We start from the raw sequence: 142,140 nt of genomic DNA, 5'->3' as shown, positions 1-142,140 counted from the left end.
CTTACATTGGGGGTCTTAGATTGTGAAAAAATATTTTTGAAGCAACGTGAAAAGAAGAGGCTAAAAACACCACTGGAAATGACGATGACGACGCTCTATAAAACGAACGTATTATGACTTGCATTGTTGTTGTTACTTTTGCGAGGTCACTCCAGCGGGCACGTTAATTCACACTTCACCCCGCAGCGCGTTGGTCGCATGACATTAAACAAAAGTATATTTTACATAAATATAATGATGGGAGCGGCGTGCGAAATTTTAAATAAAATGTTGCGGATGACGAGCGTGGAATGCCCCATTTCTTACTGCCGTCCGGTCGTCGCAAGCGCAGTTAATCCGCAACGCCAATAATCCGCAAAAACCCTGGAATAATGAAGCATTAAACCGCAGAGGTCATCATGGATCATATCATTCCTCTTGCCTCCCATTCACAAATTAAATTAATGGCCGTGATGGTCGTGGTGACCTTTAGCCGCGAGACTTAATTGGAGCCGGGGGCTGATGGATGTTGCTGGTTTCGTAAAATTTTTTGCTCACCAGGGGTAGGACCCATTGAGTTAAAATGTTCTTTCTCAAGAATGATCTGGGGCAGGGGAGAGTAGAGATAGGGGGAAGGGGGGTTGGAGGGGTGAAAGGATACAGAAAAATTAAATTCCGCATTAAAAACGAAAAAATACATCACCGTGGGTTTACATGGTTCTGCTCTTACAGCTCTCCGATGCGCTTTCGGATCGTACCGCGCATTATTCGGCACGATGTCCGACGTTTCGACACCACGTGCTGTGAAGGAAACTTCCTCGGGAAATGGAACAACTGAGCATCGGTCTAGACGTCCCAAATGCAAAAATGAAATCGCACTGCAAGTTACTCGACTGGGATGACACGAAGCAGCAGCAGCAACGACATCGCCCACTGCTGCGAAAAATACTCTTTAGACTCGATTAGTGTCATGACATACAATTACAAGTGTAATGAAGCAATAGACATTATACAAGGTTATCCATGTATTGACTGTTGAGGGTTTCAAAATAATTGTTGTTTTCTTTAATTTATCCACTTTTGAATGAATAATAATAAATCACGATCTCTGGATCAAAACCACCCTCGATCATCCGAACTGTCAATTTGTTTTGCCATTAATCCAAAAACTCCCGCGGGGAGAACATCCACCAATGCTGCTCCGTGATGTGATTGCGTACGTGGGCTCCTTTCGTCAAAGATACGTTTCGTGTAAACGACCTTTTTCTCTCTCTCTCTCTCTCTGCTGATTGTAAATAAATCTATTGTTCATAATACAGGTTTCTTTGGGTTAGATCGCGTAAATATATAAATGTGTCGTTAAACCCGCCACCACCCGACACAGCCAACTAGTAACGTTTGTCACGTAAACAGAACGTGCCAATGTGTTACTAGTACAGCAACACCGGTTGTGTGTTGGAGAGCCAAGCCACAACATTTACAATCTGAGTTCGACGTTTCGCCAGTAATTACAACCAGCTTCATCAGGCGACAGCTACACACAATTTCTTACTAATTGTGCTAGTAACAAATTGCCAACTAGTGCCGGATAAATCTAGTGCAGGGCCTGTAACATATGTTATAAAGGGGCCCTAAATAAAAAACACATTAATATTAAAATACAAAATTTTAACTTGCTAAATGGTTTCAAGCTATCAATTCCCGTTCAGTGATTCTGCACTTGCTCTATTACTATAGTACTATACCGCCTTCAACTTTTATGAACGACTTTGGTGTTTAAGGTTAACGATTTGTCGTATTATCTGGCTGTATAGCAAATGAAAAAAAAAATTACTTTATTATGCAAGTAAAAAATTTGGTTTAATATTTACTAGCTTAATGCGGCACTTACAGTAGACTGACAATATGTCCTGTTCATTATTTTATTATAATGATGTGCACGTGGTGATCTATTTATAGATAGATTGGTATAGATAGATTGAAACAGTAGGGGAGACACGCAAATTGTACGCAGTATAGTACAGTATTGTGTTAATTCTAGATTAGAAGTTTTCGTGACTGCAAGGATTCATACTTTGTTTTTTTCGGTAAAGTCACGTAGGTAAAACAATTTAAATAAATTCAATCACGACGTTTCGGAGGCAACACAAAATTACAGTAATTTAGCTGTGACGGTTCCACCTGAAGACGGAAGCTTGTGTTGCCTCCGAAACGTCGTGATTTAATTTATTTAAATTTTTTACCTACATGACTTTACCGAAAAAAGAGAGTACAGTATTGTGATTGGGGACTATTGTGTTATGATGGGTTTTCCTAATAATTTTCAGATTTGCTCGAGGCTTGGGAGCAGGTAAGAATGCCATCCTGTGCATACAATATTCCAAGTTCTTAGCCGGGGGGTGGGGTGGACACATCCAGCAGTCGATTTACAAGCTTACCAAACATTCAATCATTTTTCGATTTAAAGCTTTCGTGACTGCAGGGATTCATCTTCTTGGTTCTTTCGGTAAAGTCACGTAGAAGGAAAATAATAAAATAATAAAAATAAAAGATAATAAAATAATTCTCACGACGTTTCGGCCACAACGCAAGCAGCCGTCTTCAGGTGGAGAACAGGTCTGTCGAGAAGGCAGAGTCTGAATGCCTTCTCGACAGACCTGTTCTCCACCTGAAGACGGCTGCTTGCGTTGTGGCCGAAACGTCGTGAGAATTTTTTTATAAAGTTTTATTTTTATTATTTCATTATTTTACTTCTACGTGACTTTACCGAAAGAACCAAGAAGGCATTCAATCATTGTTATGTACGCAGGGTTATCTATTTATGTCCACCCCACTTAGATACCGAAATAGAACTATTGTAATACGATCTTGATTTGAAGCTTTCGTGACTGCAGGAATCCATACTCTTTGGTTCTTTCTGTAAAGTCACGTGGGTAGAAAATAAACAACATTTATTGAAATAAATAAAATTGTATTTAAATCAATTTTTTTTATACCTACGTGACTTTACCAAAAGAACCAAAGAGTATTGTAATAGGCTTTGTGCATTTGCATATTCGCAGTTTGCGGTGTATTTGGTCTCCGATGTGGTCGCGTGGATTTTTCTCCGCGTCCTCCGGCTTAAGAGCATTTGTCTCACAGGGTAATGCGCCGCTCAATTCGAGGTATTAATTGTCGTTCGCGGTAGCCAGGGCGCTAATGGAAAGAATAAATAATTAACCCGTAAAAACAAAGTTTTTCACTATAAATCCTTTATATGCGTGGCGGCTAGAGTCCTCTCGTCCTCTGGCTTGAGATGGCTGCCACCTATGGGTCAGATGAATGGCTGCCACCATTAAGAAATTGGTAATTAAATTTTTTTTTTTAAATTTCCCTAAACAGTGTAAAATTTTGAAAAAAAATTTTCACGAAAATTCATTGTCACGCACAACGAGTCTGTGTGGAAAATGCCAGCTCGATTGGATCACGGGAAGTGGGTTAAAAAACGACCGAAAGATTTGCACGGTCGTAAGCAAGCAAGCAAGCACGCAAGCAAGCAAGCAAGCGAACTTAATATAAAGGATTTTAAAAAGCCGACGGCGACGTAGCAACTGTTGAGTTGTTCGGTGTTGTCGTTTGTGCTCGTACCAAACCACTGGCCTACGCAACAGCAGAAGCGGCATCACCAATCATCACTTCATTGTGGTTTGTCATTGTGTGTGGAGCGGGGTGGCCACGCATGTATTGCCACCCCTCCACTCCCCCGCCGTCATCCAGCGGTGGATTGACAACAAGGCGCTGGGCTATCGCGTGCACGATTTGCGTGGTCGGCATCACGCTGCGCCGGTCGAGAGGAGAGGGAGACGGCGTAGTGATGGGGGGGGGAGGCAGATGGCGGTTAAGCGGATTTCACCGACAAAGCCGATTAGAGCCGCTGACTCCCATCGCCAAGAGAGGCGCAGGCTCTTATCGTCAATCCGCCTCGAGCAGGAGTAGGAGGAGGGTTACTGCACCCGCTGGGGCATGAGGCTGCGTGTCTGCGACCAACACCACGATCACGATCATCGACACCACGACACCGCGAACACCTTCACCACCACCACGTGGTGGCGGTAAACGGAGATGGAGGCGGACCGAGAGCGCACGTGAGCAGGTGAGGGGGGCGCGAGTTGGGGATTTGTGCCGTTTGACTTCGGACACGCGGTTTTCGGACGGCGTGCGAACGTTGGGGCGACGTTTGGTTCCAACGTTGGGGCGACGTTTGGTCCCAACGTTCGGAAAACGTTGATTACAACGTCGGCGGAACTTTGGTTCCAACATTGCGCCGACGTTGGAAAGACGTTGGCTCCAAAGTTGGGACGACGTTTGGTTCCAACGTTGGGGCGACGTTTGGCTCCAACGTTGGTTCTAACCACAAACCCATCAAAGCAGCGTGGCACCAGCGTGGGTCACGTGTACCGGGTGACCGTCACAGTGCGTCGATGTCACCGGTGGGATTGACAACCAAAAGCGGTGCCTGAATGATTCACTTTTTTTACATTCAATAGTTTTTTTCCCCCTCATCATAAATAAAGCCAGACGCCGGTCTTTAATGTACACGCCCGTAAAGCCATTGGCGTGTCCAGCCTGGCCGAGCCCGGTTTGAATGCTTGTCTTTGACCTGCGTATGTTACACAACTCCATGCATTCCTCAGTCAACCTCTTGAAAGTACGTGTTTAACATTGGCCGTGTCATTAGCGTCGTCATTGAGCAGGCGGTACGCCTCCACACATATTTCCCTACACATGAAGTGTTGTTACACGTCGCGCGAGCCACGGCTTCCTGAGAAGGTCCTCGCCCTCTCAACATCGAGCAGGTCACCGGCATCGGTTTAAGCGAGCCTGACTCTGCTGACGAGACGATGTCGAAACCAGTCCTTGCCTAAAGACCACTTGACCTTTCGATTTAAAGCTTTCGTGACTGCAGGGATTCATCTTCTTGGTTCTTTCGGTAAAGTCACGTAGAAGGGAAATAATAAAATAATAAAAATAAAACATTATAAAATAATTCTCACGACGTTTCGGCCACAACGCAAGCAGCCGTCCTCAGGTGGAGAACAGACTCTGCCTTCTCGACAGACCTGTTCTCCACCTGAGGACCGCTGCTTGCGTTGTGGCCGAAACGTCGTGAGAATTATTTAATTATGTTTTTTTTTTTCCTTCTACGTGACTTTACTGAAAGAACCAAGAAGACCACCTGACAGTTAGACAACATTTGAACCTCATGGCGGTACCCCGGGGGAACCGTAGTGCCCCGGCTCTCGCACAATGTCCGTGAAGCAGTCACTGTTAGTCTGTCGATGGTCGGCGATGGCGGCCATCGACTCATCTCGACGAGCTGTACACGATTAATTTTTCGACAACGGATTTTGTCATGCTGATGTTTGGCGTTTCGACATTGCGGAGTGGCACCACCGATTTCGGATTGATCGGTGCCCCAGTCGCGGAGTTGAGTACACCCCTGGGAAAAAATAGTGTCCCAGAAATAAAATATTGAATTGCCTCGGCCATTTAGTGTTATTTGGTACACCGGGGTACCACCACAAGGATCGTTTGTTCAAACCTGCTTCTCCCAATAAGGCGATGAACGTCGAAGCCGGTTCCAGAATGCGCTCGCATTCATCCAATGCCGTTGAAGTTACGCGTCATTTTCGTTCCTGCTCCTTCATTTCGTTTCTTTCACACAGGCGGCGGGGTTCGATCGCTCCGCAGGGTTGGTGGCGGCCGGCAGCCGAGGGGGTCGTGGCGCCGGATCGAGTCGTCCCGGGGCGGCGGTGATGGCGCGCGCCCTGCGGCTGGCGTGGCTCCTCCTAGCCGGCGTGACCGCCGTGGCGTGCCGGCGCGAGCCGCGGCCGGCGCCGCCGGGCGAGCGGGCGACCCCGGCGGTGCCCTCCGCCCCTCATCTGAGGTGCGGCCGTGCGGCGCGGTCGTTGGTGGGCCACCGACGGTTCCGAACCCGGCGGAGCTCGCGTCCGTCATCGGAGCTGCGTCGCGTACACAGCAAACACGCCGCTCTCCGGGCTTGCACACAGATCAGAATTGGAATTCTAGATTTGAAGTTTTCGCGACTGCAAGGGTCCATACTCTTTGGTTATTTCGGTAAAGTCACGTGGGTAAAGAAGAGAAAATAAATTTCGATTTAAAGCTTTCGTGACTGCAGGGATTCAACTTCTTGGTTCTTTCGGTAAAGTGACGGAGAAGGGAAATAATAAAGTAATAAAAAAATAAAACATAATAAAATAATTCTCACGACGTTTCGGCCACAACGCAAGCAGCCGTCCTCAGGTTGCTTGCGTTGTGGCCGAAACGTCGTGAGAATTATTTATTCTCACGACGTTTCGGCCACAACGCAAGCAGCCGTCCTCAGGTTGCTTGCGTTGTGGCCGAAACGTCGTGAGAATTATTTTATTATGTTTTTTATTTATTTCCCTTCTACGTGACTTTACCGAAAGAACCAAGAAGAAGAGAAAGTAAATTAAATCACGACGTTTCGGAATCAACACAAGCAACCGTCATCAGGTGTTGACTGCTCCAGCAAAATGACTGAGGCGTGTGAAGAGAGTTATTACGAGTCAACGTGTTTATATAGGTGACTTTACCGAAAAAACCAGAGTACAGAATTGGAATATTTAATTATGGTATGCACGTGCATCTTGAGCTTCTTGCACCACCGTTCGTAGCCGACCCGTGCATTTATACCGGAGGAATTAATTCCTGCTGCCATCCAGATCAGAATATTTATACTGGGGGGAATCAGTTCCTGCTACCACTCGGATAAGAATATTTATTTATGCCGGAAGAATCAGTTCCTGCTGCCACCCGAATACAGATGCCAATTCCCAGACTCTCTTGGTTAACCACGGACAGGTGGCATCCGTAGTGAGTGTGTGAGTTAGTGGGTGGGTGAGAGGGTGGGTGAGAGGGTGGGTGGGTGAGAGGGTGGGTGATTGGGTGGGTGAGTGGATAGGTGAGTGAGTGGATAGGTGGGTGGGTGTTTAGGTGGGTGAGAGGGTGGGTGAGTGGATAGGTGGGTGGGTGAGAGGGTGGGTGAGAGGGTGGGTGGGTGAGAGGGTGGGTGGGTGAGAGGGTGGGTGGATAGGTGGGTGGGTGGGTGAGAGGGTGGGTGAGTTGATAGGTGGGTGGGTGAGAGGGTGGGTGATTGGGTGGGTGAGTGGATAGGTCAGTGAGTGGATAGGTGGGTGGGTGTATAGGTGGGTAAGAGGGTGGGTGAGAGGGTGGGTGAGTTGATAGGTGGGTGGGTGAGAGGGTGGGTGATTGGGTGGGAGAGTGGATAGGTCAGTGAGTGGATAGGTGGGTGGGTGTATAGGTGGGTAAGAGGGTGGGTGAGAGGGTGGGTGAGTGGATAGGTGGGTGGGTGAGAGGGTGGGTGAGAGGGTGGGTGGGTGAAAGGTTGGGTGGGTAGATAGGTGGGTGGGTGAGAGGGTGGGTGAGAGGGTCGGTGGGGGAGAGGGTGGGTGAGTGAGTGGATAGGTGGATGGGTGAGAGGGTGGATGAGAGGGTGGGTGGGTGGATAGGTGGGTGGGTGAATGGCAGAAAATTCTCCACAGCCCAAACCCAGACACATTTCTCAGTCGGCACTCGAGGTCCGTTATCAACACTGTGCAGTTCTTCCTGCAATAAAGTCAAACGGGACGACGCCCGCTAGCAGATCTCAGTCACAAATCAATCCATGCCACCTGAACACGTGTGCCAACCTCCGGACTCTCCGGCTCAAACTCGAAAAGGTGGCAACCCTCTCTATCACCGTGTCAAACAAACTCAGGTGTCGCGTAGTTAGCATGGGCCGCTTGTGCAAGGAAGGATTTAAATATGGGGGGCCCTATTCAATTTCCGCCCCCCCTCGCCGATCCTGTGTCACCTGACGCATCGTGGATTCACTGTGGCATCTTGAAGCCGTGAGAGACAGAGACAGCTTGGGGAGGCTTCCATCCAACGTGGGATTGTTTGTTGATAACGACGACGACGACGCTGACAACTGTGGCCGCGACTTTGGAGTGCGTTGCTTTAAAATGTGACCCCGTGACCCCCCGTGACCTTCCCCGTGTCTTTTTCTCCCCCCCCCCACCCCGTCGCTAACCCAGCCGCCACGGCAGGCGGACGGACGGGGCGCGGAGCCGCACCACCAAGTCCGAGCAACAGCTGCGGATCGGGGAGCACGACTTCACTATGAGGCCCGGCTTTGGGGGTACGCCAGAGGTCGCAAACGGGTTTTGATTCCTTACCCGTACCCGGCCGCACCAGGGTCGCAAACGGGTACCCGTACCTGGCCGTACCCGTACCCTACCCGTACCCGGCCGGGTACGGGTAGGGTACGGGTATCGGGTACCTGATTGCGACCTCTGGGATGAAGCCTTGTTGCAGGCGCGGGTGGGTTGATTCTAGGAACTTGAATTGTGAGAAGAGACAAGACGTTGGGAAATGAGCGACAAACGGTGACTCACCAGTGACTCACGGTCTACCCGTACCCGGCCGCACCAGGGTCGCAAACGGGTACCCGTACCCGGTAGCCGGGTATCGGGTAGGGTACGGGTATCGGGTACCCGGTTGCGACCTCTGGGGTACGGTCCCTTCTGCCGGTGTATTTCACGACGCCAATCGGTCGTAACGCGACGACGATTGCGATTGTGTTAGGGAAAGCGTGTGTGTTTTTTTAATGACGCCGACGCGAATTGAATGTAACGCGATCGAGTGACCGGAACGACGTCGCCGTGCGAGTAGGAATAAGCGGTCGAACGGCTGCCTCGGCGTAGCGTCATCGTCACGCAAGGGTGGGATGCTGCCGGATGCTTCTAGATGCCACCGACACGCCTCAGTCTTTGTTCAGGCCTGCGTACGCGTCTCGCGTGTTATCGCGGACTGTGCTTTACTCGGTATAATGCATTATTTATTGTAATGCGATTTTTACACGATTGCGTGTTGCATGTTGTTGTTGTTGCTGCTGTCGGTCGAGCAAAGGCCTCTCCCACATTATTCCATTCCTTCTTTTCGTTGCACTTACACGGAGACCCATATACACAAAGACCCACAGCACAGAGACCCACATCACAGAGACCCACATCACAGATACCCACAGACACAGAGACCCACAGACACAGAGACCCACAGACACAGAGACCCACAGACACAGAGACCCACAGACACAGAGACCCACATACACAGAGACCCACAGCACAGAGACCCACATACACAGAGACCCACAGACACAGAGACCCACATACACAGAGACACAGAGAGCCACAGCACAGAGACCCAGACACAGAGAGCCACAGCACAGAGACCCACATACACAGAGACCCACAGACACAGAGACCCACAGACACAGAGACCCACATACACAGAGACCCACATACACAGAGACCCACAGACACAGAGACCCACATACACAGAGACCCACAGACACAGAGACCCACATACACAGAGACCCACAGACACAGAGAGCCACAGACACAGAGACCCACATACACAGAGACCCAGACACAGAGACCCAGACACAGAGAGCCACATACACAGAGACCCAGACACAGAGAGCCACAGCACAGAGACCCACAGACACAGAGACCCACATACACAGAGACCCACAGACACAGAGAGCCACAGACACAGAGACCCACATACACAGAGACCCAGACACAGAGAGCCACAGCACAGAGACCCAGACACAGAGAGCCACAGCACAGAGACCCAGACACAGAGACCCACATACACAGAGACCCACATACACAGAGACCCACAGACACAGAGAGCCACAGACACAGAGACCCACATACACAGAGACCCACAGACACAGAGACCCACAGACACAGAGACCCACATACACAGAGACCCAGACACAGAGAGCCACAGCACAGAGACCCACAGACACAGAGACCCACATACACAGAGACCCAGACACAGAGAGCCACAGCACAGAGACCCACATACACAGAGACCCAGACACAGAGACCCACAGACACAGAGAGCCACAGCACAGAGACCCACATACACAGAGACCCAGACACAAAGACCCACAGACACAGAGACCCACATACACAGAGACCCACATACACAGAGACCCACAGACACAGAGACCCACATACACAGAGACCCACAGACACAGAGACCCACAGACACAGAGACCCACATACACAGAGACCCACAGACACAGAGAGCCACAGACACAGAGACCCACATACACAGAGACCCAGACACAGAGAGCCACAGCACAGAGACCCAGACACAGAGAGCCACAGCACAGAGACCCAGACACAGAGACCCACATACACAGAGACCCACATACACAGAGACCCACAGACACAGAGACCCACAGACACAGAGACCCACATACACAGAGACCCACAGACACAGAGACCCACAGACACAGAGACCCACATACACAGAGACCCAGACACAGAGAGCCACAGCACAGAGACCCACAGACACAGAGACCCACATACACAGAGACCCAGACACAGAGAGCCACAGCACAGAGACCCACATACACAGAGACCCAGACACAGAGACCCACAGACACAGAGAGCCACAGCACAGAGACCCAGACACAGAGAGCCACAGCACAGAGACCCAGACACAGAGAGCCACAGCACAGAGACCCAGACACAGAGACCCACATACACAGAGACCCACATACACAGAGACCCACAGACACAGAGACCCACAGACACAGAGACCCACATACACAGAGAGCCACAGCACAGAGACCCAGACACAGAGAGCCACAGCACAGAGACCCAGACACAGAGACCCACAGACACAGAGACCCACAGACACAGAGACCCACATACACAGAGACCCAGACACAGAGAGCCACAGCACAGAGACCCACATACACAGAGACCCAGACACAGAGACCCACAGACACAGAGAGCCACAGCACAGAGACCCAGACACAGAGAGCCACAGCACAGAGACCCAGACACAGAGACCCACATACACAGAGACCCACATACACAGAAACCCACAGACACAGAGACCCACAGACACAGAGACCCACATACACAGAGACCCACAGACACAGAGACCCACAGACACAGAGACCCACATACACAGAGACCCAGACACAGAGAGCCACAGCACAGAGACCCACAGACACAGAGACCCACATACACAGAGACCCAGACACAGAGAGCCACAGACACAGAGACCCACATACACAGAGACCCAGACACAGAGAGCCACAGCACAGAGACCCACAGACACAGAGACCCACATACACAGAGACCCAGACACAGAGAGCCACAGCACAGAGACCCAGACACAGAGACCCACATACACAGAGACCCACATACACAGAGACCCACAGACACAGAGACCCACAGACACAGGGACCCACATACACAGAGACCCAGACACAGAGACCCACAGACACAGAGAGCCACAGCACAGAGACCCAGACACAGAGACCCACATACACAGAGACCCACATACACAGAGACCCACAGACACAGAGACCCACAGACACAGAGACCCACATACACAGAGACCCACAGACACAGAGACCCACAGACACAGAGACCCACATACACAGAGACCCAGACACAGAGAGCCACAGCACAGAGACCCACAGACACAGAGACCCACATACACAGAGACCCAGACACAGAGAGCCACAGCACAGAGACCCACATACACAGAGACCCAGACACAGAGACCCACAGACACAGAGAGCCACAGCACAGAGACCCAGACACAGAGACCCACATACACAGAGACCCACATACACAGAGACCCAGACACAGAGAGCCACAGCACAGAGACCCACAGACACAGAGACCCACATACACAGAGACCCAGACACAGAGAGCCACAGCACAGAGACCCACATACACAGAGACCCAGACACAGAGACCCACAGACACAGAGAGCCACAGCACAGAGACCCAGACACAGAGAGCCACAGCACAGAGACCCAGACACAGAGAGCCACAGCACAGAGACCCAGACACAGAGACCCACATACACAGAGACCCACATACACAGAGACCCACAGACACAGAGACCCACAGACACAGAGACCCACATACACAGAGAGCCACAGCACAGAGACCCAGACACAGAGAGCCACAGCACAGAGACCCAGACACAGAGACCCACAGACACAGAGACCCACAGACACAGAGACCCACATACACAGAGACCCAGACACAGAGAGCCACAGCACAGAGACCCACATACACAGAGACCCAGACACAGAGACCCACAGACACAGAGAGCCACAGCACAGAGACCCAGACACAGAGAGCCACAGCACAGAGACCCAGACACAGAGACCCACATACACAGAGACCCACATACACAGAAACCCACAGACACAGAGACCCACAGACACAGAGACCCACATACACAGAGACCCACAGACACAGAGACCCACAGACACAGAGACCCACATACACAGAGACCCAGACACAGAGAGCCACAGCACAGAGACCCACAGACACAGAGACCCACATACACAGAGACCCAGACACAGAGAGCCACAGACACAGAGACCCACATACACAGAGACCCAGACACAGAGAGCCACAGCACAGAGACCCACAGACACAGAGACCCACATACACAGAGACCCAGACACAGAGAGCCACAGCACAGAGACCCAGACACAGAGACCCACATACACAGAGACCCACATACACAGAGACCCACAGACACAGAGACCCACAGACACAGGGACCCACATACACAGAGACCCAGACACAGAGACCCACAGACACAGAGAGCCACAGCACAGAGACCCAGACACAGAGACCCACATACACAGAGACCCACATACACAGAGACCCACAGACACAGAGACCCACAGACACAGAGACCCACATACACAGAGACCCACAGACACAGAGACCCACAGACACAGAGACCCACATACACAGAGACCCAGACACAGAGAGCCACAGCACAGAGACCCACAGACACAGAGACCCACATACACAGAGACCCAGACACAGAGAGCCACAGCACAGAGACCCACATACACAGAGACCCAGACACAGAGACCCACAGACACAGAGAGCCACAGCACAGAGACCCAGACACAGAGACCCACATACACAGAGACCCACATACACAGAGACCCACAGACACAGAGACCCACAGACACAGAGACCCACATACACAGAGACCCACAGACACAGAGACCCACAGACACAGAGACCCACATACACAGAGACCCAGACACAGAGAGCCACAGCACAGAGACCCACAGACACAGAGACCCACATACACAGAGACCCAGACACAGAGAGCCACAGCACAGAGACCCACATACACAGAGACCCAGACACAGAGACCCACAGACACAGAGAGCCACAGCACAGAGACCCAGACACAGAGACCCACATACACAGAGACCCACATACACAGAGACCCACAGACACAGAGACCCACAGACACAGAGACCCACATACACAGAGACCCACAGACACAGAGACCCACAGACACAGAGACCCACATACACAGAGACCCAGACACAGAGAGCCACAGCACAGAGACCCACAGACACAGAGACCCACATACACAGAGACCCAGACACAGAGAGCCACAGCACAGAGACCCACATACACAGAGACCCAGACACAGAGACCCACAGACACAGAGAGCCACAGCACAGAGACCCAGACACAGAGAGCCACAGCACAGAGACCCAGACACAGAGAGCCACAGCACAGAGACCCACAGACACAGAGACCCACAGACACAGAGACCCACAGACACACAGACCCACAGACACACAGACCCACAGACACAGAGACCCACAGCCGTGCTGAGAGACCTACAGACACAGAGACCCACAGACACAGAGACCCACAGACACAGAGACCCACAGACACAGAGACCCACAGACACAGAGACCCACAGACACAGAGACCCACAGCCGTGCTGAGAGACCTACAGACACAGAGACCCACAGACACAGAGACCCACAGCCCTGCTGAGAGACCTACAGACGTGCACAGCGATTGGTCTTTCAGGGCCGCGTTCTGGGCAGGAAGGGGCCAACGAGGCAAAAATGAATTGTTGTACGGCACTCCTTTGCTCCAGCATCCACGCTGTAGCAGCGGTCGCGGTGACGGTGAATGCTGTGTGGTCCCGCCAGGCCCCGCTATCCCCGTCGGCCTCGACGTGCAGGTGGAGAGCATCGACAGCATCTCCGAGGTGGACATGGTGAGGAGGACGCAACGCCCGCTCACCGGCAAACTCACCCTCGCTCTCGTCCCCCCTTCGCTCACCCTTCACCGCGTTGCGACACGCTCCACGTAGGGCTGCCGGGGTTGATTGACGGGGAGGGGGGGGGGGGTCCAGTGCTCGACCGATTGACGATGAAGATGATGCCAACGATGATGATGATGATGCCAACGTTGATGATGATGATGCCAACGATGATGATAATGCCAATGATGACGCCAATGATGATGATGCCAACGATGATGATGATGATGCCAATGATGATGATAATGCCAATGATGATGCCAATGATGATGATGCCAACGATGATGATGATGATGCCAACGATGATTCCAACGATGATGATGATGATGCCAACGATGATGATGATACCAACGATGATGATGCCAACGACGACTGCACCGTGCAGGACTTCACGATGACGCTGTTTGTGCGCCACACGTGGCGGGACGAGCGGCTGGCCTTCCCCAGCTCCAGCAACCGCAGCATGACCTTCGACAGCCGCCTCGTCAAGAAGATCTGGGTGCCCGACGTCTTCTTTGTGCACTCCAAGCGCTCCTTCATCCACGACACGACCACCGACAACGTGATGCTGCGTGTCTACCCCGAGGGGCGCGTCCTGTACAGCATGAGGTGAGCGCCCCGCGTCTCCCGTGACGACCGGGCCTCCTTCTTGGTGTCTAGACGGGGCCGTCTGGGTGGGGCGGTGTGTCTAGACGGGGCCGTCTTGGTGGGGCGGTGTGTCTAGACGGGGCCGTCTGGGAGGGGCGGTTTGTCTAGACGGGGCCGTCTGGGTGGGGCGGTGTGTCTAGACGGGGCCGTCTGGGTGGGGCGGTTTGTCTAGACGGGGTCGTCTGGGTGGGGCGGTGTGTCTAGACGGGGCCGTCTTGGTGGGGCAGTGTGTCTAGACGGGGTCGTCTGGGTGGGGCGGTGTGTCTAGACGGGGCCGTCTTGGTGGGGTGGTGTTTCTAGACGGGGCCGTCTCGGTGGGGCGGTGTGTCTAGACGGGCCGTCTGGGTGGGGCGGTGTGTCTAGACGGGGCCGTCTTGGTGGGGTGGTGTGTCTAGACAGGGCCGTCTCGGTGGGGCGGTGTGTCTAGACGGGGCCGTCTTGGTGGGGCGGTGTGTCTAGACGGGGCCGTCTCGGTGGGGCGGTGTGTCTAGACGGGGCCGTCTTGGTGGGGCGGTGTGTCTAGACGGGGCCGTCTGGGTGGGGCGGTGTGTCTAGACGGGGCCGTCTGGGTGGGGCGGTATGTCTAGAAGGGGCCGTCTGGGTGGGGCGGTGTGTCTAGACGGGGCCGTCTGGGTGGGGCGGTGTGTGTAGACGGGGCCGTCTGGGTGGGGCGGTACGTCTAGACGGGGCCGTCTATAATGACACAAACTCAACAACCACATTTTTAACCACAGCAATCACAATCTAAGCAGAGCCATTACCACAAAACCTCAACCATAACCGCATCACCTCAACCATAACCACGACCAACAACTTTTGTGGGGAGACCTTCAACGTTGGGTTGACATTGACTACTGTACTATTGTGTCTTGTTATTGCTGCTATTATTATTGTTGCTGCTGTTGTTGTTGCCATTTCTGTTGTTGTTGCCGCTACTGTTGTTGTCATTGTTGTCATTGTTGTTTTTGTTGTTGTTGTCATTGTTGTCATTGTTGTTTTTGTTGTTGTTGTCATTGTTGTTTTTGTTGTTGTTGTTTTTGTTGTTGTTATTGTTGCTGTTGCTGCTGTTGTTGCTGTTGTTGTTGTTTTTGTTGTTGTTGTCATGCAGGATAACGGTGACGGCTATGTGCAACATGGACTTGAGCCGGTTCCCTCTGGACACGCAGACGTGCGCCCTGGAGCTGGAGAGCTGTGAGTTCGGGTTGGGATGAGGGGAAGGGTTCGTGGATAGACCATCAATTGATAGGATAGGCTGACGATCGGTCTGAACCGTGTTTATTACATTGAAGGGTTGACTTGGATACCAACACAACAGCAACAGCAACTACAGCCGCCATTCGCCACTTAGTTGTGGTCACGTCACCAAAGTGCTTGTGCCAGGCTAGGTACACTTCGAGCCCATCACGTGAAGCGTCAAAGGCGCTCGCTACTGGCAGGAGGTTGCGGGACATACCCGGGTGTAATGAGTCGGGGATTTTAAATTTACCATCGAAAATTGTCACGAAAATTGTCACGGAAATCGTCGTGAAAATAGTCACGGAAATCGTCGCGGAAATCGTCACGAAAATCATCACGGAAATCGTCACGAAAATCGTCACGGAAATCGTCACGAAAATCGTCATGGAAATCGTCAAGAAAATTGTCACGAAAATCGTCACGAAAATCGTCACGGGGCTTATTGTGTGGAAATGTACAGCAGCCAAATACTCCCCAATGCACGGCGATTCTGAATGTGGAGGGAAAAACCGGAGGACCCGGAGAAAAATCCACACGACCACTGTGGGAGAGAGACACGGGATCGAACCCAGGACCTCCTGTAGACCACGCGGGGTAGTTAACATCTTACCACTGTGGGAGAGAGACACGGGATCGAACCCACGACCTCCTGTAGACCACGCGGGGTAGTTAACATCTTACCACTGTGGGAGAGAGACACGGGATCGAACCCAGGACCTTCTGTAGACCACGCGGGGTAGTTAACATCTTACCACTGTGGGAGAGAGACACGGGATCGAACCCACGACCTCCTGTAGACCACGCGGGGTAGTTAACATCTTACCACTGTGGGAGAGAGACACGGGATCGAACCCAGGACCTCCTGTAGACCACGCGGGGTAGTTAACATCCTACACCAATGGAGACTAGGCTCTAAAGAAAGCCGTCTCGGGTGTGGGCCAATCAACTTCAAGGACAGTGCATATTATCATCCTTATCAGAGTTGCTTCTTTTTGTTTGCTTTTTTGACTACTTGTGTTGTGGTCATTGCAAACATGATGCCTTGAATAAAGGTGTCAGTTTTGTACCAGTTAAAAGGGTAAAAACCTACTATTAGTTAACATCTTACCACTGTGGGAGAGAGACACGGGATCGAACCCACGACCTCCTGTAGACCACGCGGGGTAGTTAACATCTTACCACTGTGGGAGAGAGATACGGGATCGAACCCACGACCTCCTGTAGACCACGCGGGGTAGTTAACATCTTACCACTGTGGGAGAGAGACACGGGATCGAACCCACGACCTCCTGTAGACCACGCGTGGTAGTTAACATCTTACCACTGTGGGAGAGAGACACGGGATCGAACCCACGACCTCCTGTAGACCACGCGGGGTAGTTAACATCTTACCACTGTGGGAGAGAGACACGGGATCGAACCCACGACCTCCTGTAGACCACGCGTGGTAGTTAACATCTTACCACTGTGGGAGAGAGACACGGGATCGAACCCAGACCCTCCTGTAGACCACGTGGGGTAGTTAACATCTTACCACTGTGGGAGAGAGACACGGGATCGAACCCACGACCTCCTGTAGACCACGCGTGGTAGTTAACATCTTACCACTGTGGGAGAGAGACACGGGATCGAACCCACGACCTCCTGTAGACCACGCGGGGTAGTTAACATCTTACCACTGTGGGAGAGAGACACGGGATCGAACCCACGACCTCCTGTAGACCACGCGTGGTAGTTAACATCTTACCACTGTGGGAGAGAGACACGGGATCGAACCCACGACCTCCTGTATACCACGGGAGATAGTTAGCGTCTCGCCACTGCGACGCAAATGAGACTAAACCTGGTCTCTCGACTTCTCACCGGGTTAAACAAAATCAACCGAACTTTAATGAGTCTCATCACCGGCATCGCCTGGCTTTTAGGATTTCTCTTCCCCTGGGGACACCGTTGCGACCGAGGGTTCCGGCGTTGACAAAACGAAACGCCGCCGGGGAGGTCGAGTGACGCGTGCCGCGATGTGCGGGGGACGTGCAGATGCCTACACGGAGGACGACCTGATGCTCTACTGGAAAAACGGCAACGCCTCTCTCTCCATGGACGAGGACATCTCCCTCTCCCAGTTCCTCATCCAAGAGTTCATGACCACGTCGCGCCTCGCCTTCTACAGCAGCACAGGTGCCGCGTCCCCCTCCACGTGTCTCTCTCCCCACGTGTGTCGTCCATCTCCCCGTGTCCCTCTCCCCGCGTCCCCCTCCCCGTGTCTTTCTCCGTGTGTGTCGTTCATCTCCACATGTCCCTCTCCCCACGTCCCCCTCCCCGTGTCTTTCTCCCTGTGTGTCGTTCATCTCCACGTGTCCTTCTCCCCACGTCCCCCTCCCCGTGTCTTTCTCCCTGTGTGTCGTTCATCTCCACGTGTCCCTCTCCCCACGTCCCCCTCCCCGTTTCCCTCTCCCCACGTGTGTCGTCCATCTTCCCGTGTCCCTCTCCCCATGCCTTTGTGTGTATGCGTGCGTGCATGTGTGTGCGTGTGTCCCATGCTTCGTGTGCGTGCGTGCGTTTAGGTTGACTCAGCCTCAAACGAGTACCTGGCGTGGTGTGTAAACATCGCCACCAGGGGAGACAAAGGTGGCCGGGCGTGGTGCTGGCCACCCACCCCCTTACTGTGCCGTGCCGCCCTTCATATGTGCTCGCTAACAGCACTTGCCCCAACAATCTGGCAAGGCTACACGGGGGATCTTTGTCTCTCTGTGCGTGCGCAGGCTGGTACAACCGCCTCTTCATCAGCTTCACCCTGCGCCGTCACGTCTTCTTCTACCTGTTGCAGACCTACTTTCCCGCGCTGCTCATGGTCATGCTCTCCTGGGTCTCCTTCTGGATCGACCGCCGCGCCGTCCCCGCTCGCGTCTCCCTGGGTCAGCGCCAACCCCCTCTCACCGCGTCGGCACTACCGGTGCCCGCGGTTGTCCCTCGCCCGCGTCTCCATCGTGTCCCTCCCGTGTCCCTCCCTGCGTCTCGTGCGCACGAACTTTGGATCTCTTTCGCGCCGTACGTAGCCAACCGTGCTGGTGTTGGAAGGCAAGGGCGTTCCGGACGGCTGCAGAAGCGCATCTGAAAGCGCCGCGCGATGCGGTGACCCCACCGCCGCCTTTGTTCGATCGTTAGCCAAAAAGCTGCTGCGGGGATGACCGGAGTTTGCGTGATGATGACGAGATGAGGAAGGTGTCGTGGTTGATTTGTGGCAAGAACTCTGTGTGTAATGAGTGCGACCTTATCATGGGTTTCGTTCACCGACGCTCCCCGTGTCTCTCCGTGTCCCCCCGTGCCTCTCCGCATCTCGCTGCTCCAGGCATCATAATGGTGCTCATCACCATGCCAGTGTCTCCCTGCGTCTCCCCCGCACCTCCGATTAGCACGAATGGCTACGTATGATGCGAAAGAAGTTCAACATGCATGCTCCAGGCACCACCACGTGCTCACCATGTCCACCGTCATCACGGGCGTCAACTCCCCCGTGTCTCTCCCGCGCTGCAGGCATCACCACGTGCTCACCATGTCCACCGTCATCACGGGCGTCAACTCCCCCGTGTCTCTTCCCCGCTGCAGGCATCACCACCGTGCTCACCATGTCCACCATCATCACGGGCGTCAACGCGTCCATGCCGCGCGTCTCCTACGTGAAGGCGGTGGACGTCTACCTGTGGACGAGCTTCGTCTTCGTCTTCCTCTCCGTGCTCGAGTACGCGGCCATCAACTACCTGAGCACTCTGCAGGAGCGGCGCCAGCGCTGCGCCTGGAAGAGGGTGAGGATGGCGGCGCGGGAGGGGGGGCGGTGGTAGTGAGGGGGCGGTGGTGGTGAGAGCTAAGGATAGTGATGTGGTAGGGTGTAGGCCAGGGGTCGTCGTTGTTTTTTGTTTTCGAATTTTTGGTGGACAAAAATAAAAGGCAAATCGATATCATCTTCTTGGTTCTTTCGGTAAAGTCACGTAGAATGGAAATAATAAAGTAATAAAAATAAAACATAATAAAATTATTCTCACGACGTTTCGGCCACAACGCAAGCAGCCGTCCTCAGGTGGAGAGCAGGTCTGTCGAGAAGACAGCGTCTGAATGACGAAAAAGCAAATCGATATTTCGAGCGCAGCGACGCTCTGCGGTGATTGCGCGATGGGTGGGTGTCCTTAACAAACAACGCCACGAGGCGGCGGTCCTCAAAGAGCCGCCGCATGCACCTCGGAGCCGCGAATTGCTGGCCCCTGGCGTAGAGGTATGGCAAGGATGAAGGATTAGGGGAAGGATTCGGGCAAGTTATAGGGATGGTGTTGGGGGTAGGGATAGGTGAAAAGTAGAGATAGGGATCGGATTAGGAGAAGGTATAAGTGGTAGGGTTAGGGACTGTTGATCGGGGTAGGAATAGGGGTAGGAGTGAAGGGTTAAATGTAGGGTTCGGGAATGGTGATAGTGATGGAGATAGGGGTAGGAGACGGTATAAGTGGTAGGGTTAGGGGATGGTCATAGGGATAGGAATAGGGGTGAAGGGTTAAATGTAGGGTGGTAGTAGGGATAGGACCAGCGAATTATCCATCAGCCTTGCACAGACCCCACAGACGACTGTGCCCCCCGCCACCTCCCTCTCTCTTCCTCCGTCTCTCCCCCCTCCTTCCCCCTCCCCAGATCATGAACGCCTGCGTCTCCCTGCAGCCCGTGCCTCTGCCGTACGACGCGCAGGCCCGTCCCGGCGGCCACCGCGGCTCGATGGCCCTGCTGGGCGACCCGCCGGCACCAGCGGCCCCATCCGCCCCACCCGGCGGCGGCGGCACCGCCGGGCGCGGCGTTCTGGGCCGTGGCGGGCGCTACCTGGAGCGGCAGCGCGAGTGCCTGGCCCGGGCAGGCGACGTCATCCTGCAGCGGTCGCACGCCATCGACTCGTACTCGCGAGTTCTCTTCCCCGCGTCGTACATCCTCTTCAACGTCGTCTACTGGGCCGTGCTGTCCTAGCGGCCTGGCAGCGGCGGCTGGGAGGGCCGGGAATGCGTGAGGCCGCACGCCGCCTCACACCCTGACAAGTTCAGGTTCATTTATTAGGTGTAGCCCTGTGAGCCATTCGGCTCTTGAATCGGGTGCGACCGCAACAAACAAAAAACATGAACAAAAAAAACATCTTAAAGTGAATATGTGACTAAGTGCAAACAGAAAATCCAAGAAAAGACAGCAAAATATTGCAGAAAAAAGCACCGTGCACCAACGCTGTGTGCAAAAATCCCAGTGGGATGCAAGTCAAACAACAACAACTACAAGACAACTTAGATTAAGGCCATCAGTCTAACCCTGTACTACAACAAACAAACATGGCTAAACCAATACACTTTTCGAAATGGAAAGGTCACAAGTACTCGAGTAGTACATGTTGTGTGTTTACCCTCCAGCACGCAACCGGCGTGCTGGAGGGTAAACTGGCTGGCACGTTTTGATTACGTGACAGGCCTTACCAGCTGGCTGTGTCGGGTGGTGGCGGGTTTAACGACACATTTATATATTTAAAAACTGCTATGGATAACCTGATATGCCACGAGCAATCGGCGGCGGTTTCAGAACGGATGTCCTCGTGTTCCCGAAGCTCTTTGCGAAAATGTCAATTTTTGTCCGGGTTGTACATTTTACCAGCATTATGCTTCACTCGTGATATGGGGGTAGGCGGGGCTACATGATCTGTGGGTGGGGCTACCTGATAAGTGGGCGGGGTTACCTGATCAGTGGGCGGGGCTATCTGATCTGTGGGCGGGGCTACCCGATCAGTAGGCGGGGCTACCTGATCAGTGGGTGGGGCTACATGGGCAGTGGGCGGGACTACATGGTCAGTGGGCGGGGCTACATGATCAGTGGGCGGGGGTACATGATCAGTGGGTGGGGCTACATGGTCAGTGGGCGGGGCTACATGATCAGTGGGTGGGGCTACATGATTTGTGGGCGCGGCTACATGGTCAGTGGGTGGAGCTACATGATCAGTGGGCGGGGCTACATGAACTGTGGGCGGGGCTACATGATCAGTGGGCGGGGCTACATGATCTGTGGGCGGGGCCAATGCACTGAGTGGGTGTGGCACATGGAAAAGTGGGTGGGGCTGGAGAACTATTTCACTCGTACTTTTTTTTTCTACCAGGTAAGGCCTACTGAGCTATATCGCTCTTTTCCGTAAGTGATCTGCCTATTATATCCCAATGAGGTGGCTTATCACGTGGACATTTATAGCAGCCAAATGCGGAGGGAGAAACCGGAGGACCCGGAGAAAAATCCACGCGACCATGGGGAGAGAGAGAGAGACACGCAAACTCCAAATATACAGCAGCAGGCATCAGGGTCGGGATCGCACCCCACGACCTCCTGTACACCAGGCGAGGTAGTTAACATCTCACCACCGTGGCGAAGGGAGAGGCTGTCAGCTCACCGTGTGACCCGGCTGAGCCTCCCGAAGAAATGTGGCAGCATTACTCTTGAGGATGCTGTAGGGGCCAACGATTAGCACGCTGGACTGGAAATCCAGAGGTCTGACCCGGATCTCCGGGCACGGCAGTAGAAAGGAGTTTATAAAAGTCTTAACCCCCACCCCTGTCCACCCAGTCGTGGGTACTACACCGCAGTCTCCGGCGTATGATCGTCAGGTCGTGTGCGGCGGGGTAGAGTGGGGATATTAACACGTCTTCGAAGAGATCTGGGCGGTCGTAGAAGAGTAGGCCAAGGTACCCCTCGAGAGTTGTTCCCCGACAAGCCCCTCCACAAGCAGTGGCGTGAGCAAGGCAGTAAAGCAAGTGGGTTTCTCGCGAGGGAACAAGCCATCTGTGACACGGCCACGCGTCGTTGGATTTGAGACTTGCTAGAGGATGCCAGGTTGTTACAGGCCAGCCGATGCAAGGTGACCAGAAGTCGGGGTGGTACAGCAATGGACTCTTGAATCCATCCGTGCGGAGCGTTGCAAATTGTCCCCCTCCGTACGCGCATGGGTTTTTTCCGGGTTCCTCCGCTTTTCCTGCCACGCGAAGGAAAACTCTCCCGATTTCAGATGGGATTGGCAAGACATCTCAATAGAGACGGCGCCTCCCGCCCCCTAAGTACAGCCTGGAGGCACGGCGAGGCTTCCCTGCGTAAACGATCGACGTTGTTTATTATTATTATGATGACAGTGACCGTGTGAGGTCCGCAGAGTCACGGGTATCGCTTGGGAACGTAATGGGGGCAGGCAGGCAGCTGCCCCCCCACCTCCCACTCTCAGTGACTGCTAGCCGTATAGTCGTACCCCCCCCCCCCCGCAAACTGAACATTAATCAATATTCGTGGTCTTTATGGGCCCCCTCTTGGCTACTCGCCACTCTCAACGTCGCCAAAAACGTTAATAATAATAATAGTTCAATTTGTAACGCGCGCAAATTTGCAGACGTAGTGGCCGCAACTCAGAGGCGCGGAGCCAAGCTCAGAGTCGCTCGAAAGCACGTGACTGTAGAGGCGAGTTTTTAAGTCTCTTGAAGGAGGCGATTGAGATGATGCTGCGAATGTGCAGAGGGATGATGGCGTTCCAGACTGTTGGGGCTGCCAACGAGAAGCGGCGCATAGACACGGTGACCATCCTGGATCTTGGTATCAAGAGGAGGTCGTGAGTCGCGCTGCGCAGGCATCTGCCGTGTGCTGCGCTGCAAGTTGTCAATAATGAAGAAAGGTACGGCGGGCAGGTGGATATGAAGGCGTTGTGGCAGAGGCAGGCGATCTTGTGTGTGACCCTACTGGCGATGGGGAGCCAGTTGAGAGCGCGGAGGGAGACGTCGGACAATCTTGGACTCATGGGACCCCCTGCGACTCGAGCACCCGGAGATGTGGGACTCTGAAATCTCCGAGACTCCACGACTGTGGAGCTCCAAGCACCCTGGGGATGCAGTGGCTCCACTCGCAAACCACGCCGCTCGAGGGATGTTGAACTCCGAGGACTCCCCGCGGACACGGAGGGCGCGGGGCCCGGCAACCGCGGAACTCGCCGGCGCCGAAACCGAAGGACTTCCTCGCGGATTCGCGGCACCCGCCGATGCTCGAGACCCGAAAAGTTCAAACATTTGTGGGCTGAAATATGGTTGATTGTTTTTTTACCCTTTTATCTGGCAAACAAAACTGACACCTTTTTTTGTTTGCATTACGACTGCAGGTATTGTGGTCTATGCAAACATGACTCCTTGTAAGAAAGGTGTCAGTTTTGTTGCCAGATAAAAGGGTAAAAAAACAATTATCATATTTGTGGGCTGCTCGGTGACCTTGGACTCCCGGAGACCCGTCCGGGGAGGAACTCCCCGAGTCCGAACTCCTGTGCCAGGTCCCGATGTGCGCGCGTCGAACCTCCTTCGCACGCCGTACGTAGCCAACCGCGCCCATCGGGAGGTGCCGGTGAGCCGTCCGCCCGCCAGAGGTCGCAAACGGGTTTTGATTCCTTACCCGTACCCGGCCGCACCAGGGTCATAAATGGGTACCCGTACCCTACCCGATACCCGGCTACCCGTACCCGGCCGGGTATCGGGTAGGGTACGGGTACCCGATTGCGACCTCTGGGATGAAGCCATGTTGCAGGCGCGGGTGGGTTGATTCTAGGAACTTGAATTGTGAGAAGAGACAAGACGTTGGGAAATGAGTGACAAACGGTGACTCACCAGTGACTCACGGCCTACCCGTACCCGTACTCGGCCGGGTACGGGGTAACCGGGTATCGGGTACCCGATTGCGACCTCTGCTGCCCGCCCGCCGCGTGGCCGTGCGAGCAACGCGGAGGAGCGCCGACAACTCCCGGGGTCTCACCTCCCCACGGGGGACTCCACGAGGAACGAGGGGGGAGGAGCGGGGAGGGGGGGTTGCGTTGGGTCCCCGCAGCTGGGGGGCTCCGTGCCCCCCCCCCCCCCCGCTCGGCCCCCCCACCCCCGAGCTCTCAACTGCGATCATGAGCTTGTCGCTCCCCCTGCTCCCCCCCCTCCCCCGTGTATTTTAACGATCCCCCAACTAAAGCCGGAGGGGGAGGGGAGGTCACGGGGAAGGGGGGGTCACGATGGCGCTCGTCAAGTTGCGTTGCTGTTGGCGACTTTAGCCGACAATTCACTCACCTCCTTCAAAATAGTGAGTCACCTCCACTACCTCTCCACGCACTCTCCTGCCTCTCCCCACTCATCTCACTCTACTCCCCTCCACGCACTCTCCTACCTCTCCCCTCTCATCTCACTCTACTCCCCTCCACGCTCTCTCCTGCCTCTCATCTCTCATCTCACTCTACTCCCCTCCACGCACTCTCCTACCTCTCCCCTCTCATCTCACTCTACTCCCCTCCACGCACTCTCCTACCTCCCCCTTCTCATCTCACTCTACTCCCCTCCACGCACTCTCCTGCCTCTCCCCTCTCATCTCACTCTACTCCCCTCCACGCACTCTCCTACCTCTCCCCTCTCATCTCACTCTTCTCCCCTCCACGCACTCTCCTACCTCTCCCCTCTCACCTCACTCTACTCCCCTCCACGCACTCTCCTACCTCTCCCCTCTCACCTCACTCTACTCCCCTCCACGCACTCTCCTACCTCTCATCTCTCATCTCACTCTACTCCCCTCCACGCACTCTCCTACCTCTCCCCTCTCATCTCACTCTACTCCCCTCCACGCACTCTCCTACCTCCCCCTTCTCATCTCACTCTACTCCCCTCCACGCACTCTCCTGCCTCTCCCCTCTCATCTCACTCTACTCCCCTCCACGCACTCTCCTACCTCTCCCCTCTCATCTCACTCTACTCCCCTCCACGCTCTCTCCTGCCTCTCATCTCTCATCTCACTCTACTCCCCTCCACGCACTCTCCTACCTCTCCCCTCTCATCTCACTCTACTCCCCTCCACGCACTCTCCTACCTCCCCCTTCTCATCTCACTCTACTCCCCTCCACGCACTCTCCTGCCTCTCCCCTCTCATCTCACTCTACTCCCCTCCACGCACTCTCCTACCTCTCCCCTCTCATCTCACTCTTCTCCCCTCCACGCACTCTCCTACCTCTCCCCTCTCACCTCACTCTACTCCCCTCCACGCACTCTCCTACCTCTCCCCTCTCACCTCACTCTACTCCCCTCCACGCACTCTCCTACCTCTCATCTCTCATCTCACTCTACTCCCCTCCACGCACTCTCCTACCTCTCCCCTCTCATCTCACTCTACTCCCCTCCACGCACTCTCCTACCTCCCCCTTCTCATCTCACTCTACTCCCCTCCACGCACTCTCCTGCCTCTCCCCTCTCATCTCACTCTACTCCCCTCCACGCACTCTCCTACCTCTCCCCTCTCATCTCACTCTACTCCGCTCCACGCACTCTCCTACCTCTCCCCTCTCATCTCACTCTACTCCCCTCCACACACTCTCCTACCTCTCCCCTCTCATCTCACTCTACTCCGCTCCACGCACTCTCCTACCTCTCCCCTCTCATCTCACTCTACTCCCCTCCACGCACTCTCCTGCCTCTCCCCTCTCATCTCACTCTACTCCCCTCCACGCACTCTCCTGCCTCTCCCCTCTCATCTCACTCTACTCCTCTCCACACACTCTCCTACCTCTCCCCTCTCATCTCACTCTACTCCGCTCCACGCACTCTCCTACCTCTCCCCTCTCATCTCACTCTACTCCCCTCCACGCACTCTCCTACTTCTCCCCTCTCATCTCACTCTACTCCCCTCCACGCACTCTCCTACCTCTCCCCTCTCATCTCACTCTACTCCCCTCCACGCACTCTCCTACCTCTCTCATCTCACTCTTCTCCCCTCCACGCACTCTCCTACCTCTCCCCTCTCATCTCACTCTACTCCCCTCCACGCACTCTCCTACCTCTCCCCTCTCATCTCACTCTACTCCCCTCCACGCTCTCTCCTGCCTCTCCCCTCTCATCTCACTCTACTCCCCTCCACGCACTCTCCTACCTCTTCCCTCCCTCTCATCTCACTCTACTCCCCTCCACGCACCCTCCTACCTCTCATCTCTCTACTCCCCTCCACGCACACTGCTACCTCTCCCCTCTCACCTCACTCGACTCCCCTCCACGCACTCTCCTGCCTCTCCCCTCTCGTCTCACTCTACTCCCCTCCACGCACTCACCTACCTCTCCCCTCTCATCTCACTCTACTCTCATCTCACTCCAAGTATTTCCGTGGAAACCCCCCGGTCAACCTTCGCTCGGTCGCCCTTTCTCCTCGTGTGTCCCCATAATATTGAGCTCCCTTCCCCCAGCCAGCCGTCCATGCTCTCGGGGCCCTGTGCCCCTTGCTCCAGCGTCAGGCTCAAGGCATTCGTTGTTTGCCTCCACCTATTCCCCCGTCGTATGTCCGCATGCATGCTGAACTTCTTTCGCGCCGTACGTTGCCAGCCGGGCTAATCGGAGGAGCGCGCGAAGGACAACCAAACCTGATAATTGTTTTTTTACCCTTCCATCTGGCAACAAAACTGACACCTTTTTTACAAGGAGTCATGTTTGCATAGACCACAATACCTGCAGTCATAATGCAAACAAAAAACATAACTCTGATAATGTGCACTGTCCTTGAAGTTGATTGGTCCACACCCGAGACAGCTTTCCTTAGAGCCTAGTCTCACATGGGTTGGACCAGATGACGCCAAAAGGCGCACAACTCAAAGACAATGCACCATCAGAGTATGAGAGCTCGGGGTAAGCATTTACACAAATTATCATATTTTTTACTGGCAAATGAGGTTCCAATGGTGATAACCAAACCTTTTACGCAAAATTGCAGTTGCAAAGAAATGGGTTTCCAACCGAGATCGCTTAAAAGTTGCATCGCTGCCAGTGGCTTCCTTCGTCGATCAGAAAGACGCGTGTGTCTGTGTCTACGCCGAGGTGGGCGAGTGGAGACACAGCTGACGGCTTCCAGGAGTTGCCTGGGGGACTGTCAGAATCTTTGCCGGCGAATGCTGCAAGCGGGCAAAGTGTCGTCCTTACTCTGTGTGGCCATGGTTTGAGATTGTCGATCGCAGTCGCACCGCGCGTGTGTGGGGGTATTCTTAAACATTCCTGCGGAGGGAGCTGGTAGGAAACGTGTTGGGTTGCTCGGTCAATGGCCAGGGGCAACGGCGGCGTGGTGTATTCCGCAAATATGGCCGACTGTGAGGGCGGGCACAAGCCGGCGTGAGTAGGTTAAACGTTGAGTTTTATAAGGGCACCACGGGGTGACCAGCCCCTCCCCACCCTCCCCACCCCTCCCATCCCCCCATCCAGCCCCACCCTCCCCACCCAGCCCCTCCCCACCCTCCCCTCCCCACCCAGCCCCTCCCCACCCTCCCCTCTCCACCCAGCTCCACCCGTCCCATTTTTGAATTCACGACGGACGGACGGACACAATAATCCCCTGTGGGCTGGTGTAACCAGGAGGTTCCTACCAGTGTTAATTGTCCATCGGTGTAAAGAGATAATTAGCTGCATCTTCCGTGCGATGTTCTTGCCCGTGATTGGCCCGCCTCTCTCTGTAAAATAAAATTAAATAAAAACGCACCTCCGTTTCTGCTCCGGGTCTTCAGTCCAGGACAGTCCAGCCCAGGACAGTCCAGTATAGTCCAGTCCAGTATAGTACAATCGATATCGCGATAATCGTCACGAATCGTGGAACGATTTAATATCGTTATCGCCGAGTCTCCGGTGTGCCCCCCCTCCCCCGCAGCTGCCTCTTAATCCGCGGCTGTCACGAATGGGAAAGCTGGTGGTGCTGCTGCTCGGATAAGGGAGCGAAATCGAGATTCCGTTAATTGATTTCGAAGGCAAAGAACAAAGCCGGTTTTAGTTACTGACGAAACGTCGTACTACTCAAAAATTGTAAATGTCGTGGATTCACTCTTCAACACACCGGTGGGCTAAAGTAGTGAACTATTTTGTCTTTTGTCAACGTGACACTTTTTTTTACTGATTGGCCGTGTCGGGTGGTGGAGGGTTACGACACATTTATAAATAACGCGATCTAACCCAAAAACCTTTGTTATGAATAATATTGGTCGCGAAAGCCGACGTGTCAAACTAGTTGGCCGTGTCGGGTGGTGGCGGGTTTTAACGACACATTTATATATTTACGCGATCTAACCCCCCCCCCACCCAAATAAACCCTCTACTGGAGGCTTTCAGTCTTTTGCTGCCATCAATTCCAGTTGGTCAGGCAGTCCATATGAAGGAAACCTATGACAACATGAAACAACTTTTGCGGTGCATAAACTATGACCAACATCAGTGGCAGCTTTGTGGCGATTTGAAGGTTGTTGCTCTCTTGCTTGGTCTGCAAGTCTGGATACACAAAGTACTGCTGTTCTCTCTGCGAATGGGATAGTCGTACATCAAGATAGATTGGCCACTCCGAAAGTCATTGGAGCCTGAGAGGAAAAATGTTCAGCATCCACCACTTGTTGAATCAAGGAATATTTTGTTACCACCCTTACACATCAAGCTGGGTCTGATGAAGAACTTTGTCAAAACCACGGACAAAACACAAGCAGCTTTCAAGCACCTCCGTGGAAAATTTCCAAGGTTAAGTGAAGCTAAGATAAGGGAAGGTGTCTTTGTCAATCCTCAGATTTGTGAACTTCTTTGAGACGATGCATTTGACAGTGCACTGCGTGGCAAGGAAAAGATGGGATAGAACGCCTTCCAGTTAGTGGCAACACATTTTCTCGGAAACAACTCGGCAGACAACTACAGGGAGTTGGTGGAAAACCTCAAGGCATACACAAACCTTGGTTGCAACATTTCACTAAAGATACATTGTTTGCACTCTTATCGAGATTTTTTTCCACCGAACTTCCGAGCGACGATCATGGCGAGCGATGTCACCAGGAGATTGCGACGATGGAGAAACGCTCTCCGGGCAAATGGAGCCCATCACTGCTTGCAGACTAATGCCGGACAGTGACAAGAGATGCTCCATTTAACGAATACAAGAGACAAGCCAAGCAGCGCCGAGTAGACACTGAATAAGGGCTAAGCTATGTACTTATAGACACATGATAATTTATTGCCTTTTGTTTCATAATACATTTTATTTATATAACCCTTTTGCTGATTTTTTAAGTGTTACATGAACAGGACAGGTGACATATTATCATGTAAAGCACACATGGAAAGACCCAGGTTTACAATTCATGAGTAAAACTCGACTATCTACACAATATACATCGACTTAAAATGTAAAAACTTAAATATCTTGGGAAAAGTAGCCAAACAGTTGTTTAATTGTCATATCTCAATTCAGCACATCAAAATCCATAATAGGCAGCACATTTAATCTCTAAAGCAGACGACGTCCCAAAAAGTTGTAGACCAGTGTGATCCGTGCGACCTTGCAATGTATTAGTCCGGCAATCTTCTTGGTTCTATCGGTAAAGTCACGTAGAAGGGAAATAATAAAATAATAAAAATAAAACATAATAAAATAATTCTCACGTTTCGGCCACAATGCAAGCTGCCGTCGACAGACCTGTTCTCCACCTGAAGACGGCTGCTTGCATTGTGGCCGAAACGTCGTGAGAATTATTTTATCATGTTTTATTTTTATTATTTTATTATCTCCCTTCTACGTGACTTTACCGAAAGAACCAAGAAGATGAATCCCTGCAGTCACGAAAGCTTTAAATCGAAAAATAGTCCGGCAATGTTGACTTCATTGGCGGTGCTTGTTCTCAGCTCGCTCGCTTTGGGGTCCATTGTTGACGTATTCCCGGCGGTGACTTGTTGAGAGTGAAAAAAAAAACGGTGTCCACATCGTCAATTCCTGTGGCCTCCCCCGCCCACCGCCGCCCCCTCGGAGTCACGATCTCGTCAACGCGCCGTGTGGGCCGGGAGGACATCGCGACGTCCTGTCGCGGTGGGGCCGCAGGCGTGCCCCCCCCCCCCCACACCGTGCCACCTCCACCGGTCGCTCACTTGGAGAGGCGGATGATTTTCTGGAGCTCCTTCAGCTGCGCGTTCCCCCGAGTCATCGCCATCCTCACCGCGTCCTGCACGGAGCGCGCACGCCACCGCCGTTAAACGCGCCGGACAACGACGGAGGTCACCGACGGAGGTCACCGACGAAGGTCATCTCCCCAGGTCATCTCCCCAGGCATGGTGCGATGGCATCGTGGGTTTGGCGATCGTCGTCGATTCTCGTGAGATGCTCGCGCACGCAAGTGTCAGGAGCGAACAAAAACCCAACGCGACGACGAAAATGTAGCAACAATGCAAACGAGACAGTTTTTTGCTGTCCTTCCCCCGCACCTCCGATTCGCACGGTTGGCTACGTACGGTGCGAGAGGAGTTCATTGTACGTACATAAAAATTATAGACGAAAATACATTGCTGAATCGGATCACGATAATTAATCGACTCGCCGCAGGTGATGGGCCTGAATGGTTACGGGATATTGAGCTCAATCAACTCGTGAGTCTCCCATTACAATGATGATGATAACAATGATGATGATAACAACGATGTCGGTTCAATAGTACAGGGTGACTCGCCTGTTAATGGCAATCACCGCGTGGTGGTGGTGGTGGTCTGGGTGGTGGTGGTGGTCTGGGTGGTGGTGGTGGTGCTGGTCTGGGTGGTGGTGGTGGTGCTGGTCTGGGTGGTGGTGGTGGTGGTGGTGGTCCGGGTGGTGGTGGTGGTGCTGGTCTGGGTGGTGGTGGTGGTGGTGCTGGTCTGGGTGGTGGTGGTGGTGCTGGTCTGGGTGGTGGTGGTGGTCTGGGTGGTGGTGGTGGTGCTGGTCTGGGTGGTGGTGGTGGTGCTGGTCTGGGTGGTGGTGGTGGTCTGGGTGGTGTAGTGTCGGGAGCGGTAATGCAGCGGTTAGCGCGCTGCGCTACGAACCTGGAGACCCGAGTTCGATTCCTGCTCATTGCCAACACCAGTGACAAATTATCTGAACCGGTCCTGGGCCTCCCCTAGGTCGACTCAGCCTCAAATTAGTACCTGGTGTGGTGTGTAAACATCGTCACAGGTGAGACAAAGGCGGCCGGGCATGGTGCTGGCCACCCACCCCTTCGTGTGCCGTGCCGGCCTTCGTAGGTGCTACTCGCTAACAGCACTTGCCCCAACAGTAGGTCAAGGCTATACGGGGATCTTTATCTTTGGTGTAGTGTGGTTAGCATGGGCCCCGGTGCAACGATTTAAATAATAAAATGGATCCCATCTGTCCAATTATCCCGCTCTTCATCACGGTATTGACGACGATGATGACGATGATGATGATCGACTGATAAATTACGAGAAAGACAATGATGTTCATGGGGGTTACTGGCAAATGTTGTTCAGCGATGCCGAGTAAAGCGATGCTGGCGGAGGCATTGGAAAAACGGTGTTCAGTAAATGCTGGAGCCAAGTGCATCGATGATGACGTTGACAATCCGATGGTCCGTGCGGAGTAAGGCGACGACGATGATGATTAAAGCCCACGGCCTGTCTATTCACCTCGTTTGTCTCCTCCTTGTTCATCTTGAACTCGTGCCGCGCCGACTCCTGTAGGTACACCTGGTAGTGGCGGTCGGGCACCTGGCGGATGGCTCTCAGCATCGCTCGGTACAGAGAGAGAACTTTCTGCCGGTGAAGAAACTGCGGGGTGGGAGGGAAGGGGGTCCAACACCACAGGCACCGAGGCTCAGCCCAACGAGACCACCGCTACGATGATCACTACAAAGGCTTAAAATAAGTATAACCCGTAAAAACAAAGTTTGTCACTATAAATCCTTTATATGCGTGGCGGCTAGAGTCCTCTCGTCCTCTGGCTTGAGATGGCTGCCACCTATGGGTCAGATGATTGCATTGCACCTTAAGCAATTGGTCATTAAATATATTTTTGTCCTAAAAAGTGTAAAATTTTGGATTTTTTTTCACGAACATTAATTGTCACGCACAACGAGTCTGTGTGGAAAATGTCAGCTCGATTGGATCACGGGAAGTGGGTTAAAAAACTACCGAAAGATTTGCACGGTCCTAAGCAAGCAAGCGAACTTAATATAAAGGATTTAAAAATGTTAACACTTACATGGGATTATCGTTTTTAATGGGAAAAGAACGATTAACACAGTGACATGATAACAAATAGCTTCAAAAAGTCAGTTTCCACTTGTTTCATCATCATTGTCAACGCGTGCCTGGAATCTTCCCCAGGTGGTCTCCAATGCGCGGAGGCAGCGAATTTCTCGTGGTGTTATTGGAAACTCTCAATCTGTGTATTGTCTTCGAAACTAATTAACCTACACAAGAGAGACAGCAGCCTTTAGGGCCTCATCTCACTACCAGTCAGACAAGTTTTTTTTTTTAAACCGCCAAAAGGCGAACATTGCAATGCATAGATTATAATCAGAGCGTGCTTTGTTTGCATGTTCAACACTAGTAGTGTAGTCAATGCAGTAACTTGATTTATTGCAAAAGGTTTCTGTTCGGTGTTTGAACGTCTAAACGCAACTCTTGTTTTACTGCTGAAAAGGGTAAAACCTATTCTTGTGTTTCATGCGTCCGGTTTAGTTTGAAGGCTTTGGATGGGGGCGGGGGTGGCCCCGGGCCCCCTTGGTGGGGGGGCCAATACAGTGGTGGGGGGGGGGGGGTTTCCCCGCAAAACTCCACCGCTGTACCCTACTTCTATGCTCCTCAAACGTCTGTTCTCTCGCTTCCACCAACTCGAACCGATCGTTGTGGCTGCGGTGTGGTCCGTACTACCTTGAGATACAACAACAGCAACAAACGTGGGCCACTTGGTAACGGTGATTCATTATAACACCTCAGAAATATACCGTCACAGTGGGGAACGCAACTTGCCCCCCAAAAAAACTGCGGAACTTTCAACGTCCCGGCAAGACGCGATATTCTCGAGGTGCAGGATAACCTCATTAGGAGGTCCCTCTGGACGGCCCAAGTGGGGAGGCGTTCATCCAGCAGTGGATTAGCAAACCGCTGCACGTCAACCCGCGTGCCACCGTCAATAAGTGCCGCCGCGAACGTCGCCCGAACGTGCCCTGAACGTCTCCCCCGAACGTCCTCCGAACGTCCCCTGAACGTCCCCTGAACGTCTTCACCCGACCTGCTTCAGCGTGGGGATGCCCGGTGACGCCATCAGCTGATCGCAGTCGAGTGTCCACGTGCTACGGGTGCTCGCGGGGGATTGGGGCGGGGTGGAGCAAAATAACGCGTTTTTAAAATGTGATGCGTCCTCGGTTTTAACGCGAAGTCGTTGGCTTTTGCGACCGAATATTATCCATAATTAGAGGGGTTTATGGAGATGTTTCCATCCACAGCATTGTCAGTGTAAACACGGGCCGTGTTGATTTATAATGACGACGGCTGTCTTAATTGTGAAGTTTATCGGCAAATATAAGCACAATTCCGTTTTGAGCCCTCCACGTATGCGTACAAAATAAGCGTTTAATCCATCAGCCTGTTGGATTCTCCAGTTCAGTGTTTATACTGGTAGGAACCTCCTGGTTACACCAGCCCACAGGGGATTATTGTGTCCGTCGTGCAGGGAGGGGCTGGGTGGGGCTGGGTGGAGGGTGGGGAGGGGTGGGGCTGGGTGGGGGGTGGGGCTGGTCACCCCGTGGTGCCCTTATAAAACTCAACGTTTAACCTACTCACGCCGGCTTGTGCCCGCCCTCACAGTCGGGCATATTTGCGGAATACACCACGCCGCCGTTGACCCTGGCCATTGACCGAGCAACCCAACACGTTCCTACCAGCTCCCTCCGCAGGAATGTGTTTTCTTTAGAACCGCGTTTTGTATTTTAGTTTGTCCTTCCCCCCCGCACCTTTGATTAACACGGTTACGGTTGGCTACGTACGGTGCGAAAGAAGTCCAATATACAAACCAGCCTTGATCCTGCATCGTGTCTCGGTGTTGGACCACCAGGCTGCTGGGCTACGTAGTTGGCAGCACAGAAACCCCATAATGAAATAAAGTTGCATATGTCGACGCTTGTTTACCAGAGGTCGCAACCGGGTACCCGTACCCTACCCGATACCCGGCTACCCGTACCCGGCCGGTACCCGTTTGCGACCCTGGTGCGGCCGGGTACGGGTAGGCCGTGAGTCACTGGTGAGTCACCGTTTGTCACTCATTTCCCAAACTCTTGTCTCTTCTCACAATTCAAGTTCCTAGTATCAACCCACCCGCGCCTGCAACATGGCTTCATCCCAGAGGTCGCAATCGGGTACCCGATACCCGTACCCTGTACCCTACCCGATACCCGGCCGGGTACGGGTAGCCGGGTATCGGGTAGGGTACGGGTATCCGTTTTCGACCCTGATGCGGCCGAGTATGGGTACGGGTAAGGAATCAAAACCCGTTTGCGACCTCTGTTGTTTACCCATTAAAGAATCAACCCTGACTTTTTCAGGAGGATCCTGCCAAGTTTTCAGTCGGGGTTGATGGTTGCTATCTATAATCCTAAATGAGCAATGGGGTTTTTTTCCCCCCCTTTGAAAATTTTTACCTTGACGCAGCCGACAATACCATGACCTGCTCTTGTCAATAACAATAGTTTATCTTTTTGGTTCTTTCGGTAAAGTCACGTAGAAGGGGGAAAAAAATAAAACATAAAAAAATATTTTATAGTTTTATTTTCATTATTTTATTATTTCCCTTCTACGTGACTTTACCGACAGAACCAAGAAGATGAATCCCTGCAGTCACGAAAGCTTTAAATCGAAACAATAGTTTACATTTGTAAGGTGGTTCCCACTAATGTCTCAAGGCGCCTTGTAAGAATAAGGGCCAAGAGAGGTGAAGCTAAATAGAATAAACTGAAAAAAACAATTTAATTGATTTTTCTTTCTACGTGACTTTACCGAAAGAACCAAAGAGAAGAATAAACCGACTTAAAAAATATGTATTTTAAGACGATAATTAAAAGTAGCCACATAGGATAAACGAATTTCCAACGGTAGGGAATTATATTCGATTTAAAGCTTTCGTGACTGCAGGGATTCATATTTTTGGTTCTTTCGGTAAAGTCACGTAGAAGGGAAATAATAAAATAAATGCATAATATAATTAAATTCTCACGACGTTTCGGCCACAACGCAAGCAGCCGTCCTCAGGTGAAGAAACAGAGCTGTCAGAAAGAGGCTCTCTCCTCTTCCCACACAGCCTAAAGTACGCTGCCAAGCTTGGCAGTGCTCATTAAGACGCTGTCTTTCTGACAGCTGTTTCTTCACCTGAGGACGGCTGCTTGCGTTGTGGCCGAAACGTCGTGAGAATTTTATTGCTTTATTATTTTATTGTTTCCCTTCTACGTGACTTTACCGAAAGAACCAAGAATATGGTAGGGAATTACACAATGTCACGGGATCTTTACAGAGGGCACAGATTACGCTTGATACCCCCCGCAATGATAACCAGGGCAGCCGCTGTATTTCGAACCCGCGAACCTTCGCAACAAGCAGCGAGGGCGCCATCGCTGGGCCAGGTCACCGCGACATTGTTATACAGTACTTCTGTGCTACCGCGTCTACGTGCCCCACCATCGCACAACCCGCAGTTAATATTCCCATGGGTCGTGGGTCGGTTTGGGGAAGGTCCGTGAATCGACTCGGAGCCATAACCAGAACGAGAGGTACTGCATACACTGGGTGTGGTGTAGGTCGGCCGAAAAAGTATTTTCCGGGTCTTTGACCTGATCAGACCCAGTTTAAAAGATGAAGGCATGTGTTAAAATAAAAAAACGAGCCAAGACGCAAATAATTTACAAATACCCTGTATTCACAACTGCAAGGGCACTGAAGTTATATATATACAGTATACACAAAAAATATGACCTGTACAACTGCTGTATAAAATAAATTATTGATCAATCCTATCGGGCATTAGGTATCTTGGTAATATGGCCACTAACCAGTGCACACAATGCTGCTTTAGTACACACACACACACACACCTCGCGGCGAATGACAATTGTGAGAAAGAGTGGCAAACATTACAACCATCACAGCACTACCACAGCACTCAACCACCGCATACCACCATGCAATAACCACACAATCACTCCAAATACATCATGCATCACACCAACAACCATGTACCACCATCACCCGAACATCAAGCAACAATCACCATACAATCATACATCTAGACTGAGAACTCATTTCTTTAGAACTACTTTTTGTGTTAAGTTTGTCCTGCCCCCGTGCCTCCGATTAGCATGATTTGTTACATACGGTTCCAATGTTCTCCATACATACATAACAGCATTCCACAAGCAACACCATACCACCATTCTGCAACATTCACCATACAACTACCATGCGTCGTGGTGGTGGTGAGATGCTATCTCCAATGCTCTGTACGCAGGAGGTCACGGGTTCTGTCCTGGATCCTGACGGTGCCTACTTGGCTGAGGCTACAAGTTCCCACGTGCAATGATGATATAAGCAATGTCGATGAGAAATCTCATGTGTAGCCAGGTCGCCCTCTGAAAAATAGCGAATATCTCAGTGGCCTTTACCTGGTCAAAAAAAAACACATTTCACACCACACAGAAATCATCGTGCAAACCATCATAAAACCAGCACCAGCATGTAACAACCAACATAAAACCACGACTTAATCATCGCTTACCACCACAATCAGAGAAGCACCAGCAGGGAGAGATCTGTCATCAGTAAAGTGATGGTTTTGGCCTAGGAGCACACCTTAATGCACACTCTATGTTGCTAAAAATCGACTATTAAGGAAGGCTGGACAACACAAAGGACACCGTATTGACACACGTGAAAACACCATGCTCGCCAAAACTGGGGTAAATATCCAAAGCATTACTTCTCTGGCATCTCAAGAATATGGTTTCTGTGTACACACGCTTCTAGTAAAGTCCCTACATCGCTTTAAATGAACGTATTTTGAGAAAAAAAAATGAAAATGATCATGCACTCGTGTCTGCCAACGTCTACGCCGTACGCGGAGAGCCAATGGGTCAAATAAGATCAGCAGGTTCACGTCAAACGGCCAGTGGCAACAACACGAGGCCTACCACTTAGAAATGGCCCGCAAGTTATATGTATCCATCACTGCATTTTTATCCGCATTCATTGGGTAGGGAGGATGGGAATATTTTCGACACGGGAAAGAGCGTGTTTCTATGTATGTGCATGTACCGTGTGTGTTGGCGGCTCCACAAATGTAAATTAATAAAAATAAAATAAAAATCACGACGTTTCGGAGGCAACACAAGTCTCCGTCATCAGGTGGGACCGTCACAGCCAGATTTGCTGCATCAAATGAAACGTCGTGATTTTTTAAAATTAATTTTAATTTCATTTTTTACCTACGTGGCTTTACCGAAAGAACTAATAGTATGAATCCTTGCAGTCACGAAAGCTTCAAATCTAGAAGTAATGGGAAGGGTCCCAACCCCCCCAAGTCCTATTCTGCACTCACGACCGGATGTTCTTTTTGTTGTTGTTCACTTTCGTATCTCAAAAAAAGGTTGCGCTAAACGTCCAGCAACAATGTCTTCAGTAACTCTGCAGGACACATTTGGTAATATCCGAGTTTTGTCACGTGTCTCTCTTTAGTTGTGTAACTAAGTGACCCGGAATGTGAAATCCACACATTTTGTGACCCTAAACGTCAAGCAGAATACTTAAAAACAAACACTACCGGTGCATTAAAATGTTTCAATCCACTTGCGTATTCTCAGAGGTCTCACCTCCCAGCAAAGAAAACGAATTGTTTCATCCATTCCACATTAAACTGACAGAATAAACAAATATATAAATGTTCCACAAAATGACATCAAACTTATGAAGGGACTTTCCGATCATCCTGAATGTACACATACAATGAAATGCCAAAGCACGTAGCTTTTCTCTAAGCTACAGAAAATTAAACTTGCTTTATTCTTTTACGCTTTCTCACCTGACGACGGACGCTTGTGTTGCGCCCGAAACGTCGTGATTTATTTCATTTTCTACCCACGTGACTTTACCGAAAGAGCCAAAGAGTATGGATTCCTGCAGTCACGAAAGCTTCAAATCAAGATTATTATTTTAACTTTAAGGAACTGCAAACAATGGATAACTAACACATTGTGACTATGCAAGCAAATACGTAAATTATAATAACATTAGACATTTTGTCATTAAATGTGAAAATCCCAAACCCATTCGAGATAAAACTCACAACCACCGCAAGTTGAACCACATCTATGCATTTTAAATTTTGATTTAAAGCTTTCGTGACTGCAGGGATTCATATTCTTGATTCTTTCGGTAAAGTCACGTAGAAGGGAAAAACAATAAAATAATAAAAGCAAAACAATAAAATTCTCACGACGTTTCGACTGACTTTACCGAAAGAACCATGCAGTCAATTCTCAATTATCCAGGGTAATGGGGAGGAGGGGGTGTGGGCATAGTGGCCCCGATAAATCAAACGGGGGCAAATGATCCTCATGGTGGTACCCCGGGGTACCAAATAATACTAAATGGCCGAGGCAATTAAATATTTTATTTCTGGGACACTTTTTTTCCAGGGGTGTACTCAATTCCGCGACTGGGGTACCAATCAATCCGAAATCAGTGCTACTCTGCGATGTCGAAACGCAGCGAGGACGATTGCGCCGAAACCCTGAACGCTCGCACGCACCGTGGCGGTGCATCGTGGGTACAGCTCGTCCCGATGAGTCGATTACCGCATCGCCGACCATCAACACAGACCGAAAATGACTGCATCACGGACATTATGCGAGAGCCGGGGTACTATGGTACCCCGGGGTGACCGCCATAAAGTTCAAATATCCAGAGCATTGCTTTTCAGCAGTGTAAAAAAAACTGTTCACTCCACGTCTTTCCAAATGTCTTCAGTAACTCTGCCGGCCACAATTCATAACCTCTCCTAATTACGGTTCAGTAACTGGGCGTAGACGTAACATGCCTCGGCTGTTTTTATTCTCACCTCATATAGATGTAATTCCTTCTTTAAGTAAATGGTTCTCTCGCTGACATGTCTGCGCTGAAACGTAGGCACTGACACTCAATGAGGAGCAGCTAATAACAGACGCAGTGCGTGTGTAAAAATATATTAATGTTTCGCAAGCCCCCGTTAAACCCACAAACCCAGACAATCCATTTACGAACATTCGAGAGTGAGTTCTATACAGCAGCTCGTGTGGCGGTGTCAAGTGGGCTACATCGCTGGATCTTTAGAAACTCCGACACCCCTACATCAAAGTGGGATAACTGTGCCTGATGTTAAACTTTATACAGCGTGGCCCAAAACTCAGGACACACCGGGCTATTATATATTTAGTTTATATTACATATTATTTAATTGCTTTTAACATACGTTCAAACTGACTTCCATCGACATCAATGCATGCGTGAATCATGTTTTGAAACGAATTCAGGGCTTTATTTTTGCAAATATTACAGGCGTGCGCTCTTTGAACATTTCACAATTTTGTCGTTTCGATTCATTCGGGGGTTCTTGGTCGAGTTTTGTAAATGACGGTGACCCCACGGGAAAAGACAAATTAGATATCAATTATGATAACAGATATATAGCATATTAACTTAGAGAATAAACAATTTAAATGTAATAATGCCAGTGTTAAAATAAATTAAGTGTGTGTCCTGCCTCTTGAGCCACCCTGTATACATCTTACAAAATTCAATTAAATATTGAGACTTGCACTGAAAACTGCGTTTCCAGGGCAGCATCTCTTCACCTAGAAAACAAAACTGTCCTAAGGTATACATACAAGTCATGCTATTTAACAGGGGGGGGGGGGGTAACATATGCTGGACGCTTCAAACACTGAATAAAGTGAACCAACATGAGCCTGTATCATTGCTCTGTGAAAACGGTAAAAGATGCAGGCTACTGCTGGTAGCCAAAGCACCTCCAAACTAAGGGTGACCACTTAACAACGCCCTGCCTCCTGAGGTTTATTTTGGCCTTCTTGTTCACGCTGGCCAGACGGCTCGCCAGAAAGAGACCGAAGTAGCCACGATCTACCCAGCCACGCACACGGCCCCCCGCTCGACTGTGGTGCACCACCCATTCATACACGGCTGGGTGGACGGAGGCGGTGAGATTTAAGAAACACGCCGAGGATTTCAACTGCCATTGCCGGAGGACGACTGCAACCGGTGACCCCTGGGCAGAGGTCGCAAACGGGTTTTGATTCCTTACCCGTACCCGGCCGCACCAGGGTCGCAAACGGGTACCCGTACCTGTACCCGGCCGTACCCGTACCCTACCCGGCCCGGTACGGGTAGGGTACGGGTATCAGGTACCCGATTGCGACCTCTGGGATGAAGCCATGTTGCAGGCGCGGGTGGGTTGATTCTAGGAACTTGAATTGTAAGAGTCAAGACATTGGGAAATGAGTGACATACGGTGACTCACCAGTGACTCACGGCCTACCCGTACCCGTACCCGTACCCGGCCGCACCAGGGTCGCAAACAGGTACCCGTACCCATACCCGGCCGGGTACGGGTAGCCGGGTATCGGGTAGGGTATGGGTATCGGGTACGCGGTTGCGACCTCTGCCCCTGGGGACTCCAATTCGAGAGCGTGCGCCGAACCATTCACAACCGCGAATGGGCAGCATCCATTGCTTCAGTACCGATATCGACATTGAACGAATCTGCTTGCACGAGCGACGGCCTGCCTCTGCATCGGCCGTCGTCAGCAACGCGGGGCGTGGGCCGCGGGCGGCGGCGAGGATCCGCGGTGCGACTCCTGCACCGCGTCACCGTCGTTGGCGAGTCTTTCCGCCGCAGCCGCCTTCTGGAAAAGCTTCAGCAGCTCCCGGAACCTGCGGGACACCTAGGCGACGCACAACGGGGGGGGGGGGGGGGGGGGCCAGCGTGAGAGTCAAGCGACATTTGGGCATCTTCTTCATGGTTCTTTCGGTAAAGTCACGTAGAAGGGAAGTAATAAAATAATAAAAATAAAACATAATAAAATACAATTCTCACGATGTTTCGGCCACAACGCAAGCAGCCGTCACATGAGGACGGCTGCTTGCGTTGTGGCTGAAACGTAGAAGGGAAATAATAAAATAATAAAAATAAAACATAATAAAATACAATTCTCACGACGTCACGGCCACAACGCAAGCAGCCGTCACCTGAGGACGGCTGCTTGCGTTGTGGCCGAAACGTCGTGAGAATTATTTTATTATGTTTTATTTTTATTATTTTATTATTTCCCTTCTACGTGACTTTACCCAAAGAACCAAGAAGATGAATCCCTGCAGTCATGAAAGCTTTAAATCGAAATTTGGGCATCTGTGAAAAAGGAGCTTCATAGCCTCGTCGGATTCCCCTAGCATAAATAAAGATGAGGATTCTGTGCGACTGCAATGTCTCTGTGCGGCTCACGCACACGCATGACTGCACACCGGGGTTTGCCTCGTAATTATGTTTGATGATACAATACGATAGAATGAGCAATGGAAAGCATTTCAAAACTATAAAAAAATGTATTTTACCAGGTATGGCTCACTCAGTAATTTAACTCTTTTTCAAAAGCAACCTGGACACAAATCGTAGCTCAACAAAGTGGTTTATCACTTGGACATTTATAACGGACAAATACTCTAAACGCATGTTCAGTCTAAATGTGGAGTGGAAAAAACCGGACCACCCGGAGAAAAATCCACGCGACCACGGGGAGAACATGAAAACTCCAAATATACAGGCTTCAGGGTTGGGATTGAACCCATGACCTCCCATATACCAGACGAGGTAGTAACCATCTCGGCACCGTGGTGCCCTATTTAAAAACACACAAAGGTCGGTGTGGTGGAGCCGGCACTGACCTGAGATCCAGTTTTGTCACCGAGCAGCGCAGCGACGGAGGAGAAGATGTCGGGAGAGGCCCCGTGACGCTGCACCTCCGACAGAATCAGCCGGTCGTCGTCCCTGCGGAGGATAAAGCGGCACAGAGGTCGCGAGGTGGCAGCAGCGGCACGGGCGTCGGTGAGAGAGAGAGCGCAGCAGTTTGTGGATGGTTCGTGTTGGGTTAGTTCTAGATTTGAAGCTTTCGTGACTGCAAGGATTCATATCCTTAGGTTTTTTCGGTAAAGTCACGTAGGTAAAAAATTAAAATTAATAAAAGTAAAATTAAAATAGAATAAAAATCACGACGTTTCGGAGGCAACACAAGCTTCCGTCTTCAGGTGGAACCGTCACAGCACGACAGCTGTATCAAGTAAAAAAAAAAGACGGAAGCTTGTGTTGCCTCCGAAACATCGTGATTTTTTATTTATTTTTATTTTACTTTTATTAATTTTAATTTTTTACCTACGTGACTTTACCGAAAAAACCTAAGAATATGTTGGGTTAGTGTTCCTCGTAAGATTACTGGAGCGTTATGGTTAGCTTAGTGTTGGAATGAGTGTGAGCGTCCAAATAGGCAGGGTTAGTGATCATCTTAATGTCAGATTGACACTCGTGTCAGGGTCAGTGTTGGGACAAGTGTTAGGGTTAAGGTTAGATGAGTGTTTGGGTTTGTGTTAGATTTGAAGATTTGTGTTAGCTAAAGGTTTGTATGTCCAGAGAGGGCATAGATCTCTAAAGGAATAAAAATGGACCAAAAGCTGAAAATTGTGCAAAACAGCATTGAGAGTTGCACGCTTGGAAGTCACCATTAACAATATAAAAATATCTATTAAGTAAAGCAATAATCGCAAAATTGACTGACTGATAGTTTGAGATCACACTTTACGCTGGAATTTCCCATAAAGTTAAGGAAATTGCCACCAGCAGTTTTTAATTGGCAAGTGAACAAGAGGCTGTTTGTGCAGTGACAGAAGTGACAGAAATGCACTAAAATTAGAAAGTGTTGCCAAGTTAAAGACATTCTTCCCCACCCCCCCACCCCCCCGAGTACAAGATTAGCGTAGCCAAGATGCTTACAGTGACGGAAAAATTGTCTCTGTGCAACGGGCCGCATGAAATGAAGTCAAGGGCCAAATTAAAAGGAGACACGGGCCAGAGGCTCCACACTCCTGGTTTCACCATGTTACGATGTAAGTCGGCTCTCTGCGTTTGCTTCGTGTGTACGCATGTATTATGTTGAACTTCTTTCGCAACGTAACGTAGCCAACCGTGCCAATTGGAGGTTTGGGGCGGGCTGGTGGGGGGGGGACAACAACATAAACGCAAAAAATCGTTGTAAATATCTTCTTGGTTCTTTCGGTAATGTCACGTAGAAGGGAAATAATAAAATAATACAAATAAAACATAATAAAATAATTCTCACGACGTTTCGGTCACAACGCAAGCTGCCGTCCTCAGGTGAAGAACAGGTCTGTCGGAAAGACAGCGTCAATTCAGCTGACTTGTATGTTTAATTTGTATTATTTTATTATTTCCCTTCTACGTGACTTTACCGAAAGAACCAAGAAGATGAATCCCTGCAGTCACGAAAGCTTTAAATCGAAATTCGTTGTAAATAAATTAGTTTTCACTTACACACTAAACCATCATCGCTGCACTCACCTGGTCCAAAGCAGCACCACCTCCCCGTGCTTCTTCACCACATTCTTCGCCAGGATGACTTTGTCGGGGGAGGTATCGCAACCCGATCGTTTCCTGCCCTTGCGCGGTGGCTTCTCGCCCGGTGAGGATGTCGCCTCTTCCCCGAGCTCCACCACATTCCCCGATGACCTCCTCGATTTAGATTTTTTTCTTTTCCGTCCATGGCCCTTTGCTGGTGTCAGGAGTTCTTCTGCAGACGGCGGCATCGATGATTTCTTCTTCCTGCCACTAGTTGGCGACTCTGGTCCAACGGAATGCTTTCCAGACTCTGGTGACGATACTAAGTTTGTCTCGGATGCTCTCGGCTTTTTACATTTCTTTTTGTTTCCATCTTGCTTAGCAGTGACGGGCGACTTGCTGTGTCGCCGCCGTTTACAGCCGTGCGGTTCTGGAGTCTTACTCAATTCTTCTTCCTCCTCCTCTGCCTCCTCTGCCTCCTCCTCCTCCGCCACCTCCGCAGGCTTCCCGCCATCACACTCCTCCCCAAAAGGCACCTGCCACTTCCTGGACACACCCTCACACTCCGAATGCAGCCCAAAGTCTGTGTCCGCCTCTCCGCTTTTCTGACTTTGTGGAGTCTCGTGTGTGACGATTTCGAAGAATCCCTCTTTGGGAGCCCTGTTCTTGAGTGGTGAGAACTTCTGGCCAGAGTCGCCGTCCTCCGACGGGCTCTCGGTGTCCAACGCGAGGTGGAAGTCCGACTCCTCCTCGTCAAACTGCGCGTTCTCACTGTAGCATGCTGCGGGCAGCGACACAAACTTCAGGCCGTCCGACGGCAGCGGCATCTTCTCGCCGACCATCGCACAGCTGGTCAGGCTGTAGCTGTCCTTCAGAGGAGAGAGCAGGGAGTTGGAAACCTCGAGGTCGGCCAGCAAGATGGATGAGATGGGAGGGACCCAGTTGGTGCTTTCGTGGTACGTGAAAAAGGTGGAGTCCGTGCTTTTCAACTGCTTGGATTTCTCACAGGTCATGTCTGTGCCGTCCGATGACGGGAGGCTCTCCGAGCACTCGAGGCAAGGGTAGGTCACTTGCACCTCCGGCGATCTGGCCACGGACACTTCCGTCAGAATCTGCCTATTCACGCCCAGCAGGGACATGAGCTGGTCCCCCATGTTCGACTCGGTGCAAAGGGTAAAGTGCAGGGTTGGCGGAAGAGGGGGCGGCTCCTGCGGAGTTTCCACGGCGGGACTCTTGTCGTCCGGCTGCGATTCCGACACCCGCGACGCTTCCGCGCTGTCTGGAGGCTCGGTCGCTTTGTCCGCGTCCGGCCCGAACATGCTCTTACCGGGCGTCACTGGGCACTCATCCATCTCCAAGCTCGTCGTCTCAACGTCCTCTGCAACACCCTCCAGTGCAATGTCACCATGGCCATCGCTGCCACCGTTACCGCTGCTGTCACTGCTGCCGCGGCTGCCACTTTTACCGCCGCTGCTCACCGCCTCGGTTTTCTTCTCGGCTGCACTCCCACAGTTGTCGCTATCGCCTGCAACACTTTTAAAACCCTTCACCGTTTGGTAAAAATTTCCCTCTGGTTCAATTTTTCTCCTCTTCCCCACTGGGGTGGCTTTTTTCACAGGCGCGCTTATAACCTCCACCTCCGAACACATCTTTCGCTTGAGCTGCGACTGAGGTTCTCTCACGGACATGACGCCCAAGTTTGGAGATCGTAAAGTTGAGCTCTGGACAGGTGCCATGCCCTCTGTGAAGTGTGGCATGCAAACAGGGTCTCGTCGCTCAACCGGAGATCGGAGGACACCATTAGGACACTTGGGAATCTTGTAAACCTTGAGGTTGGCGTTAACTCCCGTCGTAGCGAGCGGAGACCGAGCAGGCGATGCAGTGGCGACCGAAGCTTTGCCGCCTACCGCGTGTTTGGGCGAAGTTAGCCGCACACGCTCGTCTCTGCCGCTCACCGTCCCACACTGTTCCGCAGACATCGATTTCACAGACCGACGGTGTGTTGCCACCCTGTTCGCATTGTGCGGCCTGCTGCCGAGCTGCTGCAGACACAGCGTGTATCGAATGTTGTTGAACAAAATGTTAAACTCCGTGTCCAGCAGCCTGAGCAACACTCCCGTCTCGTGAGGCCTCTGGCCTGAAAACAAGCTCTCGAAGTTCGTGTTATTTTTCAGCTGTCCGATTGACTTTCTGATCAGGGAACGCAGCTCCATCTTGCTGCCATCCTGACCGCGCCAATTGAACTTGTTCAACGTATCGACAGACTGCTTCTCGGCATAATCCAGGATCTCGAACAGCGGAGGGTCCCGTGACTGTGCACTAGAGATCGGGTAGGTGCTATGCACAAGCTTCCGAACGCTCTCCAGTTCGTTCAGGATGGACTGCATCGTCAGCAGCGCTTGTTCCGGCTGCCGATTCTTGTTCCCGGGACGGTTTACTTCAGAGCGGTCGTTTTGTTTGGCCGGGCCGGTCGGTGGGTTCTTACCGAGATGAGACCTCTTGCGCAGATTGAACTCCTGCCTGCACGACTTATTTGGGAAGCGTCCATGCTTCTGGGAGGCGCAGCCGTTCGGCCACGACAATTTTCCGGGCCACTTTTTGTTCCCACGCGGGTTGGCGGACGCGCTCCTGCACCGGCTGGCAGGCTCCCTGTTGCGGCGCACGGGAAGTGCTGCCCGATCAGCGACGCTGGCGACGGTGGCGGTGATGACGGCGGTGCTGGTGGTGGTGTTGGCGGCGGTGGTAGTGTTGCAATTAGCCCGGGAGCTGCTCCCCTTGGTGTCCTGCACGCGCGTGTCCCGAGGGATATCTTCGGGTTCCGTGTCGCTCACGATCTCGCCCTCCTCCGGCCCGTCATCTTCCGCGTCTGGCGGACTATCCGGTGTCGACTCTTTGACGTTGCCGCTGTTCTGCTGTGGCATCGCAGCTGCGCAGGGGAATTCCTCTCGCAGATGTCCCGAGAGAATGCTGTTTGTAACATCTTCCAAGGGGCCTGTGTCCACACCACGTGAATAACGCGAAGTGAAATGAAGACATCAGTTTATGCATTGCGTGCCATTGACATGAATATTATAGATACTTTTACTTGAACATCTCTATGTCCTGGAATATTTCCACACCATTCACGTAAAAAAATGACACTTTTTTACGGAAAGTTAGTAGGCAGTCGAGGTCATCCGACCAATAAAATATAAAACAACAAAATGCTTTTCAAATGTCACACTTTTCAAGGCACCAAACTGAATAGGTTTAAAAATAAGTAGGAATAATTTACTTTTACAACAAATACTATGTATAAAGAAACAACTCATAATTAACAGTATGTATTAATCAAGTGGGAATATTTCTCAGTCTCGCATGTTCACACAGCATGCAAACTGCTGTGCGCCACAGCTCACCAAAATACATTCAACTTATTAAACATCAAATACCAAGTGGGTGAAGCGGTCACTCAATTTTAGCGTGCCACACCTTGAACCCACGCGACCACAGCTTAATTCCCGGTCACGGCTAACATGTATGGAAAGTGATAACCGAACTGATCTTGCGCCCCCAAAGCGCCAACCTGCACTGACCAGCGTGGTGAAGTATGGAGGGTCAAACAACCCCCACGACTGGCATACCGTGGCAAGGCCTTCAGCTACCAGTGGGTTTACAAAGGGCTGTGAAGTGACATTATCGTGAAGTGTAAGTATCGATTTTATTCAATGAATAATCACAAAATATTGTATAAATATGCTAAAGAATAGTGAAATGCCTACCGGCTGCTGCTGGGTCTGTTCCATCTTTATCTTGACTGCCGGCATCTTCTGCTCGCTTGCCCATCGTAGCTGGAGGCCCCGTCTGAAAAGACGGTGCTGTCGCCACCGCTGCCACCACCGTCACCACTTCCACCCCAGCACTGCCACTATCAACATTATTTGCACGGATCCCACGTTGTGGTGACAGCGCCAGGCTCAGGCTCGACATGAACGTCACCTTCGACTGCTTGAGCTCGGGCACCTCCTCTGCGCTGCCGCCTCCTTTTCTCGGCGTTTGCGCCGCCTCTGTTCTTTCAGGCGGTACTTCTGAATCGCGTGAGGTCGCAGCCGAAACGTTTCTTTCAAGAGTAACGACGACATCGTCTTGCTGGGAGTGGTGCTCGGTAGGCCGTGATGGTCGACCGGCTGCCAGGGCTACGTCTCCCGAGTGGCCTTCGCTGAATTCTTGCTGAACTAATGCCGAGGTGCCTTCGCTGTCCCGTTTGGCTAGAATTTCAGAATGCTCCGCTGAGCCTGCATGCTGATCAACAGTTGGACTGGAATGTGCATGCCAGATCTCTACGCTCTCCTCGGGTCCATCACCGCTATCACGATCAGCTTCACTGTTGGAATCTCCGGAATTCTCTAGAATAAACTCATCCACAACAACCAAGTCATCCATGTTGTCTGGCTGATGAAAGTCACTGTTGTTGAGTTCCGATGCCTCGGCTACACTGCTTGACTGCTCAACAACGATGGCTGGGGGAGAAGTTGGAGGCTCCGTGACCCCTTCGGGAGCAAGGCACCAACCAAAGGCGCCTCCGCCCCGCTGAGCGAATTCGGATAGCGTCGAAAAAGAAGGCTGCTCGACCCCAAACCCCCACCGTTGGCGCAAATCGTCCGGTGGCGCACCATCGCACGGGTCATTGATGCCCACCACGTTGCGTGCAGCGCTTAATTTTCGTCCGCGAGACTCGTGCTTTGGCGAAGATTCAGCACACTCAGAGTGACTGTGTTCCTGCATTTCACCTGGTGTTCTTACCGCCGAGCCACCACTACGTTTCAGCTTCTCCTTGGACCTTTCTTTCTCCGCGGAGATTTTCTTCCTGCTGACGCTCGAGGTGGCTTCCCTCGGAAGGGAACTCTCCCCCTCCCTGTTTTTATGTAAATTTCCCCGGCCGCACACGCCATCTTTTCCCTCTCTTCCCTCCGCACTTCCACGCTTGTCTGCTTTGCTGGCCTTATGCCTCGCGTTGTGTTTCTCTGCCGAGCCGTCCCTGCGATACCGGACCTCGCACACCTGCGAGCATCCTCCAAAGTCATCAGCAGGCCTTCGCTTACGCTCTCCCACACGGCGTTTGCTACCTTTGCTGCCGTGACACTGCTGTTCGGAAGCGACGGCGTTGCGATGCGAATCCCTGGGCCTCTGACATTTATCCACTCTGTGGCTTCGCTCTCCCCTCGTCTTTTCCTTCCGGTTATTTCCTGGCAAACCTTCCCGGGTGCCGTCACACGCGTGAGACTTCCCGCCATCGTTGCGTTCGTGACTCTGCGCATCCTGTTCGCTTCTTTGCTCGCGTTCCTTGCCATCAGCACCATCAAGAGACCAGCACTGTGAGCCAGACGACTCGATCCTCTGCCTATGCCTCTCCTGGTTGTAAACGGTGCTGCTCGTGCTGGCTTTGCTGCGGGTGGCACTGCACTCCTCCGACGGCACGACGTCCAGGTCTGTCCCATGCAGGCTGTGTTTTGGATAATCCAGGATATTCCTGTCTGTTTGCCCAGTGGTCGCATCTGGAAAACAGCTCTTTGACTTCAGCTGCCTCACTCTGCCCTTGTGTGCCTCTTCAGCGATGCTATTGCGTGAACGCTCGTGCTCCTTGGCCCGACGGTCAGGAGCGGTCACAGCAAGTTGAAAGCCGTGCCTTCTAGGCATTACCTGATCACAATCTCCTCTTCCTCCACTTTCACCGCTCCTCCTCACCGATCTCTTCTCATGCCCTTGTTCGCCTGTGCCTACCTCACTTGGGCAGCTTGGGACACTCTGCTTTTCGTCGTCTCCCTCGCATAACCTGTCCAGCGAGAGCGCCTGAAGGAGCACAAGCAGGTCAACTGTGGTTTCCGTCGGGTCCGCCGTTGCACCGTGCATTGGCGCCGCTTTGATTTCCGATGTCTTTTTGGTGGAGCCCTCAGTGGCCCGTGTCTGGGCTTGGGACGCCGGTCCTGGCCTCGGTGTCCCACCTCCTCTGCCTCTCAGTTCCACGCGATGTGGAAGCTCGGGCTGAGATATTGACAGCTGATGGCCACCAGCAGGTGCCTGTGGGTTCCCGAGGGAGGTCGCAATTGGAGCGTCCTGGTTGCGTGCGCTCGCCAGAGACTCGACGTGTTGCTCGGGGTCATGCACAGACACAGAGAGAGGAGGACACTTCGAAGAGTTTGGCGGAATGGGCCGCTCTGAAATTGACTCGACAGCCTTGGCAGCCTCGTCCATATGTGGCTTAGGGTGATGCGAACACGATTTCTCAGTACGGTCTGAATGTGGCCTTTCAGACTGGTGTAAATGTGCTTTTGAGGCATCGTCTGTACGAGGCTCAGAGAGATGAGTATGTGGCTTGGCAGACTGTTTTGGATTCAGAATAGAAGATTGGTTGAAATGAGACTTGGGAGACTGGTCTGAACGTGACATAGGCTCGTCTAAAGATGGCTTACCAGAATTGTCTGAGGTCGTTTTATTGGACTGGTCTATGTGCAGCTGTTCTGGCTGGACTGAATGTGTCTTGGAACGGTCTATACGAGACCTATTAGAGTGGACTAAACTTGACTCAGATTGCTCTAAGCACGCGTTATGTTGCTCTGCATGTGGCGTATCACACCGTGCTGGACAGGACACATCAGGATGGTCTGAAGGTGAATTATTAGACTGAGATAACTGTGACTTCGACCGATCTACACATACCTCATCACACTGATCTAAAGGTGACTTAGCCTGGTCTACACGTGATGTATCAGCCTGGTCTACACGTGACTTAGCCTGGTCTACACGTGACATAGACTGGTCTACACATGACTCCTGGTCTACACGTGATTCATCAGCCTGGTCAACAGGTGATGTATCAGCCTGGTCTACACGTGACATAGCCTGGTCTATGCGTGATGCATCAGCCTGGTCTACACGTGACATAGCCTGGTCTACGCGTGACTTAGACTGGTCCACAGGTGACATGGCCTGGTCTACACGTGACATAGCCTGGTCTACAGGTGATGTATCAGCCTGGTCTACACGTGACTTAGACTGGTCTACACGTGACTCAGATTGGTCCACAGGTGACATGGCCTGGTCAATACGTGACATAGCCTGGTCTACGCATGATGTATCAGCCTGGTCTACACGTGACATAGCCTGGTCTACGCATGATGCATCAGCCTGGTCTACACGTGATGCACCAGCCTGGTCTACATGTGACTCAGCTTGGTCTACACGTGCCATAGCCTGGTCTACACGTGACGTATCAGCGTGGTCTACACGTGACTTAGACTGGTCTACAAGTGATGTATCAGACTGGTCTACACGTGACTTAGCCTGGTCTACATGTGACTTAGCCTGGTCTACACGTGACTTAGCCTGGTCTACACGTGACTCAGCCTGGTCTACACGTGACAGAGACTGGTCTACAGGTGATGTATCAGCCTGGTCTACGCGTGATGCATCAGCCTGGTCTACGTGTGATGCATCAGCCTGGTCTACGCATGATGCATCAGCCTGGTCTACACGTGATGTATCAGCCTGGTCTACGCGTGACTTAGACTGGTCTACGCGTGACTCAGCCTGGTCTACACGTGACTCAGCCTGGTCTATACGTGACTCAGCCTGGTCTACATGTGACTTAGCCTGGTCTACACGTGATGCACCAGACTGGTCTACATGTGACTTAGACTGGTCTACATGTGACTTAGCCTGGTCTACACGTGACTTATCAGCCTGGTGCACACGTGACTTAGCCTGGTCTACATGTGACTTATCAGACTGGTCTACACGTGACTTAGCCTGATCTACTCGTGACTTAGCCTGGTCTACACGTGACTTATCAGCCTGGTCTACGCGTGACTTAGCCTGGTCTACATGTGACTTAGCCTGGTCTACACGTGACTTAGCCTGGTCTACACGTGACTTATCAGCCTGGTGCACACGTGACTTAGACTTATCTGAATGTGACTTAGCCTGGTCTACACGTGATGTATCAGCCTGGTCTACACGTGACTTAGACTGGTTTACACGTGACTTAGTCTGGTCTACACGTGATGCATCAGCCTGGTCTACGCGTGATGTATCAGCCTGGTCTACGCGTGACTTAGCCTGGTCTACACGTGATGTATCAGTCTGGTCTACACGTGATTTAGACTGGTCTACACGTGACTTAGTCTGGTCTACACGTAACTTTGCCTGGTCTACGCGTGATGTATCAGCCTGGTCTACGCGTGACTTGGCCTGGTCTACACGTGATGTGTCAGCCTGGTCTACACGTGACTTAGGCTGGTCTACACGTGACTTATCAGACTTATCTGAATGCGACTTAGACTGGTCTACTACACGTGAGGTATCAGACCGGTCTACACGTGACTTGGACTGGCGTACATCTGCTTTGTCAGACTGGCCTAAACATGGCTTAATCCGATTTGAATGTGGTCTATCAGACCAGGCTGCACGGGACGTATCAGAGTGTTCTAAACGAGTCCTGTCAGATTGGTCTAATCGTGACTTGGACCGCTCCAAATGGGAGCTAACAGAACGCTCCGAACGTGACAGAGTTCGGTCTAAACGTGGCCTATGAGACTGGTCTAACCGTGACTCAGACTGGTACACGCTCGGCCTCTTCGGTTGGTCTGAAGGTGTCTTTGCGGACGAGTCCAAGGCGGAGGTTTTATCGGACGCAGAAACGCGATGTCGAGCAGTCGGATCCACGCGCTCCCCATCCGTCTGGGATGAATCCGGCGCCACCGCCTCTTCCGGCGCCGGCGATCTGCGTCTGCGTTGCCCGTTGTGGCGGGACGAGGAGGAGGCGACGACCGTGGCGGGCGGTGAAGTCCGCATGGAGCGAGACTCGTGTTGCTGGGTCCTCTCGTGTTGCTGGGACCTCTCGTGTTGCTGGGTCCTCTCGTGTTGCTGGGTCCTCTCGTGCTGCTGAGTCCTCTCGTGCTGCGCTGCGTGTCTCCTCCAGCTCCCAGTGCACTTCAGCGACGTTAGGCTGTGTCGCAGTGACAGGAATAAAAAACGATCATATTTACAATGAAATCATTAGTATACTTGGTATCCACGTATAGCACAACAGCGCTGTTTGACAGATGAGTATGGTCAGTCGTTTTAGAGTAGCTAGCTATCTTGCCACGTGGTTTTTAAAATTGGTTTCATTTTCAAGTTACGCAATGTGGACCTCGACACTGGGATGCACAGCCGACACATTTTCAAATGACGTCGCGTCCGCTGTGAAGCAGACGGCATACATATATTTGTATAACACCCGCAATATTATCCAGGGCCCCCAGTGGGCTCGAAATGTAAATCTCTGAGACAAGTGGCAAATGCGTAATCAATTGGCAATGCCATTGCCCAAAAATAGGTACCAAATGCAAAAAATATTTTAATGGGAGTGATGGCGCCGTTGTTAGCATATTGTGCTCTTAACCCGGAAACTTTAGTTCGATTCCCACCCACGGCTAACATCAATGGCGAGTGATATCTAAACCGGCCCCATTCACCACTTCACACTCGCCAGCGAGGGAGGGGGGGGGGTCAGATATCTTCTACAACCAACACGACTTAGCAAGGAATCCATCCAGTGGGTTGCCAAAGTGGGATGAAAATGAGAAAAAAACCGATAAAAGACTAAAATTTTCTGTAAATAAACAAACGATGCCATTCCCCCACTCCCACCTGCTATGGAGACGTCGGATCTCATCGTCCTTCCTGTTGATCTCGGCCTTGGCAGTCTTGAAGAGGGCACATATGTTCTTTTTCAGCTGTTCGTTCTGGCTCAGGAGTAGCGTGTTCTGGACAGAGCAAAAGCACGGCGCTGTGAAATCCTCTCATCGCAACAAGGACACCAATCTGTAGCATCCTCCATGCAGAGCCGGCGAGATCAGGTTTCAAAGTTTGGCTTTGTGGGGCAGTCTGGGTTTTCACTGTGGGTTATTCTCCTGGTTCTCACTTTTCCTCCCACGTGAAAAACAAACTCCGCAAAAAAGGAATTGATCAAACATCCCCAACGCACAACCCCCTAAGATAGACATGTGAAACGCAGCAAGCAAGGCTTTCCTAGATAAAGGCATCTCTTGGTGCTCTATTAAAAAAATTAAAATAGATCCGCAACCACCTCTCAATTCTAAATTCCCCTTTCTTGTCCACTTAGCTGCAAAACACTGCCTCTTCATACTCCGCCCACCCATGAATCAGTGCACCTTGGGAGGTGTCACTTATTCTCCTCCACTGCTCCTTTGGTTAGGAAAATACTTCTCTTATCTACGGTTCTTGTTTTCTCTCGCAGTTTCAACGCACAATTCTTATCAACAAGCACATTTTTACGAACGCACACACAGGTGTGCAAGCGTTTATAAACTAATTGTATTTTTAAGGTAGCCAAAAAGCTACTCAATTGCTATACGCAGGATATAAGGTTTGTCCATCCAGGGACACGTCACATGTTTTCACAAATGCCACAAACTGCCGAAACAAATCGCTCACGACGTATCACACAGCTCACCAATACCAAAGTCCAGATCTGTGCAGTTGTTGGGCCCTTTGCGGCAAGGAAACACTTAAAAAAATATTCAATTTTAATACGTTATACGATACGGTGCACTTCAGCGAGATCAGTTTGTGTGGAATGGAAGGGGTGGTATAAGCTCCCATGCCTCACACGTCCTTCCGTTTGTATGTGCATTTGCTTATTTCTCTGCAGAATTCTACTCATAAAACTGGCTTCCTTGATGGGCTGGATCGTCGGCTTATTGTTAAAGGCATTTGACAGGCATGAGAAAAAACCCGAGCTTACCTGCTCCTGCACCGTTTTCATACTTTTGGTGAACACCTCGATTTGCTGTTGGCTTTCTTCAAACTTCTGACACAGCTGCAGCAGGGAGTACAGCAACACGGACCCAGCACAGAGATCAAGTGTTCAAGGACACAGCATACAATACGCGTCATGCAATATAGCAAAATTATTTTTAATTCAGCATGTAAATGTGACCGCAATTCAAGGCACTGTACACTATACTAACTTGAGCATAGATATTACTTGGGGTAGGGAATTGACAGCACAGATGGCTTGAGAGAGTGAGTTCTAAACTATGGGGGCATAATAGGAGAATAAGCGACCTAATCCTAAGTGAAGGTTGATTGGGGGACTTAAATAGAAAGCTCTTGGTTGCTCAGGTAGGGTACAAGGTGACGAGGGAGAGGTAGGTAGGAGCAAGTCTATAGAGCACATTTACCTTGCTACAACTATTACACTGGTCAACAACAAAAACATTCTGGCCTGGACTTTTGCAGCTGTTTTAGACTAATTTCAGGGTGCTGATTCCAAATCTGATCTCAGATTTGCTCTATCACATCTCATTTTTATGCTATCGGCATACCCCATTTTCATTGATTTTACCCGAAATTAACTCTGTCACTTATGATTGCAAGTTGTTGCGAGTCAGTGACTGCTTTAGTGTTAAAATATGGTGCTGTATTTTTAGGATAGTGTGTTCATAACATCATTTTATGTAGATATCCAAATTTATTTAATATTTTTCTTCTGCAGTTTTTATTGAAATGCAATATTTGATATTTCAAAACTGATGCCAAATTTGGAATCAGCACCCCAAAATTATCTTAAAACCGTTGGAATACCTTATGCCAGAAAAAGTGTGTTGACCAGTGTTATAGTTTGAATTACACGGGAAAGCCAACGGGATGAGGTGTAATAGGCAACAGCTACGTCATTTAACAGGTGACCGAATTGTCATTCGTGCATTACTACAGTCACAAGTAAGGAGGATCATCATACTCGACTTTGAGGGATCCCAGATGACGATGAACTACAAAGGCACAATTTATTACACAGCCACACAAAACACGTGACAGTATTGGCATGCATCACCAGAGATTAGAAGCCCATGCATTGTACTGGATGGTTCTAAACCAGGGTTTGTGAACCTTTTCCTTACCGAGGACCAAACAGAACCGAATAGAAATTTAAAATACCTTTGGTTGGCCACACATGTGCACATACCTTAGCATCCAAGAATAACACAAAACAAAATTAGGGTGCACGTTTTCAGATTGACGAAGCGTACTGAACGTAGTAACGAAGTGACGCTTGGTCAAAAATATCCCCTTGAGTGCCCGAATAGTGTGGCAAAGATGCTTACAGTGACGGATAATCATGAGGCACGGCCAGTTTCTAAGCGGTAGGCCTCATGTGACCATGGGCCGTGTAAAATGAAGTTGCAGGAAATAGGTTCCACACCGCTTTTTAATATATGACGTAAGCCACGACGGGGTGTTTTTATTTGCGAGTAAAAACTAAATGATTACAAGCATGGGCGATAGAGCCGTGAGCTACCATGAAAAAAATGACTCCCTAATAAAGCCGATATTCATCACAAAAGTTGATAAGCATTCACCTCTTCATGGGTTCTCACTTTCAGGCTTGTTTCTTCGATAAGGAGCTCTTCCAACAGATCAAACGCAACTCCTCCCTCACCTTGGTAGAAACAGGTTACTTTACAACGGTTTCACATGTAATGTTAGTAAACAGCAACTTAAACGCACTATTACAGGACTTGGTATTCAGTAAAAAAAAGTGTTTCCTTAAAATACTGGGAAAATTCCGGAGGTGGGATACCAGGTTTTATACCCATTTTCTTAACAAAATTCCGTTATTTCAGCAACATCAAATTTATCATGTTTCCAGCTTGTTTTAGAAAGCGATTTAAAAAAGCATTACAAATGGGAAAACCACCAACAACACCACCAAAAATCACAAATTCTGGAATGCACAATTCCAATGGTGCAGCAGTGACTATACAGAGCAGTAGGAGACTGGGACTGCCTGTTTGATATTCCGGTCCTGCGTGGAGACGCAGTTAACAACAAATCAGCATTGCTTAGCAGGCCGTTCAACTTCTGAGCTTTGGGAATAAAATAAATAAATAAATCCCCCCAATTGATTTTTCACTATTTAAGGGTAGCGGGGATGGTGAAGATGGCGAATCTCACCGTGTTCGAACGGTACGGGACTGCTGGCCAGGTCCTCGTAAATGTCCACCGAGTCCTCGGACATGCCCACAGCCTTGCAGTCTCCACACAGATCCACACAAACTTCATCAGTGAGCAAAGCGAGGTAGTTCAAACGGTGAGAGTGGCACTAAAGATCCTCGCAAAAACCAACACAATGATCACATTGATCACACACAAAAGTGCTTGCCACAAATAAAGCACAATACAGTAAAACCTTGGATTGCGAGTAACTTGGTCTGCGAGTGTTTTGCAAGACGAGCAATTTTTTAAAATAAATATTAATTTGATAAACGAGCGAGGTCTTACAATACGAGCACTGTAGTACGTACAGTATACGCTTTGTCTGCCGAGCGTCACGTGATCACAACTGAGCCGATGGTTCTTCTCTCTCTCTCGCTGCGGGATTGTGGGTAATCGTCTCCCATGCTCGGTCTCAGTCGGCGTGCCTCACTCGTATAGTCAACATCCGTGCGAGCGTAGACTGTTTACTGTAGTGTTGTGACCACGTGTGTGTGCGTAAAACATTTTTTTATTTTGTGTCCAAGTGTAGTGACTGTTCTTTAGTAACTGTACTGCAAGTGAAAGTCGTCCTACACAATAACTCTCTCTCTGCCGTCTCCCTCACACCAGCCACGATTACATTTCATTAATAGATTTGATTACTTTATATTAAATTTAAATAATAAAAATATAAAAAGGTATTTTGTGTTAATCATTTTTATATGAATACAGTATTTTTGGGTTGTGGAACGAATCATCTGAGTTTCCATTATTTCTTATGGGGAAATTCACTTTGATATACGAGTGCTTTGGATTACGAACACGTTTTCCGGAACGAATTATGCTCGCAATCCAAGGTTTTACTGTACCTTGCTGATATCGTCAAGGAGCATACACTTTTACACGAACTCCAGTCATCCTCGCAGCGGCTTTTGGCTGGCCACTGAACAAAGATGGTCACCGCATCACGCACTTTCAGACGCGCTTCTGCGGCCGTCTGGAACAATCTTCCTTCCGATATTAGGAAGCCACCAGAGCTATGCACTTTTAAATCACTATTTAGATTAACAAACTCATTCCTTTAGAACTGATTTTTATGTTAAGTTTGTTGTGCTTCCCCCGCACCTCCGATTAGCACGGTTGGCTACGCACGGTGCGAAAGAAGTTCAACATACATACATACAAACCACACCATTGCGGGAAAACTTTACTTGTGAAAAGAATTACGAGAGCACCTCTTACCTTCCACTGGAATGGACTGCCCAGGCTTTCCATCAAAATCAACATCGTCCTCCTCCATGATTACAGAGGCGGTGGCATTTGAAGGTGCCTGATGTAACGAAGAAGCAAAATGGAAAGAGTTAATAATAATGGTGAGTACAGCAGAAGGGGCAATTCACCAATAACATCCCCTCCACATTGCTCAATGCTTGCCTTGTCAATCCACGATGAGATAAGGGCCTACCCAAACCGCACGGATCGTGGGGGTTATTTGACCATACTTCACCACGCTGGTCAGTGCGGGTTGGTAAAGTAAGGGAGCACAGATGTTGGAAAATAGTCCAGCCTTTTTTGTGAAAAAAAACTGTTGGAAACGAATAACTATCCAAGGTTATGGGTTATTATTACTTAATTAACTATTGGGGTCTTCACCAAGTGGTCGACATTAACCCTCTCAAAAGAGGTACGAGCGAGTCTCCAAAAAGTTTTACAGTCAAATGTTTGCGTCTCGGCTTCTTGAGTTTTTCCTCTCGGTTTCTTGAGTTCCCCTCCCTTTCTTGGGCTTCTGCCTCAGTTTCTTGAGTTTTCCCGAGGTTTTTCTATGGTAGGGGATCTCATTTAGTTAAACCCTTTTGGCCTTGAAATGTATGGATTTAATGACAGAACGTGACAATGAACGAATACCAACCGCAGATGGTCAGCCCTGTTGTTTACGAGGCAAAACGAAACGAGTGTAATACAGACACAAAATAAATAAGCAGACAACACCGTCTCCTCCACATATCTGCCCACATTAAAACTAATTATAAGCATGAGAATAGGTTTTCCCCTTTTGTCTGGCAACAAAACAGGTGTTAAGATGTTAAAACACCAAACTGAAACCTTTTACAAGGAATCATGTCTGCATTAACCACAATACTTGTGGTCAGAATGCAAAAAAAAACACAATCTGATAATATATGCATTTTTCATCATGGGACCTCCTTTGCCAGTACCAAAATATGCTAATAGGGGTTTTCCCCTTTTTTCTGGCAACAAAACTGACACCTTTTTGCAAGGAATCATGCTTACATTAACCACAATACTTGCAGTCAAATGCAAACAAAAAACACTATATGAGACTAGGCTCCAAAGAAAGCTGTCTCTGGTGTGGACCAATCAGTTTCAAAGACAATGCACAAATGATCAGAGTATTGTTTTTTGTTTGCATTTGACTGCAAGTATTGTGTTTAATGTAAGCATGATTCCTTGCAAAAGGTGTCAGTTTTGTTGTTAGTTTAATATATGCATTGTCTTTGAAACTGATTGGTCCACACCAGAGACAGCTTTCTTTTGAGCCTAGTCTCAAAACGGTGTTAGACCAGAGGACGCCGTTTTGAGACTATTATAAGCATGTTTTGTTTACCCATCCCACAAGCCACGAAACCCTCTGGGAGTGCATCATTTCAACAGCATTTGTTCAACACAAACACTGAACAGTTTTCGACACCCAGTGTCTCATCAGCAGTCTATGTTTTGTTATACTGGGTGGGTTAAAGAACCTTGGAGGCCCGTGATGAGCCTACACGCAACACATTAAGAGTACTACACACAGACTACTACTCTATATTGCTGCTAGTAGCTTCGTGGCAAAGAGTCAACCCTCTGTTTGTGTACACTACAGAGTGGTTAGCGCACTGCACTACAAACCCGGCGACCCGAGTTTGAGTCCCGCTCACGACCAGCAAGTGGCAAACACGTGAACCGGTCCTGTGCTCGGTCCTAGGTCGACGTGGTCTGAAAATTTGTACTTTTCTGCGGCGTGTAAAGCTGATGCTTTTGGGGAGACAAAGGCGGCCGTGCGTGGCGCTGGTTACATCACTACCTCGTGTGCCTACATAGATACTCGCTGCTAAATCACTTGGCCCAACAGCATTTTGAAAACTCCATAAACGAAACGCTACACATGCCACCGTACTGTACACTGTACAGTATGTTATACGGCATGTTAGCAGGGTTACCCAATATAGCAGCGTATGTTCAAGAAGAGGACGTGAAATAATGCAGTATTATAGCGTAAATAACGCTCGACTCCGTAACATAAATAACGCCAGATGTGACGTTAATAGACTAAGTGGCATAAGCCAAAGGGCGTTAATGGAGCAGTACGTTCCAAACACTGCAATACGGTACACTAAAAATGCGTCTCACGGAGTACACTTAAAGCGATACAACCCAACTAGTACACATCCCAACTCGCTACTTTGTAGGCAGCAAGTATTCACAGCACTGTAGCAGGCAGCACGGCGAAAGCGGCACATTATAAGTGGCATTCAAAACGGGGCTTGCACGAGAGCGGCTGACGGATCGAGAGCGGCTCCCGTGTGAAGAAGCGATAGAATCGGCGTCCCGACTCCACAGAAGGTGGTGGTGAGTTTTACAAAGGCAAAGATCCCCCGCGTAGCCTGTAACATACTGTTGGGGCAAGTGCTGAAGGCCGGCGACGGTAAACACGAAGCGGGTGACGGTGGCCGGCACCACGCCCGGCCACCTTTGTCTCTCCCCCCCCGTCCCCCCAGTGGCGACGTTGACACACAACGCACTAATTTGAGGTCGAGTCGACCTAGGGGAGAGGCCCGTGGACGTTTACGAGGTGAAATCGTCACCGTTGTTTGGCCGTCAGCCGAGGAGAATCGCAACTCTGGAACCGCCGAATTTTTTTGTTCGCGCGCCGCGCGCGAAGCCGCCTCAACAAGTGAGTTGTCTCCCTCGCGGACACACCAGAGATTTGGTAGCTCACCTCACAGGAGGAGGGGGGGGGGGGAGGTGGTGTGGTTGGTGAGTTTTCCTCTCAAGCGACGACGCGGGGAAGGGAGGTAATCCGAGTTGTTGCGCCCTCACCCGGGGTGAGGAAGCCCGCGACGAGCCTCGCACACGGAGAGACTCACCCGGAAGTGGAGGTTTCCCGCGCGCGGCGCGAGAGGCCACGTGCGCTACGTCACATCCGGAATAACATCACGTGGAGAAATAGGTTTTTACCCTAGTAGTAGGTTTTTACCCTTTAAACTGGTACAAAGCTGACACCTTTATACAAGGCATCATGTTTGCAATAACCGCAACACAAGCAGTCAAAATGCAAATAAAAAGAAACAACTCTGATAATGGTAATGATATGCACTGTCCTTCAAGTTGATTGTCCACACCCGAGACAGCTTTCCTTAGAGCCTAGTCTCCATTGGTGTTGGACCAGATGATTACCATGATCAGAGTTGTTTCTTTTTGTGGAGTGACGTCACCCGCTAACTATTATGAATGGAGGGGGTGTCCATTTGGAAGACGTCACCTCTTCATGATTATTAATGAGGGGGGCTGTTCGATGTGGAGTGACGTCACCTGCTCATGATTATTGATGAGGGGCTGGCTGACGTGAAGTGACGTCACGCGCGGGACACACAGACATTATTGGCTCATTATAGTAGTACATTTGATACAGTGCAATACAAAATTAAGTAAAAAACACACGAGGCCCAAAATCGGTAGGACCTGAACCGGATCTTTAAATTAAATCTTGAATTGTCACGCGAGACGACTTCGAGTTTGTGTATATTTCAGTTAGGCTTCGTAGATGTTAAGCATCAACGATTTGAAAGAATATAAACAGAACACAAGTTGAATAAAAGTAATAATAAAAAATCACTAATTTGAAAGTAACTCAATTGTAGTCTTGTATTGATGCCGTTTCTCAATTCGTTTATTCGTTTTAGATTTTGCTTGTTAGTAGTAGAGGTTTTCATTTGCTTGGTCCGTTTGTATGTGTTGGGCTTCTTCCGCGCCATTCGTAACCAACCTCGTGTATATGAAATTTGGTCCTTGTATATAATTAATGTACAGCCTTTTGGGATGCTGGCGGCTTGAATATTGCTAGAAAAAATTTAAGTACGATTGTTTTCCGATAGAACTGCTTGCATTATAACCAGCGCATCATTTTACGGGTAGACTGCAGTTGTTCGCACGCGACTCGTAGTCGCCACAATTCATAGCTAGAGGCACGCTGGATGTGGCGTTTCTGGGTGTGGATATATTATCTGGTTTACAACCCAGACAGACTCGGCTTAAAGTATTCTCCGGCTCAACAAATGAGAAAACACACAAACTCGGCTGATGCGGAAATGGACGTTTGCTTTATTGCAATGTTCTAATAATACAATGTTTGGGACCGCACAGAATATGAATATTTAAAGGTAACTGTGGCAATGCCGCATGTGTCCATTAACAGCACGGCACACGCTTCCTACAAATCAGTAGGGGTGGGGGGGGGCTGTGGAGAAACGAGGTGGATCGGTAAAATGCAGCATCACCAGCACCTGCCACAAATCCCCGGCACAAGCAGTCTCGGTGCGACAGTTGTGATGACCAAGCAGGCTTGGTTCGCGGTGAAAGTCGTGGTTGCACCGACGGTGAGCTCCAGTGTCCGCGAGCGGCACAGGCGGAGGAATGGCCAGTGTGCCGTTCGTCGTTTCAGGCGAGCGTCCCTCAGGGAGCCGCGTGGCTCAAGAGGTCAGAGTGTCTAGCCGGCACCGCAGACGTCCTGGGTTCCAATCCAGGTTACAGCCGCCGGTGATTAAACCGGGGTTCTCAGGCATAAGCGATTTGATGGTCTCAGCCTCATCAACAATGAGCGCATTAAAAAAAATTGCAAGTCAATTCATAAAAGTTTTGTTGAATATTTGATACATTCGTAACCCACCTATCCAAATTCCACGGGAAGGGGGCCTCTATGGATATCATACCAGGGTGGTTTAACCAATAAAGTAGATGTTGGACACATTATTACATAGTTCAATGAGCTCTTTGCAGCTGTGCCAACTGCTCGCACACAGACGGATCTGTTGTGGTAATACTTTTAATTTGCAAACTTCGTGTGATGTCTGAAATAGTTGGAGGGGGCTGGACAAAATGCATAAAGTATTACAATTGAGCAATGAGTCACACAGCCATTCCTCACATACACGATAGCCCATGAGCCAAGCGCATTTGTCGGTACCACCCGGGGTGGAAACATTCTACGAGTATCCGCCATTGGCAGTATTCACACAAAGTTATTTCTGAAATGACAATGACCACGCTATTGTAATGACAGTAGAGTCCACCTACGGTGTGAGAGGACTAGTGGCCACGGGAGGTAATGGCAGGAGAGTCAGCCGACAGTGTGAGGGGACTAGTGGCCACGAGAGGTAATGGCAAGAGAGTCAGCCTACAGTGTGAGCGGACTAGTGGCCATGGGAGGTAATGGCAGGAGAGTCCACCTACAGTGTGAGCGGACTAGTGGCCACGGGAGGTAATGACAGGAGAGTCAGCCTGCAGTACGAATGGACTGGTGGCTACGGGAATGATTGTGGAGCGTGGCCAGGTGACGGAAGAGGACGGTAGAGTCTGCCGGTAGAGCGAGCGGCCGAGAACCAGCGAGGTTTGGGAATGGGGGCGTGGCCTCGGACCGGATATAAGGGAGATGCGCGGGAGACTCGGGGCTGTTGAAGTGGGGGTCTCCGCCTGTTCTCGTGTGAGCACGTGGCTCCTTAATTAAAGAAAACATCTCAAGACAAGTGCGTCGAAGTCGTCATTACACTAATGGAAATATTTGTGAGCCGGAGAAAATTTGCTTCAGAAAAAATAATTGTTAGCAGTTGCCACCCTGATTGGTACCAATAAGCCATTTTTTGGGCCAACAGTTCAAGGGCTAAATACGACAGGGGGGTGAGCGAGCAAGGCTAGAATGCACGATGGACAAAAGCAGATCATAGCATCGAACATTTATTTAAGGTTTATCTAACATTGACTGTGTCATGCCCCCCCCGCCCCAGTTTAAACATGGTCACGGCTACACGGCCGGGGTCGTGGCTCGCAGCCGACGTAGACGGCTGCTGCTGAGCAAACCGCACTGGCGATGTCAGCGCTTGCGCTCGGTCTTGAAGCAGTACACGGCCGCGGACGTCTTGGTCTCCGCCTTCACCTTGATTTTCTGCCGCTTGTCCTGGAAGAAGAGCAAAGACACGCGGCACCGACGGTGAGCGCCAGCAATTCTCTGCGAGCTGGCGCAGGCGGCGTGATCGCCGACGTGCCGTTCGTGTCGGGCGACGGTCTTAAGAGGTGGCCAGGTAGCTCAGAGGCCAGAGCACCGAGCCGGCAACCCACTGAGATCCTGGCTTCGAGTCCGGGTTTTTTAGCCGCCAGTGACTTAACGGGGGGTTCTCAAGCAAAGCAGAGTCTCAGCCAGGTGATCAATGACCGTGTAAAAAAAAAATTACTAAATTCCAGTTCTGAGAATTTAAAATAAAGTTTTTTTTACGATCGGTCACCAAACATTTATTGTTTTATAGCCTAATTTATACGATGCTTTGCATTGTGTGTTCTTTTTCATTTGGGCCATGCCTGGCCTCCCATTACGCCGAATAACGGAGGGCTGAATGCAAATCTAAAATGCACGGTATGGAGTTGTCTCGTGCTGTGCGAGACTGCGTTACCACGAGGTCCATCCTCGTTTGGATCTTCTGCTGGGTGACGAACAGCGTGGACTCGCGCACGATCCTCCTCTCCAGGTTGCGGTACTCACGGGCGCGCTGGCGGGCCAGATTCTGCGTTCACACGTCGGCACGGCACGAAGGAAGAAACAAAACAACGATTATTATTCAACTGGACTCTCTCTCCAGCGTTTGCGAGTTGATGGCCTGAGTCCAGTTACCAATGAAAGGCGCACACAACAAACATTTAAAAAAACTAAATACTGATAAGCGGTGAAAACTAATTTGCAGGGATTTCAGAAGCAGTTTTGGAGATGCCATTGATCTCAGTGGGCCTTATCTGATATAATAACAATCATAAAATAGTTATTGAAAACTGCGTTAGTGTTTCTTACAGTGCTCTAAATAACGTCGGTGGGAGCGCGGTGAAACCAAGCAAAGCAGGTCCATCGTGGCCACACGCGACGTACACAAGGTGGGGGAGGGCGGGACCACAGGGGCTCAAGCGTGCGTTGGTGTCCCCCCCTTCACGCCAATGCCGTACCTTGATGGTATTTTTGTCGGTGGCTCCCTGCAGGGTGGCGGTGCGCAGGGTGTCCAGCCTGGGCCGGTTGTACACGCACCGCACCAGCTCCGGCGCCGTCTGGAGCCGCTCGGCCAGATTGAATTGTTCCACTGTCGAGGCAGACGGGCACAAAACACCCCGCTTTGGGATTCGCAGCGACGGCGTCCACATCTCTGATAAGACCGAGGAGTGGATACAGGCCGCGACTTCCGCGTGCCTCCGTGTGTGCACGCATTGCTCAGCAGTATACTAGGAGGTGTCGTATTTGGGGTGGAGTGCCCCTGTTCCGATCTCCCTGCACCTGATAGAATTCAACATAAATGAGTGAGTGTTGATCCAGCACTCACTTATTTACTCCAACAACAACAACCGCAGTGACTCAATCACCAGGTATTTAATCGTGCTTAACTGTTCCAATGAACTCCACTCAATGATTCCTCCACCCATGTTGGGGGCCCGGTATACCAAACTGACCGCTTCACCGCAATCATAACGTGTTCACGGTCAGCACACTCGAACACTCGCCTACCTCATTCACAAACTCAACCATCACACTTGCACGTCACAAAACGCCTCTTTACGCTTCCTCCCTGCGGCCGACGTAAAAAATAAACATCTCATACAGGACCCTACCGTCACAACCTCCCGGTTTCAACCTTCCACGCCTCCAATGGTCGACCATCAACCGAATCAGGACTTGGCCACGTGGTGGATGCGGCCATCAAAGACGCGACGGCCTGCGATTGGCGCGGCCACGAATTCCAAACCATCGACCGCATCGTAAACACTCCGTCGCTGCTGCTGTCTGCACTCCTTTAAAGGAGCATTGGAACGAGACCTACTCGTGCTTCTGAACAGACAATTGAGTGGACAACACATCTAAAATGACAACTGTAATCTGCTGCGATTAATTCCTATGAAAGACTGCTGAACTTTGGAATTCCCTTTCTGTCACTTTTCCCAAGTTCTTGGAAGAACTTTGCTAGATAAAAACAAGAACGTGCTCGCGTTTCCGCCACTTTGAGCACGATTGCCGAGTCCGCGCTAAGCAACCGCGCCCACCGTCCCGACGCGACTCTTACCGTCACGTTTGGTGTCCACGTAGAACGTGTGGCGATTCTGCTGCTTTCCGTTGGCGTTCAGCAGGTGCAGCTCCCCTTTCATCCGCTCAATTTTCTGCGTGAAACGCAACAACAGCGCGGCACAGGTCGGCATCCGTCACGGATGAGAGACGTCGGGGTACAAACTCTCCGCTCTGGGATGCGAGAGGTCAGCCGAGTTCTCCTCAACCCCACCCCCCCACTCCGCGTGTCTCACCTTGGTCTCTGCCACCCTCTTCATCTCCACGTAGCGCAGGTCGCGGGTCCTCATGAGCTTCAGTTGGTCAGGTGTCGTCTCCTCGTCGGCCGGATTCTTCCTTAAGTGAACACCATCCTGCGGGCACACAAAGACACAGATCCACCGTATAGCCAAACGGACTGCTTGGGGCAAGGGCTGTTAACGAGCACCCATGGAGGCCGGACTGGCGCTGCTATTTCGGGGGCGTGGCATGGCAAGTACCACGCCCAGCTCAGCAGCCTTCGTCTTCCCATTGGTGATGTTTACACATTGCACCGGGTACTCTGTTGAGTTGCCGAATTGACTTAGGGAAGGCCCAGGACCGCTTCAGGATTGAACCACTGCAATTGGCCGTGAGCGGGAATCGAACTCAGGTTGCCGGCTTTGTACAGCAGTGTACTAACCACAGTGCCACCGCTTCACAGTGCACATGCACACACGCACACAGACGTGTACGTGTGCACACACGTGCGCGCAGACACACGCACACACACATGTACGCGCAGACGTGTACACACGTGCGCGCAGACATGCGCGCACAAAGAAGATCACCCGTATAGCCTTAACAGACACACGCGCACACACACGCAGGTAGACAGGCACCTTGAGCTTGGTGCTCGTCATCTTGAAGTAGAACTCATCGGGGTTTTTGTCGAGCGCCTTCCGACGCAGCCCCTTCAGGAAGTCCTGCTTGCGGTGCCAGTTTCTGTGGTTCGGGAGGGGAACAAGAGAGCACAGAACGTGGGTGAGTGAGTGCGGATGAGTGTGGGTGAATGAGTGCGGGTGAGTGCGGGTGAGTGCGGGTGAGTGCGGGTGAGTGTGGACGAGCGTGGGGTGGGGGAAGACAGCACCGTGCGTGGGTGAGTGTGGGGGAGAGAGCAAACAGCGTGCGGGAGCGTAGGGTGGGGAACAGAGCACAGCGCATGGGTGAGAGTGGTGAGTAGCGTGGGTAGCAAAACATGCACTGTGGGTGAGCGTGGGTGAGTGTGGGGGAGCGTAGGGTGGGGAACAGAGCACAGCGCATGGGTGAGAGTGGTGAGTAGCGTGGGTAGCAAAACATGCACTGTGGGTGAGCGTGGGTGAGTGTGGGGGAGCGTAGGGTGGGGAACAGAGCACAGCGCATGGGTGAGAGTGGTGAGTAGCGTGGGTAGCAAAACATGCACTGTGGGTGAGCGTGGGTGAGTGTGGGGGAGCGTTGGGTGGGGAGGAGAGCACAGCGCGTAGGTGAGGGTGGCGAGGGGGGGTGAGCGAGAGCTAGGGGCCGGTGGGTCACTCACTGAGCCCGCAGCTTGTAATCCTTCTTTTTCTCCAACAGGCCCAGCCCCCGGCGAGCCGTAGGCTGCAGAACAAAGACAAAGATCACCCGTGTAGCCTTAACAGACTGTTGGGGCAAGTGCTGTTAGCGAGCACCTGTGAAGGCCGGCACGGTACACGGGGAGGTGGGTGGCCATCACCACGCCCGGCCGCCTTTGTCTCCCCAGTGGCGATGTTTACTACACACCGCATCAGGTACTCATTTGAGGCCGAGTCGACCTAGGGGAGGCCCAGGACCTGTTCAGATAATCGTCACTGGTGATGGCCGTGAGCGGGAATCGAACTCGGGTCGTCGGGTTGGTAGCGCAGTGTAATAAATGGTGCGCACTAACAATGCGACCGGCATGGTGAGTGAGTTGGGGACTCGTGTAGGGAGCTGTGTTTAGGGGCTAGGATGAGGAGTTAGGGGGGTCCTGGTACTTGGTGAGTAGCGAGCTGGGGGGGGGTGGGGGGGGGAGTCCTGGTACTTGGTGAGTAGTGAGCTGGGGGGGTCGTGTTACCGAGTGTGTAGGGGCTAGGGGGTATTGGTTAGTGTGTAGGGGCTAGGGGGTATTGGTTAGTGTGTAGGGGCTAGGGGGTATTGGTTAGTGTGTAGGGGCTAGGGGGTATTGGTTAGTGTGTAGGGGCTAGGGGGTATTGGTTAGTGTGTAGGGGCTAGGGGGTATTGGTTAGTGTGTAGGGGCTAGGGAGTATTGGTTAGTGTGTAGGGGCTAGGGTGTATTGGTTAGTGTGTAGGGGCTAGGGGGTATTGGTTAGTGTGTAGGGGCTAAGGGGTATTGGTTAGTGTGTAGGGGCTAGGGGGTATTGGTTAGTGTGTAGGGGCTAGGGGGTATTGGTTAGTGTGTAGGGGCTAGGGGGTATTGGTTAGTGTGTAGGGGCTAGGGGGTATTGGTTAGTGTGTAGGGGCTAGGGGGTATTGGTTAGTGTGTAGGGGGTATTGGTTAGTGTGTAGGGGCTAGGGGGTATTGGTTAGTGTGTAGGGGCTAGGGGGTATTGGTTAGTGTGTAGGGGCTAGGGGGTATTGGTTAGTGTGTAGGGGCTAAGGGGTATTGGTTAGTGTGTAGGGGCTAGGGGGTATTGGTTAGTGTGTAGGGGCTAGGGGGTATTGGTTAGTGTGTAGGGGCTAGGGGGTATTGGTTAGTGTGTAGGGGCTAGGGGGTATTGGTTAGTGTGTAGGGGCTAGGGGGTATTGGTTAGTGTGTAGGGGCTAGGGGGTATTGGTTAGTGTGTAGGGGCTAGGGGGTATTGGTTAGTGTGTAGGGGCTAGGGGGTATTGGTTAGTGTGTAGGGGCTAGGGGGTATTGGTTAGTGTGTAGGGGCTAGGGGGTATTGGTTAGTGTGTAGGGGCTAGGGGGTATTGGTTAGTGTGTAGGGGCTAGGGGGTATTGGTTCGTGTGTAGGGGCTAGGGGGTATTGGTTAGTGTGTAGGGGCTAGGGGGTATTGGTTAGTGTGTAGGGGCTAGGGGGTATTGGTTAGTGTGTAGGGGCTAGGGGGTATTGGTTAGTGTGTAGGGGCTAGGGGGTATTGGTTAGTGTGTAAGGGCTAGGGGGTATTGGTTAGTGTGTAGGGGCTAGGGGGTATTGGTTAGTGTGTAGGGGCTAGGGGGTATTGGTTAGTGTGTAGGGGCTAGGGGGTATTGGTTAGTGTAGGGGCTAGGGGGTATTGGTTAGTGTGTAGGGGCTAGGGGGTATTGGTTAGTGTGTAGGGGCTAGGGGGTATTGGTTAGTGTGTAGGGGCTAGGGGGTATTGGTTAGTGTGTAGGGGCTAGGGGGTATTGGTTAGTGTGTAGGGGCTAGGGGGTATTGGTTAGTGTGTAGGGGCTAGGGGGTATTGGTTAGTGTGTAGGGGCTAGGGGGTATTGGTTAGTGTGTAGGGGCTAGGGGGTATTGGTTAGTGTGTAGGGGCTAGGGGGTATTGGTTAGTGTGTAGGGGCTAGGGGGTATTGGTTAGTGTGTAGGGGCTAGGGGGTATTGGTTAGTGTGTAGGGGCTAGGGGGTATTGGTTAGTGTGTAGGGGCTAGGGGGTATTGGTTAGTGTGTAGGGGCTAGGGGGTATTGGTTCGTGTGTAGGGGCTAGGGGGTATTGGTTAGTGTGTAGGGGCTAGGGGGTATTGGTTAGTGTGTAGGGGCTAGGGGGTATTGGTTAGTGTGTAGGGGCTAGGGGGTATTGGTTAGTGTGTAGGGGCTAGGGGGTATTGGTTAGTGTGTAGGGGCTAGGGGGTATTGGTTAGTGTGTAGGGGCTAGGGGGTATTGGTTAGTGTGTAGGGGCTAGGGGGTATTGGTTAGTGTGTAGGGGCTAGGGGGTATTGGTTAGTGTAGGGGCTAGGGGGTATTGGTTAGTGTGTAGGGGCTAGGGGGTATTGGTTAGTGTGTAGGGGCTAGGGGGTATTGGTTAGTGTGCAGGGGCTAGACCGACCGAGCCACCCGCCTCTGCTCACCTGCGACCGCTCGCGATGCTCTCGCTGGTTGGACTTCATCGCTTTCTTGTAGCTCGACATCGCGGCGGCGGTGGAGGAAGCGGCCCCGTGCTACGGTCGATGGCTTTGTTGTTTTTATTTCTCGAGCAAACCCTCACGGTTCAAGATCGCCAAACACGGCCTGGGGTGAACGCTGCGGCAGCCACGCGAGAAAGAAACCTAAGGAACACCCCCCCCACCACCACGTGGTATCGAATGAGATGACGTCATTGTTAACAAAGCTCATCGGATGACGTCGCTTCCCGTTCTATTGCGTCATATCCTCTTCTCCCACCACCCCGCCCCCTCTCCTCCCACATTGCACCGCGACAATGTGTTGTGAGAGTTTTTGGTTCTTTCGAGAAGTGTTGCGCCCGAAACGTCGTGGATTTATTTTGTTTTGTATCGACGCGACTTTACCGAAAGAAACAAAGGGGCAGTCCATAAATGACGTCACGCGATTTTGGGCGATTTTTGACCCCCCCCTCAAATATGACGTCACAAAGCTCTGCCCCCCACCCCCCAAATAAAACATGCTTCAAATCGCTTGAAACTATTGTCATTGTCGTGCGTATTTAATGTGCCGCTGCACTCTGATGTTGTAGGAGAAAACACATTCCTGCGGAGGGAGCTGGTAGGAACGTTGGGTTGCTCGGTCAATGGCCAGGGTCAACGGCGGCGTGGTGTATTCCACAAAGATGGCCAACTGTGAGGGCGGGCACAAGCCGGCGTGAGTAGGTTAAACGTTGAGTTATATAAGGGCACCACGGGGTGACCAGCCCCTCCCCACCCAGCCCCTCCCTCCCCACCGAGCCCCTCCCTGCACGACGGACACAATAATCCCCTGTGGGCTGGTGTAACCAGGAGGTTCCTACCAGTAACATTTATAAAAAAAAAGTCTAATTAAGTAGAACGTGTTGTCTATATTTAAAGTTGCGCATTTTAATGTGACGTCACATTTCTCACCCCCCCCCCCCGTCGTCACACATCGTCACAAATGTCTGATCCCCCCCCCAACCCCTAGGTGCGTGACGTCATTTATGGACGCCCCCAAAGAGTATGAATTCCTGCAGTCCCGAAAGCTTCCAATCAATGTGTTCTGGTGAGAACAAGGCACAATCCAGAGGGTATAAAAATCTACTGCTGGATGAAGCCCTATCCCACACCTGTGCAGGTAATGGGGGGAGGGGGTGGGTTAGGCACGGAGTTCGCCTGCGTTACACCCCCCATGACATTTCCACACACGTGGGCTTTTGGCAAAGTGTTTAATTTGAATGTGGAGACACAACAGACTTCTGCTTACGACAGTGCTGTAGTTTTGGTAAAGTCACGTAGGTAAAAAAATAGAATTAAAAAATAAAAAAAACAATGAAATTATTTATTTAAATAAGATAAATAATAAATAAATGTTTCTGTTTTTTTTCCCTACGCGACTTTACCGAAAAAACCTAAGAGTATGAATCCTTGCAGTCACGAAAGCTTCTAATCTAGAAGTGCTGTAGTTCCGTAGGTAAAAAATAAACGAAAAAACAACTTAATTAAATCACGGCGTTTCGACTGCAGCACAAGCAATCTAATGATTGCTTGTGCTGCAGTCTAATGATTGCTTGTGTTGCCTCCGAAACGTCGTGATTTAATCGACTTTTTTCATTTATTTATTACCTACGTGACTTTACCGAAAAAAACAGCGTATGAATCCTTGCAGTCACGAAAACTTCAAATCTAGAATTAAGTGCTGTAGTTCGCGCTTGTCCTCCAGTGTGTGGCATCCACGGCAGTTATTGAAGGCGGATTGGGATCAAAATAAGCAAATAGGCAGACGAGAGCGTGGTTGGGGGTGCTTTAAAAAAAAAAACTTAACTCATAAAACCTTTTTGCCAGTATAAAAAGTATGAAACATAAGAAGAGGGTTTACCCTTTCTGGAAATACAACAGGTGTTAAAAGGTTTAAAGCTTTCGTGACTGCAGGGATTCATATTCTTGGTTCTTTCGGTAAAGTCACGTAGAAGGGAAATAATAAAATAAAATAAAAATTCTCACGTTTCGACTGCAACACAAGCAATCATCATCAGATTGCTTGTGTTGTTTAATATTTTCGTTATTTTATTATTTCCCTTCTACGTGACTTTACCGAAAGAACCAAGAATAGGTGTTAACAGAGCCGGCCCAGCCACTAAGCGACCCTTGCAAAGGGCCCCGTGGCCAGCAGAGGGCCCCCTAGAGTCACTGCTAGCTAGTGGGTGAAAAAAATCATACATCAAAGGGGCCTCCAACCAAATTTTGCTTAGGGCCCCCAAAGGTCTAGGGCCGGCTCTGGGTGTTAAGATATCATAGTTTATTAACTCCTCAAAGTAGAACGTTTGTATCGCATCATACCTGCTACGACGTGGTAAATAAGCAGACGTCACCTTCACCCTGTCCAAATCACTCTCCACGTAAAATCTACCGTATTGAAGTATTTCGTATTGTTTCAGCAGCATTTATTCAACCACACAAGGACGTTTGTTGAATTTTATTTTAAATTTCTTTGTAGTGCACTCCCATCAGCTTGAAATAAATGGTATTGTATTGTCTGCATTTTTATGCATCCCATCAAATCACACGAACTGTAGTCATAGCTCATACACAGATTCATAGAAACACACGTCTATACAAACACACAAAGATCCCCCGTATAGCCTTAACAGACTGTAGGGGCAAGTGCTGTTCAACATACAGCTGTGACCACGCCCGACCGCCTTTGTCTCCCCAGTGGCGATGCTTACACATCGCACCAGGTACTCATTTAAGGCTGAGTCGACCTAGGGGAGGCCCAGGACCGGCTCCGATAATCGTCACTGGTGTTAGCCGTGAGCGGGAATCGAACCCGGGTCGCCAGGTTCATAGCGCAGCGCGCTAACCGCTACACTACCGCTCCCCTACAAACACACACACACGTACACACACACATATACAAATACAAGATCGCGTAAAAATGTTTGCGGAATTATTTCTTCACAACTTGAAGGGGGGTGATGAATATAGAATTTGCTTCGAGTCACAGCTGTATGTTGAACTTCTTTCGCACCGTACGTAACCAACCGTGCTAATCGTGGGTGTGGCGCGTGCAGGCGGTGCAACTGCGCCAAGGGGCCCCAGACGCTGGGCTACGAAGAGGAATGGAAATTGGCACCCCCCCCCACCACCACATTTAATTCCTTGCTCCATCGCCCATGCCAGCTGTTGTGGGCGCATGCCTTTGGCAGGGGGGGGGGGGAAATCGCACGAGGAGGACATGTCTATTACGAGCTTGGGAGGCAGCGTGCAATTGAGTCGTGGAGAAACAGCAGCGACTCTTACAAATGTTTTTTTTTGCGCTAAACCGGTGAAATCGCCCTTACTCCCGCACGTTACACCAGCACAACGCGGCGAGACTGCTGGTGCCGTGTGATGCACGCCGAACCGGGGGGGTGAAAGTGGCTGCCAATACGCCGTGGGGCTGAGTCAACCAACAGAGTCAGAATTGAACTCGCAACCTTCTGACAGCGCGAGCCGATCCCCCTGCCGCCGCTGAGTCGGTCGGAAACTGAAAGCCGACACATCGATGAGGATTGATATCTTTCGATTTAAAGCTTTCGTGACTGCAGGGATTCATCTTCTTGGTTCTTTCGGTAAAGTCACTTAGAATGGAAATAATAAAATAATAAAATAAAACATAATAAAATAATTCTCACGACGTTTCGGCCACAACGCAAGCAGCCGTCCTCAGGTGGAGAGCAGGTCTGTCGAGAAGACAGCGTCTGAATTCTTGCAGTCACTCTGTCTTCTCGACAGACCTGCTCTCCACCTGAGGACGGCTGCTTGCGTTGTGGCCCAAACGTCGTGAGAATTATTTTGTTTTATTTTTATTATTTTATTATTTCCATTCTACGTGACTTTACCGAAATAACCAAGAAGAGGATTGATATCGTTGTGAATGTAATAATTCTGCGAACTTTGGACTGGCCCATCGTCACAGACCCTCACAGATGCACATTCATACATTAGTATATACATACCATACATAAAGAGCCCTTGTTATCAATCCACTTTTGGATGAGGGCCTCCACCACACCTGGGCGGGTCGTGGGGTCACTTGACAATACTTGACCATGCTGGGCAGTGGTCGGAGAAGGCCGGGAAGATTGGCGAGTGTAAGAACGGAAGCACTGCGCTCTTTTACTGCCAAGCACCGACCCGCAAGGCCCATGACACCCGATTTGTGCTCGGTGGCCATCGACCCAAGAAGCGGTATCCGGACGCAAACCTGCTGAGCTTCCGAGATCCGACGCAATTCCAGGTGAAGCGCGCACCACATGCACCTCCAACAGCCACTATTCGCCACCGGGTGGCATCACCACAGCAGCTGTGTGCCAGGTTAGGTGCAGGTGATAGGTCGGAACCAGGTGTTATGAAGAGTGTACCACATGCATGTACAACGGCCACCATTCGCCACCGAGTGGCATCACCACAGCAGCTGTGTGCCAGGTTAGGTGGCAGGCGATGGGCCGGAACTAGATGTTATGGGTTAACTATCTGGGATTTACTGGGAGATGCATCGGCTTCAACAAGTTGCATCTATGTACGTACAACTTCTGCGTAGCCAACCGTGCAAATCGGAGGTGTGAAAGTTCCACACGTACAATGACAAGGCACGTTCATACAGATAACCAAAGGGCACACACACACATCCACACATACTCCGCATCACTCATTCTTTTGTAACATGCCATGAACTCACAAGCAAACCTGCTCGCACACGCACAAAATACCCCCGCATAGCCTTATCGGCTTTTGGGGTAAGCGCTGTTAGCGATCACCTATTAAGGTAACCTCGGCACACGAGGGAGTAGTGAGGGCAGCCTCATTAGACAGTTTGTCTCCCCAGTGTTTATGTTTACACACAGAACTAGGTACTGTACTCATTTAAGGCCGAGTCTATCTGGGGAGGACCAGGACTGCATTATACACTTATCACCGTTAGCCACAGCTGGGAATTAAACAAGTCACCGGGTTCTTAGCGCAGTGCGCTACCACATTGTACTCACCCCCCAATGCACACAAAAACATACAGCACAGACGCAATCCTTAGAGTACTTCCCCTGAACTGCCACCGATCAGCTACCCTCCAAAGCCGACGAGTGTTTTGCTCCAGCCATCCGTCCTGCCGTGTGGCCCACATCCAAACCGCCGTGTTCGTAAGTGGGGTGACCATCAGTGGCGAAGCTACCAGTGCCCGCGGACCAGGTAGGGCGATCTGCCATGCTACAAATTAAGAGGGCGGGCATTTAATTATCCTTCCCACGAGGACCCATGCCAATTATAGCCCTGCCATCATAGTGGAAAAACGTCATATTAACCCTATCAACCATATTAAGGGTGTGCTACGTGTCAACTATAATCAGCAGGCTTGCATGTCATGGCTGCGAGACCATAGGTCACAGGGGGCAGCTTCGCACCCCAAAGATTTTGGAAAGGGGGCAACCGTCCATATGCCCCCTTGGTAACTCAACATGGGCCCCCATAGCAACACGCACCTCAAATCACCTGTCATTACCTTGGCTCGCTGGTAAAAAAATATATATCAATAAGCCCCCCCCCCCTCGCCTAAGTCCCACAATTCCACAATAAATCGCACAGCTTACTCACCTGGTCTCATCACCACACGGCTCAACACCGAGTGACGGACATGTGACATAGTCTCGTGTCTCTTAGAGTTTTCCCCACTTGATACAGCAATTTTGCTGTGACGGTGCCACCTGAAGACGGAAGCTTGTGTTGCCTCCAAAACGTCGTGATTTAATTTATTTTTATTTTATTTTTTACCTACGTGACTTGACCGAAAAAACCAAAGAGTATGGACCCTTGCAGTCACGAAAACTTCAAATCTAGAAAGGACACGTGGCAATTCACCTTCATGGTGATCCAATGAATACTGTCACGATTCAAGTAAAGAATTAATTTTGTTTCGTCCCGTTCTTACCGTTGTTCTGTTAATAGTCTACCCCATATCTTTTGTCTCGTTTCAATTACCACACGCTGATATGAGTATATAATTATCATAAATTGTAAACAAGAAATTCTGAGATGTGCGATTTTAAGCGTGTGCTGTGAGCATATGAATCTATTTTAATCGACGAGTCATTACACGTCTATTTAATAATTAACCGGGTGTATCTCTCGCCTGGGGGTCACAATTTGACGGTGGCACCCTCCACTCTCTGCAGCCGCACGATCCAGCACGACGCCACACAACACGACGCCGTGCAAGCTGGACGAGTCACGTTCACATCTAGGCCAGAGCCGACAAGAGCCGGACAATTCTACGGTCTATGCCGAGCTCGCGGAGGCCGGCTGGCCAGAGCCAAGGGGTCTCCCCTCTTCAGATGAGGACCAAATGGACGGCAATAGCAATCGATCAAAAAACAAAACACGATGAGCCGACAGCGAGCTGCGTCTCTCTACGTCTGTCCTATATTTGCCGCAATTACTCTAAAAGCAGGGGTGAGGAAACTATGGCCGATGCAGCCCAGATGCAGCCCATTACTTTGTTTCATATGGCCGGCGGCCACCAAAGGGGCCTAACTACCTCCGAACAGTGGCCCGCAATTCATTGTCACTGCAAGCATCTCATCGGGCACTAAAGGGCAATATTTTTCCACCTGGCAGCACTGCGTTTCTAAAATTATAGGTGTTCCTCAATTATTTTTGTACGCTATTATTACATATATATCTAAGGTGTGTGCGTTTTTCAAGTGCTGTTGCCCGCCACATGTGTGCCAGTTCTATTTGGCCCTCGGCAAAGAAAAGATTCCCCAGCCCTGCTCTCATGATATGCGCGTCCCTACGAGCAGCGACCACCGCTTAGCGGCATGCCCCCCATCCGCATGCACAGGTGAGCGATCCCACGACACGTCGCTCACGGATACATCGCAAAACCAAGGTTAGGAAAGTAAAATCATTAATTGAGGATATGGTCGTGGTTTGTTTCCGGCGAGGGCAAACCCTTCCGTTCATCGCCACGAGGGAGACATTTCTTTAAATTCATGACTTCAGGCCCCGCGTCATCATCATCATAACCGAGTATTTTTTGGCAGGGTAGAATTCGCAGTTGGGTCCTTCTCAGGGCTCAATTCCCCTAATGGAATATTTTCCGGGTCGCTGGCAGACTGGAGCAGGTGTGCAAGTGACCAGCGGCCACAGCCACAGCGAGATGGATACCTGGATGCAATGTTGCCGGGTGTGGAAACATTTTTCCCTGGTCGCTGACCCAAACCGATCCAGCTGACATTAAAGCCCTGGTCTTCTTGTTCGCTTTGTCACAAAGTTTCCGCGCAAAAAAAAAAAATTGGTGAAATCCTCGACTCGTGGCGAATTGGGTCCGACGACGCCGCAACCAAGCAGCGGCTTGGCCAATAGTTTTTAAAGTTTTACGACACAATGGAGTGGACGGACGGACGGGGCGGGCGGGCGGGCGCCGTCACGGCGAGTACACGTGGCCCGTGATGGGGCACACCGAGCGCTGGCGGGCGCACGCCGGGTGCACCACCGCGCCGCTGGGGTAGTGCGCAAACTCGGGCTCGGAGAACACCCCCTGGCACATGGGGCAGATGGTACGCTCCGTGAGCACCACGGGCCGCAGGCACAGAGAGGCCTACGGGGGGGGGGGGGCGATGGGTGTGTGGGGGGGGGGGCAGATGGAGGCACGGATGGGCAGAGGACAGCGCCGCACGACGAGTGAGAACGGACGATGATCGCTTGCGCGCATCCAAAACTACGACGCTCGCAAAACCTACCTGCTTGAAATTGCGCTTGAATTATGTAACGCGTTCCAACGTGTGCTCGTCTTTGGAAGTATTTGATTCGCAAGACAGAAGCCAAAGGGGAGGGCAAAAAGCGTGTGCATATTTGTAAATAAAGTAGTTTTTTTTGCTCTCGTTTTTTGTCTCCAAGTTTTGGGAAAACTTTGGATAAATTTGGCCGGTAATTAATAAAGTAGGTAGCCAATCGCAATGCCCCTTTTTAGCACAGTTTGATTCATACAGGATCATCTTTACGGCAGTCATAAAGCCCGCACCGTTATGGACACACAAGACAACGATCCCTCAGAAACCTTAACATACTGTTAGGGCAAGTGCTGTTAGCGAGCACCTATGAAGACTGGCACGGCACACGAAGGGGGCTGGGTGGCTAGCACCACGCCCGACCGCCTTTGTCTCCTGAGTGGCGATGTTAACACACCACACCAGGTACTCATTTGAGGCTGAGTCGATCTAGGAGAGGCCCAAGGCCTGTTCAAATAATCGTCTCTGGTGTTGGTCACGAGCGGGAATCGAACTCGGGTCGCCGGGTTCGGAGCGCAGCATAACAAATGGTGCGCATTAACAATGCGACCGGCATGCTTAGTGTGTCGGGGACTCGTGTAAGCAGCTGTGTGTAGGGGCTAGGGTGAGGGGCTAGGGGATATTGGTTAGTGTGTAGGGGCTAGGGGGTCCTGGTGCTTAGTGAGTAGCGAGTAGTCCAGCGGGCTAACCGCTACGGCACCGTCTCCCCGTTACGGACACAAGGACACATTCTCTCACCTTCTCCTTGCGCAGCGCGAGGTTCTGTGCGCACGCCAGCCCGCGCTGCGCCTGCGCTGTGCGCCGCGCGTGCAGGCTGACCCGCAGCGCCGTGCGCAGGAACGGCGCCAGCAGCCCCGCCGACCAGCCTTCGGGCAGCGTCGCCAGCACGGCGGACGCCTCGAACTCGGGGGCCTCGCCGTTCAGCAGGTCCGCCACGGCCACCGCGTCGGTCTCGATGGCACGGCGCGCGCCGTCGTGCCCGTCATAGGCGCCGTCGTCGTCGGGCCCCGCGCCCGTCCCGTTGCGGGCGGCGCTGCGCTCCGGCCCGTTGGACTGGCAGGGCCCGGCCGGCGGCACCAGGCAGGCGGAGAGGAGGAGGTGGAAGAGGCGGCGGCGCTGGGCCGGGTCCGGGTGGCGAGAGCAGTAGCGGCGTGCCGCGGGGAGGTCGTGCGCGCCGTGCACCAGAGTGTGCAGGGCGCCGCCGTGGTCGCCCAGACGGCCCTGCAGCAAGGCCCGCTCGGCCAGCAGCGGAGAGGCGCCCAGCTTCCCTGCAGGGAGGGGAAGGAAGAGCAGTGAGACAGGGGGGGGGGGGGGGCGAGGGTGGGAGTAGAGGGGACGGAAGGGAGGCGTTTATCCAGCGGTATTTCGACGATGACAATATATTATTATATAAATAGGGAATTAAAGGCTTGGTGGCCAGATTGCATATTTCATGAGATTGCTTTTAAAAGGGGGTCAAGCACCGTCAAGAGCTGGGCCCCATCTAACTCTAAACATCTAGAGGGATGAAGCCACCTGCCTGGGCTCCACTTTACACTGCACGTGTCTTCCTCCACACTCTCCTAGCCTCTCCCCACACTCCCCGTGTCTCTCCTCACACTCCCCGTGTCTCTCCCCACACTCTGCTAGCCTCTCCCCACACTCCCAGTGTCTGTCCCCACACTCCCCGTGTCTTTCCCCACACTCCCCGTGTCTCTCCTCACACTCCCCCTGTCTCTCCCCACACTCTCCTAGCCTCTCCCCACACTCCCCCTGTCTCTACCCACACTCCCCCTGTCTCTCCCCACACTCCCCGTGTCTCTCCCCACACTCCCCCTGTCTCTCCCCACACTCCCCGTGTCTGTCCCCACACTCCCCGTGTCTCTCTACCCACCACCTCCACCACCACTCACCGAGCAGGAACTCTGCACGGTAGAGCTCCGACTCCTGCAGCATGAGCTGCAGCTTGGCCCGTGCCCCGGCCAGCTTGGCGCCCTGTGACCCCGCCGTGACCCCCGGTGACCCCCCGTGGTCGTCAGGCTGATGGTTGCACAGGATGTCGAGGACGTCTTCCAGGTAGAGTGTGGCGAGGTGCGTGTGGTGCCTCTCCTCCTGGGCCACGTCGCCACCATCATCACAGTTAACACCGCCACCATCATCGTCGTCATCAACATCGTCAACACCACTACCATCACAGTCATCATCGTCAATACCACCGCCATCATTATCATTTTCACAATCTTCAAAATCATCATCATCATCACCACCATGTCCCGTCAAATATCGCACCGCCAGATATATTCGGCGCGATGTTGTATTGCTCCGTTGACGGCACCGATTGGATGTCGGCCCAAATCTCCTTCCAATCGACGACGATCCGAATACAAATTTCCGCGTCCGCGCCATGAGATCCACAACTCGGCCGCTTTGGAAACGTGCGGCACAAACTCTGCACGAGGGGAACTTCAGCGTTGAAACAGCGTGGACCAACGCGTGGGATTCAATGTGCCTAACACACACCCTGTTCAGCAAGTCCATCGCCACCACCACCACCACACTGCCCAGCTTCTACAACACACAGCTCATCAGTGAACCCACCACCACACTGCCCAGCTTCCACAACACAGAGCTCATCAGTGAACCCACCACCACACTGCCCAGCTTCCACAACACACAGCTCATCAGTGAACCAACCACTCAACTGCCCAGCTTCTACAACACACAACTCATCAGTGAACCCACCACCACACTGCCCAGCTTCCACAACAAGCAGCTCATCAGTGAACCCACCACCACACTGCCCAGCTTCCACAACACACAGCTCATCAGTGAACCCACCACCACACTGCCCGAATAGGGCTGCGTGAAACTGGATTGGCAGCATCGAACAACAACCCGTGCAGCGATTCATTTTTCACTTCCCCAAATTTAAATATAAATGCAATGGGTGGGTGAGTTGGTGGGTAGTTCGGTAGGTAAGTGTGTCTGCAATTCCCCAACTCTCAGACAAAGCAACTGAGTGGCTGAATCAGCTCAGAACTGAATCTCTATTGTTTCTCTTCATCGGCCATATGAAAACATCACCATCGCCATCACAGTCATTAAAGTTAGTATCTTCATCAGAAACACCTTCACCATTTTCATCATCATCATCACCACCACAATCATCTACATCAGCAAAGTCATCATCACTATCATCACTACCATTTTTATCATCACTGATTACCCATGGTGGGTCAATATACTGCGTCCCGGTTCATATAATCGTCACTGGTGTAGGTGTTGGCCGTGAGCGGGAATCGAACCCGGGTCGCCAGGTTCGTAGCGCGCCAATCGATGCACTGCCGCTCACCACACACGAGTCAACGCATGCACACTTGCACACAGCCGTGGACGTGCGATCACACCTGCACCCGCCTCTCCAGCACCAGGTGTTCCAGGAAGGCCATCAGGGCACGCGGGAACTGGCCCAGGAACCGCACCACCTCGTCGGGGCACAGCTCCTCGCTCCCCCGCGCCTCCCCCTCCTCTCGCCACGGCCGCTTGGTGAAGATGTGGACTCCTGTCTGAGCGGCCAACATGGAGCCCCCTTTCATTCGCGGCACCGGGCGACGCTCCAGTCGTCAAGCGTGCAGAGTAGGCGGTGGGGAACCTACAGCTCGTGACTTCATATCATGGCGGCCCCGCAATTGAAAATTCAAACGGCCCGCAATTTCACATCACACGGCACCGCGACTTCACGCGACACGCAACTTCATTTTCGATTCGCGCGGTTGACTACGTTACGGTGCGCAAGAAGTGCAACATATATACGTACATTTCCAACGGTCCGTGGCCATCATGAGGCTTACCCACTCCGAACGAGATGGCCCACAAACTTGACATTGCCGGCCCCTCCAAAACCCCAGGCAAATGCCTACGCTGCCCTACGCTGCCCTACGCTGCCCTACGCTGCCCACGCTGCCTTACGCAGCCTTACGCGGCCGTACGCAGCCTACGCAGCCCACACTGCCCTACGCTGCCCACGACCAATTGCCAGTGCTCTCCCTTGCCTACCTTCCCTCAACTGCGTAGCCCCCCTCCATCCTCTCCCCCCCACCCCCCCCCCTAGCACCATGGGCCCTCAGTGCAGGCACCACCGCCTGCACACTCGACAGCTACGACGCTCGGCGTGTGCCGCGCGCGCCGCCGCTGGCGGTGAGCTCACCTCCTCGCTGCGCCGCAGGGCCCAGGCGGAGTGCCTCCACACCAGCGTGGCGCTCGGGCAGTAGCTCAGGAAGTCGATGACGAATGAGAAGAGGTCGGGCCGCGATGCGTCGCTCAGCTCCCCGTCAACCACTCGCACCCAGTACTGGTGAGAACACGAAGACAAAAGATCCCCCCCGTGTAGACTTACACAGGCTGTTTACTTGCATATTAAAGACATTAAATTGTAGTAATGGAGCAAGTGCAGAATCACTGAACCGGAATTTATAGCTTGAAAGCATTTAGCGCGGGGCCCTTGAAAGCGCGGGGCCCGTAGCATGTAACTACTTTTGCTTCTAGGATAATCCGGCACTGGCTAGCGGGTGGACCCAGTGGGCGTGCGAAGGTTCAATCCCGCGAGGCCTCACCTGCAGCGCCACGTCGTCCTGCTGATGGTGGTGGTAGAGCAGGCCGAGTGCAAAATACCTGCAGTGCACACGCAGGAGATAACACACACAGGGACGGAGGGATCTCATCAACTCGTGTGCCCCCGTATTGCACTAAACAGACTGTCGGAGAAAATGCTGTTTGCGAGCTCCTACTAAAAGCAGCACGGCGCCCGAGGTGATGGCGTATTCAGCAACGCGCCTGGCCACCTTTGTCTCCCCACGACAAAGAAATAGATCCCCCTTGTGGCCTCAATAGACTGTTGGCGCAAGTGTTGTTTACGAGCTCCTATGATGGCCGCAACAGCACACGAGGGGGTGTGTGGCCAGCACAAAGCACGGCCGCCTTTGTCTCCCCAGTGGCGATGTTTACACACCGCACCAGGTACTGATTTGAGGCTGAGTAGACCAGTTCAAATAATCGTCACTGGTGTTGGCCGTGAGCGGGAATCGAACCCGGGTCGCCAGGTTGGTAGCGCTCCCCACTCCCGACAAAACACACGCGCGCCCACAGACTCAAGAAGACTCACCTGCCGAGGCGCTCCAGGTGAGCGGCAGAGTCTTGCAGGTGAGCGGCGCAGTCGCCGCCCGCCAGCAGGTCGAAGAGCCGCTCGTCCCCCTCCTCGGCGTACAGCTTCACCAGCGCCGTGTCCACGTCCTCCCGCCAGCCCGGCGGGCCGGGCGGGGGGGGGCTGGGGAGCGCCCCCCCGCCGCCGCCGATGAGCACGACCGCGCGCGAGTCGGGGGGCCCCGCGGCGCGCGCCTCGGCCAGGCGGGAGGCGAGGAAGCGGCGGACGGAGGCGGCGAGGTGGGGGCGTCCCCCGGCGAGCGTGGTGAGGTCGGCGTGCGGGTGCAGGGGGGGGTGCGTGCGCGAGAAGGAGGAGGAGGGCGGCAGGAGGTCGGGCACCAGCGAGGCGAGCTCGCGCACGTCCAGGCGGCCGCTCCTGTCGAGTCACCATTCGTCAATTTAACAACACGTTCGATTAATAGTTAACTGCAACAACCATTAATTAAATTAGTAATTTCATCACTGAATTGTCAAGATTGGGATTTTAGCCAATAGCAGTTATAGTGTGTGTTTTTTTGCTTGTGGGGGGAACTGGCGAACACGGAGGAAACCCATTCAGAAAATATACAAACTCCACGCAGAAGGTAACCAATTCAGGAATCGAACCCAGGTCCTTCTTACTGCGAGGTATTAGTGTTACCACTACGACACCCTGCCCACAGACATGGCTATGAATAATTGGGGGACAAATTGGGGAGGGAGGGCCCATTTCACCGCTTGCACCAAGGCTGACGCCAACCTCGCTACGCCATTGGGTTTGGTGTTTCTGACGTAAGTCAAGCAACCACTCAGCTGTTGTTGTTGTTGTTCCCGTGTTAACTCAGTTTGTCCGATACCCAGTGCCGGATTATCCTAGTAGCAAAAGTTGCATATGCTATGGGCCCCGCAATTTCAAGGGTCCCGCGCCAAATGCTTTCAAGCTATGAATTCCGGTTCAGTGAATCTGCACTTGCTCTATTACTATAGTACTATACCGCCTTCAACTTTTATGAACGACTTTGGTGTTTAAGGTTAGCGATTTGTCGTATTATGTGGCTGTATAGCAAATTTAAAAATACAATTACTTTACTATGCAAGTAATAAAATGTGTGTTTTAATATTTGTGTATTTTTTTTATGTAGGGCCCATTTATAACATTTGCTACAGGCCCCGCACTAGCTTGATCCGGCACTGCCGATACCTGAAAAGCTCCGTGGCTTCAGGGAGGCGGCCCAACGCCAACTCCACGAAGCCCGCCTGCTGCTTCACGCGCTCGTACAGCGACTGGGAATGCGCAGCACACACGATCCCCGTATAGCCTTAACGGAATGTTGGGGCAAGTGCACACAGTACCGGGTACTCGTTTCAGACTGCGTGGACCTCAGGGAAGGCCCAGGAACCGGTTCAGTTCTTCTCGTCACTGACGTTGCCCGCGCGCCGCAATTTAAGTCGAGTGCCCGGGCTCGCAGAGCAGTGCGCATTAACCGCTCTACAGGGCTCTCCGCGTGAGGAATTGAAAATATTTCACGAAAATTAAACCAATGTTAAATGATACATTTCCATGAGCAGAAGTTGGCCTCGGGCAGATACATTTTTAAAATCAAAGTACAATGATGAATTAAATTAGAAACGTTTAAACACACATATAGGGTGGCTATTGTACTTGTATGTAAACAGACAAGGATGTGTCGAATGCACGTATTCTTGTCTGTTTATATATCAGAAGAATATGCGTTCAAGCGGGAACGTATCAGTACGTGGTGTCTAACTTCCAGCATCTTCTCTGTAAAACTGGAGAGAAATTATGACTTCAAGGGGGCCCATTTGTCGATGCAGATTGAAGGAATATGCAGCCCAACAAACCGGAGCGCTCTAACCTGAGAGTACCCTCTGATTACACTGGTCAACAAAAAAAAAAATTCTGGCCTGGACTTTTGCAGCTGTTTTAGACTCATTTCAGGGTGCTGATTCCAAATCTGATCTCAGATTTGCTCTATCACATCTCATTTTTATGCTATCGGCATACCCCATTTTCATTGATTTTACCCGAAATTAACTCTGTCACTTATGATTGCAAGTTGTTGCGAGCCAGTGACTGCTTTAGTGTTAAAATATGGTGCTGTATTTTTAGGATAGTGTGTTTATAATATCATTTTATGTAGATATCCACATTTATTTAATATTTTTCTTCTGCAGTTTTTATTGAAAATGCAATATTTGAGATCTCAAAAACCTGACGTGAAAGACAAAAACTGATGCCAGATTTGGAATCAGCACCCCAAAATTACCTTTAAACCGTTGGAATACCTTATACCAGAAAAAGTGTGTTGACCAGTGTTATCATGGTTGGCTATGTACGGTGCGAAAGAAGTTCAAGCTCAACAGAGTACAACGAGCGAGCGGGCAAGCGTGCAACCACTCGGCCGTGTCGCCCGCGTGCGTGCGATGGTGCGTTCGTGCGATGGTGCGTTCGATGGTGCGTTCACTCGCGAGAAGCTCACCGCATAGCGGTCGCGGGGCATCGTGTGACGCGACGCCCTCGCCAGCTCCAGCGCCTGGTCGACGCGGCCTCCCGCCAGCAGGTCCCCCACTTGGCTCTCGAGCGAGCACGGCTCCAGCGCGTAGAGCTGGCCGCCCGCGCACGCCAGCAGCTTCCCTGCACCGCGAGCACGCAAGGGCGCCCCCGCCGGCGTCACCGCAACCAATCGTCACGCCCGTACTATCGGGCGCACAATACCGGTTACCCGGCACCTCTGGCGAGGAAGTGTTTAATGGGTAGAGAGAGCAGCTCGCGATAAGAATGTCGCGAGCTCAAATCCTCGATGGGTGGATTGACTCGGCCCAGCATCCCTCCAGAGGGTCGATAAAATTGCTATCACTTTAATTCTAGATTTGAAGCTTTCGTGACTGCAAGGATTCATACTCTTAGGTTTTTTCGGTAAAGTCACGTAGGTAAAAAATAAAATTAATAGAAACAAAATAAAATAATAAATCAGCAGGCGTCAGGGTCGGGATCGAACCGACGACCTCCTGTATACCAGGCGAGGTAGTTAACATCTCGCAACCGTGGTGCCCATGAACTGGCCCCGGCCACCCTTCTTTCACCAACCCACAATGACCAGCGCGATGAACGGTGCTCAAATTATTCCCATGATCCACATGGCCGTGGGGTGGTCCTCTTACAGCAATGCATTACCAAAACAGGCTCTAGACATACTCTTTGGTTCTTTCGGTAAAGTCACGTAGGTATATGAATTCCTGCAGTCACGAAAGCTTCAAATCAAGATTAGGCTCTAGACACACGAACACTCACTGAAACACCTTTACCCACTCCAACACCTTCACGAACGAAAACACCATCAGCCATGGTCATTCCAATGTCGCCATCTCTCCTGATCCTGTGATGTAACAATCCACTTGGCACCCACGCACCACAAGCTGATTTCATCGCTCCGGTGGACATCTTCTCGGACTCGTTCCACTCCTCGCCTGCAACCTCGTACTCAATCTCGCCCAACAGCCAACATCCCCTCTAACGACGTGTCCTACCCAAGCCCACTCGCTTGTCTTAACAGTCTGAACGATGTACGTATGCATGTTGATCTTCTTTCACAAACGTGCGTAGCCAACTATGCTGATCGGAGGCGCGGTTGTTCATGTCAACAACCCGTCGAAAGAACGGGGAAGATGTGGGTGCTTGGCTGTGGGGGCGTAGACATGAGTCGTTGGGCAACGTACCCTCCAGGCTGTCGAGGCAGTGCCCGCCCGTGAAGGGGATGCTCTGCTTGAGCTGCTGGTCCAGGAGGCTGTGCACGGTGAGGAGCTGGGCCCCCAGCGCCAGCAGGTACGGCGGTGCCAGCGCGGCGCCGCGCACGCCATCGCCCCAGCGGACCGGGGCCCGACGCGACACACCCTCCGACGTCACGAACATTCCTGCGGACAGCGGCGAAGAGTAGGTCGGCGTCGGCAAGGAATACAATGAGGTGACATGGTCGAATTTACCCAACAACCTCCTCGTAGCTCAGCGTCTGGGTTCACCCCCGGCCTGTGTCACACCACCAGCTGTCGTGCAAGATAGGCCCCGCAGCAATTCCTGAAAGCGCAATTTTCACTCTGAACTGTATATGCTGGCAAATGGAGAAAGCAATCATCGTAGTTAGAAAAAATAATAAAAGAAAACACAAAGTTTCGGTCGCAACACAAGCGGCCGTCTTCAGGTGAGAAAAATTATCTGCTGTTGTGGTTTTATATAGGCATGGGAGGGGGGGGGGGAAAGGAGGAATTTGGCTGTAGGGGTTAGGCACGGGAGGGAGGGGAAGGAGAGCCTAATTTACATCGTTTTTTATTACCCGTGTCTTTGTTTTATCCAGGCCAAACCTCGCCTGGCCCCACCTTACTCCGGATAATCGAGAGCCGACTGTACTTCACACCACGCTTGTCAGTGCGGGTTGGTGAAGAGGCAGGGAACACAGCACAGTGTACAACAACGGATGTTGCCACAATGGGCTGATGAATCAGGCGGGCAGACTGACCGAGCGAGCCGGGCCCAGTGAGCAGGAACTCCTCCTTGGCGATGCGCTTCACGATGGGGGCGGTGGTCCCCCCCGACCCCTCCGTCTCATCCTCCTCCTCCTCTTGCTCCCTCGGGAACAGCTCCTGGGCAGCGCAGTCGGGCGGCGAATGAGAAAACGAAAAAACCGGTCAATAAACATTTAGATATTTATTACTTGAAACCTCTGTTCCCACGTGTGACGCAGGACGGTAGGTCCTTTTTGGGAATAAATTATTGATTCCAATGGTCATGGAATCGCTAATCGAATCGAGCTCCATTTGTTGTCACGTTCGAGCACCAAAAATCTATTTCAACCCTTATAACCCCCCGATGGTGGATTTGCACAGCAACGGCAAAGGTGCAAATCGATAATAACATGAAGGGTTGGGAAAAAATGCAAGAGTGATACCGATCGCAGACAAGCTGAAAGAAGGTCAACACCATATCAGAAGGTGAACATGGAATCATCAGAGAGACAGGCATAAAATTAGGTGGTGCGGAGTGGTAAGCCAGGATATTAAGGGGAATGTGGAGTGGATAAAGAGATGGGCTCAGATATAACTCACAACCAATATTAGCCATGGCCAGGGAATCAAACTCAGTTCACTGGATTCACAGGTCAGTGCGACAGCAACTCTGCTGCTGCTCCACCCCACATACCTACTCATCATCATCGGCCATAATCAATCTACTGCTGCGTGTCTGCACATGGCAGTGAATGAACAACGCCGATTGCTCTTGGCCAACCTGGCAGGCTCCCGTGGAGGAGTTGAGCATCACGTATCGCGTTGTCATGGCGACGCACACAAAGGCTCCGTCTGCTGCCACGGCAACGGGCAGCTCCGGGGTCGCGAGGTCACGCAGTGGCTGAATGCGGTCCCCGCGGACCAGGTAAATCTGTGGAGGCAGCGGAATAGCACAGACGAGCAACTTGAACGATGCTGCAGTGATGATGAGGAAAACGGTTATTATTCTATGCTTGATAGTTGTTTTTTTACCCTTTTATCTGGCAACCACTGTGGCCGAAACCCAATAATTACGAATCCCATTAATTACGAATTCCATTATATCGGCTACGGAAACCCACGAGTGGAAGTGAGTGCACGTGAGGTTACTCTCTTAATGCCCCCTGTAGATGAAGCGTTTCCGCTAACAGGGGTCGTCGGAGAGAAATTGCATGGCTGCACCTTCACCGCCCTTCTGAACAAGTGCCACAATAAGCGTATGTCAATCGCTCCCATTGTCTTGAAGGAGGTCCTCCGTACATGCAGAGGAGAGGACATAACCAAGACACATTCGATAATTGGTTTTTACCCTTCCATCTGGCAACAAAACTGACACCTTTTTTACAAGGAGTCATGTTTGCATAGACCACAATACCTGCAGTCATAATGCAAACAAAAAACATAACTCTGATAATGTATGCACTGTCCTTGAAGTTGATTGGTCCACACCCGAGACAGCTTTCCTTAGCGCCTAGTCTCACATGGTGTTGGACCAGATGACGCCAAAAGGCGCGCCAGATAAAAGGCTAAAAAACCAGTTATCATATGTTTTATTGGCAAATGAGGTTCCAATGGTATTCTATGCTTGTTTACTTAAGAAGGCATCGCTCAGTCCCTGCCAAGTTTTTCGTAGTCCGAATGATCATTGCTGTGCATATTCCAATTTGGTAATTTGTGGGAAATGCAAATTACTCAATTGGAACAACTGCGACACGCTGACAAAGACGTGCGCAGCCACACTTGCCTTGGAGTGACAGCGACGGCGAAGTAGAAAATATCGAGCATGCGAATGAATGTGGCTCGACCAGGAAGCTGGGCTTGTCCTCTGTATCGATTCAGTTAGTTAATAGACGACAGTGAAAGGGGGAAGTTGGTTTATTGTGAAGGTCGCAGGTAACAGACGCCTGTCGCAGTTGATTGACACGTGTAAACGGTGACACGTGACCCCGCAGTTACCTTCATTTATAAGAATAAAATGATTTACTTATCCAGGAACGCCAAACTGAGTCGTCGTATGACTCTTTTAAGTGGGTCCTGCATTTGGTTTGCATTTTAAAACGAATGTTTATACACGCTGGAGGAAACTGGAGCACCCGGAGAAAAACGACGCGCGCAAGGGAGCAACACTCTATCCCCGTACAGATGCAAACAGATGGCGACGAATCAACTTGCTGTGCTGCTTTCTCCCGACGAGCCAGGGGCACGGGGCAACCTCCTCAACATCCACAGGAAGCGAGTTTCCACAACATCCGTGCAAGACCACCAAACACCCTCGCCCTCCACACACAGTGCCCGGCCTCACACGGCGTACGCCAACATCGCGCCCCTGTTTACCTGCACGACCTTGCGCTTCATAGACGCCACACACAGCTGCACGCAGAACGCCTCCGTGCCCACGGGGTTCTCGTTGAGGCAAAACGCCGCCACGCCGCGCAGCCTCGCCGCACCGCTCACGGCCGCGTCTCCGAGCGCCTCCATGTCCACGACGCGTAGGCAGCCGTCGGCCCACAGCACCAGCAAGTGACCGAGCGCCGAGGCTGCGCGCAGACACGTAGCCGGCCCCGCGTGAGGCATCGGCGGCGCCGGCCGCGAACAGACGAGGCGAGCGCGGGCGGCGCCCTCGGGCATCGCGAGGCGGTGCAGCATGCCGCTGGCGGCGCCCGCGTACAGCCGCTCGCCGCTTCGCTCCAAGCTCACCACGGCGTCCGCAGGCGGTAGGTCGCCTCGCTCCGTCACGGGCACGAGGGAAAATGCGCGCACGCTCATGGTCGCGGCGGTTAAGGGGAACGGCTAGGGGCTGGTCGAAGCGAAGCTTTGGGCCGGGGGGGGGGGGGGAGTTCAACCTCCTGCCTTACCGGGCAGGGCGCACCCCTTGCCCGTTAGGGCATTCAGGCAAATGGGTAGGGCCCGCGAGAGCGAGGTAGGCCGCAGCCGCCGCCAGAGATGCGAGGCGGGGCGCGGCGCTCAGCCGACGCGGCGCGCTCGAGGCGGCATGGCGGCGAGGGCTTCTCGCACCGCGGTGTCCGCCCGCCTCGCCGCTCTTCGCGAGGCCACGGCGGGGTAGGGTTGTGAGGGTTGGGGGAGTCACCGAGACGGAACGTAAACACGGCCGGGGAGCTGTGATGGTGGGAGTGGTAGGGGTGGGGGTGACGTCATAGTCACGTGCGGCTCTACCGGACGTGACGACAACGACGCGCCACGTGCTGTTGGGCAACTTTGATGTATTTCGGGGCTGGAGGAAGAAGCTGATGATCTTTAAAGCTCTTTGGAGGGTTGGTGTTTTATAGATGTCCGGTAAGAGCGGCAACAAATAATACAAAAACACGATAGGAGTGGTAAATTATAGGAAAGATAAACAAATCACTTGAAATAAATATTTTTAAAAAACATGTAAAGCTAAACAATGTTGTATATATTCTTGGTTCTTTCGGTAAAGTCACGTAGAAGGGAAAAAATAAAATAAATATCAAACAATAAAATTCTCACTTGTTTATTATTTTATTATTTACCTTCTACGTGACTTTACCGAAAGAACCAAGAATATGAATCCCTGCAGTCACGAAAGCTTTAAATATTTTTTTTTTATATCTTACCAGGTAAAGCCCACTGAGGTATTAACTTATTTTTCACAAGCGAACTGGCTAACACAAATGATAGCCCAACAAAGGGGCTTATCGTGTTCAGATTTAAGCACCAAAATACTCGAAGTAACCACAATTGGGAGCTGAAGCACGGTGTTGGACTTTGAGTTGCCAACTGACCCAAGGTTGACCCGAATAGTCCAGTAATTTGATGGCATCCGTTGTGTTCTCGCGAGGCAGAAATGTATGATTTGCAGAGGTGGGACAAAGTCATTGTTATGCAAGTCCAAGTCGAGTCGCAAGTCATCAAATTCATGACTCGGAGTCTGACTCGAGTCCAAGTCACATGACTCGAGTCCACATCTCATAGGTGGGACAAAGTCATTGTTATGCAAGTCCAAGTCGAGTCGCAAGTCATCAAATTCATGACTCGAGTCTGACTCGAGTCCAAGTCACATGACTCGAGTCCACACCTCTGATGATTTGTCACCGAGATCTGATAGAGGACCAGGGTGTTGCGTTGAAATTTGTAACAGTCAAATTGCACAGTTGTGACAAACTTGGGTCGAAAAGGTGGCAACCATGCATAGGGGTGCGTTGCTGTGTAAACATCGCCACTCGGGAGACAAAGGCGTTTGGACGTGTTGTTTGCCACCCATCCCGTGGTGTGCCGTGCACCAACAGTCTGTTAAGGCGACATGAGGAATGTTTGCATTATGACTGCAGGTATTGTGGTCTATGCAAACATGACTCCTTGTAAAAAAGGTGTCAGTTTTGTTGCCAGATAAAAGGGTAAAAAAAACTATTATCATATTTTTTTACTGGCAAATGAGGTTCTAAATGGTGTAAATGCTTACCCCGAGCTCTCATACTCTGATGGTGCATTGTCTTTGAGTTGTACGCCTTTTGGAGTCATCTGGTCCAACACCATGTGAGACTAGGCTCTAAGGAAAGCTGTCTCGGGTGTGGACCAATTAACTTCAAGGACAGTGCATACATTATCAGAGTTATGTTTTTTGTTTGCATTATGACTGCAGGTATTGTGTTCTATGCAAACATGACCCCTTGTAAAAAAGGTGTCAGTTTTGTTGCCAGATAAAAGGATTAAAAAAAGAACTATCATATTTTTTACTGGCAAATGAGGTTCCAATGGTATAAATGCTTACCCCGAGCTCTCATACTCTGATGGTGCATTGTCTTTGAGTTGTGCGCCTTTTGGCGTCATCTGGTCCAACCCATGTGAGACTAGGCTCTAAGGAAAGCTGTCTCGGGTGTGGACCAATCAACTTCAAGGACAGTGCATACATTATCAGAGTTGTGTTTTTTGTTTGCATTATGACTGCAGGTATTGTGGTCTATGCAAACATGACTCCTTGTAAAAAAAAGGTGTCAGTTTTGTTGCCAGAGAGAAGGGTAAAAAACCAATTATCGAATGTGTCTTGGTTACGTCTTCTCCTCTGCATGTACGGAGGACCTCCTTCAAGACAATGGGGGCGATTAACTTACGCTTATTTTGGCACCAGTTCAGAAGGGCGATGAAGGTGCAGCCATGCAATTTCTCTCCGACGACCCCTGCTAGCGGAAACGCTTCATCTACAGGGGGCATTAAGAGAGTAACCTCACGTGCACTCACTTCACTCGTGGGTTTCCGTAGCCGATATAATGGGATTCGTAATTATTGGGTTTCGGCCACTGGTTCCTGGTACAACCCCCCCCCCCCTTGTTGAATTTCGTTTCAAGTACCCCCCCCTCCCTGACCCGACCCCAACATGGTTCTGATAAATTAAATTAATGAATAAATGAACATCGATATTTTAACCCAATTGTCCAATTTGTGAGCTCGTAACTGCAAGCGATCAAATTCAACAGACGCTCTGCACGCGTGATGTAATGTTGTTCGCGCTCGCTGTTTACTCTTGGAAACCAAACATTGCTTACGATCAATAAGTTTAGAAAAGGCCTTTTAACATCGTTCATGGTTACCATATTGATTCACATTTGATAGTAGTAATTTGATATTGGCAGATTCATACATGAGTATTCACCATTCTCGTGTCTGATATAATTTCGCACGTTTCTAAATCTCATCACGTACCCCCTGGGACATTGCCACGTAACCCCCAGGGATCCACATGGACCCCGGTTGAGAACCACTGGGTTAGGCTACGAAATTAACTCACTAAATCAATGTGTACAAGGATTTAACGCGCAATTTATCCAACGACAATTCTCACAACCAGATTTAGCAATACCTCTAGTGGGTATTTGGCCTACTCTTCTACTACGCTGATCAGACATCTTGGAAGAGGTGGGCGCAGCCACACGTTGCAGTCCTCCACCACACGCCACCTGCCGGCCGACTGTGGCGTTTACCAATGGATATCTGCTGGGTGGACAGAGGTTTGTTGCATTTAAAAAAAGCTGTCTGTCTGTCCATTATTTTAACCGTCGCGCCAGGAGATCGAACCGGTAACCTCTGGATTGTAAGCCCAGTGTGCCAAACATGACATCACGCCAGCGACCCTCGACACTAAATGCACGGTTGTGTTATTGGGTAGCAACACCTTTTTAGCCTGCAGAGAAAAAAAAACACACACACTGACTGATAGCTAAATATACCCGCGTCTGGCGAATGGGGGGAGGAGGCTGGTCTGCTGTTTCTGGGCCGTGGAGCTGCTGATGATGGTGGTGGTCGTGGTGGTGGCCGCGGGAGGCAACTCAGGGTTCACAGAGTCACGAAAACAGTGGTGCATCAAGCATCAGCTCACATTCTCAAGGCCAGTGAACATTCGCTCAGTAACATGTCTTGATCTCTCCCATATCACCTCTATATCTCCCATATCTCTATATATCTCCCATATCACCTCTATATCTTTCTCCAAAGCATCTAAATCATGGGTGGAAAAGCCCCGATTTTTCCAGCGGCAGGCATCGGGTTTTTTCTTTAATACAATTAAACCCGATTTTGGGGAATTAAAACCTGGTTTATTGAATACGAAACTCTTATAGGCTTAGGCTGCTTTCTCGTCGGTGCTGCTATCGTACTCGGGGGGGGCCGTCGGGCACGGGGTAGTCGTAGAATGTGGCGGGCAGGTTGGTCTTGATGGACACGAGCTTCTCCTCCACAATCGTGGGCGCCAGTGAGTTCCTTAGCTTGGAATGGATGAAGCCCATCGTTGAGAAGTGCGCTTCTGCAATTAGAACCAATTAAACCGAATTTCTCCCAATCTCAGATGATCGGGTTTAATATAAAAGACAATTAAACCCGATTGTAAAAAAACCCGACTGTGCCACCCTTCTTCTTGGTTCTTTCGGTAAAGTCACGTAGAAGGGAAGTAATAAAATAATAAAAATAAAACATAATAAAATAGTATATTATTTTATTATTTTATTTTATTATGTTTTATTTTTATTATTTTATTACTTCCCTTCTACGTGACTTTACCGAAAGAACCAAGAAGATGAATCCCTGCAGTCACGAAAGCTTTAAATCGAAATGTGCCTCCCTTGATCTAAATGACTTCCGTGGTGGCTAACCCCCTTCTGCCCTCTGTGAAAACACACGCTGCTCCGTGTAGCAGCTTCGGGGACCTTGTGTAGCCTCTTCCTCCTTGTCCTCATCTTATTTTGACCATTTTCTGCAGTTTTTCTATTCCCTTTAAATAATTTTCCTCTTATTTGCCATTCTTTTTCTCCCCAATCTCCCGCTCCCATTTCCACGCCTTACGTTTATATCCTTGTGGACTCTGCTCCCCTTCCAGTGGCGTAGCAGGGGTACAACAAAGTTGCTTGTTACAAAACCAACAACGCCTCGCCGTCGTCTCTATCTTAACTCATCTTGACCACTGCTCTATTTATGTCCGCATCGCACTCCCATCTATATATCTGCCGTCATCTCAATAGGATGTTATACATATCAAAGGGGGCAACGGTGGATGGAGGGGGGAGGGAGGGAGGGCAAAACATTAAATGCTCGGTAGGGGGTGGCCAGTGGGCCCATCACAAACCATTGGTGGTGGCGATGCACGGAGCTAATTGGTTTGGCCGCCTCGAATGGGCTGGCTAAGCCGGGGGCGGGGAGAGGAAGGGGGGGGAGAGAACCGAGCTGGGAAGGGGACCCCTGCTGACTCTGCGTGGGCCATTTGAAAAAAGTCACCTAGCCACGAGGTTTAGGATTTGCTTTTGTAGGACAAATGTCCACATACTGTCGATGTGTGTGTGTGTGTCGCGTGTGAATGCGCGCAGATGGACAGCTGTGTCCACGTGGCTCTGGTCGTGCGAGAGTCGTCGGATGGGTACTTTTATTTTTAAACTCTGAAGGAAATTACAAAAATAAACGCGGGCCGAACTCTCTAGTCCGCTCGTCTTTCAGCTGTTCGTGCTGCACAGCCAACAGCAGCAGCAGCAGCTTCAGTATCAGCAGCAGCAGCAGGAGTATCATCATTCGCAGCGATATCATTCAGCAGGGAGAAGAAATTGCAGCATTCGAGTATTAACATCGCCTGCGGGAGCAATATAATCAGCAGTGGCAGCAAAGGCAGCCTCATCAGGATCATCAGCAACAGCAGAATCAGCAGTATCATCACATCAGTAGCAGGAGCGGTAGCATCAGTAGCAGTATCATCATGATTGCATTACACGCAGCAATATCAGCAGCAGCAGGGGTTAGTATTTTGAAGCTAGCAGCAGCGTGACAAAGTTTCCGTGATCACCACACTGCAGTTGCCACCCCGAGGCAAACCGATTTGCCAACTTTCATCAACAACCGAGTGGTGTGTATACAAAGCGTGGGTGCCCCATAGCCTGCAGCACTGCGTTACAATCGGACACAAAAACCGATTGATTCACTCACAAACGACGCCTTCTTCAGCCACGCGTTAGCTAATTGAATGTCGAGCAACCTTTGAGAAGGAGGAGGAGGAGGAAGCGGTGTGGCGTGGCACTTTTGCACATTGTTCCCGCTGAGATCGGGTCACGGATCTTCTTCGCAAGAAAGAAAAAGACTCAAGTCAAACCACCCTCCGCATCTCCTCTTCCTCCTCCTCCCCTTCTTCCGTGAAGGAGCTCGATCCCCTTCTCCCTGCTGCTACCAGCCTGCTCCACCTTCTCCCGGACCATGAGGTGACCCAGTTCGGAGGGTCTCGGACCCTACTGGGAGTGGCCGACTACAACCCCCGGATCTCTGTACCCCATCCTCATCCCTCATCCTCCTTAACACACCCCGGGTGACCCCCTGTACCCTCCACCCTGACAAGCCCCTTTGCCGGAGGCTTTAGCCTGGGACTCAACAATGGAACGGTGGCGAGATGGCTGCTGCTGGGATGACACTTTGGTGGTGAGTGTTGTTGTTGTTGTTGTTTTCACGTCAATAACGCGCACTAAAAGTCACCCCCTGCCACCACCCACGTCGTAGTGAACATTTGTTGATGAATTTTGACTTTCAGCTTTCGTGACCGCAGGAATTCATGTTCTGAAATCTTTAACCGCCTCTACGGGGAGGGTTTCCATACAACTTTGTTATTTTCTTTGAACCTGTCTATCTTGCGTGACTTTACCGTAAAACCCAAAGTCACATTTGTTGATACATTTTGCAGAAGCAGACTATTAGAGACATCAAGTCGGTCCTCGTGGGAGAGAACCGATTCAGAAGATAATTTGTGGCCAGGAACCACTTCTGGCCGCCTTTTGCTTCCAGCAAGGTTGTAGTTTGTGCGTTTATTTAAATTGTCATTTTAAAAAAAGTTGTTTTCGTCGTGTTGAGAATTTCTCTCGTCAATTACAGATTTGTACTTAAAAGTCGCATCACCCTCTCCAGGACATTAGCACGATGTGTGTGAATGGACTTTATACTTTAAGCCAACTTGACCCAGAACTGGTTCTTACATCACCAGCAATGCTAGTGTCACTAATTACAAAGATCCCCCGTGTAGCCTTAACAGACTGGTGGGGCAAGTGCTGTTAGCGAGCACCTATGAAGGCCGGCACGGCACACGGAAGGGGTGGGTGGAACGACACCACGCCCGGCCGCCTTTGTCTCCCCAGTGGCGATGATTACACACTGCACCAGGTGTAGTCATTTAAGGCCGAGTCGACCTAGGGGAGGTCCAGGATCGGTTCAGATAATCGTCGCAGGGTGTTGGCCGTGATCGGGAATCGAACCCGGGTCGCCAGGTTCGTAGCGCTACCCGCTACACGACCGCTCCCCACCCAACATGTGTGTGTTACGTGTTTGTGTAACACACACACACACGTGGGCCACGTGTGTGTGTGTGTTACACAAGTGTATTTGTGTAGCACACACACGTGGGTCACGTGTGTACAGTGCTGTACATGCAGTAAGTAGCAACATATCGGGACTTCTCGCCCGTATAAGACAGACGAGAGAATTCCCTTACACCACAGCCTGAAAATCAGCTCTGTACACGTGCCCTTAATAGTGGTAGGTATAGGGTGGGCGAGAAGTCCCTATACCACAGTCTTAAATACAATCCAACTCGCGCACACTTACCTTGAGATTGGTGGTACGACGCGCACGCGTGTGCGTGGAGATTGCGTAACGATCAACAATTACAACGTTTTCTTAATTAATCGCTCCATATAATTGTCCTAGGGTATACACGGACCGCGCTGGATTGTACACAAGCATTGCTCCGCTATCGAGGCTTCATTCAAATGGGATTGGCTCCAACCGATCGATCAATCGGCTGATCGATCGTGTTAGTTGAGTCACATAGCGTTCCAAAGCCCCGCGGTAGAGCGGTCAAAAAAGTTTTCAATCGACGCAGAACTGGTTCTGATGAACTGTTGTGATGTTTTCTTTGCGTGTGTCGTACAATTCTCGTCCACGTGGTTGTTACTGCCTCCGTCCAGTAAAGTGAATTGATTTATTTATTATCGTGGCCTCGTGGGTGAATTGCAAAAGTTGACGTTCTACCCTCGGTTTAAATGGCTGGATGTTGCTGCAGCAGCAGCAGCAGCACACGTGGCTGTAGGGTGGTCGCCCTTCTTTGTCCAGACCTCGTATTGTTTATTTGCTGTTTGCTCCGTGTGTGTGTGGACTGGCCTTTTAATTGCGTTAGAGGGCGCAGTGTCTCTCGTGTTGCTGCTGCTGCTCCTCCTGTGTGTGTGTGCGCGCTTTGTAAGGCACCAATCAGGGGCTTGCCTCTCGAACAATCCGTCAATTGGCAACTCAAAATAATCATCAGCCCGCTTTGTTGTGGAGAATATATTTTAATAATAATTAATAAGCAGACGTCTTTTTAGAAATCGTCCGTCTCTCCACGTAAAATAATGCTAAATGTATTTACCCCACAACCCCATCAGCCGTACGGCCTATTGGCAAGCGCATCATTGTAAATGTTGTGGATTTGCTCTCCAAAACACCGGTGTGCTGTACTAGTAACGAATTGGCCACGTTCTGTTTACGTGACAAACCTTACTAAATTGGCTGTGTCGGGTGGCGGCGGCGGGTTTAACGACACGTTTATATCGACGAGATGTAACCCAAAAAAAAAACTAAATTATTGAAGCGCGTCATTTTCAGCAGCATTCATTCGCACGAGCAAAACCCTGGACCGGTTTCGGCACAAGAGGCTCATCGGCAGAGGCGGGCTTGCTCAGTGAACTGCTGCCCAACTTACGTGCAAGGATCCTCCCTCCCCCCCCCCCACGTCTCTTTTACTCTGTGTGGCTGCTAGCTTTATGGAAAAGAATGTGATCCGAGAAAACCCTGGCTTTGCTGGCGAAGGGACAATTTGTGTCGAATTCCAGTCCAGAGTTTTTGCTCGCGTTGAATCAATGCTGCTCTGGGAAGGTCGTGCGGAGGATGATGGGTCGTGTAAGAGATACTTTTATTTTTTACGTGAAGGGACGGGTATGTGGTGGAGACGTTACTTATTTGTGTTGTCAGTTGTTCAGCTAAACTATGCGGTTGTCAAATAAATAAGAAGACAATACGTTCCATATTATTGGGTCTTTCGGTAAAGTCACGTAGATAGGCTCAAAGAAAATAATAAAAAATAACAGAAAACTACGACATTTCGATCGAAATGATCGATCAAAATGTCGTAGTTTTCTGTTATTTTTAATTATCGAAATGATCGATCGAAATGTCGTAGTTTTCTGTTATTTTTTATTATTTTATTTGAGCCTATCTACGTGACTTTACCGAAAGTCCCAAGAATATGAATTCCTGCAGTCATGAACGCTTTAAGTCAAGACAATACGTCCCCTTAATATCTATGGTTTTATTTACATTCTCCACAATGACTGTAATCGTTTTTTTAAATGATTTTGAGTTAAACTAGGACCCTTAATCTTAAAAACAGAGTCCTTGATTAGAGCCGACTCCACTGATGAGACACTGTGTGGTGTGTGGAAATGGGCCCAGTGTTTGCTTGTATTGAATCAAATCTGCTGAAATCACGTGAAATTACGCACCGATGGTTCTTGCAAAAAAAAAATGCTTACATTTTTACGTGGCAAGACAGATTTACGCAGGAGAATTATTGTCTCATTATGTTATTTTCTTCGGATGGACACGAAAGATTTTATATGGTCCACATTAATCGAATGCCGTGTGTCGTAGAATTAGTGTTTGTTAAATGACGCCTGGGTAAGCCAGGTAACCGGTTCCATAGTCCGACCTCAGTGGAATGTTAGCGATGATTGAAGACACCGATTTGCACTCACAATCGTACAAATGGCACGGCGTCTACGTCACCGCGTCACATGGGTGGAAAAAACCCGATTTTTCCAGCGGCAGGCATCGGGTTTTTTCTTTAATACAATTAAACCCGATTTCGGGGAATTAAAACCTGGTTTAATGAATACGAAACTCTGATCCAAGGCTTAGGCTGCTTCCTCGTCGGTGCTGCTATCGTACTCGGGGGGGCCGTCGGGCACGGGGTAGTCGTAGAATGCGGCGGGCAGGTTGGTCTTGATGAACACGAGGAGCTCCTCCACAATCGTGGGCGCCAGTGAGTTCCTTCGCTTGGAATGGACGAAGCCCATCGTTGAGAAGTGCGGTTCTGCAATTAGAACCAATTAAACCGGATTTCTCCCAATCTCAGATGATCGGGTTTAATATAAAAAGACAATTAAACCCGATTGTAAAAAACCCGACTGTGCCACCCTTGCCACGTCGCAACATCGTTTGCCCTCGTTCCTGCCTGAGACGGGCAAAGGTGCAAGCCCTGCAGTAGCTCACTTTCTCACACCGCGCAGGAAGTGTGCGGAGCCGTAGCCCCTGTGTTGAGTGGCACGCATGGAAGCCGGTGCGGGTAGGGGCTGTTGTGGCGCTGGTGTTGCCATGTTGCTGTTGGCCTTTCTGGGAAACGTTCCATGCCCCTAAGGTCTTTTTTTTTATAGCTCGGGGTTTGGATGGGAGGCAGGGGGGGCAGAGAAAGGGGGGGGGGGTGTTCAGGGTCATTGTTTGTTTCGGGGAAGGCAGCTCTTGTGTACATGAGCAAGTTTGGCATTTGACGATCTGTTTAGGTGCACCACAACACCAATACAGGCAATCCTCTATTTACGAACATTCGACTTACGAACTTTCAGAGGTACGAACAAACATGTCCGTACGTCCAGCTGCCTGTGCGGACCGAGAGTCGTAAGTTCAAGCACCGCACAATAGACGGCGGAGGCAGCGTCTACATCTGCAGGAGATTGTACAACTTTTAAAGCCATTCCCTGTGCTTAGTGTACATGCCGTGCAACACGTTTGGATTCGACAGGAGTAAAGTTGGACTTGAGAACAAGACGACTGACGAACAGATCTCTGGAACCGAACTTGTTCGAAAGTAGAGGAGTCCCTGTGCCAAGCAGCAGGGCTTCATATCCCAATATTTGTCGGGTCGTTGGTAGACTGCCATAGGAGGCGCGTGATGAACAGATGGCCACAGCCATCTCGAGATGTATACTGGATGTGGTGTGTTGGTTTTGGAACAAACTTTCCAATCACCGTATCAGACGGACCCGGCTGACATTAATCCCCGTCAGTGATGTTAATAATCAAATATGGACACATGCTGCACTTTTGTCAATCCACTCCCGGATGAAAGCCAGTGCAGGTCAACGAGGGCCATAGATGTGGAAACATAGAACTACAGTACAACGTTGGAATTACCTGCACTGTTCTCTACCACCCACCGTGAAGCTCTGTGACAACCTCTTTGTGCATGGCGGTCGCTCATGCACGCACTGCCGATGCTCAGCGCTGCTTGGCTTGCAAATTTTGACGATATCAGGGGGCACTCTGGGCGATTATTCCACAGGCAGTGGTGGAAGTCAGAGGTTGCAACCGGGTACCCGATACCCGTACCCTACCCGATACCCGGCTACCCGTACCCGGCCAGGTACGGGTACGGGTAGCCGTTTGCGACCCTGGTGCGGCCGGGTACGGGTACGGGTCGGCCGTGAGTCACTGGTGAGTAACGCTTTGTCACTCATTTCGGGTAGGGTACGGGTACGGGTAGGGAACGGCTACCCGTACCCGGCCAGGTACTGGTACGGGTACCCATTTGCGACCCTGGTGTGGCCGGGTACGGGTAAGGAATCAAAACCCGTTTGCGACCTCTGGTGGAAGTGTGGATGTAGGAGCCAGGGTATGAACCCTCTGTGCCCTGCAGCAGCAGCAGCAGCCCGTGTTTACGCACTGCCACTTCCCATCTGCGGAGACGTCTCAGCATACGAATATGAATCATTCCGAACAGTGCCGGTATTCATGCTCGGTGTATCTGAGAAGTGCCGGTATGGAATACCATCGCCTGCCGGCCACATTTCAACCACTGGTCATAGGCCAATAATAATATGAACGTGACTTGTTTATCCAAGAGAGCCTCACCAAATATTAAGATTTTCTTTCTTTTAGGAAGGATCCTGCATTGGGATATTCGGCCGTTTTCCTTTCGCGTGGCGAGTGTGAAACCCAATGCTTAGAGATGATAACACTGAAAAGTCCGCACAGACAATTCACATTAACCCACTCGCTGTACTGCCATCCCCTTGCCTAGCTGGCAGCCTAGCAGGTTGGCAGTTTTGGAGCACGTGGTGATGTCTGCGTGGCACACGCTGTGGTCCGCTGCCAGGCACTTAGTTCACAGCCACGTGCCACCTTCGCATTATAGACGACTAACTTACAGCCCTTTGTCAAACCACTGCTGGAAGAGGGCCTCCCCATGTTGTCCCGGTCCTGGAGGAGGAGGAGGGGGGGGGGGCGGCGGGATTGTTTGACCATACATCACCGCACCGGAGTGGCCAGAACCGGTTTCGTATGTCACTCGCCTTTTGCGGCCAGGATTCGAACTCGAGTGATTCGGGGCTTATGTAGCCGCGGCGTCCTGACCACCGCCGTCGCAGCCCCAGCCACCTCCACAGCCCGGCAGGAACCTCCAAAGCACGAGGTGGTGGGCAGCCGACGGACGCGTGGTCACCGCAACGCGCAACCAACGCCGCCCTCCTAAATAAGGGCTTCGTGTCTGCGTGCGCAGGCGCCTAATAATAAATTCGCAGCCGATCCTCGAGCAAAGCCGGCGTACGTTTTTTTATTTCTATACGGAGCTCCACGGGCTTTTGGCGTCTCGCGGGCAACGATACTGTACGTTTCGTGGAGCTATTTAAATTGACGACGTTGAAACTGTAGCAAACAAATATAGCGGTGGGGCCCCGTTGCGGACCATCGCCGGAAACCCGAGGAGGCGGCTCGCATGTCGTTCGCGGAATTTTTTTGGAACGGGACGTTCGAGAGAGGGGCCTCAGTTTTGGCACGCCGTGCGGTTGCCCGGCGACCGTGGAATTGGCTCGGGAGCGTCGATCTGGAAGGTCTGGAGTCGCGCCGGGGCACCCGTTCGGGACGCGCGACACGAAGGTCGCCCTGGGACCCCACGGCCTGCCGTTCGTGGACGGGTCAGGGTCATGGGGCGAAGGCGACGCGGTGAACGCGGTCTGACCTGCGCCCCCCGAACGACCGCCAGTAACACTCCTTGGTTCCAACTGACCTTGTGGGGTCACCAGTAGCTTAACTCGCGTGGGGGCACGGGGTGCCTTGGCCTCGCCTGGTGACCAAAGCTACTGATAATGTAGTTACTATGCCACTGATAATGTAGTTACTACGCCACTGATAATGTAGTTACTACACCACTGATAGTGTAGTCACTACACCACTGATAATGTAGTTACTACGCCACTCATTATGTAGTCATTACGCCACTGATGTCGTTACAATGCCACTGATAATGTAGTCACTATGCCACTGATAATGTAGTCATTATGCCACTGATAATGTAGTCACTACCCCACTGATAATGTAGTCACTATGCCACTGATAATGTAGTCACTACGCCACTGATAATGTAGTCACTATGCCACTGATAATGTAGTCACTACACCACTGATATGTAGTTACTACACCACTGATAGTGTAGTTACTACACCACTAATAGTGTAGTCACTACGCCACTGATAATGTAGTCACTACGTCACTGCGGGTCACCCTTGGATACCCACGGATACCCAACCTGATGCAGGACTATCCTGGGAGGCACGCAGTCTCCGTCCATACGCAATGAACGGCGGCGCCGGTTTTACTTGCGGTCTTGGTGCAGTTGCCACCACCGGGGTGAAAAGAACTTCCACTTGTCATCAAGTTCAAGTTCATTTATTAGGTATAGCCCTGTGAGCCATTCGGCTCTTGAATCGGGTGCAACCGCAACAAACAAAAAACAAAAAACATGAACAAGAAAACATCTTAAAGTGACTATGTGCGAACAGAAAATCCAAGAAAAGACAGCAAAATATTTCAGAAAAAGCACCGTACACCAACACTGTGTGTAAAAATCCCAGTGGGATGCAAGTCAAACAACAACAACAACAACCACAAGACAACTTAGATTAAGGCCATCAGTCTAACTCTGTACATGGGAGGGAGAATATCTCCACCGTGCGTGGGGAGGCTTTAGAGACTCCCAGAGAGACCCATGTAGATCGCATACACGCCTATAGAATCGCATAGAGCCCCCACAGGCTCGCAGATGCGACATGACAGTGTATTCTTGCACAACTGTCAAAAGCAGGAATTTTATTATCCTGGAAATACCGAAGGGGTTCCCCAAGATGGCAGCTACTTCAACAAGTAAGATGTTCCGGAAAAACCAGGGACGGGTGGCAACCGTAACGATGAAGCTACCATACGGTAGATACATACGGTGTCTGGTTGTGGTCGTGCAGTTTGATTGCTTAGGTGTGGACCCGCTATAAGATATCTGAGCCACTTATTCTGGTATTGATCATTCGTGCTATTGCGGGGAGTATATAAGCAACGACGGATACTGGACGTATCGCTCTAGTTTCAAATAAATAAATGTACTGATTCTGAGTGTCCATGACATTTCTGACGGAGCCGTGAAATTGTGGAACTTCTCGGTAGACGTGCCGCACGCAGCCGGGGCAATTCCACGAACGTGGTACGTCAGCGATAGCTAATACGAGTGCCCGCGTCATAAGACGTGAATGATGATGTGGATATTATTGCCGTGACAAAAAAAAAACTTTGGCAGGAAAACGAGCGGTCCACCGATGTATTTGTAGAATTTCCCATCACAGAGGCTATAACAGGTGTGGAGGAACCTTTTCTTTCGTGAGAGGCGAATAGGAATTTGAAATATCAACGATGGGCCACACAAGAACACCCACCCCATGAGCCTTGTGGCAAAAGGAATCGGCCTTACTCTTACTGCGCGTGCTAAAATTGGCGCGGCTAAGATGCTCGCAGAGACGGGTAAATATTTAGGGGGCCGTTTCTCAGCCGTCGGCTTTGCGCGGTGGCAGGCCGCGTGCCATTAGGCTGTGTGCTGCCGGCATGTGCCGCCACATGTGCCGTGGGTTCTGCAGCCTTGGTCGATAACAACGGTGACACTGCGGGACCGAAAGCCAATGTTTTCCACCCACGTGGCTTTTACTCTCGCTTTGCCAGCATTCCTAAAAGGCGCCCGCTCACGTGCCCGCGCGCTCACGGCGTTTGAAAAATAATATATTTTTATTTTATCAGGGTAAGGCCCACTGAGCTGTGTAGGTCTTTTTCAGAAGCGACCTGGCCGCAGATAGTTCAACGAAGTGGCTTATCATCGCCACGTGGGCATTTGTAGCAGCCAAATACTCTAAACGCGTGATGTTAATTCTAAATGTGGAGTGAAAAATCGGAGGACCCGGGGAAAAATCGGGGAGAGAGAAACATGCACACTCCAAATATACAGCAGGCGTCAGGGTCGGGATCGAACCCACAAAATAGTTAACATCTAGATTTGAAGCTTTCGTGACTGCAAGGATTTATACTGTTAGGTTTTTTTCGGTAAAGTCACGTAGGTAAAAAAATAAAATTAAAAGTTAATAAAAGTAATAATGGAAATAAAATAAAATAATAAATATTTTCTTTTATTTCCATTATTACTTTTATTAACTTTAAATTTTATTTTTTTACCTACGTGACTTTACCGAAAAAAACCTAACAGTATAGTTAACATCTCACCACCGTGGGGGCTACGGTGGCGAGATGTTTCATGTCCCATATTCTTAGGTTTTTTCGGTAAAGTCACGTAGGTAAAAAATGTAAATTAAAATTAATTTTAATTTTTTTTATTTTACTTTTATTAATTTTAATTTTTTACCTACGTGACTTAACCGAAAAAACCTAAGAATATGAATCCTTGCAGTCACGAAAGCTTCAAATCTAGTTTCATGTCCCCTTCACTCGTCCGCGGACACCAATGACTCTACTGGCACCACCTGCCATTGCTGCCTCCCACTGGACTCGACAAGGTGCCTGTACCCTGGCCGTACCTGCTGCCCCCCCTCCGCCCTTGCAAGGAAAACCGACTCCACGTGACCTCCCTCCCACCCCGCTCCGCAGGCTACCCCGTGCAGCCCCCTTCACCCCGCGGCGATCCATCACGCTGTCGTCGGCACGGCCTCCCCACTGAGGTCGCGCCGACGCTGATCCGTCATCCGCGTGGGCTACGGTTGCCACCTCCAGGGCACAACAGAAAAATCCCTGTACGTCTCACGGGTAGGAACAAAGTAAATAATTGGACGGCACGCCCTCCTTCCCGTATCTGCCCCTACACATAAATAATACGGATCTATTTTGATCATTTACATTCCATCGGCCACGCGGCCTTCTGGGAGTGTAGTTTTGTATTTATTTATTTATCTATCTGTCGGCATCGGTTTAACAAAACCAAACTGGAAGGTCTATTGCCGCCTCATTTATTTGTTGCTTATATTCTCCACGCAATCGCGTGACTGATCGTTGCGTTGTCAATGCCATGAGTGGGGGAGACCTGATTGACCGAAGGAGATTTTCGCGGTCGGTATTTTTAAAATCGACATTTGTTTTTGTTTGGGTCAGGTCTCGTAAGCACACAGCACAAATGTTGTCGTACACCAGTCTCCTTGCAAGGTCCGCGGGCCACTGGCGGCCCCTTGTGGCCTTTAGTGTGGCCCCTGACGTGCAACCGCCGACAATCACACAACAAATGAAAACACCCTCCCATCATCAGCATCATCGTGCTGCTGTCAAACCCCCAATGGTTTCAAATGTGTGTCGGCCCTCACACACTGATGACGTCATATCGGCGAAAGTGCCCCCCGCCCCCACCTCTCTGAAAATGTGTGAGGAACACTGGTGTACAGGAATACACGCGAACTCAATAAGACTCGTGTGAATGATGACGGCTGTTGTGGCTGTAACGACGCGGAGAATCGCTGTTTAATTTCTCGCGATGCGGTACATCAATACATTTGTACGATCTTCGATTCTCACATTCTGAAAATAAGCGAAGTGCACTGTCGTACACCCTCTGGTACCGGACGCGGCCAAACAAATCAAGCTGTCTCGTGAACGAAAACAAACGTGCCGATTGATATTGTGTTCGCTCAAGTGGCCTCGATGTTGAGAGAGTAATTCACTCCAAAATGTCACTGTTTCTTACGAACGAAATGAGGACAAAATAAGGAGAGACGGATGTGGCGTGCCAATGTTTTTTTTTGTTTTAAACGGCGTTCCGGACTGTTCCGACTAAAATTAAGCGCTACATTAAGGTGTATATCCGTCTGTGTACACAGGTGTGAGAACACAGATGTGTGTGTAGCTGGGGTGGTCTGGACCACTGGACGGGTTCCGCAGGATTGGAAGGATGCCTTGGTGGTTCCCTTCTTTAACAAGGGGGACCGCACAGACTGTAACATCTCAATCCTCGGTGTGCCGGGAAAGGTCCTGGCAAGGATTATTCAACATTGCCTTGCCAGGCACGCTGAAGAGAGGCTTGCGGAGCCCTAATGTGGTTTCAGGAAAGGGCGGTCCTGCAAAGATGCCATATTTTCTGTCCGACTGCTACAGCAGAGGTGTAGGGAATTCCAACAAGCCCTACACTTCTGCTTTATTGACCTGGTCAAGGTCTATGATACCATTAGTAGGCTTGGGCTCTGGGTTGTTCTTCGTGCTTTCAGAGTCCCTAACTCTTTGCTCGCAATCATTAAGGACCTTCATGATGGTGGGTAGGCCCGGGTGAAACTATGTTGTCGGGAATCAGAGCCATTCCCTGATCACCTTGGGTGCGACAGTGATGTCCTCTGGCTCCCACATTATTTAACATCTATTTCGACGACATAGTCCGTGAAGCCTTCGAAGGCTGTACTGGTGGGAGGCCGATTGATGCCCGGGTGCGGTCATGGGATGGCTCCTTCTTGGTCAACCATGGTATGTATGCCGATGACCTGGTGATTGCTGCTCACTCCCAGGAGGAGTTGGAGGCGCTGCTGCTGAATCTGGAGCATGCGACTATATGGTGGGGTCTTACCATTAGCCCCACCAAAACTAAGCACCTGCCTGGGTATTTTGTACCATCAGACACTCCACCCCCACAACTCCCAATTAGTGATGGGGCAGTTGTGGAGAGAGTGGATAGTTGTCCATACCTGGGCAGTGTGCTCATGACCGGCTCCGGTTTGACAGCCGAGGTCTCACTTTGAATCAGATGAGCGGCATTATCTTTTCATCGGCTGCGTAATGCTGTGTGGAAGCTACCTGGTCTGTCGCTCCACACAAAGCTTCGGGTCTTTTCGGCCACGGTCATGCCCTCCCTTTATGCTTGCGAAATGTGGACTCCCCTAATGGAACATCTTTGTCAGAAAGAAACATTTAGGCTGGCATGCCTATGATCCATCCTGGGTTTAACCAGGCTGGATTGTGTGAGCTCACCAAATCCCTGAATGATCTGAACAAAGTCCCATCGGTGAGCTCGTCCGGCAGGCAAGGCTGCGTTGGCTGGGTCATGTAGCCCGCATGCCCAGCCACCGCATGCCTAAACAGCTTTTGTTCAGCCGGATAGAGGAGGCTAAACAGGCGCGGCACGGGCTAGAGAAGAGATGACGCTGAGTGGACTTGCCGGGCCTCTGTGGAGGAGGATCGTGAAGGACGCTACTGGGCAGTTAGAGGCAGTCACCCTCCTGCAAAAACTGAGGGCAGAGGAACGATGCTCACAACAACGAGCGGAGCACTGGGCAGCTAAAACACAAGTTGGTACAGTAGGGGGCACAGGTGGTGCATCGGCCAGTCATCTCAATCAGTCGACCCATGGCACCTCTGTCTGCCCCGTGACCTCTTGCCAGCGGGCATTTGACACTTCACGTGGCCTTAACGTGCACATAGCCTGGCACACGCGACGTGGTGACGTCACCGCCACTTGGTGGCGAATGGCGGTTGTTGGTTGGGGGGCGTGGTAGTGTAGTGGTTAGCGCACTGCGGCACGAACCCAAGTTTGATTCACACTCACAGCCACCAACACCAGTGACGATTATCTGAATCGGTCCTGGGCCTCCCCTAGGTCGACCGAGCCTGAAATTAGTACCTGGTGCGACGTGTAAATGTCGCTACTGGGCAAGCGTGGTGCTGGCCACCCACCCCCTCGTGTGCCGTGCCGGCCTTCACAGGTGCTCGCTCACAGCACTTGCTCCAACAGTCTGTTAAGGCTATATGGGGGATGTTTATCTTTGTGGGGTGGTAGGGGGAGTGGTAGCGTAGTGGTGAGCGCACCGCGGCACGAACCTGGGGACGCGAGTTCGATTCCCGCTCGCAACCAACACCAGTGACGAATATGAGTACCTGGTGCGGTTTGAGAACATGGGCACTGGGGAGACAAAGGCGGACGGGCATTGTGACACCCACACTGCTCGTGCTCCGTGGCAGCCTCAAAAGGTGCTCGCGAACGGCACTTGTCCCAACAGCCTGTGTATGCCGCACGGGGGATCTTTGTTACATAAGTGTGCCAGGTCGTGCGTGTGAGTGTGCGTGTGTGCGTTTGTGTGTGTGAGTGTGCGTGTGTGCGTGTGTGCGTGTGTTCCAGGAGTCCAGGGTACATATCTCGCCAAATTGGGCGCTCGCCCCGGTTATATCAGAATGCCGTGTGAGACTCGCAGAACGAAAGGCATTTTTTATTCATCCGGGCATACCCCGAAAAACAAGTCATCACTTTTTTGAACATTGGACCGATTGATATGAATGAGCGGTGACTTTTTTTGTCACTCCATCGCTGCCCCTCCTCCTCCTCCGTCCTGGCTTTGTTGGGAAGTTTGTGATTGTGGTCTGGCATGTGTAGGAGACCTCATGGACTCAGATCTTTGTTGCGATAACTGCTTTGTTATTCTTAGGTTTTTTTTTCGGTAAAGTCACGTAGGTAAAAACATTAAAATTAATAAAAGTAAAATAAAATAAAAATCACGACTTTTCGGAGGCAACACAAGCTTCCGTCTTCAGGTGGAACCGTCACAGCCACGACAGCTGTATCAACTAAATGAGAGATTGCAGGGGCTACCACTCCGTTTATATAATGGTTGGAGAGGGGGGGAAGGGCCAAGTACAGCACACTTTTTATTCATATGGTAAGGTGAGGCTAAAGAGGGTGAGCGTTTGTTATGGTTTGTGACAACTATATTATTTTATTTTACTTTTATTAATTTTAATGTTTTTACCTACGTGACTTTACCGAAAAAACCTAAGAATATGAATCCTTGCAGTCACGAAAGCTTCAAATCTAGAACTGGTTTGTTGTTTGTGCTTTTCGTTTTAGTGTCATTTATTAATTTGTTTATTAATTAAAAAATTTTGGCTTGGTAGTAGCAGGGCTTTCATTTGCTTGGTAGTAGTGGCTTCATATGGGGTTTGGTCCTCATGTACAGCTTTATAGGGATGCTATAAGCATGAATAAAACAATAGAACATGAAAGTAATATTATCCCACACTCGCCCGTTCGTGTAATCTCCCGGCCAACGCCACCACCGCCACCGCTCATCACCCGGCGGCTAAAACACAGCGGGCGTCACACCAGGCCGCTAAGGCTGCCGAAGGTGCAGGCCTGTGATTGGCTGCTCGTGCTCCTGCCTGCACCAAAACGAGCACTAGAGATCCCCTCCAGAGGGTGTTTGGCCTACTCTTCCACGCTGGCCAAACGTGTCGGAGGAGGGCTAGGGAGTACCCACATTTTACCACAACCGCACCGTGCACGCGCAGGATCTGGCAGTCCACTAACTGCGCCGTACCCAGTGATGCCTGCTTGGGTGGACAGAGGTGGGCTCGCCGAAGGCGCCTATCGTCTCAACTCCCGCGCCGGGAGATCGAACCGGCGACCACCGGATCGCAAGTCCGGTGCGCCAAGAATGACATCGCGGCAACGTCCGTTGACACCAATGCTTGGTTGTGTTGTTGGGTAGCAACACCTTCAGCAGGCAGGGAGAAGCGCTGACCGACGGCTAAAAATACCCGTGGCTGGCGGAGGGAAAGAGGCTGCCCTGCTGGGTTACGGAGCTGCTGCTGCTGATGATGGCGGTGGTGTGGTAGTAGCGGCGCTTTGTAAAAGTTTCCCTCTACGCGGCTTCGGTTTGTGCGATTTCACGCCGTCCATGCGGCTAACCTATTTCTACCCAAAATTCTCTCCATTATGAGGTTTTGAATTCGCGCGCACGCGGCTATGCGGTCGCACGTGGGACAACATTGCATGTGTTTTGTATGCGCTACTAGGCAGGCAGCTGTCTCGCACACACACGCACAGATACACACACAGAGATACGTACACACGCATAGAGTTACATAGAGATGCATACACAAATACTAACACACGGAGAGACAACATTGTTTGTGTATTGTACTCGCTACACGGCTTTGCTCGCGCCCTTTTTTGAAAAGCCACCACCACCCCCACCGCATAGAGTGAGGGAAACTTGTCTAAGCAAACCAAGCAGTCCACTTCCGTGCCACCCGCAGCCACGCTCCGGCAGCAGCAGCAGCGGCAGCAGCAGCGGCTCCGAGATCGTACAATCGGAGCACCGGTCTCGCTCACGGCAGCGCGCGGGGAGCCGCAGCCAGCACCCCTGCTCCAGCCAATCGGACGAGTCGCCGAGCCCCACGCCACCGGACGTGCCGCGAGGAGGGCGGCGGTGCAGCGACGGCGCTGGCACCGGCGCGGAGCCGGGGGGAGACGCCGCCGCCCCCCCCTTCCTCGCCGAGCGTTGGGCTGAGATGGCGGCGGCCGACGAGCACACCGACACGGTGCGCAGGCGGCACCGGCACCGCGGCGGGGACGACCACCACCAGCACCGCGAGCGACAGCGGCGGCGGCACCGGCGTCGCCGCGGTAGCAGCGGCGGCGGCGACGACGACGACGGCAGCGATCGCGCCCGGGGAGAGGACGCCGGGAACGCGCGGCAGAGGCCTTCGAGTGGCAACCTCCTGCAGCTGCTGAGCGTCCTCGAAGGGGAGATTCAGGTGAGGTCATGGCGCAGCGTGGTTGGCTTGAGCGGTGGTGCATTGTGGGCGGTGGTGCATTGTGGGCGGTGGTGCATTGTGGGCGGTGGTGCATTGTGGGCGGTGGTGCATTGTGGGCCCTGGTGCAGCGTGGTGCAGCGTGGTGCAGCGTGGTTGGCGTAGGCCCTGGTGCCACAAATGAAATAGGGATGGCCCCATGTCCAATTGAACTCCCCCCCCCCTTCCCCCTCTTCTGTGTATCTCGGCGCTTGGGCCCCTCCAGCCTGCGGGCCCCGGTGCAGTTGCACCTGCCTGCACACTCTTAATAGCTGTGTTACTCACTCACATAGAGACCCATAAACTCCCACAGAGACCCATAGACTCCCACAGATACCCATAAAAGCCACGGACCGACATTGGAACGACAGACTCGCAATTGCACCAGGAACCCGGGGACCCGAGTTAAATTCCCGGGGCCGCGAGTATTCAGTGGCGAGTGGCTATCCAACCAGCGCTGTGCCCAGTTATGGCCCACGCCTCCTCGCCAACCCGCACTGACCAGCGTGACAGTGAGGTCAACCAACTCCCGCGACCTGCAACGGCATGGGGGTGGGAGGGGGGTCATTGTCCAGTAGTCCTCACGTTCGTTCACGTGGCCACTGAGGAGCAACTGTGGTGAGGAGCGGTTTAGACATTCAGTTGGTTTATCAGAGTTGGTGAATTGCAGATAGACAAAGGCCCCCCAAATAGCCTGAACAGACTGTCGAAGGCTGGAACGGTACACGAGGGGGCGGGTGGTGAGTACCACGCCCGACCGCCTTTGTCTCTATAGTGGCAATGTGTACACACCACACCAGGTACTAATTTTAGGCTGAGTCGACCTAGGGAATGCCCAGGACCGGTTCACATAATTGTCACTGGTCTTGGCCGTGAACCGGGAATCGTAGCGCAGCTCGTTAATCAATACCGCTCGCCAGGTTTATCTGAGAGTTGGTGAATTACAGACACACCCACCCACCCATTCACTCGCCCACCCATACACCCACCGCCTTCAAGTTCCTATTTGGGGCAGTGTTGCGCGGTTGATGATTTGCTGTTCATAGCCGCAGATGCACACAGGGGAGAGAGTCTTTGATTTTCCGCTCGTGCACCAGGCATCCACATCTCCCGTGGCGTGTGCGCGTGGCGATCCGGTTAAGCGCCGCCAATTGTTTCCGCAGAAGGTCGAATCCGGGCAGAGTGGTGGCAGTGGCGGTGGCGGCGGTGATGGGTGTCACCGATCAGGCATTTGTCTGGCGCGCTGCTCCAGCAGTGGTATCGGCAAAAGGGAAACTCCACGTACTTGCACGCGTGCGCGACTCGCTAACGCTCACCCGCCGCTCACCGCCGCTCACCGCCGCTCACCGCCCGGTTGTGACGCAGGCGCGGGACGAGGTGATCGCGCTGCTGCGGGCGGAGCACGTCTCGCCGGCCCGGCTCGAGGCTCGCTACGGCACGGCCGCCGGCGCCGGGGCGCTGCGCTCGCTGCAGAGGGACGCGGCGCTCGGAGATGGAGACCCGGAGACCCGGCGGCACCGCGACAGCGACGACGTCTACGAGACGCCCATGGCCGAGGTGACTCGACGGGGGCGGCGACGACCGCGGGTCGGTCGATGGTCCAAAGGCCCGGAGCGCGGGGACGTTGTTACGTCGCTACGACGTCACGAGCTGACTTTGTCACAACGCGGCTACCATCGTGGCACCGGTCAATCATTACCGTGGGGGAAATGTTCCTCCCATTGCGGCAACGCACGGACGATTTTCTTCTACGTCCCGGCTGCCACTTCCGCATTTACCGCTGCCGTCGTGTGATGGTCTTCTTTGCTCGGAATCGGCGAATGATTGACAAAGCAGCCCGGGCGATAGAGCTTGTCGTGTTGCACGTGGCCGTTGATGTGCGGCACCTACCCCGGGGCCACGACCGCGGCGACGCCCGTGGCACGTGTTACTTGGATGGGCCGCGATGCTGACGATCACCGGTCGGTCGACGGCCGTTCTGGGGCCCAGAGCGCAGGGACGTGTCACGCCATCGCAGCGATGTCGTGCGTTTCGGTTTGAGAGAAGATTCCTCGTGAACCCTCAAGTGAATATGGGATGCCACGATGGCGAAATGTTAACTACCTCGCCTGGTATACAGCTCATGGGTTCTATCCCGACCCTGACACCTGTATATTTGGAGTTTGTGTGTCTCTCTCTCCCCGTGGTCGCGTGGATTTTTATCAGGGTCCTCGGGTTTTTCCCTGCACATTTAGAATCGACGTGCATTTCGAGTTTGTGATAGGCCAAGCCAAAGCTACATAGCTCAGTGGGCCTTACCTGGTAAAGTAAATTGACTTGAGTTTAGAATAAGAGAATATGTGATGCCGGGCTTTTGGAAAGCGATGATAACTCTGATTGGTGCGGCTAAGATGTTTGCAGTGGCAACTTATAATATGGTTTGCGAGCCACATGAAGCGGTTGGCTTCTTGGCCGCGTGCAATTGGAAGTGATGTTGCCGGCTGTGTCCGGCTTGTGGGGTGCCCATAGGTTTCACACGTTGGGTTGCCACCTGTCCTGGTTTTCCCAGGACCACCCACTTGTTGAGGCAGGTGAGCTGCCATCCTGGGAAATCTTATAATGTCCGTTTAGCGCCAGATTTGACCGTCCCCAAGTTTTGGCCAACCCTTTTTTTATCAACTTGGCCGGTTTTGCTTATCGGGTAAGTCTCTTAACAGCTTTATGATATTTTAATTTATTTATATTGGATTGTTCATAATATACATTTTTTTTTTGGGTTAGATTGCGTAAATATAAATGTGTCGTTAAACCCGCCACCACCCGACACAGCAAATCAGTAAGGTTTGTCACGTAAACAGAACGTGGCCAATTCGTTACTCGTACAGCACACCGGTGTGTTGGAGAGCAAATCCACAACATTTACAATCCGAGTACTTGATTGTCTTAACCAGCGTTACCGTATACTGTGTATATATATATTTTTTTGAAGACCATCAATTTCCGAGACCCTGGAGTTGCCGGCCATAAAAATGCCGTTGCGTCTCCCTCCACAGCTGGACCGCGTGATCGCTCGTCAGCGGGAGACGCACGCGCGCGCCCTCCGGCAGCTGCTGCTGGCGCAGAGCAGCGAGCGGCGCTCGGCGCGGCAGCTGGAGGCCGAGCGGCACAAGCACGGCCAATACATGGCGCAGAGCGACGACTTCACCAACCTGCTGGAGCTCGAGCGAGAGAGGTGGGTCCCTGACGCCCGTGACTCCCCGCCGGTCGCTGGCGCCCGTGGGTGACCGTCGCCCCCATGGGTGGCCCGCACTCGTGAGGCGGGTGGCCAGTCTGGTGAGCGTTTCGCCCCCACCGCTCCTGCCCGTCACACCGCCATTACCGGCGTCTCTCGCGGTAGTTCCCAATCGCTGGCCCGTCACAGACCCCTGGCCGGACCGCAAATCGTCGGCGTTACCCCTACTAGCAGGCAGGATTCCTGTTTAATTCAGGAGTTGAAAAATTACCAAATTGTTATTCAATTTGCACATCACGAGCACCGAATACATTTAACCGACACTGGACGGATATACTCGTCCCCGCCATCGGGATGTGTAATTTCTACCACTGGTCCAGGGCTGTAAAGAGAAGATGAGCACTGCCTTGCTGCTTGTTTGTACAGGAAATCACCGTTACTCAAACATAACTTTGTAGGCCACATCTGCCGGCATATTTTCTGCATATTTTTTTTGTCTTTTTCCTCAAATTAATTTACACTAATTGTGCATCGCGGCGTGAGACCAACAATCAGTTCAGATCTCACAGCAGTGCAACCCTTAGTGCTTGACAGCGGTTCCACGGAAGCAGAGATACCCACGGGGCGACCTTTGAGAGACACCCTACTGGTGATCTCTGGCGCACACAGTAGGCGGCAGCACTTTCCCGCTAAGAAAAGCTAAAATTGACCGACGGACACGCACAACGGGAAGGGGAGTAGACCCCAGGATGCAATGTTCGGACACATTTAAAGGACAGGAAAGGGGCGGAAGTTTCCTGGACAGACAAAGAGGGCGGTACGGCTCAGGCAGCGGGAACAGAGAAAGGAGCGGTGGTACAGGAGGAGGAGGACGATGGGCAGGAGGAGGAGGACGATGGGGTGGGGGGGGGGGGAGTTCGGAGAGAGGCAAGAGAGATGGAAGGAGCGAGCAGCCAGTTACCCAGCTAGTTTGCGAGGGAGATCCGTGGGTTGTTCATTGCTCTCCCTGCTGCGCATAATTTGCACGCAGGGCAAATAATGAACTCTCGCGTACGCAATTCGACGCGCACTTCGCGAGCGTGGCCAAATCGGTCTCGGTCGCTCATCCCGCGCATCAGGAACCTCGCCCCGGCACTCGGCACTCTCCGGCGCGTCTCCCCGGGATATCCGCGCGTGTTGTTCGGCGCGACATCCGACGTTTCACGCCACGCGCCGGGGAGATTCTTCGGCGACTGAATTTTGGTGGAGCTCGCCGTCACCTTCGTGAATGCACAGCGCCCGCCCATCTCCTGCAGGCACAACGCCGCCCGTGTGTCTGATTGATCAAGGCCGGAGAACGCAAGCCGCTGAATTTGGATTCCTGAACAAGCTTCCAGCACGGTGGAGCAAAACGTCGGGACACCGTGCCGAACGACGCGCGGCGTGACCCGAAAACGCACGAGAGTGCCATGCAGCTCTGTGGTGCCACGCCACATTATTTGGAACACGGACAAACTTTAGATTTTTATCCCACGTGGCACCGGTTAATCATTACCACGGGGGAGGGAAATGTTCCAGTTGCGGCAACGCACGGACGATTTGCTTCTCCGTCCCGGCCGCCACTTCCGCAGCTAACGCCGCCAAGTCACACGCGCACGCGCGCCCTCGATCGTTATCGCCGTCGTTTGATTTTCAAAAATGTAATTTTTGCGTGCTCGGAATCGGCGAATGATTAACAAAGCAGCCCGGCGATGGCCCTCGTTTTGCACATGGCCGCTAATGTGCGGCACGTGCCCGTGGCCACGACCGCGGTGGGAGGGAGAAGGGTCAAATGAGGCGGGGCCCCCCCCCCTTCGGCATTGCGCGTCGGCGAAGATTTTTGAGCAATAGGCACCCCGCTAACAGCACTCACACCCGTTAGTTTCGAGCCGGCGGTCTCAGGAAGAAAAAAATCTATCGATAATTAACAACATATTCAGAAAAAAATGTCTTGATTACGGCAACATTAATATCAACATTAATAAAGACCATAATAAACATGAGTAACATACATATGTTTAATTTGAAGCTTTCGTGACTGCAGGAATTACTCTATGGTTCTTTCGGTAAAGTCACGTAGAAATAAAATAAATTAAGTAATAGAATACGACGTTTCGATTGCAACACAAGCAATCATCATCAGGTAAGAATGAATGAGAAAAGAAACCTAGTAAATTTAGAAATATAATGCGATACAGCACAGAGAGTCGGCTAACACAACAGTCAACACCCTACCTGGTTACATTCTTCCAAAGATTGCTAAATTTGAGAGACAAAACACGTGTCTATGTGTGTGTCTCTCTGTGTATCTGTTTATGTGTCTCCGTGTCTGTGTTTTGTCTCTCTCTCAAATGTATCAATCTTTGTTAGAACGTAATCAACTAGGTAGGGTGTTGACTGTTGTGTTAGCCGACTCTGCTGTATCGCATTATATTTCTAAGTTTACTAGATTTGTTTTCTTATTCATTCTTACCTGATGACGGTTGCTTGTGTTGCAATCAAAACGTCGTATTCTATGATTTAATTTATTTTCTTTCTACGTGACTTTACCGAAAGAACCAAAGAATAAATATATTTATCCGAGCGCATCGGGTGGTGATGGGGTTGTCTTCCTGGCAGCTGATTGGCTGCTGCAGATGGATTGATGATGTCATCCCTAGCAACCGCTGCCACGCCCACACCATTGCAATCTCACTTGGAGACACCTGTATTTACGTTTAATGTTCGTAAGTTGTCTCTCGCGGTCTTTTCAATCTTGCTACAAACGGCGCCTTAGACGTACGACTAATTTTTCGTGAACATTTTCCGCGCTCGGTGTTGTGTCGTCGCGTGTGTCTCCCGAAGGCTGAAGCGGCTGCTGGACCAGGAGAAGGCGTCGATCGCCAAGCGCGAGAAGCAGCAGGAGGCGGCTGCGGCCACCCTGCAGGACGAGCTGCGCAAGCTCAAGTCGTTCTCGCTGCTGCTCGTCGACGAGCGCCAGGCCCGGGAGGCTCGCCTCGAGCAGCAGGCCGAGCGGCTCGCCGAGCTGTCGGCGCGCCTAGGCGAAGAGCAGGCTCGTGCCGCGAGCCAGGCCGAGAGGGCGTCCGCCGAGGCCGAGGGCGCTCGCCGGAGCGCCGAGGAGGCGGAAGAGCGGGGCAGGGAGGCGGAGCGGGCCCGGCGGGAGGCCGAGGCCCTGGCGGCCGAAGCCGAGCGGCGGGCGTGCGAGCAGGAGCGGCTGCGCGCCGACGTCGAGCGGCTGGCGGTCGAGAGCGCCGAGCTGCGCGCCGCCAAGGCGGAGCTGGAGGAGGCCCTGCTCAGCGGCAGCCAGGAGATGGAGGGCCTGCGCCGGCGGGCCGTCGAGCTGGAGTGGAAGGACGGCGAGGTCCGCGAGGCGGAGGAGCGCTCCGCCGAGCTCCGCGGCCGCCTGCTGGCCGAAGGGGGCCTCCTGGCCGAGCTGCGGGAAGAGCAGCGCCGGCTGAGGGCGCGGGCCGCCGAGCTGGAGCGGACCGGCGCTTCGGAGCTCAAGCAGAGCCGGGATGAGTGCCGGCTGCTGGCCGAGCGGCTCCACGCGGAGCAGGACGGCGCCCGGGCCCTGGCGGCCGATGTGGCCGAGCTGAGGCGGCGGCTGCTGGAGGCGGAGCGGTCCGGGGAGGAGCTGGGCGCCGCCGAGACGGCGCTGCGCGGGGAGGTGGCGCGCGCCAGGGCGCTGGCGTCGGCGCTCGCCGAGGATCGGCGGGCGAGCCAGGAGCGGCTGCGTCTGGCCGAGGCGTCCGTCGAGGCGCTGGCGGCGGAGCTGACGGCCGAGCGGGACCGGCTGTCGGAGGCCAGCGGGCGGCTGATCGAGGAGCGCCGGCGGGCGATGCACGAGCGCGCGGAGGCCGGGGAGGCGCTGCGGCGCTCGCGGGAGGAGTGCGACGCGGCGCATGGCAGCCTCAATGTCGAGCGGGAGAAGGCCCGGGAGGCGGCGGCCCGGGCCGCCTCGCTGCGCGAGCAGCTAGAGCGCGCGACCGGCACCGGCGGCGGGAGCGACGGTGCGATCGAGGGCGCCGACGACGGCACCGAGCCCGTGCGACCGCTGGTCAACGGTTGGCCGAACCGCGAGGCTGCGGTCGCCGCGGCGGCGTGGGACGAGAAGGCGAGAGGTCCCCACACGCCGTCCCCTAACCGGCGCCGGGACAAGAAGAGGCCGCCGGCGCCGCAGGATCGGGTCGAAGGCCACGAGGAGCACGCGGCGTCGCTGGCCGAGGAGGTGGTGTCGCTGCGGCGCGAGGTGGCCACGTTCCGCGCGTCGCAGGCCCGGCCGGCGCCGGCGGGCGGGCCGGAGGAGCGGCCCATGCTGTGGCGGCGCTGCGAGGCGGCGGAGGCGCGCGTGCGTGACCTCGAGAGCGACCTCGAGGACCTGGGCCGCGAGCTGGAGTGCTACCGCCACTACAGCCGCTCCATGCTGCGCCCGCTCCTCGGCCCGGCCGGGCGCAAGCTCGTGTCGCACGCGTCGCTCTCCGACGCGTGCGCGCAGACGGAAGCCGAGCCGGGGCCGGAGGGGCCCCCCGAGGAGGCCTCGGAGGCCGCTACGGTGGCGGCCGAAGAGGACCGGATGACGAGGCGGCTGATGATGATGACGGCGGCCGCCGAAATGGTGGCGCGATCCTCGCCGGCGTCGGCAATGGCGTCCGTGGAGCCCGGCGTGGGGCGCTCCTGGCTGCCGGCGCCATGGCTCAGGCAGGGCGGAGGTGACGCCGAGGCCACTGCCGCCACCGGCGCGGCCGTCGGTGGCGGTGTCTGTGGTGCCGTCGGTAACTCCTCCGCCACTAACCACAGTAGTAGCACCAGTACAAGCAGGGGTGGCAGCAGCAGCAACAACATCACTGCCAAGTGCAACAACAGTGCGGATAAAAGTAACAGCAACAGCAACAGCACAATCAGGAGCAGCAACAGCACGGTTAGCGGGAACAGCACCAGCAGCACTACCAGTAAAAGTAAAGGCACAAGCAGCACTGTTAGCAGCAACAGCGCCAGCAGCACCACCAGCATCAGCGCTACCAGAAGCAGTAACATCATCGGCAGGAGCAACACCAGTAGCATCATCAGCAGGAGCAGCATGAGCAGCAGCACCAGTAGGATCCTCTCCAGCAGCAGCAGCAGCAGCAAGGGCGATGGGAAGCGCATGGGACCCGTGTACTCCGCGATGAGGAGGGTGGCGAGCGTGATGGACGTGAGCCGAGCGAGCTTGGAGCGGCCACTACAGATCGTCCTGGAGAAGCGCGACGTGCAGGCGGCGCTGGCCAGCCTCCCCGGCGGCGACGGCGCCAGGCCCGCCCGGCCGGACGCGGCCACGCAGAACGGCACCGACGGACCGAAGCGCCCGTCGGCGACGACCGCCCAGGACCGCGGCGTCGGCGCCGCCCGGCGGGGCGAAGGCTCCCCGCGGGGGGCCGGCGGCTCGCCGGCCCTGCCCGTCCAGAGGCACGCGCCGGCGGGGGCGGCGCCCCACCCGCCGGCGCCGCCGGGGCGCGAGGTGGTGAGCGCTCCGTCGACGCCGAGGCGAGCGCTCAGCCCGCAGGCTGTGGTGGAGCGGCCCGGGCGGCGTCCGCACGCCGAGAGGCCGCGCTCCCTCGCCGTCGTGCCCAGCTGCGCTGGGAGGATTTTCAACGGCGCCCCGTCGCCTCCGCCCGTGTCGCCGCCGGCCTTCGCCACGCTGCCGCGGTCGAGGGCGCGCACCATGGAGGGAGGTGGCGGCGGCGACGGCGGCGGGGGGGGCGGCAACGTGGCCGCCGCGGCGTCGCTGGAGAGCCGCTCGCTCGCCACGTCGCCCGTCTCCGCCGCTGCCAGCGCCATCTCCATCGCCACCACCGCCACGCTGCGCCGCACTATCTCGGCACGTGGCGGGCGGGCGGATGTGCCGCCAACGCCGCCGGTTAACGGCACACCGACCGCGGCGGCGGCGACGGCGGCGGCGGCTAAAGTGGCGGCGACCGCGGCGGAGGAGACGAGGATCCAGCTGCAGGTCGGGCCTCAGTACCGGCGGCGGGCGGCTGGTCAGGGCTGCGACGGCGCTGCCGACTGCGCGCCGGTGGACGGCAACGTGTGCGGGACGACATCGACGCCGTCCGTGAGTGGAGCTACTCGCTGTGCGGGTTTTGTCGCGGTGGTGCCGGGTGGCTCCAGAGAATCCTGGGTTCCGGTTTCAAACCCAGGATTCTCAGCTTCTGAGTTTGTGGTTGAGCCGGTTTCTCGAGTGAGTGCGGCGAGTAGTGCGGCGATTGACCCGAGTTTGATTCCCGCTCACGGTCAATGCCAGTGAACCGGTCCTGGGCCTCCCCTAGTTCCACTCGGCCTCAAATGAGTACCTGGTGTGTCAAATTGCACAGTTGTGACAATCTTGGGTCGAAAAGGTGGTAACCATAGGGGTGCGTCGCTGTGTAAACATCGCCACTTTGGAGGCAAAGGCGGCCGGGCATGGTGCTGGCCACCCACCCCCTCGTACGCTACGTTGGCCTTCATGGATGCTCGCGAACAGCACTTGCCCCAACAGTCTGTTGAAGCTAAGGGAGGGGGATGTTTTGTTTTTGTGGTTGAGCGTGGTGCCAGGCTGCGGCTACAAACGACGCGGCATCTCCTCGTGTTCCTCGCAGAGGGCGAGTCCGCGGGCAATTTGCGATCGTGACTTTTGCTTCAGTGACCTTCGCTACTTGTTCTCGTGGCAACGGATAGAATATTTAGCTCCGTCAACACCCCCCACCGCCTCGGGTCGCCAACTTGCCCTGGTTTCCCCAGGCCCCGTCCTGGGGAAAAGTCTCGGTATTGGCTGCAATAATAATAATAATCCACCGCTCCAGACGATGCACTTGCATGTATGTATGTTGAACTTCTTTCGCACCGTACGTAGCCAACCGTGGTGATCGGAGGTGCGGAGGAAGGACAACAAACTAAATACGAAAAGCAGTTCTAAAGAAATGAGTTTTCAATCTAGATTTAAAAGTGCATAGCTCCAGTGGCTTCCTAAGGCCGCAGAAGTGCCTCGCGCGGATCTAAATCAAGGATGACCGGAGTTCGCGCGATGGGTTATGCTCCTTGCATGCAGCTCTCCCCTCTCCCGGCAACGTGAGATCGCCTTCTTCCCACGACGTGGCCCACGGTGATCTCCCGCGTCGCGGCCGGCGCCTCTCAACCATCGCCCGCGACAGTCGCGTTGCGAAGCCGACGCTGTAGTAACGGCCATGTCCTCTGCCGCCCCCCCCCCCCCACAACCGCCTCCCTTTATGACCAGGTGGAGACGGACGGGAGCACGTGCCGCCCCTGCCCAACGCGCATCCCCATGCCCCGCGGCTCCAAGGTTCCCCGGCCGCTCTCCGCCATCGTCTCGTTCATCGCCCCCACCATCGTCTCCGAGTCGGCGGTGGCGCGGGGTGGCCCCGCCGGCGGCGGCGGCAAGGGCCGTCAGCAAGCGGCCGTCGGCGGCGCCAGGGAGGCGTGACGGGGCGGCCCTACCGGCGCGGTGCTCGCGGACGAGCGACAGTCGAACCGGAGGGCGGCGGGGTGGGAGGGGGAGGGGGGGGGAGGGCGGCCCGGAGCCGCTGTGCTCTTGTGGATCAGCGGCACGTGCGCCGGCGCTTTTTCGCGAAAACCGAATTCCCGTGTTACCCCTTTGCGGCGCTGTCATTTTCTCCAAAGTTTATTTTTTTAAAGGACAGCGACGCTTTTACCCCCCCCTCCTCCCCAAGCCGACGACGGGCGCTGGGGACTTGACTCGTGGGCCTGTCTTAGTTGGGAGGCCCTGGGCCGCCACCGCCGCCGCGTGGCGTCGACGTGGGGGGGAGAGAGCAGCCACGCAAGCTCTTCCCTCTTACAGCGGAGCGGCCGTCCTGAATTGCTGTCGAAGTTGGAACCTTCATCCCGGCCCGAGACATTATCCTTGACTCCCCCTCTTTTTTACATTTTTTTTTTAAAGAAGGCGCAACACAATAAAGAAACCTTTTTAGATACGAAACGAGTTTATTTACAGCGCATCGTCAAGCCATCGTTGGATGAAGCCCTCCCTCCACATGCTGTGTTGGTTATGAAGGATGGGGGGGGGGGGTTTGTTGACTATACTTCACCACGCTTGTGAATCGAAGGGAGTGTTCAGGGACGGGTTTAGATGCCACGTGCCAGGGAACCCGGGTCGCCGAGTTCATAGGACAGTGTGCTAACCACTGTGCCGCTGTGCCACCCCGCATTCCTAGCAGGGGCGTACCCATTGCAATGAACTTCTGTGCGATGCACCGCAGCAGTAAACTTGCACAATGGCAATAATATACAGCGGTGCTCGTCATTGCAGGGCCAGCGGGCCGCTGGTGGCCTTTGGTGCGGCCCCTGATGTGCGGACCTCCGACAATCACAAGTGAAAACCACCCCCCACCACCACCATCAACGTGCTGTTGTCAAGCCCCCCCCCCCCCCCCCCCAATGTTTCAAACGTGTGGCGGCCCTCACATACTGATGATGTCTTATCAGCGAAAGTGGCTCCCCGTCTCTGACAATGTGTGAGGAACGCTGGTGTACAGGAACACACGGCAAACTCAATAAGACTCGTGTGAACGATAACGGCTGTTGTGGAGGTAACGACGCTGAGATTCAGTGATGAACGTCGAAGCTTCGAGCTCGCGACGCAACGCATTGGTTAATGTGTGCGATACTTGAATTGATCCTTCGATTATCAAATTCTACGTCGTGACGGATTCTCGTGATGGCCGTGTCTGCTACAGGACATGTACAGTGGTCACAGAGCGGCCCCTTCTTGAGTCGTAGTGACAGTTCATCAATTTTCTGGGGTGATGGCAGGTGGGGGAGATTAAACTAAAACTATTAAATATTTTTCTTTTACCAGGAAAGGCCCACTGAGCTATGTAGCTCTTAAATTTCGATTTCAAGCTTTCGTGACTGCAGGGATTCATCTTCTTGGTTATTTCGGTGAAGTCACGTAGAAGGGAAATAATAAAATGATAAAAATAAAACATAATAAAATACAATTCTCACGACGTTTCGGCCACAACGCAAGCAGCCGTCCTTAGGTGAAGAACAGGTCTGTCGGAAAGACAGCGACCTGGCCACAAATGATAGCTCAACAAAGTGGCTAATCACGTGGAAATTTGCAGCAGCCAAATACTCCAAACGCACGTCGATTCTAAATGTGGAGGGAAAAACTGGAGGGCCTTGGAGAAAAATCCACGCTACCACGGGGAGAGAGACACGCAAACTCCAAATATACAGGCGTCAGGGTTCTGGATCGAACCCACGTTGACCAGGCGAGGTAGTTAACATCTCTCCGGGGCAGGGTAAACCCCTACTGGACCGTGTCCCAAGTAGCTCAACAGCAGTTTGAAGAGGAAAAACAAAGACTTTGAATCAAATCGAAAAGAATAAGCAGACAATACATCTCCTTCACGTGTCCGCCTCTCCACGTTTAAAAGAAAAATCTACGGTATTTATTACTCAAGCCATCGGCCGCACGGCCTTCCGCGAAACTTCAAGATGAGCAAAACACGACACCGGTTTCGACATACAAATAATGTCCTATCTGCAAAGTGTCCCAATGCTGGTGGACTGTCGATCTCACGGGCAGGGGGCATTGAATTCAACTCGGATCGTTTGTACGTGTTGGCATGCGCGCCATTCTTGCCACGCAAAGGGTAGCACGAAGGGAGTTTGTTTCACAGATGGTTTTCGTCATCTCCGGTAGTTTTGTATGGTTTTTTCTTTCGCACCGTATGTAGCCAAGCGTGCTAATCGGAGGTCCGATTAAACTCGGCCTACGGAGGAGGGGGGGCGATGTTGCTCTGCGGTTTTACGCCATCGGGAGAACTTGCGCGAGAGTCGTTTTCAAATGACAACTTGTCGGCACGCAACGGACTACTCCTTCCGATATTACTGGTCGGCTACGTACGGTGCGAAAGAAGTTCAACACATACTCTTTCTTTTGAATTACGTCCCAGGGTCGTCGACAATTCACTGCAAAGCGGACGACGCGTAGTATTTTATGGTTGACGCGCCCGCATCGGTATTAACCAGGGCATTAACCAGGGCAGCCGCTGGGCTAGAATCGCAAAACCTCGGCGGCGAGGCCATGTGACCGCCGCCCCCTACGTCACGATCAGGCGGTGTCATTGTGACGCTCCAGTGACGTCATGCGTACGTTTTACAATGCTATCAAGATAGTGCGGTCGCTGCTGTGCCAAGCTAGAGTCTGACACCCCCCCCCCCCCCCCATTGATTTAAAAGGGTTTTTTTGCTCATTCAGGAAAGTTTCAAATTGTCGGGACAGTGACGCGCAGCCAACGTAATTTACTGCCCACTTTGTCGTCAATCCACTGCTGGATGAAGGTCTCCCCCACACCCTCCTCCCCCCACACCGTAACGATCACGCGAGGGGGTTGTTTGACCATACTTCGCCACGGTGGACGGCGCGGGTCGGCGACAAGTGGCGAGAGAATCTGCTTGGGTGCACGTTCACGAAACTTAAAATCCGTTTTTTAGTGTTTTGTTTTGCATCTTCTGCTAATCCCCCCCCCCCCCCCGCCCGCCCTGTCACAACCCCGCGGCTTACACGTGGAGTTTATTTTTTAATGAAGAACAGGCTGCGAAACGCTGACAGCAAGACTTCTCTCTGCCGCAGATTCCGTCGGCAAATGCACAAAGGTGTGCTGCGGGGCGTTGCCGCGATGTCGCCAAGAGGACTACTTTTATTATGACGATGATGATGATGGTTATTTTAATAAACAAGCTGGCGAAGCCAGGCACCCGAGCGAGAGCGTCTCGTTTCGTTCGGGCAAGTTGCTTCCTCGACGACGGCTTTTTTTTTTCCCGCGGGACAACGTCACGTTGGGGTGCGCGCGATGGCGAGCTGTGGTACGATTCGTAATAAGTTTATTAACATATCTAGCTTGTATAACGTGCAATTCTGCGATGGAAAAGTTGGTCGTGCCTGTTTACGCTAAATATGATTCTGTTCTATTTCGATTTAAAGCTTCCGCGACTGCAGGGATTCATCTTCTTGGTTCTTTCGGTAAAGTCACGTAGAATGGAAATACTAAAATAATAAAAATAAAACGTCATAAAATTATTCTCACGACGTTTCGGCCACAACGCAAGCAGCCGTCCTCAGGTGAAGAGCAGGTCTGTCGAGAAGACAGAGTCTTATAATGTTTTATTTTTATTATTTTATTATTTCCATTCTACGTGACTTTACTGAAAGAACCAAGAAGATGATTCAGTTCTATTTTGGGTTCCTATTCAACTGTGAGAAGTGACCAGGTAGCTCAGAGGTCAGAGGGCTGCGCTGAGAGTCCTGGGTTTAAAAAACACCGGGTTACAGCTGCGTCCTGGGTTTAAAAAACACCGGGTTACTGCTTTGTCCTGGATTTAAAAAACACCGGGTTACAGCTGCGTCCTGGGTTTACTTTGTTGCCCCCCCCCCCGCACCTCCGATTAGCACGGTTGGCTACGTACGGTGCGAAAAAAGTTCAACATACGATGCATTAAACCTGGTTCTCAAGTCCAGTGAGTGGATGGTCTCAGCCCGGTCTCCAATGGCTGCACAATAAAAGCATTAAATGTGGTTGTTGTATTTAATTTGCCGCGCCGAGAAAACATTTTGGTTTTAGCTGTCGTGCCACGAACGTGACTCTCGTACCTGAGCGGGGCGGGGGGGGGGGGTAGGAGTTGTGTTGCCTCTGTACTGTGGGAACCCAGAGCTCTCTCACTTGAAAGGAATCTCAGATGTAGCTCTCTATCTGCCCCCCGGCCTCAGCAAACACGCACCTAACCCAGGCACAACACTCTCCTGGGCCAAGAAGCCGCTACAAGGTGATGTGTAGCGTATACAGGCGCGGCTAACTTTTCAATCGCAGAAATGTACATTATATAAGCGGAGTACACCGTGTGCTCGACAAGACATTGTGTCCTGTTGGGGCAAGTGCCACACTGCACCAGGTTCCCATTTGAGGCCGAGTCTACCTAGGGAGAGGCCCAGGGTGGGTTCAGATAATCGTCACTGGTGTTGGTGACCGTGAGCGGGAATCGAACTTGGGTGGCCGGGTTCGCAGCGCAGTGCACTAACCACCGCGCCGCCGATGCACACAATACTCTACAAAGACAAAGATCCCCCGTGTATCCTTAACAGACTGTTGGGGCAAGTGCTGTTTGCGAGCGCCTATGAAGGCCGGCACTGCACACGAGTGGTGGGTGGTCAGTACCACGCCTGACCGCCTTTGTCTCCCTCGTTGGCGATGTGTACACACCGCACCAGGTACTCATTTGAGGCTTATCAACCTAAGGGAGGCCCGGGACCAGCTCAGATAATCATCACTGGTATTGGAACGTCGGCGAAGAATCGAACTCGGCCCACTGGGTTCGTAGCGCAGCCAACAGCGACACCACCGCTCCCCGCACACAACACGAAACGATGATGGACCGTTGCCGTGGAGAATGTTAAGCAACTAAAATAATTGGGGCAAACATTTAATAATTATAAGAATAACAATAATGATCATTCATCTTGGAACGCGCTGGCACCGGTATTCGCTCGCTCTCACGGAGAGAGAAAGAGGGAGCGGCTTGGAGTGACTGATAAGCTGAGAAGGTTGCAGGCCCAGGGGATGGGGATGTGGAGGGTGCTTACTCTTAGTTCTTTCGGTAAAGTCACGTAGGTAAAAAATTAAATGAAAATTAATAAAAATAAAATATTTTTTTATTGTTATTTATATTATATTAAAAATGAAATAAAATTTAATAAAAATAAAATGTTTTTATTGTTATTTATATTATTGTTATACATTTTAATTTCATTTTTTACCCACGTGACTTTACCGAAAGAACTAAGAGTATGAATCCTTGCAGTCACGAAAGCTTCAAATCTAGAATGTGGAGGGTGCTTTAAAAAATGTTAACACTTATATGGGACTATCGTTTTAAACGGGAAAAGAACGCATTTATCACTGTAATATGATAACAAGCGTATGCTAATAGCTTCAAAGCGTATCCACTTGTTCGCCATCATTGTCAACGCGTGCCTGGAATCTTCTCCAGGTGGTCTCTAGAGCCCGGGGGCACATCTCTCGTGGTATTGTTGCAAAATTCTCAGAATTGTTACAATTTAATTGAAGCACGCTGTACATCTACGGGACATTTTTTTCTGCCAGTATGAAAGCAGGAAAAATATGAAAAGCTTTCGCCCTTTCAAGGCCATAAAGAAGGCTGCCGTCTCTAGTGTAGACCCATCGATTTCAAATGCAATGCGTATATTATGATTCAGCGCGTGTTTCTATGTATGTTTTGCCACAAGTACGTGCGGTTAATGCAGACTTGATGCCTTGCAAAAGGTATCTTATTTGGTGTTTGAACATCTCAACTTCACCTTTTCTTCTTCTTGGTTCTTTCGGTAAAGTCACGTAGAATGGAAATAATAAAATAATAAAAATAAAACATAATAAAATAATTATCAGACTCTGTCTTCTCGAAAGACCTGCTCTCCACCTGAGGACGGCTGCTTGCGTTGTGGCCGAAACGTCGTGAGAATTATTTTATTATGTTTTATTTTTATTTTTTTATTTTTTCCATTCTACGTGACTTTACCGAAAGAACCAAGAAGATGAATCCCTGCAGTCACGAAAGCTTTAAATCGAAACCACCTTTTCTTTTCTTCCCAGAAAGGATACCCTTCCCCCCCCCCCCCATGATGCGTGTATGTAGAACGTCTTTTGCACCGTACGTAGCCAACAGTGCTAATGGGCTTCAATGTAACATCGACCCAAACATCCGAATGCTGGTGACGGGTCCAGGAATGCTGCGATAAACGCTGTGCAGTCAACGAAACAAGGGCAAGAGCCATCCACGTGAGCTCTGTCTGAACGGAGATGTGGGGAAAACAAAATAAAACCGCACAAAAAAGCTAATACTTTTTTTTAAATCTCGATGGAAACGATATAAAGTCAATAACACAGTCGACTTTAACCACACGCTCTTACCGCACCGTAAAGTTCACGACTAAACGCCAACAATAATCTAAAAGTGGAAAATGCTGGCGGCAGGGATGTCTGCGATGATTTGTGAATCCGTGACGAGGGCATGAGCAGGCTTGTCGCGGGCACGTGGAGTTCCTCCCTATTGGGCTTATTCTATTCACCCAGGCCTCGGCAAGGTAAGGTAATTGTACCCTTTTTACCGGGTAAAAGGGTAAAGGTAAAGGGGTCGACATGCCAAGGGGTAAGGGTAAAGGGTAGGGTAAAAGGTAGGCTCGTTGCTTTTTACCTTTTACCTTACCTGCTAGCTAAAGGGTACAAGGTAGGGTAGAGTGATTGTATTGTGGTAAGGTAAAGGGTAGGGTAAAGGTAGGCTCGTTGCTTTTTACCTTTTACCTTACCTGCTAAAGCGTAAAAGGTAGGGTAGAGTGATTGTATTGTGGTAAGGTAAAAGGTAGGGTAAAGGTAGGCTCGTTGTTTTTACACTTTTACCTTACCTTGCCGAGGCCTACATTCACTGCAGCGCGTTGCGTTTTCACACAAGCAGTGGGCGGGCATCACCTTGCTAATGCGTAAAATAATAATATATATAACTTTAAAAACAAACGTTTTACATTTTACCAGGTGAGGCCCACTGAGCTGCATTGCTATTTTCGGAGCCAACATGGCTATCGCATTCTAGATTTGAAGCTTTCGTGACTGCAAGGATTCATACTCTTAGGTTGTTTCGGTAAAGTCACGTAGGTAAAAAAGAAAATTAAAATGAATGAAAGTAAAATAAAAAAAATCACGACGTTTCGGAGGCAACACAAGCTTCCGTCTTCAGGTGGAACCGTCACAGCACGATTGTTGTATCAAGTTTACTTGATTCAGACCTTAATGGTCACTCCAAAACGTCGTGATTTTTTATTTTACTTTTATTAAATTTATTTTTTACCTGGCTATCACAATTGATAGCTCAAGGAAGCGGCTTATCATCGTGTGGAAATGTATAGCAGCCAAATACTAGAAACGCATGCCGATTCTAAATGTGGGGGGAAAAACCGGAGGACCCGGAGAAAAATCCACGTGACCGTGGGAAGAACATGCAAACTCCAAATACCATAACTGTCAACCCCTGATCAGTTCCTACAATATTACAGACCGATTCAGACCATATTGGTCACCCCGTGCCCTTCATTATTGACAACTTGCAGCTCAGCACACGGCAGATGCCTGCGCAGCGCGACTCACGACCTCCTCTTGATACCAAGATCCAGGATGGTCATCGTGTCTATGCGCCGCTTTTCGGTGGCAGCCCAAACAGTCTGGAACGCCATCATCCCTCTGCACATTCGCAGCATCATCTCAATCGCCTCCTTCAAGAGAGACTTAAAAACGCACCTCTACAATCATGCTATCGAGCGACTCTGAGCTTGGCTCCGCGCCTCTGAGTTGCGGCCACTACGTCTGCAAATTTGCGCGTGTTACAAATTGAACTATTATTATTATAAATCTCAACGTCCATCCTACAAAGTCACATTACACAGGTGGTGCATCAGCCAGTCATCTCCGTCATCTCGGTCAGTCGACCCGTGGCACCTGGGTCTGCCCCGTGATCTGCCAGCGGGCGTTCGACTCTTCACGTGGCCTCAAGGTGCACATGGCCTGGCACAAGCGTCGTGGTGACGTCACCGCCACTTAGTGGCGAATGGCAGCTGTTGTTGTTGTATATGTGTGTACGTGTGTGTGTGTACGTGTGCGTAGCGTGAGGAGTGGTAGTGTAGCGGTTAGCGCACTGCACTATGAACCCGAATTCTCAACGATAAACTCAACTATGTTTATGTTACCAGGTAAGGGCCACTGAGCTCAATAGCTCGTTTTCAGAAGCGACTTGGCCACAAATGAGAGCTCTACGAAGTGGCCAAATACTCAAAAACGCGTGATGTTGATTATAAATGTGGAGGGAAGAACCGGAGGACCCAGAGAAAAATCCACGCGACCACGGGGAGAGAGAGAGACACACAAACTCCACATATACAGCAGCAGGCGTCAGGGTCGAGATCGAACCCACGACCTCCTGCGTGCCAGGCGAGGTAGTTAACATCTCCTAGCCACCAAGGCGCCCTAATTCGATTCCCGCTCACGGCCAACACCAGTGACGATTATCTGAACCGGTGATGGGCCGCCCCCTAGCTCAAATGAGTACCTGGTGCGGTGCGTGAAAAACATCTTCACTGAGGAGACAAAGGCGGCCGGTGGGCGTGGTATTGGCCACCCACCCCCTCGTGTGCCGTTCCGGTCTGACAGCACTTGCCCCAACAGTTTGATGAAGTTTATACGGGGGATCTTTGTCTTTGTGCATGTCCAATAACCACGTCCATGCCAAACGGGTGCGTGCGCGTCTCTTGTTGACACACGCAGCTTCCACTTCCATTGCTGGGCCTGCCAAGGTGGGCGTACGGTCAAAGTGCACGTTGAAAGCAAATCTTGCTAGAAGGAGTTCCTGCCCGGGCGAGTCTTGAACGTTGTCTTCGTGACGGCTATCCGCAACCACAGTGCGTCTCACGCGTCTGGGAACCCCTCCGTAGGACCCGCCCGTCCCCCCCGGGACCCATTGCCGGACTAAGCTAGTGCGGGCTTGTAGCATATGTTGTTATAAAGGGGCCCAAAATAAAATATTAAAACACGTAATTTTTCACTTGCATAGTAAAGTAATTGTATTTTGTCATTTGCTATGCAGACAGATTATACGACAAATCGCTAACCTTAAACATCCATATTCTTAGGTTTTTTCGGTAAAGTCACGTAGGTAAAAAATTAAAATTAATGAAAGTAAAATAAAAAAATAAAATAAAAATCACGACGTTTCGGAGGCAACACAAGCTTCGTGATTTTATTTTTATTTTACTTTTATTAATTTTAATTTTATTTTTTTACCTACGTGACTTTACCGAAAAAACCTAAGCATATGAATCCTTGCAGTCACGAAAGCTTCAAATCTAGACTTAAACATCCAGTCGTTCATACAAGTTGAAGGCGGTATAGTGCTATAGTAATAGAGCAAGTGCAGAATCACTGAATTGCAATTGATAGCTTGAAAGCGTTTAGCGTGGGGTCCTTGAAAGTGCGGGGCCCGTAGCATCATCTGTAGCTACTTGTGCTACGAGGATCATCCTGCCCTGCCGGGAACTCTTCTATCCCTACCCTTCATTCTCTTCCCACAATCCTTTCTGGAACGTTCCATGGACTCTCGTCAAGGGGCCATACACCATCATCACGCGAGCTCCGGACATCCTCGCAGTAGCAGGAGCAGCAGAAGCAGCAGCAGCAGAAGCAGCAGAAGCAGCAGCAAAAGCAGCAGCAGCAGAAGCAGCAGCAGCAGAAGCAGCAGCAGAAGCAGCAGCAACAGAAGCAGCAGAAGCAGCAGCAAAAGCAGCAGCAGCAGCAGAAGCAGCAGCAGAAGCAGCAGCAGAAGCAGCAGCAGCAGCAGAAGCAGCAGCAGCAGAAGCAGCAGCAGCAGAAGCAGCAGCAGCAGAAGCAGCAGCAGCAGCAGCGGCTTTTGGCTCAGCCATCTGCAAGACTTTGAAGTTTTTCCTGGATTTTTCATTTTGCGCATAGTCACTTTAAGATGTTTTCTTGTTCGTGTTTTTTGTTTGTTGCGGTTGCACCCGATTCAAGAGCCGAATGGCTCACAGGGCTTTACAAAATCAATGAAAACTGAAATAAAACTGAGAAAATCATCGTGTTGCGCTTTCAGATGCGCTTCTGCGACCGTTTGAAAAGCTCTTCCTTCCGATATTAGGACGCCACTCGGAGCTATGCACTTTTAAATCATGTAGATTCACAAACTAATTTCTTTAGAACTGATTTTTGTGTTTAGTTTGTTGGCCTTTTCCGGCACCTCCGATTAGCACGGTTGGTTACGTAGAGTGCGAAAGAAGTTCAACACACATACTGCCCATAGACCAGGGGTGGGGAACGTCCGGCCCGCGGGCCCTATAAGGCCGGCGAAATCATTTGGGTCTGGCCCTGCCAAGGCAACCGCAGGCGGGACTCGAAATTCAATAAATCTAGGAGCAAACCTGGAAAAGCAGTTGCGAGTAGCAGCAACATCATCAATACCAGCGAACATCACACGCCTCGCCCAAAGAGAAGCAGTTCCAGCCATCGCATTAGGGGTGAGTTAATGAAATGTTTGACCAAATATAACAGGCAAATTTTTAAGTTTATCATTTTGTATCGGCCCACGAATGATGTTATAAAGATCCAAATGGCCCTTGGCAGAAAAAAGGTTCCCCACCCCTGGTTTATTTGGAGGTTTTAATCCTTTCTGGCAAATAAAACCGGACGTGTTTAGACGGTCACACACCAAATAGGTACCTTTTGCAAGGAAATAAAGTACTGCGTTAAACAGGCACTGTTATTTGTGGTAGGTAACCTTTCAAAAAAACATGCTCTGATAATCATGTGAAGCATTGCCTTTACATTCTTAAAGAAAGCTGTCTCTGGTGCCAATCAGAGGTGTGAGTGCAGTGTGTGTGTTGAACTTCTTTCGCGCCGTACGTAGCCAACCACGCTAATCGTCGGAGCATGCTTCAATGCAATATCGACCAAAGCAATCCGAATGCAGGTTTACAGATAAAGAAACGCTGTGGTAAACGCTGTGCAGTCTATGAAAGAGGGGCAAAAGGTCCCATCCACAAACCTGTCAACTCCTTATCAGTTAAATTTCGATTTAAAGCTTTCGTGACTGCAGGGATTCATCTTCTTGGTTCTTTCGGTAAAGTCACGTAGAATGGAAATAATAAAATAATAAAAATAAAACATTATAAAATAATTCTCACGACAGGTCTGTCGACTCTGTCTTATCGACAGACCTGTTCTTCACCTGAGGACGGCTGCTTGCGTTGTGGCCGAAACGTCGTGAGAATTATTTTATAATGTTTTATTTTTATTATTTTATTATTTCCATTCTACGTGACTTTACCGAAAGAACTAGATGAAACCCTTATCAGTTATTACAGTTATTAGAGACCAATTCAAACCTTAGCAGTCACCCCGTGCCCCTTTTAAATCTCAACGTTCATCCTACAAATTCCCATCACAAAGGAGAAAACACAAACAAATTGTCAAAACATGTTTTTGCCCAGATTGAAACGGCTTTTCGCTGTATGGCCCTGAAAAACTCAATCCCCCCTGTACAAGAACACGAGGTTTAAACCGTGCGGGTTGACAGCTTTGTCATTCACGTGAGTTCTGTCAACTCGCTCTTTGGCCGGCCGCCCAACATTCATGGCCCAATAATGGCTTGGCACGCCGCGTCTGCAAACAAAGGCTAAGATCCCCCCCCCCCCCCGCGTTAGCCTTGAACAGGCACCCAGGCAGGCCGGCACGACACACCGAGCGGGGTGGTGTGGCCAGGCACCACGCCAAGCTGTCTCTGTTTACACACCGCAGCAAGTATTCAATTTGACGCTGAGTCGACCTAGGGGATCAGAATCAGAATATTTATTTATGCTGTTGGAATCCGATGAGATGTGAAGCTCTTTTTCACAGATGTCCACGATTTGTTTACCTTCCCCATACTTCCCACTCCTCTCGTGGTTTGCGTTGTTGTTGTTGTCGTTGTTCTATCGTGCGAGCTGAAGGCAATAACGGGCCGTTTAGTGGGAGTGCACAGAAGCTTAAACACATTCCTGCGGAGGTAGCTGGTAGGAACGTTGGGTTGCTCGGTCAATGGCCAGGGTCAACGGCGGCGTGGTGTATTCCGCAAATATGGCCGACTGTGAGGGTGGGCACAAGCCGGCGTGAGTAGGTTAAACGTTGAGTTTTATAAGGGCACCACGGGGTGACCAGCCCCTCCCCACCCAGCCCCAACCAGCCCCTCCCCACCCTCTCCACCCAGCCCCTCCCTGCACGCTGGACGGACGGACACAATAATCCCCTGTGGGCTGGTGTAACCAGGAGGTTCCTACCAGTAAAACCCCGTCCATTGTAACATTTTGAAGGCACCCTGTGTTTGCGTGTCGTTTTTTTAAAATTCCTTAATCTGTTTCTAGAGCAATAAAAAACCCCAATACAAGCTGCCGGTCGTTGGTACGTCCGTGAAATATTACACGCGCCATGAATACCATCTTTATTATTACTGCTACCATTATCGTAAAACGTGGATGAGTTGGCACAGTGGGGGGTACAGCTGGTAGTGCATCTACGGATCTACCGGTCATCTCAGTCAGCCAACCCATGGCACCTGTCGGGTCTGTCCCGAGTCCTCCTGCACCTAGCCTGGCACAGTGGGGGTTAAGGCTGGTAGTGCATCTACGGATCTACCGGTCATCTCAGTCAGCCAACCCATGGCACCTGTCGGGTCTGTCCCGAGTCCTCCTGCACCTAGCCTGGCACAGTTGGGGGTACAGCTGGTAGTGCATCTACGGATCTACCGGTCATCTCAGTCAGCCAACCCATGGCACCTGTCGGGTCTGTCTCGAGTCTCCTGTCGACGAGCCTTCGACACTTCACGTGGCCTGCTTGGAAGTGCACCTGGCCTGGCACAGTCGCCGTGGTGACGTCACAGTCACCTAGTGGCGAATGGCGGGGGTATTGGTGGAGGAGAGGGCGTGTGGGCACGAGTTACGGGGGGACATCTCTCACGCGACCTCCCCCCTCCACCACCTCCACCCCCTCCACTCTCCCCACCCCCTCCACTCCCTCCACTCCCTCACCCCCTCCACTCCCTCCACCCTCCCCACCCCCTCCACCCCCCACCACTCCCTCCACCCTCCCCACTCCCTTCACCCCCCACCCCCTCTCCCCTCCACCCCCTCCACTCCCTCCACCCCCCACCCCCTCCACCTCCACCCCCCACCCCCTCCACTCCTTCCACCCCCTCCACTCCCTCCACCCCCCTCCACCACCTCCACCCCCTCCACCCCCCCCACCCCCTCCACCCCCTCCACCCTCCCCACTCCCTCCACCCCCCCACTCCCTCCACCCACCACCTCAACCCCCCACCCCCTCCACCCCCCCCACCCCCCTCCACCCCCCCACCCTCTCCCCCACCCCTCCCCCCCACCCCCTCCCCCACCCCTCCACTCCCTCATCCCTCCATCCCCTCCCCCACCCCTCCAATCCCCCCCCCTCCACTCCCCCCCACCCCACCCCTCTACTCCCCCCCACCCCCTCCCCCACCCCTCCACTCCTCCCACTCCCCCCCCACCCCCTCCCCCACCCCCTCCCCCACCCCTCCCCCCACCCCCTCCCCCACCCCCTCCCCCACCCCTCCCCCCACCCCCTCCCCCACCCCCTCCCCCACCCCCTCCCCCACCCCTCCACTCCCCCCCACCCCCTCCCCCACCCCACCCCTCCACTCCCTCCCCCCGTCGCTCCATCCACACAGCTCTGCTGGCAGAGGAGGCCGCTCAGCCTCGACCAACTCCAGAATGAGAATATGTATTTGTGCTGCAGGAGGAATCCGAAGAGCTGTAAAGCTCTTTCTCGCAAGATTTCCAGTAAGGGGCACGGCGTAAGAACGTTACAACAACAACAAACACGATCGGAGTGCAAAGTACAAGAAAGGTAAACAAATCACCCAAACACAAACAAACACAACACTCAACCATCTCCATCGTACCAGGCAAAGCCCACTGAGACATTCACTTATTTTTCAGAAGCGACCTGCCCACAAATGATAGCTCAACAAAGTGTGCCCCAATCATTTGGATATTTATAGCAGCAGAATAATCTAAATAATAATCAATGCGTGTGAGCCACCACACGATAGTGCTTCCGCATATAAATAGTAATACCGGTAGGAACCTCCTGGTTACATCAGCTCACAGGGGGTTATTGTGTCCGTCCGTCCGTCATGCAGGGAGGGGCTGGGTGGGGCTGGGTGGGTCACATGACAAAGATGTGACGTCACAGCTCACTTGCCGTACAAAAAATATATGCATTATTGAGCTCCCGCACCCAAAAAAAAACACAAAAGTGTCTTTTAATAATATTTTGCATGGTGTACAGTCTGGAAAGTACCCACATTGCAAATTTCAAGTTTGTTGCATGTCGGGAAGTACGCTAAACATTTTGAACAGACACACATTCACAACTTTGCCTTTTATATATATGGAGATGTAACTGAGTTAGTAACTTTATGCCCGCTCCATCGCCCGCCCCTCTTGTGAATGTTTCGTGCCTTGGTTGGGGAGTTAGTGATTGTGGTCTGGCAAATGTAGGAGACCTCATGGACTCAGTTATTTGTTTGCTCTTTGCGTTGGTGCCATTCCTGAATTTGTTTATTCATTTTGGATTTTTCTTGGTAGTAGTGGGGTTTTCATTAACTTAGTTGTATGGTTTTGATTCGCTTGGTAGTAGTAGGGTTTTATTCGCTTGGTAGTCGTGGGTTTCCATTCGCTTGGTGGCAGTAGGGGTTTCATTCACTTGGTGGTGGTAGGTTTTTTATTCGCTTTGTAGGAGTGGCTATATATGGGATTTGGTCCTCATAATGAATGGCACGCTGTTAGCATGGATGACGTAATATAAAATGAAATTTTATTTTTTGTAGTGAACAGTCCTGCGGGAACACACAATGGGACGAGAACCTCTCCACACTGAATACAATCATAGGAGTTGTCTTCACCATACTTCTTAGGTTTTTTCGGTAAAAATAAAATAAAAATCACGACGTTTCGGAGGCAACACAAGCTTCCGTCTTCAGGTGGAACCGTCACAGCACGATAGCTGTAATCAAGTAATCAAGTAAGTAATCAAGTACATTTACTTGATTACAGCAAGCGTGCTGTGACGGTTCCACCTGAAGACGGAAGCTTGTGTTGCCTCCGAAACGTCGTGATTTTTATTTTATTTTTATTTTACTTTTATAAATTTAGATTTTTTTTACCTACGTGACTTTACCGAAAAAACCTGAGAATATGGAAGCTTGTGTTGCCTCCGAAACGTCGTGATTTTTATTTTATTTTTATTTTACTTTTATTAATTTTAATGTTTTACCTACGTGACTTTACCGAAAAAAACCTAAGAATATGAATACTTGCAGTCACGAAAGCTTCAAATCTAGAATTGACCATACTTCACCACCGCGCTCGTGTGCCAGTGCTGGTTGACGAATCACGCAGGGTTGGACATCACTCGTCACCGACTCTGAATCTTTATTTAGACGGCGGGAGGAATTCGATGAGCTATTGAAGCTCTTTCTCACGCACGGAATGTCCAGCACGGGCGGGTCGCCAAGTTTACCCCTGGCGATGTTAGCCGTGGCCGGAAATCCAACTGGGGTCACCAGGGTCCATATTGCGGTGGACGAACAACTTTCACCACCCTTCTCCCACGTCGCATAGTTTAATTCGACATTTTTTTTTTGGGGGGGTGGGTGGGATGGGGGTGGGATGGGGCTATGGAATTACTCAACGGGGAGGGAGGCAAAGAGCCAAACGTGGGATGTGAACTCGACAGCTTGACCCCCCTCCAACCCCCCTCCTCTCCACGCACGGCGCGGCTTGGGATCGCCTGTCGCATCATCTCTCGATCTTTCTTTTTGGTTCTTTCGGTAAAGTCACGTAGAAGGGAAATAATAAAATAATAAAAATTAAACATAATAATAAAACAGTGTTTCATTCTTCACCCGAGGACGGCTGCTTGCGTTGTAGCCGAATTATTTTATTATGTTTTATTATTGTATTATTTCCCTTCTACGTGACTTTACCGAAAGAACCAAGAAGATGAATCCCTGCAGTCACGAAAGCTTTAAATGGAAATCTCTCGATCTTATTCACCTTCAGGCACCAACCAGTACCTGGGGTAGGGGGGGGCGAAGCTATTCAGCCGTGGCCCGCAACTTCGTGGCGTGCATCGCACGCTCCCACGTTCACAAACGGCCCGCACGCAATATTTATCCATCGCTGCATCCGTATTTCAAACGTATAGCCTAGTTCTGTCGATTCAAGAGTGCAATTAAAACCTGCCTTAATTGTGTCATATTTTGCCTCGCTTAATTTTCATATTTATGGAGAAGGACCATCGCCCCAAAAGTCGCCTATTGTATATATTTTCATTTTCAGGCCACGCACAAGGTTATCAACGAACATTTTGCATTTGTTGATTGTACTTTCAATGTATTCAGAGTACGGTGACATGGCCCAAACCAACAGCGTATGCTACAGGACATCTTATCCGATGTAATATTGATCCATACCCCTTGTGCAGTCATTTTGATTCCTCCCGTAACCAACCCAATTGCTCCGCTGTGATTTAGTGATTTGTTTTTCTTCCTCTCGCTGGTTTGTTTTGATCCTTTTTGTGACGCTCTGGTGACCCCAGGCACCTCTTGAACATGAGGAGGAGCTGTACCCTGGCTCGCCAGGAGAAGGCGGTATAGCAACAGCTGTGCACCACCATCTGTTCCATCTGCGTGGGATAGAGAATGTTGCGTTCCATTTCTCCGTGTGCTTCGCATGTGTCTGTGTGAGTTGGTGCCGGACGGCGACGCTTTGGCGAGCAGTGCTGTGGGGGATGAGGGCCAATTTAGATTGGCCATTCCCCTCATGGCGTTTGTAGCCACCACAGCGGCCAAATGGGGGCTCTGGATGGGTGCGAGGGGCTGGTAACCCCTCCACCTTCAAATAAATGACCACATTACCACGGAAAAAATATCAAACGAAGCTTGTGCCGAAGGCCCCGGGGGGACAGGCGTCTATGACGTCTCCTGGCCAAACTCCTTTTTGGGAGCCAAAAAAATGTAATTCTTGCCCTCGGGGTTCCTCCAGAAACAGGGATGTCCTCTGGTTCCCACATTATTTCACATATATTTGGACCACGTAGTTTGTGAAGCCTTCGATTGCTGTACCAGAGGAATTTCCATCTGGTACGGATACAATGGGAGGCTGATCGATGCCCGGGTGCGGTCAAGGGACGGCTCCCTATTGGTCAACCATGTTATGTATGCCGATGATCTAGTAATTGCTGCTCATTCAGAGGAGGAGTTGGAGGCGCTGGTGCTGAACCTGGAGCTTGCCACTAAGGGGCCTTACCATCAGCCCAACCACAACTAAGCATCTGCCTGGGTATTTTGTACCATCGGACACTCCACCCCCACAACTCCCAATTGGTGATGGGGCAGTTGTGGAGAGAGTGGAGAGCTTCCCATACCTGGGCAGTGTGCTCATGAGCGGCTCCGGTTTGACAGCACAGGTCTCACTTCGAATCAGTCGAGCGGCAATATATTTTCATCAGTTGCGTAACGCTGTGTGGAAGCTACCTGGTCTGTCGCTCCACATGAAGCTTCAGGTCTTCTCAGCCACAGTCATTCCCTCCTTTCTCTACGCTTGCGAAACGTAGACCCCCCTAATGGAACACCTTCGCCGGTTAGAAACATTTAGGCTGGCCTGCCTACGATCCATCCTGGATGTAACCAGGCTGAATTGTGTGACGAGCTCACAAATCTTTGAAAGACCTGGACAAAGTCCCATCGGTGAGCTCCTCCGGCAGGCAAGGCTGCATTGGCTGGGTCATGTAGCCCACATGCCCAGCCACAGCATGCCTAAACAGCTTTTGTTTGGCCGGATAGAGGGGGCTAAACGGTCGCGGCACGGGCTGGAGAAGAGATGGAGTGATGTGGTACAGGAGGATGTGGAGTTGAGTGGACTTGCCGAAGACTGGTACCAGCGGTGTCAAGATCGGCCTCTGTGGAGGAGGCTCGTGAAGGATGCTACTGGGCAGTTGGAGGCAGTCGCCCTCCAACAACAACGGACGGTGGAGGAGCGACGCTCACAACAACGAGCGGAGCGCCGGGTGGCTAAAGCACAGCAAGTTGGTACAGTAGGTGGCACAGGTGGTGCATCAGCCAGTCATATCAGTCAGTCGACCTGTGGCACCTGGGTCTGCCCCGTGACCTCCTGTCAGCGGGCGTTCGACA

The 142,140-nt window shown here is 51.6% G+C and overlaps 8 protein-coding genes across 9 annotated transcripts in view; 3 read left to right on the top strand and 5 right to left on the bottom strand.

Moving 5' to 3' along the window:
* Positions 1-557, top strand: part of LOC144950402 (uncharacterized) — an 8,178-nt gene extending 7,621 nt beyond the window's left edge. The window contains exon 5 of the mRNA XM_078880517.1: positions 1-557. This exon is cut by the window's left edge and continues 476 nt beyond it. The gene's annotated coding sequence lies outside the window, so the exon portion shown is untranslated.
* A 7,612-nt stretch (positions 558-8,169) lies between these two features.
* Positions 8,170-21,105, top strand: LOC144950401 (gamma-aminobutyric acid receptor subunit rho-1-like). The gene is made up of 8 exons (XM_078880516.1): positions 8,170-8,203; positions 14,111-14,178; positions 14,609-14,832; positions 15,980-16,062; positions 18,145-18,285; positions 18,870-19,022; positions 19,714-19,910; positions 20,782-21,105. The coding sequence occupies exons 1-8, from the start codon at positions 8,185-8,187 to the stop codon at positions 21,103-21,105; spliced, it is 1,209 nt and encodes a 402-aa protein (XP_078736642.1). The 5' UTR covers positions 8,170-8,184.
* A 9,138-nt stretch (positions 21,106-30,243) lies between these two features.
* LYRM2 (LYR motif containing 2) lies at positions 30,244-34,306 on the bottom strand. The gene is made up of 3 exons (XM_078880377.1): positions 34,195-34,306; positions 32,586-32,726; positions 30,244-31,138 (listed from the first exon to the last, which is right to left on the bottom strand). Exons 1-3 carry the CDS (start codon positions 34,225-34,227, stop codon positions 31,061-31,063), a joined length of 252 nt encoding a protein of 83 aa, XP_078736503.1. The 5' UTR covers positions 34,228-34,306; the 3' UTR covers positions 30,244-31,060.
* A 2,495-nt stretch (positions 34,307-36,801) lies between these two features.
* LOC144950295 (uncharacterized) lies at positions 36,802-51,927 on the bottom strand. Its single transcript, XM_078880376.1, has 4 exons — positions 48,378-51,927; positions 44,620-47,608; positions 42,936-43,038; positions 36,802-41,938 (listed from the first exon to the last, which is right to left on the bottom strand). The coding sequence occupies exons 1-4, from the start codon at positions 51,841-51,843 to the stop codon at positions 41,798-41,800; spliced, it is 6,699 nt and encodes a 2,232-aa protein (XP_078736502.1). The 5' UTR covers positions 51,844-51,927; the 3' UTR covers positions 36,802-41,797.
* A 313-nt stretch (positions 51,928-52,240) lies between these two features.
* CASP8AP2 (caspase 8 associated protein 2) lies at positions 52,241-61,786 on the bottom strand. The gene is made up of 8 exons (XM_078880489.1): positions 61,637-61,786; positions 58,879-58,966; positions 57,616-57,696; positions 57,021-57,100; positions 55,403-55,477; positions 54,286-54,401; positions 53,114-53,599; positions 52,241-52,250 (listed from the first exon to the last, which is right to left on the bottom strand). Exons 2-8 carry the CDS (start codon positions 58,934-58,936, stop codon positions 52,241-52,243), a joined length of 906 nt encoding a protein of 301 aa, XP_078736615.1. The 5' UTR covers positions 58,937-58,966; positions 61,637-61,786.
* Positions 61,787-62,998: 1,212 nt separating this feature from the next.
* On the bottom strand, positions 62,999-71,219 carry UTP11 (UTP11 small subunit processome component). The gene is made up of 8 exons (XM_078880375.1): positions 71,011-71,219; positions 68,535-68,596; positions 67,861-67,963; positions 67,237-67,353; positions 67,002-67,095; positions 65,899-66,029; positions 65,358-65,468; positions 62,999-64,867 (listed from the first exon to the last, which is right to left on the bottom strand). Exons 1-8 carry the CDS (start codon positions 71,068-71,070, stop codon positions 64,784-64,786), a joined length of 762 nt encoding a protein of 253 aa, XP_078736501.1. The 5' UTR covers positions 71,071-71,219; the 3' UTR covers positions 62,999-64,783.
* Positions 71,220-74,807: 3,588 nt separating this feature from the next.
* Positions 74,808-91,743, bottom strand: TGFBRAP1 (transforming growth factor beta receptor associated protein 1). 2 transcript variants are annotated; one of them, XM_078880373.1, is made up of 13 exons: positions 90,939-91,743; positions 89,347-89,496; positions 88,580-88,703; positions 87,786-87,980; positions 86,549-86,703; positions 85,249-85,331; positions 84,031-84,444; positions 83,483-83,540; positions 83,077-83,220; positions 82,277-82,435; positions 80,783-80,981; positions 79,629-80,158; positions 74,808-78,700 (listed from the first exon to the last, which is right to left on the bottom strand). In XM_078880373.1, the coding sequence occupies exons 1-13, from the start codon at positions 91,368-91,370 to the stop codon at positions 78,527-78,529; spliced, it is 2,817 nt and encodes a 938-aa protein (XP_078736499.1). In that variant the 5' UTR covers positions 91,371-91,743; the 3' UTR covers positions 74,808-78,526. The 2 variants fall into 2 exon arrangements, with proteins under 2 accessions (XP_078736499.1, XP_078736500.1); XM_078880374.1 differs by having other exon boundaries at positions 74,808-78,640.
* A 5,558-nt stretch (positions 91,744-97,301) lies between these two features.
* Positions 97,302-123,712, top strand: LOC144950372 (uncharacterized). Its single transcript, XM_078880488.1, has 8 exons — positions 97,302-97,306; positions 104,006-104,126; positions 112,494-112,778; positions 112,938-112,994; positions 114,396-114,587; positions 116,063-116,241; positions 119,104-122,347; positions 123,506-123,712. The coding sequence occupies exons 1-8, from the start codon at positions 97,302-97,304 to the stop codon at positions 123,710-123,712; spliced, it is 4,290 nt and encodes a 1,429-aa protein (XP_078736614.1).
* The last annotated feature ends 18,428 nt before the right edge of the window (positions 123,713-142,140 follow it).

The sequence above is a fragment of the Lampetra fluviatilis genome, chromosome 57, assembly GCF_964198595.1.
Source record: "Lampetra fluviatilis chromosome 57, kcLamFluv1.1, whole genome shotgun sequence".
Taxonomy (NCBI): domain Eukaryota; kingdom Metazoa; phylum Chordata; class Hyperoartia; order Petromyzontiformes; family Petromyzontidae; genus Lampetra; species Lampetra fluviatilis.
The sequence above is the reverse complement of the archived record's forward strand: the minus strand, read 5'-3'. Positions and strand labels throughout refer to the sequence as shown.

Excerpts from the sequence above, each read along its gene's own strand:
- TGFBRAP1 (XM_078880373.1), bottom strand. The coding sequence starts at position 91,370 with ATGAGCGTGCGCGCATTTTCCCTCGTGCCCGTGACGGAGCGAGGCGAC. Across the intron at positions 82,436-83,076 it reads CCCTGCGGCGCAGCGAGGAG|ACAGGAGTCCACATCTTCAC; the intron begins GTGAGCTCACCG and ends TTGGCCGCTCAG. Across the intron at positions 80,159-80,782 it reads CCGTGCAGAGTTCCTGCTCG|GGAAGCTGGGCGCCTCTCCG; the intron begins GTGAGTGGTGGT and ends CCCTCCCTGCAG.
- UTP11 (XM_078880375.1), bottom strand. The coding sequence starts at position 71,070 with ATGTCGAGCTACAAGAAAGCGATGAAGTCCAACCAGCGAGAGCATCGC. Across the intron at positions 67,964-68,534 it reads GATTACAAGCTGCGGGCTCA|AAACTGGCACCGCAAGCAGG; the intron begins GTGAGTGACCCA and ends CCCGAACCACAG. Across the intron at positions 67,096-67,236 it reads AGAGGGTGGCAGAGACCAAG|AAAATTGAGCGGATGAAAGG; the intron begins GTGAGACACGCG and ends CGTTTCACGCAG.
- LOC144950295 (XM_078880376.1), bottom strand. The coding sequence starts at position 51,843 with ATGGCACGTGTAGACCAAGCTGAGTCACATGTAGACCAGGCTGGTGCA. Across the intron at positions 47,609-48,377 it reads AACAGACCCAGCAGCAGCCG|GCCCCTTGGAAGATGTTACA; the intron begins GTAGGCATTTCA and ends GTGTGGACACAG. Across the intron at positions 43,039-44,619 it reads GTGGTGCTGCTTTGGACCAG|GGACGACGACCGGCTGATTC; the intron begins GTGAGTGCAGCG and ends TATCCTCCGCAG.
- LOC144950372 (XM_078880488.1), top strand. Across the intron at positions 104,127-112,493 it reads AAGGCGACGCGGTGAACGCG|CCACGCTCCGGCAGCAGCAG; the intron begins GTCTGACCTGCG and ends TGCCACCCGCAG. Across the intron at positions 122,348-123,505 it reads GGACGACATCGACGCCGTCC|GTGGAGACGGACGGGAGCAC; the intron begins GTGAGTGGAGCT and ends CTTTATGACCAG.
- CASP8AP2 (XM_078880489.1), bottom strand. The coding sequence starts at position 58,936 with ATGGAGGAGGACGATGTTGATTTTGATGGAAAGCCTGGGCAGTCCATT. Across the intron at positions 57,101-57,615 it reads TCCCGTACCGTTCGAACACG|GTGAGGGAGGAGTTGCGTTT; the intron begins GTGAGATTCGCC and ends GTTTCTACCAAG. Across the intron at positions 55,478-57,020 it reads AAGTGAGAACCCATGAAGAG|CTGTGTCAGAAGTTTGAAGA; the intron begins GTGAATGCTTAT and ends TCCCTGCTGCAG.
- LYRM2 (XM_078880377.1), bottom strand. The coding sequence starts at position 34,227 with ATGGCGTCACCGGGCATCCCCACGCTGAAGCAG. Across the intron at positions 32,727-34,194 it reads GCATCCCCACGCTGAAGCAG|TTTCTTCACCGGCAGAAAGT; the intron begins GTCGGGTGAAGA and ends CCCACCCCGCAG. Across the intron at positions 31,139-32,585 it reads ACAAGGAGGAGACAAACGAG|GACGCGGTGAGGATGGCGAT; the intron begins GTGAATAGACAG and ends CGCTCCGTGCAG.
- LOC144950401 (XM_078880516.1), top strand. Across the intron at positions 14,833-15,979 it reads CGCGTCCTGTACAGCATGAG|GATAACGGTGACGGCTATGT; the intron begins GTGAGCGCCCCG and ends GTTGTCATGCAG. Across the intron at positions 19,023-19,713 it reads CCCCGCTCGCGTCTCCCTGG|GCATCACCACCGTGCTCACC; the intron begins GTCAGCGCCAAC and ends TCCCCGCTGCAG.